The sequence below is a fragment of the Dermacentor andersoni genome, chromosome 11 (genome assembly GCF_023375885.2).
Source record: "Dermacentor andersoni chromosome 11, qqDerAnde1_hic_scaffold, whole genome shotgun sequence".
Lineage (NCBI taxonomy): Eukaryota > Metazoa > Arthropoda > Arachnida > Ixodida > Ixodidae > Dermacentor > Dermacentor andersoni.
The window spans coordinates 36,027,193-36,171,371 of record NC_092824.1 but is presented as its reverse complement, the minus strand read 5'-3'; the positions used below and the strand labels follow the sequence as shown (position 1 = coordinate 36,171,371).

At 47.2% G+C, this 144,179-nt stretch overlaps 2 protein-coding genes across 3 annotated transcripts in view; both read left to right on the top strand.

The window, feature by feature from the left end:
• Positions 1-66,395, top strand: part of LOC129381699 (solute carrier organic anion transporter family member 4A1-like) — a 74,974-nt gene extending 8,579 nt beyond the window's left edge. Inside the window, exons 2-11 of one of the 2 annotated variants that reach the window (XM_055064758.2) lie at positions 307-659; positions 5,915-6,111; positions 11,896-11,995; positions 16,748-17,022; positions 18,367-18,456; positions 36,591-36,783; positions 38,994-39,135; positions 63,267-63,451; positions 64,480-64,544; positions 65,945-66,262. In XM_055064758.2, the coding sequence (XP_054920733.1) occupies positions 307-659; positions 5,915-6,111; positions 11,896-11,995; positions 16,748-17,022; positions 18,367-18,456; positions 36,591-36,783; positions 38,994-39,135; positions 63,267-63,451; positions 64,480-64,544; positions 65,945-66,180 (1,836 nt within the window). In that variant the 3' untranslated portion in view covers positions 66,181-66,262. Of the gene's footprint in view, positions 1-306; positions 660-5,914; positions 6,112-11,895; positions 11,996-16,747; positions 17,023-18,366; positions 18,457-36,590; positions 36,784-38,993; positions 39,136-63,266; positions 63,452-64,479; positions 64,545-65,944 lie in introns of both variants that reach the window. The other variant, XM_055064759.1, reaches the window with a different exon arrangement.
• A 10,144-nt stretch (positions 66,396-76,539) lies between these two features.
• On the top strand, positions 76,540-143,598 carry LOC126518157 (solute carrier organic anion transporter family member 4A1-like). The gene is made up of 8 exons (XM_072285179.1): positions 76,540-76,714; positions 79,269-79,363; positions 103,500-103,852; positions 112,952-113,148; positions 119,235-119,334; positions 123,929-124,203; positions 126,005-126,094; positions 143,402-143,598. Exons 1-8 carry the CDS (start codon positions 76,540-76,542, stop codon positions 143,596-143,598), a joined length of 1,482 nt encoding a protein of 493 aa, XP_072141280.1.
• Positions 143,599-144,179: the final 581 nt, after the last annotated feature.

The window sequence follows — 144,179 nt, the reverse complement described above, 5'->3', positions numbered from 1 at the left end:
GTGACGTTGCGTCGCAGTCAATGGGAATTTAGGTGCCGTTTCGCTGCTACAGACGACAGCCGCCAGGTTTGTTGATCAATGGGCCACTTGATTGGTGCTTTCGCATACATAATGCAGTCGTACGTTTCGGAACACGCTGCATACTGCAGAAAAAATGCAGTCACTGTGGGTAAGCAGAGTTAGTTTTACCGGCAGCTTAAAGCAAGTGATATTTGCTGGACAGAACTGGGATAAACAAGTAGTTTGCTAAAACGTATACGCCTCAACAGGAGGAGATAATTACTGCCGGTACATTATACCGCGCAGGACGAGGACACCCGGTGTGGCTGGTTCAGCTTTTCCCCGTCGGTGGCGCAGCGGTTCGCCAGGTCCGAGTGGGTGCTGGCGTGCTTCTGCGCGGCCGGCTTCGTGCAGGGCATGGTGATCAGCGGCTTCGTCAACGTGTCGCTGCCCACGCTCGAGCGGCGCTTCCACCTGCGCAGCGTCGAGTCGGGCCTCATCGTGTCCATGTACAACGTGGGCTCGCTGCTCTTCATGGCGCCCGTCACGTTCTTCGGGAGCGAGAGGCACAAACCGCGCATCATGGCCGTGGGCGTCGCGATGATGGGCGTCGGCTCGTTCATCTACAGCTTGCCCCACTTCATCGCGCCGCAGTACAAGTACGATAGGTCGCCGTATAACCGCCTGTGCAAATGCCCCGGCTGTCATGCAGGAAGACTTAAAAAGAAAGAGACTGATCGTTTTACGCCTTTGAGTAAGAAAAAGTCTCTCTTGAGCGTCACGTGACAAATTCCAGTTGTAATATAGTGATAGCAATCTGGTCATGGAACTTCTGCGTAACGCTATGGGAAAGCTTCGTATAGCGTCCGCCGTCGACGTACTGCCGCGCTGGCGCAGGCAGAAGGTGAACTGCAGCAGACGCCGAACAGACGTCACAAGCGTTCTGTGCGTACGCTCGCTATTGCGCAATGGTCGACTGCCTGTGTCGGCGTGTAAATATTGTCGACACAGCGTGCAAATTGCCGCCCTGTTTCTACACAGTGGTCAGAAACTTAAAAGCGAACACTTTTGAAACGACTACAACGCTTTAATTCATTACAAGTTCAACTGCGTTCCCAACAGCGGCTTAACTTATAATTCAAATTGCGCACTAGGACTGCTCCATCGTTAGTATAACCGACTACAGAGGAAGTCACGTCGCACTTTTATGTAAATGCGCGTAAAGACAACCTGCGTTTCAAACTAACAATGCTAAACAACTGAATAACTAATTAAAGAAATTGGTAATAACTAAATTAATTACGAAATTACTAAAGTTATTGTTACTTATGACTAAACTAACACAAAATTATTACTGGATTATTACAAATTATAACTAGTATAATCAATAAAATAATTACCAACTAATTACTAAACTAACAAATCTAGCCACCTGACTAACCTAACAAACTGGTAATTACAGTAAATAAACTCAAGAATAAGTAACGTAACAAACTACAATAACAAAACCAACTCAACGAATAAACTAATTACAGAATAACTAATACACCAACTAAACTGACTAAGTAAATAAGTGAACTACATAAACTAATTAAATAACCAATCTAACAAAGTTAACCAACCGATTAACTAAGTTATCTGAAATAGCAAAATTATTCACTTATAACCGGCCTAACTGTAATAACCAAGCAAATATATTTAACTTACAAGCTAATCAACTAATAATTGACACAGTGAACTAGCTAACCAAGCATAACTGACTTATCCAACTAATTATAACAAGACAAAGTGCGAATAGAGAGAGCCGAGCGAAACAGCTTGTGCAAGGAAGGCTACTAGGGGGGAGGTGCCATGTATAATTTAAACACAAACGCATCGCACGTAAAGTTATTTTGTCAAAAGCGCCCCTTGCATTCTCACTCTACAAGTATTCCGAAATGAATGTGGGAGAGGCGCCTTTCCTCGTGAAAGATTTGCATGATCGCGCAGCCCGTCCAGATTGCTCACTGGATGGATGGATGGATGGATGGATGTTATGAGCGTCCCCTTTGGAACTGGGTGGTGGGTTGCGCCACCAAGCTGTTTCTATTATAATGCCTAATGTCCTACCTAGGTTAAACAATAAAAAAAGAAAAAAAAAACAATATGAACTGCTACACCCAAATTTTCTGATCCCCTAGTGCGAACTGTGCTTTTGTACGTCTGCGTCTTTTCCCTACTTTTCTTCCACCAATCGCCTCTTACTAATGCCTATTGCGGACATGTTTGCTTTGCCACTGCTCCCGCTGAACCCAAGAGCTTCAAGGAGGCCAGTGGTGCCTAAATCGACCGCTGGGTAGACGTCTTCACATTCTAATAAAACATGCTCCATAGTTTTCCTAGCTTTACCGCAGCAAGCACATGCTTCTTCTTCCTTCTTATATCTCGCTTTAAAGGTGCGTGCTCTAAGGCATCTCCATATCGCTTCGAAAAGTAATGAGCCTTCTACTTACGCCATCACCTTCTACTTACGCCATCACCTTCTACTAACGCCATCACCTTCTACTTACGCCAGCGCCTCTGGTGCCACCTTTTGTCCCTACATAAAATTCTCGGGGAAGTTTCATGAACAGAAGTGGTAGTTTTACCCCTAGACGAGACTCTGAAAATGAAAGCAAGATTTAGCGTTGCGCTGAAGGCGTCTCAGAACGTCGATGTGATGGCGAATGCTGCAAGCGGCGTCGTGGACGTCGCACCTCGGTGGCGCACGAAATGAGACCTCCCCATCCCTCCCCCCAAACGAGTAAAAACCATTGTTGTTTGTCAGTGCCCATAGAACGGATTAGATAAACTCGGCTGGACGTTTACGGTTCGTTTCGCTCAGAGTGGTCTATGCGCCACATTACAGTATGGAAAATCTGCCGTGCGGAGGCCCGGAAGGTGGAGGAAGGTTCGTGAAAGGGTTCAGTTGGGTAGGTGCAACACCCTCTAGAGAACTTAAGGCCTTCGGGCTGTACCCTCTCCGCTTGAGCTACGTCACGCAAAAGAGGCCTACATAGAAGTTCCGTGCAGCGTGCTACGAAGCTACGTGAGTTGAAAATGAGACGCGGAAGACCGAGTGGGCGACGACGGCGATAACAATTGGATTAATTCCGGGAACCCTGCCGCTCCTTGGATAGCTGCGGGCTTTGAAAAGTCCTGGCATGCTGCTACATGCTTCCGAGTGCACTTTCTTTCTGGACGTGAACCGTGCATGCAGTCTCTGCGCTTATGCTGCGATTGTGGTTGTGTCTCTGGCAAGCGTTCATTGCTGCGGAATCTGGATTACGTTCATGCCAGGATATGCCTAATAAGTGCTGCGTGCCCAATTGCTGGAGAAATTACAAATCGGGGCCGAAAAATTATGCGTTCATGTTTCCGCAAGATCAATGACAATATTGGGTGCCAGTGCTAAGGCAAAGAAGAGAAAAGCTGGAATTATGCGGATTAAGGCAGCTGTTTCTTTGTATATAGTTGCACAAATGTTTTGTATCTCCATTGCTGAACTCATTTGAGGTGTTGTAAGTACATGGACTGCGGCACTGTATAAAATAACGCCTCGAAAGCCAAATTATTCGTTTAGGGCCTAATCTAGACTGGAATAAATACATGTGTCCCGAATGTGAAGAAGGGCACACCAGTGAAGTTGTTAAGGGATATGTGTTATGCCGCAGTGCTAACATTTTGTTGAAGAACTTCTATGGTTGCATGAACGGCAAAGTCTTTGACGCCGACGATAAATCAATGCAAAGAAGTCACTCTGAAGAAGAGGGCAGCACTGTGACTTTTCAATATACGCCATGCTCCCTGCCATCATTTACCAGAAGTTCGTTCTCAATCCTAAGGTTGAACCAGCTTATTTTTTATGGACGGGCGTTTTAGTAATGCAGCGCGTAAATAGTTTTGCATCAATAAAATAATATTGAAACACCTTCGATTCTCTGCGGGCCATCTGCTCAACTATGCCTAAAGGGAAACAATAACTGCGCTCGGGTTAACGTTGCCCATAAGGGCGCGATCCATTCATTCAACCCGTATCCCGGAGCGCGCCGCCGGCCTCTTCTCCGTGACGTCATTCGCCGATAGACGTCACGTCGTCAGGCCTTCTCTTGTTGCTAGGTGACGATATTTCCCTTTCTCAGCTGTGTGCGCTGTGCGATGTGCGCTGTGCTGGGCATCACGCTCACGCCAGGGCGGCGTCTCCACAATTGCTACCGCAACAAAAATACACAGGAAAATACCACGGGTAGTAGACGCTGAGCATCTGGTAGGGAGGCGGCAGTTTCAGGCAGCCGAGCGCGCCGAGGGCATTGTGGAGAGTAGAACGGGTGGTGGAGTGCGTTCACGCCGACGACGTCATTAAGGGCTATCGCAAACAAAACAGAGCCTTGGAAGGTATGTCAACCGTGGGGAACCGATGTCCCAAAAGGCAACGCGAAAAAAAAAAAAGGCCCAGGAGGAGAGAAGGGGTGTTGTAATGGAGGTTGGCTTGCCAAGGCTATCTGCCTGCTCTCTCCCAGTATTTTACTTACTTCACGTTTTATTCGAAAACGAAGTGCATGTAGTTCTAAGCCTGTTGAGAAACCGCTAATAATTTTTGGTTCCTAACACACACGTTGCTAATTAAAAGTATTTAGCTTGCTTTTAATTGCCCTAATTGTCGAGACGTCAACTAGCGAGTTGTACAGAATCGTAACACACGGGAAAATGAGACGTTCAAAGCAAGGTACACATCGTGTGTTGATTTTTTCCGCCGAAGGGAATAAGCCCCCGCGAAATATTAAATGTACCATGCGACTATCTACCAGCGTGCACCGGATAGCGGCATCATCAGTCTCACCGGATAGGCCAACTATTATTACCATAACTTTCGCTGCTTTTATTTTCTTCAAAAATTCCTTTATCCTCGAGCAATATATTTTTCTAGGAGAAACTTTACGGCGTTTCTTAATGTAATGGTACAGCGAAACTGTTAAGAGCTACTTTCCCCCACACTATTACACTCTAAAAACAGTTGCACTCTTTGGGGTGTTTATTTGCCACACAACGATAAGCGTCATCTGTCTTGCCCGCGTGTCCGTTGTTTATCGCGGCGAGCCCGGTAATACCAAGTCACGAACGGCATGCGTGTTATCAGCATGACAGAGCATTCTCGACAGGAAAGTAGCGAGCGCAGCGCTTTCACGAAAAGGAAATGCGGGCAAGACAGATGACGATTATAGTTGTGTGGCAAATATACATCCCAAAGGGTGTAAACTCAGAGTGTAGACAAATGTGCCCTGTATCTGCCATTTGAACGTCGCCATTGGAAATGACAAATAAAACTTCACCGTACTAGAAGTTCCAGCTAGAGTGATGTTGTGAACAGATAGTAGGAAGAATCCAGAAGGAATAGTTATTGTTACTTATTTGGGAAGTAACTAGCCTATGTAATGCGGTCTTCTTCAAAGGGTTGGGTACCAGTGACCGCACAATTTTATCTTTAGCGGGTTACCCAGATGAACTCCTTTTGTTCTCTCAAACTAGCCCGGATAACGGCGCTGGTTTTTGGCTCAAGGTCACTTAAATGTCGCCGGCAACGGGAGCTAAAAGCATTTCATGCTTGGAATGGTGCTAGGCAGGCCATGTAGTGCCTGGGGCGGATAAGCGAGGGTCTATTGGAGTTAGAGAATGGATGTCAGGAGAAAAGAAGCGCAGTCGACGACAGCAGAGAATTGTTTGGATGAAATTAGAAAATTTGCGAGCAGGATATGGAGTCGGCTGACGCAAGAGCGAGGTAGTTGGGGGATCTCTGGGAGAGGCCTCCGTACCGCAGCAGACATGAATAGGCTGATGATGGATTTGCCAAAAAGAGGACCTGCGATTCAGATGTTCTTCGTTTGTCGTGGGACCCCAGGTTCAGCCACTCGCTGAAGGACCTGTGCCCGTTCGTGAGCGGACCAACGTCCCCCCCAGGCAGCGGGCTCCGAAGCTACCGTTTCATCTTCATGCTCGCCAACTTGGTGCATGGGTGTTCCACGGTACCTTTCTACACGTTGTCAGTGGCCTACATGGACGACAACCTCACGCCCCAGAAGTCCAGCTGGTATATCGGTACGGCCGCATGAGCTGGGGTATTCGACTGCTGTTGAAGCTCATGAATGCAATCAATCAATCAATCAATCAATCAATCAATCAATCAATCAATCAATCAATCAATCAATCAATCAATCAATCAATCAATCAATCAATCAATCAATCAATCAATCAATCAATCAATCAATCTTCAACCACTGTTGGAGTCCATGCAATCAATCAATGAAATTGGTATTGTGCTTTAAGAATATGAAATTTTTTCATACATATAGGCAGACAAGGGTCCCATATTCAGCGTCTGTACCAGTACCCTCGATGAAAGTTAAATGAAATAAGAAGCAACGATATAGCGAAGAAGGCGAAGTTTCAGAAACTCTAACAATAGTCACACGGATAACACATCAGTACAATAAGAGATGAAATTGTCGGAAGCACAGTATACTACTACGATAAAAAGCGGTGGCATTGAGATATGAATTTACTAAGCAGTCTTTAGATAGATCTTGAAACGCAACAAAAGTACCCGCGTTACCCCACCCAATCCATACCCAACCTGCAAAAACATTTTAGAGCGATATTCATGCAAAATAAATAAAATCACCTATTATGCAAAATAAATAAGAAATAAACAACAATTTGGGGATATTCAACTCTCAGTGCCTGTACAACCTGCTTATTCATTTTCTTGCCGCGCGCATGCTTTTCAAGCATGTTTCTTCCTTATCATGCAACTGAGTATGCTTGGCAGCATGTTCGGACGTGACCGGGCACGTTGCGAACAGATAGAGGATCTGGGTCCTCCAAGTTTGCTGCGTTACATACACGTGCTGCTGCGAAGGTCAGGTCCATGGAGGAAGAAAAAGTATAGGAGGGAGCATTACGCCACCCATTCAGTCTTGGCAAGCGAATGCTCCGTGAAGCCACAGTGGTGGTCCAACACGTGACTTCTTGCGTCGAGATCGCGGAGCGAGAATCGGTATCTGCTGAGACGTTTGGTTCCCAGTAGCTATGCCAGCAGTTTCTATTCGGTGCGCGCTTGGTCAGCGGCCCTGCCATGGCTGTGCCTGCAGAGCGGAAACACTAAAATCAACCACGCACTTCGACGTGCGATCACGTGTTGGGCCGAAGGCAGGGGCGTAGCCAGGGGGGGGGGGGCTTATGGGGCTTCAGCCCCCCCCCGAAATTTTTTCGTGCTGTCCATTCACCGCCGACCAAAGCAAGCCCCGGCGCCGTAAATCATTCTGGATTTTGTCTAGAGCGTCCTTTTCACGCTCAAAAAGCCATTTCACCGCGAAAATTGCCAACTCGGGCTGGATTTCGCGGCAACGCCCATGCACCAGGAGTCACATAACGCTAGCAGCCCCATCCGAGCACAAAATTTCAAGGACCTTTTGATGGCGAACGGGCTGGCGCGGCATCTCGCGGAGGCCGCGGAATCTACACTCTATCATGGAATCGACGGAGCGCGTGGATGTTAATTCCGAAACTTTATGGGTATAAAGTTCTCATAAACTTTTGATGTGAAAGGTGCATTGATATTTCAAAACATGTGCTTTAGATTTTCAATTGCGGAACTTTGTAAGTTTAATGTTCCCATAAATATTTGGCGCCAAAGGTGCATTAACTTTTCCAAAGTAACACATCGGGCCATACAACGAGACAAGCCAAATCAACACACTATCCGACAAGTTGTACAAAGCCCGCAGCGAGGCCCGATGGGACGAAGCGTTGTGGTGATTCATTCCTGCCGTCATGTCACATAAAAAAATATCAACATATTTTTCACCTGCGCCAAAGCATCCAGTGAAGACACTAAAGCCAGCTAAGTTAACTACGTTCTTATTTATTTTTTCTACTTTGACTTTTAATCGCGAGGACACATTGATCCCCTTCAATTTTTTTGTTCTCGCTCCCCTGCCCGCGGGCTGCGAGAGCCAGCCAGAGCGCATGCGTTTTTCTCGTGTTGCCCCGACCACCGCGCGGCGCACCTCGGTGCACACTCGGTTTTCTCTGGCCGAGTGCATTTTCGTCTGGCAGTTTTAGACGCTTTCTGGCTAGCAGACGAGAAAAAGAAGCAATGGTCGCTCGCCGCCATCACTGTGGGGACGATGGATTGCACCGCGTTCGCTGGAGCGCAACCTCTCCAGAATGTCTTGCCTCGCCGGTGTAGGATACCGAGCAGTATGCGCATGGTTCTTGGTGGACCAAGCGTCTCGTGTTTTCTTCGATATTCCTTTAATAGCCACATTAGTTGCCCAAAGTAGGCATTCGATTGTGACCAACATACTTTCCTTCGCGTTTTTTTTTCATTATGGTGCCCCGCCCCAGAAAAGGAAAAAAAAAAATAACGTTGAGGCGCAGCGAATTGTCGCGTGGTGAAAGTTCTATCTTGGTACTTATTTTGCGGAAAGTAATGGGCCATGGCACGCTTCAGCTGCGGATACTCTTAATATATTATTGCAATAGCAATTATATGGAGACTCTAGGCGCATTCCTGCCGTCGCCGTCACCCTCATGTTCCGCATAAATTCTAAGGGCGATAACATCGTGACCGTGCACCGCATGCTGTATGTGCGAGTGAAAGCATGTGTGGGGTGAGGGGGAATGGGTGAGCCGACGATGGTGGCTCAGTCTTGCGTGCGCAAGGGAGAAAAGTGAGGAGCAAGTGCGCCGCCTTCGGTCGCGCACAATACATGGGGGGAGTGGATGGAATGGGGACGGGATCTAGGATTCCGTGAATCTGTGATTGCGTGACGTGTTTATTTGCCTTGTTTGACCCATTATATAGCGTGACTCTTTCTTGGATACGTAGATTTATTGGAGACTTATACGTATGTTTTGTGTACACGTGCAGTGAACTATGTTTCCAGTGGCACTTTTTTGCCCGTTATCAAGCTGTGTCTTCGCATTTGTATATTCCATTGTATCTTCGCATTTCTAATGTACGAGGGCAATCAAATGAAAGTGAGCTTACCCACCCCGCGCAATTATGGTTCTGTTCATTATCTGCAAGGCCTGCGCGTAGCACACAGGCATCTGTGATTTACAAAAGTGACACGCAGGTTTGAGGATAAATGTTCTTTAACGCTCTCATACACTGGGATGAACATGGTTGCATGACGTAATGGACGCTCCAGAAGTGGAGCAGCGTAGTGCCGTGAGGTTTTTGACAGCTGAAGGTGTTTCCCAAAAAGAAATTAAGTCACCGTATGGCTGCCGTGTACGTCGAACATTGCATTTCATTGGCCACTGTGAAGCGTTAGAACAAACGGTTCAAAGAAGGACGTGAAAGTTGCAAAGACGATCACAGACCGGGCCAAAGCCATCGTGCAACCACACCTAACAAAATTGCAAAGGTTGATGAGCTGATGACACAAGAACGGAGGATAAGCATCGATGAACTGCCAGAGCGTGTGAACATCGCTCACGGTTCGGTTCACCGTCACCGTTCACGCCGTAATTCATGAACGTTTCGGCTATCGGCTCTTGTATGCGCAATGGATGCCCAAGATTTTGGACCACCGCCAGAATACTGAGATGTTCGGCGCTGGCTTCACTCATCTGATCCGGTATGACAATAAGGGTGACGATTTCTTGTCTGCAATCGTGATCGGAGACGAACCATCATGCCACTACTACGAGCCTGAATCACGACTGCAAATCTTATAATGGAAACATTTGAATTCACCACCCCAAAAGAAAGCAAAAGCCGTCATTTCCGCCGGACAGGTATTGTTGACTTTTATTTTTCGATTGTCAGGGGCCATTACTGTTAGAATTTGCTAAATCTTGAGAGACTATCAATTGTTTCCCATATTGCTGAACGCCGGATCGGCTGCGTGTCGCAATCAAGAACAAACTACGTGGAAAATTGACGAATGGGGTCATCTTGTTCCACGACAATGCCCGTCCCCACGTCGCTGATGTGGTCAATACAAAACTGGCAAAGTTCTAGCGGGAAAGATGCAACATCCGCCATAGAGCTCAGACCTGTCGCCTTGCGACTTCCACATTTTGGGGCATCCGAAAAAACAGCTCAAGGGAACCAGATTTGTCTCGGACGATGGCGTGAAAGTCAATAGCAGACGTTTTGAAGCAACAACCCGAGGAGCTTTATAAGACGGGAATTACGCGACTCGTTAGTCAATGGGACAAATGTCTAAATGCTCATGGAGGCTACTTTTACCCCGTTCGTCATATATTCCCATTGGCTCACTTTCATTTGACTCGCCCTCGTATATTCTGCAGAATTCCTGCTTTTTATACGTGCTCTCTGCTGCGACTATAATTTCGGTGCAATTACTCACGATACACGACCGGTGACAGCTGCTCCTGCGTAATACATTGGAACAAATGACAGCGTCATTGAGATTTTTCACTGGCCGTTGCATATGTACAAGAATGTAAACAAGGATCTTGAATGACAAAGTTTCATTAACATATTTGTCCTCAACTTGTTCATTTCATGGTCTTTACATTTTTCATATCAGCGGCATGGAATGCTTTGGTGGTTTCGAACTGATGTAGTTCTAAAGTTCGTGTGATATTTTCTTTACTTATTAAATAGACGAAAAACATGGAAGCATTGACACCAGTTATGTTGGGCACAATTTTTGGCACATACGAGTATAATATTTTATGAAAAGAATACATATTTTACTTGTATTGACAGTGCGTAGCGTTCAAGAATTCGTTTGCAGCAACTTTGGCAATGATAATGCAGTTATTATTCATGTATTTGATCCATAGGCGAATTGTTTAAGAGGAAGCTTTAGCTCGGGCCGAACTCCGACGTGGCCTATTCAGATACACGTAAAACGTAGAAACGCTTTTCTGAGATAACTCCTGAATCGCTTTTAATGAAATTTGTCGCATTTCAGAGAGTAAGTTAAATTCTAGTGCCTGTTGGAAGCGGAATTTTGATTTAGGGCCTGAACATTGTTTAAAATATTTTGAAAAATTCGAAACTTCGAAAGAAATAGAAACACGAAGTTTACAAAGTAATAGCTCTGCATCAAGAACAGATATCCCGCTTCTGTAAACAGCATCCATTGCACCATTCAAAGCGGACAAATTCGATATGTCTATTTGTATCTTACGTGAATTGGTTATGTTATGTACAAGGGTTCTGCAAAAGCCGTATTTCCATAAAACTTCATTTTTTTAGACTCATGTGTAACATATCAACTTTGTCCGCTGTAGATGTTCTGTTATGTGCAAATCACAGAATTGATATCAATTTTCATTGCTGATATACAGAGTTGTAAACTGCATTGTTTCGTTTCCTGAAAATTTTCGATTTTGCCACTTTCCAATAAAATATTGACTACCTAAATCGAAAATTCGAAACAAACAGTCACTAGAATTTATGTTTTTCTTTTAAATGCAACAAACCTCATCAAATTTGGTGCAGTGGTTGCCGAGAAAAACCAATTCTCCTTCTACATGTATTTAGATAAGAGCATCCGACCTAATGTTTCCTCTTAGGAGGAGGCCGAGCTGCAACGTTAGCCCCCCCCGAACGAAATTTCTGGCTGCGCCACTGGCCGAAGGGGTTGGCTACAATCCCGTTGTGGTACGCTCCCTCCTGTCCTTTTTCTTTCTCCATGGCCAGGTCTCTAGGAGGGGACTCAGCACTGTCTCACAGCTTTATTTTACCCAATGTACACCGAACTCATCGTATGAAAGTTTGTCATGCAAGGATTAGGGTGCGAAGAATTTTTATATGTATCCAACATGCTTTAGAACAAGAATCAGTCTTAAGATATTTTTACTGCAGTGATTTGACTGGGCCACTCGCAGGCATCTACTACACCGCAGCCATCATGGGGCCAGGTGTCGGCTTCATCCTGGGTGGCATATTTCTCGGCATCTATACTGACGTCAGCGTAGACCCGTCGAGGTGAATCTCGCAGCACGAATATACTAATGCTGAATGCCACTTGTAGATAGAGGTACATCGAAGACACTCTTTGCTTTTGGGAGTGAAGGAGATGTACTCTGCTCAGCGATTGACACGCGAATATCGGGGTGCAGGGTTTTCGCGAAACTTAGCGAAAAGCAAAGGACGCGATACATGTGGGACCAACTTTGACGCGTCTGTGACGTATCAGAATTTGTGGCGCATCTTTTGGGCCCTTTGCTACTCACTAGGTTGCGCAAAAAAAGAACGCTAAGCACCTCGAAGTTCGCGTTTCAAGCGGTGGCGGAGAGACTCTCACGTTTCCTCAGATAAATAGGTGCAGCGAAGCACATCGTTGCGATGCTCTTATGTAACTGAAATTGCATTGACACCATAATATGACATCTAGAGTCTAGTCACTTATTAAAAATACCCACCGTCAAGTGTTCAGCACCTATGCATTACGCAGGGAATGTGACGCGCACAGAAAGAAATATGACTTTTTACAGTCGCGCACAGTGTCTTAATGCTTGCAGTGCTATAGACAAAGGCCTACGCACATCACTCGTGCAGTAGCGCGTCTAATTACCTCACTGCACGTGCGGGAGCTTGCATGATTCTCCAATTTTCTCTCTGATTTTCGGCAGTGTTACGTGTTGTTGTTCTGGGCGCACTGCGCATGGACACCTAGAATCTGTCTCGGTGTTACCGCGAGACAGTAAAGCAGCAGCAAATATTTGGGGACGGAAGATGCGGAAATTTCCGTTTTCATCAAAGAAGCGGGCAAGCCTGGAACTGTTGATTTGGCACGTGCCTCAATGTGGAATTTTTTGGTTCACCAACTATGCCATATATTACAGGTTATTTGTTGTCATTGCAGTAACATAGAAAAGTCACAAACTTCGGCGTTTTTCTTTTTGGCAATTACAGTAACGGTATAAAGGATGCTTCCTGCTTGTTGAAAGCCCCTTTTCACACTCGTTAGCTAAACAGTGTTAGTAACTTTCTTTCTTTAGAGATCAGTAGGCCTTTGTAGAAAAGAAAGAAATAATTCCCATTCGTCTGTCTTCCACTTTATCCGACTCTGTGGTGCCTTCAAGAGCTTGTCTTATTCAATATGTGCTTTCTTGTGCGAAGTAATTTCTTCGTAAAAGTCTTTGAGGGTTCTATTTTTATTAGAATACCTGTAAATTCTGACGTGCAGATGGTTAAATCAATGTTTAGCCAATTCAATATTTTTTGAAGTATTGCTAAACTTGCTCAAAGTTGGAGGCCATAGAAAGATGTGATTCAGAGAATGAATGGAGTGATGGTTCTTGCCTAAGTTAACACATAGTTTCTCTAAACTTCACTCAGACACGTTGTCAGTGAAGTCCTGTATGGAGTAGTTCGCGTATTCCTTCATTGGAGCGCCAACTACTTTCTTTTTATGAAGCATGAGATCATTGAGGATGTGTTTTTGAATTGCTGCAAGAGAATGTTGTTTTGACATGTACTCCGGGGAAAAGCTAATACAGAATTGCCACTGACTGATCGCGCGCACTATATTGAGGTTTATCTTGACCTATAGATACATGATATAATCATTCGTCGAAGAGCGATGACATCAAGCAGGCCGCCGTGCTTAGAGGTCCAGATAAGACTGGTGGCATTAAGGAATTGCGATTCGTGTGCACAGTCTTTCGGCGAGCATATTGCGTAGAACAAGCACAAATTGCGCGAAATGTTATGCGCGAAAAGCTGTGAGGACGATATTCTGAGAACTAATTAATCAATTGACCGCCATGATATTTCTTTCCAAACTGCTGTCAGCCGATAGCTGCACAACCCAACTTAAGAACTTATTTGGAATGCTGTATTGATATAACGTTTGTAAGTGGCTTCTAACGATACACAGGAAGAAAAAAAAGAAAAATGGCTGCATGCAGTGGTGCAGCGCTTAGAACAACTGACTCACCAACAATTCGTTATGGGTTTGGATCTCGTCGGGAATGATTTAATTTTACGAAAAACGAAGGTCTTGAGTCTTATTTTCGATGACAAACCTATCAGCACGATCTTCCCTGAATGATCTGGATCAATGCCTCCTTTACTAGATTCCTGCCGCGTTGTCCGGTAATCTCGGTTCCGGGCCCTCTCCCTTTTCTCTCCTCCGCGAAAAGGCAACGAGCGCCTCTCATGGCGAACGCCTGCAACTTAGATCACGTGCTGCGGAGTCTGAGATTACTATGACATCTGTTACCGTCTCGGCGGCCCACGATAACGCTCGCTGACACGGATGCATTCAGCCGCCGCTGCCACATCCGCCGGAAGTTGAAAAGGCAACGCGCGCCGGCTCACGGAATTTATGCTGAACTAAGGTGACCGCCGCTACAATGGGAAGGCGAGCAACGCAGCGGGCATCTACTAAAGGAGGCATTGTCTGGATAATGACTACTGGCATCAAAAAAAAGCGCCGCTATGTGCTTGCCCACTCGTAGTCATGTTAGGAGCACAAAATTTTCGATTTCTCTGAGGCTCCGCAACTCAAACACGAGGATATATGTAACCGGAAATCTTTTGAAAAAAAAAAACTATGTATTTATTTTTTACGAAACAACCCTATCACCCCGAAGGTACTCTCCATTACACGTAATACAGTTGTCCATTCTGCGATTGCATTCTTCGAAACATTTTCCAATCTCATCTGTTTTTATGGCCTAATAGCTCCTCTCTCGTTTTTTCCCCTCAGCTCTTCTACGTCGTGAAATCAGTCTTTTCATGTTATTCTTCATCCGAGGAGGAAAATAAAATGTCCCACGGAGCGAGCTAAGCTGAGTAAGCAACGCGGGCACCTGACCTCCCTCCGTGCAACTTTTTTGCTTCCTTGGATGGACAATGGCATGAAGGGTCTGATTTCACGACGTAGAAGAGGCGAGGGAAAAAAAAACGGGAGAGGAGCTATTAGGCCATAAAAACAGGCGAGTTTGGAAAATGTTTCGAAGAATGGAATCGCAGAATGGACAAATGTATTATGTTTAATGTAGAGTACCGCCGGGGTGACAGGGTTGTTTCGTAAAAAAATAAATACATCCATAGCTCTTTCCAAAGATGTCGGGTTACTTCTGGGTACCCCACCGTATGCTGCGACTTAACACTGCAGAACTTTTTGTTTTTCAGCAGTTAGTGTAACTGAAAACGAAAGAACACGCCCGCCATTTACGCTTGAACAGGCGCTGAGAAATTCTTGGCTTCAGAGCCTGTTTCGGCTACAAAATACTAAGTCTGTGTTTTGCCCAAATAACTAATAGATTTAGGCGTGCGGAAGTACGTAAAATGTTTGCTATTGAGAGAAAACGTTTCTTCCCGTTTAGCACAGAAGTTTGAACTTTGATTTCGATAATACTGCAATGTAATGAAGGGATACGGAACTATTAGGTCTCTGTTATGGTATCGCCTATTGTGTTTTGAGTTCCTAGGACTGCTATCTTCGTTTTGCTATTCTTCCTCGCGTATTTATACCTCTCTTATCGAGTTTTTTTTCTGTTCAACAACAACAACAACAACAACAACAACAAACAAACAAAAATCGTGTTCCCTTCGCATATATATGAAAGGTTGTGCTGAGTGTAGGTCTGTTAAACATGTCACACACTAAACGTTCCATGCATGCCTCATAATACGCATAGATGTGATCCTGCTTGCCACGTAACATTGAGGCGCCTACTTTGTCGACGTCCACTTCACTGGCTTTACACCGAAGCAAAGTTCATGCTTGATGAGTATACCTCGCAACGACTTCTAGAGCAGACGATGATCCACACGAAGGAAGAAGGAGACCCAAAAACGATTACCAGTCGCCTAACCAGGGATGTCTTAGTAGGGACGTTCACATAAATGTGACAAGTGCCACATGGCGTCGCATATCTAGCGCATCGCATCCGTGTAAACAGCGGTAATGTGCTAGGAAGGTGCATGAGAGTATTGCTACAGGAGAAAAAATTATGGGGTTTTACGTGCCAAAACCACTTTCTGATTATGAGGCACGCCGTAGTGGAGGACTCCGGAAATTTTGACCACCAGGGGTTCTTTAACGTGCACCTAAATCTAAGTACACGGGTGTTTTCGCATTTCGCCCCCATCGAAACGCGGCCGCCGTGGCCGGGATTCGATCCCGCGACCTCGTGCTCAGCAGCCTAACACCATAGCCACTGAGCAACCACGGCGGGTGCTACAGGAGAGGCTACAGTTCGAGACGGAGTGAGTCGTCTTGTCGATTGCATGTAAACCCTCGCATATCGCATTGAGGCAGTGAGGGAAAGTGAGACGGGCTGCCGCCATGCACTCGCCTTCATTGACCGGCGCAACGCAAATCCCGGGAGACGGGTCCGGGCTTATTTTGGACGAAGAGAAATGCACCCCATTGAAACGATGTCGCACAACGTTGCCGTGATTCGCTAAGAAATGCTATACGCTATCGTCGCAATAATATAAACGGTGCTAGCGTCTAGCCTCAGACATTCCTGGGTACAGGCGTGTCGGAACACAGTGAAAAACAGTGGTAGTCTGTGAAGGTGTTCGGCTCATCGTTGTGTGGGGAGTAGGATCACATGTCTGGGTAACACGTTGACCAGCCCTTGTTCTCGATAAACCTGAGACTTCGACACTGCTTCTGTGGCTCCCGGCCGAGGTATGCCCCGTTCTACCGCCGTAGACCAATTTTGTCAACGCCACATTTTGAAATAGCCAGATGCGCTGTTGTGGTTTGTGCAGCATCGGCATGTCGCCGTCCAGCAACGTGTGGGTTGGCGCCTGGTGGATCGGCTTCGTGATTACCGGCTTTTCGGCGCTGCTCATCAGCTTGCCTACGTTTGGCTTTCCAAAGAGACTTCCGGACGCCGTGAACACCCACGAGGCACACGAGGTGGACTTCCGCGCGCTGAAGGGCGACACTTTGCAGGTGCGCCTCGCCGACATGCCCAGAGCCGTGTTCTACCTGCTGCAAAACTACACGTTCCTGTTCATCAGCCTGGCCGCCACCGTCGAGAGTGAGTCGAGTTCGAGAAGCCGCTGGCTACATAGGCCGCCAGCCCAAGCCGGTTTTCGCTCATAACTGATCAATATTTTCGCAAGCTGCGTAATCACGCTCCATCACGCGCCCTCACACTTGACGGCACTCACTCGCGTTCACAGTCCCTGCCATTCACACTCACCGGCAGCCAGTCACCCTCATACTTGCGTTCAGTTGCCTGCACTTACTCACATACGTAATTACGTCCACCATCACTAATTTACAGTCACTCATGCCCATGCTATCGCCCACGCAACGTGATTGTCACCGAATTTCGTTCTTAGTGACATTATTCGGCCCTCACTCCTGTTAATTCTGACTTCCACTCAGAGCCTTCCTCACTCACTCACACTATATCACTCGTAAGTGTCCACTAGTGCACTCTAATGTATCCACTCAGTGCAGTTGTGAGTGAGTATGTCGACCTTTGCTTAGTCGAGGCTCTTCGAGTAAAAGCCAGCCGACGTGGTGGCCCATCGGTTTTCGGTGCTCTGCTGGCCGAGCACGACATAGCGGGTTGTCTTCCCGCCCGTGACCACTGCATTCTAATGGAAGGAAACCAGCGGCACTTTCGTGTACTGCCCTTTCTGGGCACGCTGAACAGTCTCGTGTGGTCGAGGTTTAGTTCTCGAACCTCTCTCAATCCCCCCTCCCCCCCCCCCCCCCCCCCGCCCACTCCACGTTTCGGTGCATCATACAGCGCGTGAGTTGCGTTGGCAGTCTAAAATAAGGGCTTACGTCGGGAGTTGCCATCTAACTACATCGGAAGGAGAAATTGCTTTGCTCGGGATTCATTACAATTAACTTTATTAGGTTTGTTGCAATTACAAGCAAAACCTAGTGTCTACCGTTTATTAGGGAGCCGGTTGCTTACTTGCGCTGTAAATAAAAAAAAAGAAATAATGTATGCATGTCACGCAAGCTGCAAACTTAACGTCTGCTTCAGATACCCGAACAAATGTAGTTTAGAATACTGGAATGTCGGTTTTTGGCGGAAAGCATATACAGTAACTTTGTGCTAAAAGGCACAGCGTACGAGAACCATGCGAAACTAACTAAACTCGGGTTCTCTTGGTGGCTTTGTCTAGTGATTTACTTGGTTTGCTTGATATATACCGGAGAGCCCTATTAAGCGACGAATACAGCCGACAGTGTGCTAGTATTGTCACGTAGTATATCAGTGACGCTTTAAAGAAAATATACATGAAGGACAGAGTCAGTGTTATTTTGCAAGCAACAAGGACACATTTTTAATTTTATTTGTGTTGCTGTCCTTCACGTGTCATCAAAATCTACAAGGAGTCGCCCATTTTTCCTGCAGTGATGATTGGCTCTGGCTACTTGAACTTCGTCACCAAACTGTTCGAAAGCCAGTTCGGAATGACTTCGTCCGGAGCAGCACTCCTGCTTGGTGAGAGCAATCAGTAGTTTCTCTCTGAAATTACGAGCAACATGACTTCATGTAACCTATACGAACACTAAAGGCGGCCCAAGGCAGTGTTGCTAAAGGAGGCTTACGTTTCGGCTTCCACACAGAAGCCTTATTCACTCCCGTGACTTGCATAAAAGAGGCTTCCGTCCAGAAGCCGAAACGTCAATCTCCTAACGAATTTTCAGTTTATAACGCAATTTATTTCTCGCCCAGCCAAGATGTTCTCCAAATCGTTATTTAAGTAGCTCGAATTGGCCGGTCGATTACGGCATTGTAACGGCGGCCATTGAAATACGGCAAGAGGGAGCCATTTTCGGAGTTTTTTTGGAAAAGGGAGGAGCACTGGGACGTGTACACACTGTAGCGTAACTCGCAGACTACAGCCTTAAAAGTGCTAAGGCAAAACCTGAGGCAGCGAACAATATCAGTAAGACAGCAGCGTGATAGGAACTAATAGAGCGTGTCCACGACGAACTTCATTTCGCCACCCCTTCTGCAAACGATGCCTGTTTGTAGTTCTTAGCGGAAGAAAGAGCATGTATGCTTCGAAGAACGTAGCTTTCTTTTCATGTTTCATTCCTTTCCTCCGACTTTTCCCGTTTTCTTATCGTGAAAAACCGGCTGAGGCCTTGGAATGAATGAGCAGGGAGATAATGGAGACTATGGGATAGAAGCTGTGGTAAGGGAAGGCATGCCACCAGAAAAAAAAAGAACAATCAAGCGTACAATGCAATTTGCCTCGTCATTCTGCCCAAGGCTGCCTTGAATTGAAATACAACAGAAAAGCGGCGCCAGAGTTTAATCGCCCACGCTCTATGAATTCAATGAGTTCGATTAATTCGTATGATATACATTGACTGTAAACACGGTAGCTTTGTTTTACTGGTGCCAAAATTAGAGGAGAGGGATCAGCGTAAAAGCTATGAAAATATCTTCTCTAAAATGCATGTTACTACTTTTTTTTTTAATCTATTAGCGATGGATGGATGGATGGATGGATGGATGGATGGATGGATGGATGGATGGATGGATGGATGGATGGATGGATGGATGGATGGATGGATGGATGGATGGATGGATGGATGGATGGATGGATGGATGGATGGATGGATGGATGGATGGATGGATGGATGGATGGATGGATGGATGGATGGATGGATGGATGGATGGATGGATGGATGGATGGATGGATGGATGGATGGATGGATGGATGGATGGATGGATGGATGGATGGATGGATGGATGGATGGATGGATGGATGGATGGATGGATGGATGGATGGATGGATGGATGGATGGATGGATGGATGGATGGATGGATGGATGGATGGATGGATGGATGGATGGATGGATGGATGGATGGATGGATGGATGGATGGATGGATGGATGGATGGATGGATGGATGGATGGATGGATGGATGGATGGATGGATGGATGGATGGATGGATGGATGGATGGATGGATGGATGGATGGATGGATGGATGGATGGATGGATGGATGGATGGATGGATGGATGGATGGATGGATGGATGGATGGATGGATGGATGGATGGATGGATGGATGGATGGATGGATGGATGGATGGATGGATGGATGGATGGATGGATGGATGGATGGATGGATGGATGGATGGATGGATGGATGGATGGATGGATGGATGGATGGATGGATGGATGGATGGATGGATGGATGGATGGATGGATGGATGGATGGATGGATGGATGGATGGATGGATGGATGGATGGATGGATGGATGGATGGATGGATGGATGGATGGATGGATGGATGGATGGATGGATGGATGGATGGATGGATGGATGGATGGATGGATGGATGGATGGATGGATGGATGGATGGATGGATGGATGGATGGATGGATGGATGGATGGATGGATGGATGGATGGATGGATGGATGGATGGATGGATGGATGGATGGATGGATGGATGGATGGATGGATGGATGGATGGATGGATGGATGGATGGATGGATGGATGGATGGATGGATGGATGGATGGATGGATGGATGGATGGATGGATGGATGGATGGATGGATGGATGGATGGATGGATGGATGGATGGATGGATGGATGGATGGATGGATGGATGGATGGATGGATGGATGGATGGATGGATGGATGGATGGATGGATGGATGGATGGATGGATGGATGGATGGATGGATGGATGGATGGATGGATGGATGGATGGATGGATGGATGGATGGATGGATGGATGGATGGATGGATGGATGGATGGATGGATGGATGGATGGATGGATGGATGGATGGATGGATGGATGGATGGATGGATGGATGGATGGATGGATGGATGGATGGATGGATGGATGGATGGATGGATGGATGGATGGATGGATGGATGGATGGATGGATGGATGGATGGATGGATGGATGGATGGATGGATGGATGGATGGATGGATGGATGGATGGATGGATGGATGGATGGATGGATGGATGGATGGATGGATGGATGGATGGATGGATGGATGGATGGATGGATGGATGGATGGATGGATGGATGGATGGATGGATGGATGGATGGATGGATGGATGGATGGATGGATGGATGGATGGATGGATGGATGGATGGATGGATGGATGGATGGATGGATGGATGGATGGATGGATGGATGGATGGATGGATGGATGGATGGATGGATGGATGGATGGATGGATGGATGGATGGATGGATGGATGGATGGATGGATGGATGGATGGATGGATGGATGGATGGATGGATGGATGGATGGATGGATGGATGGATGGATGGATGGATGGATGGATGGATGGATGGATGGATGGATGGATGGATGGATGGATGGATGGATGGATGGATGGATGGATGGATGGATGGATGGATGGATGGATGGATGGATGGATGGATGGATGGATGGATGGATGGATGGATGGATGGATGGATGGATGGATGGATGGATGGATGGATGGATGGATGGATGGATGGATGGATGGATGGATGGATGGATGGATGGATGGATGGATGGATGGATGGATGGATGGATGGATGGATGGATGGATGGATGGATGGATGGATGGATGGATGGATGGATGGATGGATGGATGGATGGATGGATGGATGGATGGATGGATGGATGGATGGATGGATGGATGGATGGATGGATGGATGGATGGATGGATGGATGGATGGATGGATGGATGGATGGATGGATGGATGGATGGATGGATGGATGGATGGATGGATGGATGGATGGATGGATGGATGGATGGATGGATGGATGGATGGATGGATGGATGGATGGATATGAGCGTCCCCTTTAGAATTGGGCGGTGGGTTGCGCCACCAAGCTCTTACTATTATACTGCCTAATGTCCTACCCAGGTTAAACAAGAAAAAAAGCACTATGAACTCCCACAACAAAATTTTCTGATCCCCTATTGCGAACTTTGCTTTTGTACGTCTCCGTTTTATGTCGTTTCCCTACTTTTCTTCTACCAATCCTCCAATCGCCTCTTACTAATGCCTATTGCGGACATGTTTACTTTTCCACTGCTCTCGCTGAATCCAAGGGCTTCAAGGAGGCCAATGGTGCCTAAATCGACCGCTGGGAAGGCGTCTTCACATTCTAATAAAACATGCTCCATAGTTTCTCTAGCTTTACCGCAGCAAGCACATGATTCTTCTTCCTACTTACATGTCGCTGTATAGGTGCGTGTTCTAAGGCATACCGATCTCGCTTCGAAAAGTAATGAGCTTTCCTTTGAGTTGTCATAAATTGTTTCTTTCCTGATTTCGTTTTTTTCCTCTTAAGTAGTTACTCGTGGCAGATTTCTTTTCCATTGCCGGCACCCATGAGATTATTTCAGCCTCTCTGACTCTTCGCTTGACGTTCTTTGTTTCTGTGTGGCACGCCCTACAGGCCGCATACTTCCTGGTAAGCTTCCTAGTTCTTTTCTTTCACTGTGAAACAATGTTTTTCCTGTACAGATACCTCAACACTCTCCCAGCCCATTAACTTTCTTCCATATTCCTCAGTCGTTCCCTCATACTCAATTTTACTGCAAGCTTCCCTCACTTCAAAACTAGTCCCACCCATATCACCCTGCACAGCTTCATTTGTAGTCTTTCCGTGAGCGCCCAATGCGAGGCGTCCCACTGACCTTTGGTTCCCATCGAGTCCTGATTGTAACCCTGATTTAAAGCAAACAACAGCATTTCCAAAAGTAAATCCTGGAACCATTGCACCTTTCCACATACCTCGGAGCACCTCGTACCTTTTGCATCCCCATAGCGCTCTTTGCTTCATTGTGGAGGCGTTTCTCTTCCCCTTCACTGTTTTTTTTTTTTTTTTGTGTGTTTCCATATATCTAATGCCTTCGTTTAACCAAATACCAAGGTATTTATATTCTGTTACCCGAGGTATTTCCTGGCCCTGCATGCCACTCTCTGTTCACTGTTTTCATTGAATACCATAACACCTGATTTTCTAACACTGAATTTCAAACATAAATTGTTGCCTTCCTGTCCACAGATATTAGCCAGACGTTCGATATCACTGCTTGTTTGCTAGCAACACAGTGTCGTCCGCATAAGATAAACCTGGAAGCTGCTGCTCTACTACTGTACCCACCTGTTTGTATGAGAGATTAAACCCGATATTACTTCCTTCTAGCAGCATCTCCATCCTCACCATGTACATCATAAACAGCAGTGGGGATAAGGGCACCCCTGCCTCAGTCAATTGTTGATATCAACCTTTTCCTCGGTCCTCCCTTCCCATTCAACGGAAGCGGCATTTTCTAGGTAAATCTCTCTCAAAAGCTGTAGGCAATCGTCACCTAAGCCTTCCCCTTCCAGAATATGCCACAAAATGTTGCGGTCTACGTTGTCATAGGCTCCCGTAATGTCTAAAAACGTCACATATAACAGTCTGCTTTCTACTTTTGATATTTTAGTACACTGAGTGTGAACAAATAAGTTCCCATTTAAACGCCTACCTATTGTGAAGCCAATCTGAAGTGCTCCCAGAATGCCATTATTCTCTGCCCGTGCTTGCAGCTTTAATTTGATTGACTGCATTGCTAGCCTGTATATGACCGATGTAATGGTCAACGGTCTATACGAGTGAATTCATTTCTCCCCCTTATCTTTGTAAATTAACTTCATTCTGTTTTGTCGCCCACTGTCTGGCGACTCCAACTAAATGCTCGACCACTAGCGGCCGCACCGATAACAGCTCATCCAGGTTGAAGCTTGAAGCAAAAGAGGGCCTCTTACGATGGAATACGCTGAAAAGAAAATGTGGATGTCGAAAGATTTGTTGCGTGCCATTGTGCGTGTCATCGCGGTGGAATGACAGCAATGTGTGATTTCATATTTTCGTTAAAGAAGCAGACGACGCGCATCGGAGTGCGACTTGGATAAGAAACTTCGCCTTGAGAAAAGGTGGCGACTGCTGGTGGTACACCGGTTTGCTCGAAACACTTCACTCGGGTTTTCTTTTTTCCCGGGAAGCAGAACATTGATTTCAATATCTTGTTGGCGTTTCAAATCACTGAACGTGCTTTGTTTAGGCAGGAACTTTGATAAGTTATAGTGATGCACTTTAATTTTTAAGATTCATTTGGTTTTCTTCGTTTCTAACTATCGGCCCTAGAATCTGTGTTACTAGTGCTCTAAAACGCAGGATTATTCTGGCTAACGTACTTTTCTCTGCAGACACGGTAGCAGGAATCATAACTGCCTCGGGACGTCTGAAGTTGATCGTGGCAAATGTTATGCCACGAGGCGGCATATCGTTTTCATAGCGTGCTTTAGTTTAGCCATGCAAGCGGAAGATACTGTGTTTTCATTCAGGTAGTGGAGTTGTCAGTTGATTTGCGCGCAAGATTTTTAGAAGCGAGAGCAAACAGCGCTCATTCCAGTTTCGGAGTGGTATACTTGTGAACAGCGCCGATAGTGTGTTTCCCGACGCCGTGCACACAGATAAATTCAATTACAACTGATTCGATTCGTTTCCAAGTCGTGCACTTACAGCAATAGAAGTGACTTTGCCCAGAAGAAAACCTTCGGTAAATTTTGAAAACCTCTCAGAAGAAACTCAACTTGGTCCGATTGGCTGTTATTCACTTCCCGCGTTTCACTTGGTTTTTGAGAAATTCAACGGGCAGCGAGTGCCTGCCGTGTTCGCAAGCCCGAACTCTGTACCTGGAACGATTGAGGTCAGAGCGCTGTATTCACACGGAAAAGACGACAGGTCGTGCGCTAACTACCAACTTATTTTATTTCCGAAGAGCATGGTACTGTAGCGACAAGACGAGTAGAAATCGAAGCACGCGCAAACTAACATTTACCAGATATGCACTTTCATCTCTGCTCAGAGTAATCGACGGGGCGCTGACGCAGTTAGCACCTTGTACTGAGTACCACTCGCACTGCCCACTTTGAGCACTAACAACTAAGCATCAGTCAACGGACGCAGGCGACCTTATTGCACGTATCAGCAAACTATAGAAAGAAAGCCACGGCCCCCGACTCCCAAATGGAACTCTCTTCTTTGTTTTTATCCCCAGACACAAAGACCAGGTATAACGTTACAGTTTTTCTTTCGTGCTGTTGAAATACACATTGGCATCGAAATTCAGGAGCTATATGTGCCACGGTGCCGCTATAGACTTAAGTATTTGAGTATCTAATGCCAGCGCTACACAAGACGAGAAAACCACTTCAAAAACGAAAAGGTTATCAGAAATACAATTACTATAAGAAATGCCGCGTATTAAAAGAAAATACTTGTAACAACAACAAACAAGACACACGCCATGACTTTATAAGTTTCATAACTTGATTTAGGGAAAACAGGGGGAAGGTGGTTTGATGGAAATTCAAGAGGATGAGCAAAACGGGAAGAAGTTGAAAGCGTGAGCCAACGTTTCGACAAGGGGACTTGAAACACCTTGAAGAAGGCAAGTCCACTTGTCGAAACGATGACCGCTGCTTTCACCTTGTTCTCGTTATGCTCATCGTAACTTGATTTAGTCATTCATGGCCTTCAAGAATAGTATACGCTTGCGTATGGGAAACGAAAACTATGTATAAACTCTGAAAGCAGAAGCACGGGTGTGGAACCATAAAGAAACGTCTTTTTTTTTTTGTCTCACAGAAACTTACGAGGCGTGCTAGCACGCATGCATATTTTTTTTTTTGCGTCGAAAGAATAACAGCGCTGGCAGATAGACGCGGGCAACACAATATTCCTCTTGTCTCTGTGTGCCAGTGCTGTAGTGATTCCTATGCATGTTTACAAACATTACGAACACACAGCTGTTCTAATGTACCGCTCCCAGTCTGACCCCTTGCCTTCTAAAGAATACTGTCTTGCTTAGCAGCGCCTGACAACTACATATTTCACAATGGTCTGGCAAATCGCCGTCACACTTATTATACACGGCCAGGTTGTGCTTTTCTAGAACGCTTATTAAAACAACGTCCACTTTATTCAGTGTATTCCCGGCCCCAGCTCAAAGCAAACATTAATGAAGTTTTACTTCCCTTTGCTGAGCGAAAATTCGTCCTGGATGGATGTCGAACCCAAGACCAACGCCTTTGCTTCAAGTGTTCGTGTGCTTTCAGCAGTCGATTATTTCACCCTCACTCTGAAACTTCCTAGACTCTCAGTTAACTCAGATCTTAGAGCGACGGCTCCGGAAAGGCTTTTGTTCCGGAGTCCAACCACGGACAAGGGCAAATTTTTCTGCAACTTCAAAGCTTTCGTTCTGAGAAATATGTATGGTTTTTCTTAGTAGCTTCGCTCTACCCTCATGTATACGATATTTTTTTCATTCACAAAGTTTCGTCCCATGACATCGAGGCCTCGCATTGCACTGTGAGCCCTCGTATCCGGGTGCACTGAGGCCTTGAGGCAGCATCTGTGGGTTTATTAACCAGTTGCCTTCACCCAAAAAGAACACATGCACGTGACACCTACAACAAAAATGGATGTTCCACAGCCGCCGTCGAGGTCGTGAGGTGTGGCGCTGACTAACAATCGCAGGTTTAGTTCTAGTAGACAAACGTGAATACACGAAAAAGTGGAGGGTAAAACGGCGTCGCGGTAGTTCACTTGGTTGGAGCATCGCACGCGTAATGCGAAGACGTGGGTTCGTGGCCCACCTGCCGCCACTTGTTTTTTCATCCACTTTCATTTCCACTAATTTGTAATTTTTTACTTCAAATAATAAGTACTGCAGTGAAGAGGAATGCCGGGCGATACAGCCACATCGCCAGTCGCCCGGGAGGCGCGAGGTCGAGATTGCCGGTACTGCTCTTATTGTGACGCTGCCAACGCTGCCTGCTGCTCGCTTGTCCTGTACTTTGTTCGCATTAGGTTTTGGTAGAGTTATGCGGTTTTTTCCACCCTGCAATTACGCAATTGAACTCTGCCGTCCGTCATGCCTGACGACGCCAGCCAGTCATCCCCACAAGTTTCACCCGCCATCTTATGTGTCGTTGCCCAGCGTCAGCGGGATCTTGACATCTTCAGCGGCACCAATTAGAAACTCGTTGAAAGTTGGCTGGCACTGTGTGAAAGAGCGAGCACCACCAACCGATGGGACGATCCCCAAATGCTCAACAACCCGATCTTCCATTTATTGGGCGTCGCCCAGCTGTTGCTTAAAAACTACGACGCCGATCTCCGCACGTGGTCTACCAGCATCGCGGAAGTTTTCCGCCGCCCTGACGTGCGCAAGCTTCGCATTCAACAACGCCTACTAAGCTGATCCCAGCAAATTGCCGAAATGTTCGCCAGCTATATGGATGACATCGTCGACTTCTGCCGGTGTGTCAACGCGACAAAGGCGGAGGCGTTCAAGGTACGTCACATCATGAAAAGCTTTTCTGACGATACCTTTCATATGTTGTCAAAAAGGCCCTGGTACTGTTTCTGAGGTCACTGAGCTTTGCCAGAGTTTCGACGACCTCTGCAGACAGCGTCATCTCAAGCGGCGCCCACCTGTGTCCGACGACACCCGCGAGAGCAAGGTCACCCCTCCTGACATTGACTCCTTGATTTGCTATCTAAAGAAGTTCGTCCGTTCTGAGGTCGCTCGTCAGTTTTTGCTGCTGTCCTCTGCCGCGCAACCAGCTTCGCATTTGACTGCCAACCTTCGCCAAATCATACATCAGCAAGTTTGCACAGCTCTGCCTTCTGTCCGCGAGACTCCATCAGTGCCGCCTCCCGTTGCCTATACCGAGGTGAATGAACCTCTCAGCTATGCCGAAGCTATCGCATTGCCACCACCTCAGCCACGTGCACCATTTACATCAGCCGTGCCACTCACTCCGTTTCCCCAACGTACCCACAGATCAGTGGCGTACTCCTTACAACGAGCCAGTACGTTTTGCGTGTTACCATATTGCATGATTCTGCCGCCGCAGCGCGACATCCTAGCGCCGTAGCTTCGACTACGATCCATATGTTTCACTGTACCCGTTGTCCTCGGCATCTCGGAATCCCGGCCAGGGATCTTGATACTCGGACCACCGCCCTCTTGCTGATCGCCGTTCGCCATCGCCTCAACGCCGCTCGCTTTCACCCTTGCATCGCCGTCCTTCTACGCCGGAAAGGGAAAACTAATCGCCGCAATTCCTTAGGCAGGAACTGCGTCACCCACGAAAAGTCCAAGGATCCTCCCTTCTTCGACTAATGTGATTGATGTGTATGTGGACGGTGTCGCTGCACTCACCCTCATCGGCACTGGCACCGCAGTTTCAGTTCTTAGTGTCAAACTTTGCCGTTTGCTCAGAAAGGCTACGACGCCAGTGTCAGACGTGTCACTTCGTAATGCACAGCAATGTTAAGGCGTGCAGACACGGACACAAGAGTGTCCGTGTCTGCACGCTTTAGCTCTTGTTTGCATTATGAATCCTTACCAACTAGCTAAGCTTTTTGTCGTTCTAAGTGTCACTTCGTACTGCCAGCACAGACCGCATCCCGCCGGCGGCTGCATGCACTGCTCGCATTGTGATCAAAGGCCTCCTCTACATCGTCGAATTTTTAGCGCTAAGCTCTTAATGTCTTGATCTTATTTTTGGCTGGGATTTTCCGCTAATAAGGCTGTCATCGACTGTTCTCGTGCTGAAGTGTAATTTCAAAAGCTTTGAGACGTCCCGTTTCTTGACGCCTCGGGAAGCTAAAGTATTTGTTGCAGAAGACGTTGCAATTTCACCGCACTCCTCTGCCAATTTACCGTGGTGTCATGCAACATTGTTGCTTATACAAATGCAATTTTCACGCCATCTGCCATTTTCGTTCATCGCAAATGCTCCCCGCTGCCTTTTGCTCTTTGAGACGTCTGTGACTGCTGTAAGACTGTCAGAAGTCTGTCAACAGAATGCTCGTACCCAACAAATTGTCATGTCCCCTGACTTTGCTGAGTGGGGAATGCGTTGGCCACCTTCAGTATGTCGCTGCCGTCATTGAGATGCCAAATGGTTCCATCACCACTGAAGAGGCCACCGGAGTGACCTGGAAGCCCGCGCAACAGCCGACTTCGAACGATGTTCTAAATAGCTCCATCGCCAACCCATTGACTGTTTCCCAATGCGCCCAGTACAATGCCCGTTGTTCTTCTCACTGCCGGCCTGTTTCCCTGGACCGCTTGACATCAATTTGTTACCGCATCGACACGGGTGCCAATGGACCACTGCGACAAAGACCATACCGTGTGTCCGAGACAAAGCGCGGTGTTATCGATGACGAATAAGCCGATATTCTTAAGCGCGGCGTCATCCAGCTTTCGAATAGCCCTTGCTCAGCCCCAGTTCTTGTTAAGAAGTCTGATGGATCTTACCGTCGACTTAACAAAATCGCTCGCAAAGATGTTTACAATTTGCCGGAGAATTGGCGATGCCTTTGACTGCCTTTAAGGCGCAGAGTTGTTCTAGTCTATCGACTTACGAAGCGACTATTGACAAGTCACCATGGCGTCAAGTTTCACACCTTAAATGACCTTTGTCATGCCAGGTGTCCTTAATGGATTTCGCGTCATGCCCTTCGGGCTTTGCAGCTCCCCCGCGACTTTGGAGTGTCTGATGTACAAGCTTTTGCGTGGTCTCAAGTGGGAAACGTGCCTGTGCTACTTCGATTATGCGGTTACTTTTCCACTCGAGATTTTCATACATCACTGTAGGCTAAAAGTGTTGCAGTGCCTAACTGATGCCAGCCTTCAGCGCAACCTGAAGAAATGCCGATTTGGCACCAGTCAGCTCACCATCCTTGGCCATGCGCTATGTAAAAACGGTATTCTTGCCGACGCCGCCAAGTCTTTTGCAGTTGCTAATATTCCCAAACCTTCCTCCGTAAAAGAACTTCGCAACTTCCTCTGTTCTTACTTTCGTCGCTGCATTCAGAACTTTGCTTCCATCAACGGTCTCTTGAATTAGCTTCCACGGAGCGCCTTGAACAATTACGCCTGGTCGTCCGCCAGTGACAATGCCTTCCAAGAGTGGTGTCATCTACTAACCTCGCCGCCGATACTGCGTCACAGTTCCCACCGAAGTACACACCGACACCAGCGGTGTTAGACTCGGCGTTGTGCTTGCGCAGTGCAAGTCTGGCTTCGACGAGAACGCCATTGCATACGTAAGCCGCACCCTCACCAAAACAGAGATGAATTATTTCGTTAGGGCAAAGGAATGTTTGGCCATCATCTGGGCACTTGGTAAATTTATATCTGAGCTCTATGACCGTAACTTCGGCGTAATTACACACGACCATGCGCTTTGCTGGCAGTCCATGTTGAAGTACCACTTAGGCCGATCAGCACGCTGGGCTTTGCAGTTGCAACGTTTCGACACGCGCGTTGACCACAGGTCTCGCCGCCACCACACCAATGTCGACACGCTGTGACGTTCGCTTGTGACAACTGAAGGGGCTACCTGCCTGTCTGCCGCTCACGAAGTACTTTCATTCCCAGCAGGCGGCGACATGACTTTGGAGCAACGCAAGGATTCCTGAATAAGCCCTCTTCTTCGCTTACTTGCAATCTAATCGACTCTTATTCCACCTTACCGAGCTTTTCGCCGTCAAGCTTCTCGCTTCGAGATGGGGGATGACATTCTCTATCGCTGGAGCTATCTGTTTGATGGCCGCAAGTGGCTGCTGGTCATACACCGACATCTTCGTGGTGAAATATGTTCTGCCTATCACGCTGACCCACAGACTGCGCATGCGTGTGTCTTGAAAACGTACGCCCAACTTCGCTCCAGGTTTTACTCGCATGGCACGCTCACCATCGTATACAAATACATTCGAACGTACCCTCAGTGCCAACGCCGCATGGTTCCTGTTCAGCATGTCTATTGTCCACTCCAGCCAATTCCGTGCCCTGCCAGGCCCTTCGATCGCACAGGCATTAATCTGTACGGACCACTTCCGAACACGGCTTCCGGAAACCGCTGCAGAGTCGTTGCCATCGAAAGTCTGACACGATACGCAGAAACAGCCGCTCAGCCTGCTGTCACAACCCGTAATATGGCATCCTTCCTTCTGCGAAACTTCATTCTCCGTCACGGCGCACCTCGCGAACTTTTGAGCGATAGAGGGCGTGTTCCTCTCCGAAGTCGTAAACGTGCTCCTTGCTGAATGTCACATCGTTCATCGCACCACCAGCGCCTACCATCCTCAATATTATGGTTTCACGGTAAGATTGAACCAGACTTTTGGCGACAGGTTCCTCAAGTACATCGTCTCTGATCACATTGATTGACACATTATTTTGGTGGTCATGATGTACGCCTGCAACGCTATGGCACAGGCGACCACAGGTTTCCCCATACTTTTTCTTGTATGGCCTCGAACCTTCGACCACACACGACACCATTATTCCGCACCGACGCGACTCGTCTGAATGCCGACCCATCTCGAGCTTCCCGCCACGCCGAGGAATGCCGTCAGTTCGCCCGCCCGCTCCGCCACAACCGTTGATCATTGGCTCAAAAAATTTCGACGTGATCATGACCACACGCCTTGTCACTTTCTTCCAGACTCCCTTGTATGGCTTTGGGTTCGAGCTGTCCCTGCTGGCCTCTCCTTCAAGCTTGTCCCTAGATATCAAGGTCCCTACCGTGTCCGAGCGCAGACATCGCCTGTGAACTATATCGTCGAGCCTGTCCCGCCATCTGCGGGCCAACGCTGTCATGGTCGCGAAACCGTCCACGTACAGGGCCTTAAGCCGTATCACGACCCACTCATAATATGTTAACCATGAGTTCCTAGGATGGTTCCTTTTCCGATTGGGGGAGGGGTGATTGTAGTGAAGAAGGATGCCCGGCGCTGCCGCCTCACCGCCAGTCGTCGTAGTCGCGAGCTTGAGGTCGCCCGGGGCTACTTCGGTTTATATGCTACCAACGCTGCTTGCCGCTCTCTTGTCCTGTCCTTTGTCAGGATTAGAGTACACGTAATTTCCCCTATGCTGTCCTTGATGTCTGTTTGTTGGCTTCTTATGATATGAATAACAAAAATCGGGCCCTCAGTTTCCTTTCTTCTCGTTCAATACATAGCGAGGCGTTGAATCCGGAGGCATTCTTGCCTTCAGATAGCATGTAATTATTAACCAGTTGCCTTCATCCAAAAAGATCACGTACACGTGACGCCTACGACAAAATACCATGCTTCACATCCGCCGTCAAGGCCGTGAGGTGTGGCGCTGGCTAACACTCCCAGGTTTATTTTTAGTAGATACACATAAATACCTTAGAAAGTGGATGGGAAAGTGGCGCCGCGGTAGCTCAACTGGTAAGTGCATCGTACACGCACTGTGAAGACGTGGGTTTGTGCCTCATGTACGGTCAGTTGTTTTTTCATTCACTTTCAATTCCAATAATTTATCCTCAGCATCATTATTAGCCTGGTTACGCCCACTGCAGGACAAAGGCCTCTCCCATACTTCTCCAACTACCCCAGTCATGTACTAATCATAGCCATGTCTTCCCTGCAAACTTCTTAATTTCATCCGCCCACCTCACCTTCTGCCGCCCCCTGATACGCTTCCCGTGCCTTGGAATCCAGTCCATAACCCTTAATGACCGTCGGTTACCTTCCCTCCTCATTACATGTCCTGCCCATGCCCATTTCTTTTTCTTGATTTCAACTAAGATGTCATTAACTCGAGTTTGTTCCCTCACCCAATCTGCTCTTTTCTTACCTGTTAACGTTACACCTATCATTCTTCTTTCCATAGCTCGTTGCGTCGTCCTCAACTTAAGTAGAACCCTTTTCGTAAGCCTCCAGGATTCTGCCCCGTACGTCAGTACTGGTAAGACACAGCTGTTATACACTTTTCTCTTGAGGGATAATGGCAACCTGCTGTTCATGATCTGATAATACCTGCCGAACGCACCCCAGCCCATTCTTATTCTTCTGAATATTTCAGTCTCATGATCCGGATCCGCGGTCACTACCTGCCCTATGTAGATGTATTCCCTTACCACTTCCAGTGCCTCGCTACCTATCGTAAGCTGCTGTTCTGTTCCGAGGCTGTTAAACATTACTTTAGTTTTCTGCAGAATAATTTTTAGACCCACTATTCTGCTTTACCTCTCCAAGTCAGTGAGCATGCATTGCATTTGGTCCCCTGAGTTACTAAGCAAGGCAATATCATCAGCGAATCGCAACTTTCTGAGGTATTCTCCATCAACTTTTATCCCCAATTCTTCCCAATCCAGGTCTCTGAATACCTCCTGTAAACACGCTGTGAATAGCATTGGAGAGATCGTATCTCCCTGCCTGACGCTCTCTTTATTGGGATTTTGTTGCTTTCTTTTTGGAGGACTACGGTGGCTGTGGAGCCGTTATAGATATCTTTCAGTATTTTAACATACGGCTCGTCTACACCCTGATTCCGTTGTGCCTCCATGACTTCCGAGATTTCGACTGAATCAAACCCTTTCCCGTAATCAATGAAAGCTATATATAAGGGTTGGTTGTATTCCGCACATTTCTCAATCACCTGATTGATAGTGTGAATATGGTCTATTGTTTCGTAGCCTTTACGGAATCCTACCAGGTCCTTTGGTTGACAGAAGTCAAATGTGTTCCTGATTCTATTTGCTATTACCTTAGTAAATACTTTGTAGGCAACGGACGGTAAGCTGATCGGTCTATAATTTTTCAAGTCTTTGGCGTCCCCTTTCTTATGGATTAGGATTAAGTTAGCGTTCTTCCAAGATTCCGGTACGTTCGAGGTCATGAGGCATTGTGTATATAGGGCGGCCAATCTTTCTAGGACAGTGTTCCCACAATCCTTCAACAAATCTGCTGTTACCTCATCCTCCCCAGCTGCCTTCCCCCTTTGCATAGCTCCCAAGACGTTCTTTACCTCTTCCGGTGTTACTAGTGGGATTTCAAGTTCCTCTAGCCTATTCTTTCTCACCTTATCGTCGTGGGTGTTACTGGTACTGTATAAATCTCTATAAAACTCTTCAGCCACTTGAACTATCTCATCCATATTAGTAACGATATTGCCGGCTTTGTCTCTTAATGCATACATATGATTCGTGCCAATTCCTAGTTTCTTCACTGCTTTTAGGCTTCCTCCGTTCCTGAGAGCATGTTCAATTCTATCCATATTATACTTCCTTATGTCAGCTGTCTTACGCTTATTGATTAACTAATTCAAAAGTTCTGCCAGTTCTATTTTAGCTGTAGGGTTAGAGGCTTTCATACATTGGCGTTTCTTGATCAGATATTTCGCCTCCCGTGATAGCTTACTTGTATCCTGTCTAACGGAGTTACCACTGACTTCTATTGCACAGTCCTTAATGATGCCCAAAAGGTTGTCGTCCATTGCTTCAGCACTAAGGTCGTCTTCCTGAGTTAAAGCCAAATACCTGTTCTGTAGCTTGATACGGAATTCATCTATTCTCTCTCTTACTGCTAACTCATTGATCGGCTTCCTATGTACCAGTTTCTTCCGTTCCCTCCTCAAGCCTAGGCTAATTCGGTATCTTACCATCCTATGGTCACTGCAGCGTACCTTGCCGAGCACGTCCACATCTTGTATGATGCCAGGGTTAGCGCAGAGTATGAAGTCTATTTCATTTCTAGTTTCGCCATTCGGGCTCCTTCACGTCCACTTTCGGCTATCCCGCTTGCGGAAGAAGGTATTCATTATCCGCATATTATTCTGTTTTGCAAAGTCTACGAATAACTCTCCCCATTTATTCCTAGTGCCTATGCCATATTCCCCCACTGCCTTGTCTCCAGCCTGCTTCTTGCCTACCTTGGCATTGAATTCGCCCATCAGTATAGTGTATTTTGTTTTGACTTTACCCATCGCCGATTCTAGGTCTTCAGAGAAGCTTTCGACCTCCTTGTCATCATGACTAGATGTAGGGGCGTAGACCTGTACGAACTTCAATTTGTACCTCTTATTAAGTTTGACGGCAAGACCTGCCACCATCTCGTTAATGCTAGAGAATTCCTGTATGTTACCAGCTATATTCTGATTAATCAGGAATCCGACTCCTAGTTCTCGTCTCTCAGCTAAGCCCGGTAGCACAGGACGTACCCCCTTTTTAGCATTGTTTATGCTTCTTTTGTCCTCCTAACTTCACTCAGCCCTATTATATGCCATTTACTGCCCTCTAATTTCTCCAATAGCACTGCTAGACTCGCATCACTACATAACGTTCTAGCGTTAAACGTTGTCAGGTTCAGATTCCAATGGCGGCCTGTCCGGATCCAGAGAATCTTAGCACCCTCTGCTGCGTCACAGGTCTGACCGCCGCCGTGGTCAGTTGCTTCGCAGCTGCTGGGGACTGCGGGCCGGTGTTTGATTGTATTCATATGGGAGGTAGTGGCCAAGTACTGCACCATGGTGGCCAATCGTGCTGTGGTGAGGGAGTGCGTTACTGGTTCTGGTAACCGTGATCAGGCCGCACTCCAGGCCTGTTTATGCAATTTTATCAACACGCGGATCCTTTTTCTTTTTTTATGCGGTGGAAAATTGCGCGGCACCGGGATTCAACCCACGGTCCTCTTGCACGCGAGGCGGATGTTCTACCTTGATTGATTGATTCTTTATTGGTTTATCACATATACATGTGGTGGGAGGCGAAGGGAAAAGCCATTAAAGGATTGCTTGAGGGAGTGCTTCGCCCCCATACTGGCAGAGACAACAGCAGAGGCACACACGTTTTGTTCACATGGTCGTACACATTTACAAAACCATCATATTAAGCACAGCATTGTCATAAACTTTAACAAAACCATAACATTAAACACATTAGTTACTGTCCTACGTAGGGCATCATGCGTTAACATACTTAACTTCACCTCAGCATCGACGCCACACCTCTAAGCCACACCTACGCCAGCACCTCTACACCCTCTTAATTAATAATAAATAATTAATAATTTATACCTTAATTCAATCAGAAGTACAAGTAATTTCCCCTATGATTTTCTTATAGTCTTGGTTTGCTGGCTTCTTCTGATAAAGGCGAAAACATGTGGCAGTAAGGACCACGAAGATGGTCCTCAACTCTTGAACAGCTACAAATTCCCATTTCAGAATTTCGATGAACCAACATATTAATGCAAAGCACTGGCCACACGCAGAAAGATGTCTTACACATACTACTACGAGACTTGTTCTTTGCCTTAAGGTAGACAGGGATAGGCGAGAATGATACAAGATTGGGAACGTCTTGAAAGGACAAGCTTACTGCATAGCAAGGCTTTTGATATTTTGGAATTGTACCCGCATTGATGATGCCATTATGGAATGCCGCTATTGCTTCGAGCTGGCAAACAATCTTTTCGCTCGACGGCTGAACGCCGCTATTACGTGTGTGTACAAGAACCGAACCGCCTGTCCCCTTTTTCCGCCTTCGGCAGAACTGGTACGTACTCTATACAGCAGTTCTAGCATCATGAAGTCGAAGCAGTGGCTTCGGCTGTTCTTTCCAGTGCCGACAAATGTTTCGCACAGCTTCAGTTTTCTTCGCTTGCATCATATAAGTGCTACATATGTTATCTAAGTTGGTATCTAAATTTAGGGGTGGGAAAAACGATGAATGCAGTTGACAGGGGCGCTGCACGCCGTTTGCAGGCATGATCGGTATTCCGAGCGCTAGCCTGGGCTGCTTCATGGGCGGCTACGTGGTTTCCAAGCTGAACCTGAGCTGCTCCAACATCATACGCATGTGCGTACTCATCTCGGTGATGAACTGGTTCGTATTCTACGCGCTGCTCATCGCCTGCCCGAACCAGCGCTTCGAGGGCATCGACATTGAGAAGAAGATGTGAGTGCTGCGGGTCCCTCTGCGAGCGCAGCTTGCGTCAGGGCCACTAATACTCGCGCACGTCTTTCCTGCGGCTACGAAGGGAAACTTACGGGAGGAGAAGCACACGCACGACAGCGCTCCTGAAAATAGTCGCGAGGTTTCAGTCTACGTATTCAGTCTAGGATCGCCAATATCGTACGCGTTTGTCTGAAGCAGCATTGGGACGGCATTTTCAACTCCTTATTGCTCACGTGAATTGAACCTCATGGGCCTGCAAATCAAAGAAAAATACTGACAAGCCATGAACTGGCGTTAATAATTTAATAATAAAAAAAGATTTTCTACGAACCGGGGACCGAATTCACAAGGCTTTTTAGTTCGTAAGTGCTATTATTGATTGGCTGGCCGTTTTTTTCTAATAATATGCCCAGCATCAGGATTGGCGGAAATTTTCTCTCATGAACAGTTCTATCAGGGGACATTTCTTTGGGAATACGGGCCCAGTTCCCGTTTGGCTACCCAGGATGTGTATGTTTCGTGATCTCAGGGAAGAGGACATCGCGACGTTCAGGCACACCCTTCGGCTCACTTGGTCGTCTGATGTTGTGCTAAATTGTTCCGCGCAAGAAGTGCAGCATATGTCAGTATTTCTTTCTACTTGCTGAGGAACAGTGAACACTACTAACCTCACTGCATGATTGCGAAAAGTTTTTGCTTTGACAGACGCCAACACAGAAGGTACACATGGAACGCTTTGTGTGTCGGTGTTGTGTGTTGTGTTGTGTTGTGTGTCGCGACTCTGAATGCACCAATTTCATATGTTAAAAAATGCAAAACACCACTGATCGCTAAACTTAAATTTTCTGCTTTGCACTGCCACGTTTCGGAAAATGTGGTACCATCAAGAGGAGCAAGCTACGCTGAATCAGTATAGATCCGAGTGACGGCAACACTAAACTGCTTAATACTGCCGGACTAGTCGGCGCAGTGACACGTGCGTGGAAGTCCCGCCTCCGTCCCTGTACTTTCCCCTTCATTGCGCATATTTCCCTAGGAAAATTACTAGAGGGAACTATGGCGCTAGTGTCTACGGAAGCTACAAGCTTGGCCGTTCAGCGAGCATGGGAAGGATGGTCACAGTATACGTATTTCCCTAAACTTCCTGCTTCTGGCTTCAAACTTCTTTGTGGCTTTGCAAATTGATTGAGTATAGACCACCTTGCCATTTTGCTTGCAGGCACATTTGAAATATTCGTTTTTTTCTTCTCCACAGAAATAGAGCTGGCAAGAAAGGCATGACGAGCCACAGTAGTGAGACAAAGCAGGCGCCCGCAGATTTTCAGCAGCCTTCATGTGCTGCTAATTACAAATATCCCAGTTTTGGGACTATAAGTCGCACCTCTGCCTAACTCGATCACACCCCTTACTTATCGCGATTTGAGAAAAAAAAAAAAAAACGTGGTGTGTAATGCGTAAGTCGCACCGTAGTATAAGACGCACTTAGATCACCTTGGTTGGCATGATACAACGCACGCTTTACTTACCCATTTCAAAGCATTCAATTTCCGTCAACAAACATTTTTACCAGCCAATAATTTTAGCAGAAAGGAGTAACATTACATTTAGGTGCAGAAAATCAACATTTCTTGCACTTCAATTGTAGCCATCGCAGACCTCATCCTCCGACGCAGTCAAACCAGTCAGCTGTTAGGGCCGGGAGTTTGGTTGGGCCATCGTCGTCGGCTTCTGAGTAACTTTTAGGGGATGTTGTAGGAACGTAGCATTTGAATATGTAGAAAGGTCTTGTGCGAGCTGCCTTCAAAACACGTATTACTTTTTTGCATAGCAGGCTGACAGTGCACGGGATCCACATTTCCTTGGAGCCGTAGGGTCACTGCTGCTAAGGCGCATGCGAAACTGCCGGTAGCACAGTTCCCAACAAAAATTGCTCGGTAAAACACGAGGAAGGTTAGGTTAGACAAATCCATGTAAGTTCACCACATCTGTGGCAGCCGAACGCTTGCGCTGCGAGAGTTGCGTCTAGTAATTTTTTGCAGTAGGCTTCGTGCTCTATACATAGCCTTCAAGACAGGCGGGGGGGGGGGGGGGGAGTGGTGTCACCGCGCGTCGCCTGATCTCTGAGGCCATGGTCTATAGAGAGCATCGCGCGAGCGTGCGCCCGTCACTCTGTCGCCTCCTCCTCCTCCTCTTCCTCATCCTCGCCGCAGGGTACTCACGCCCAAGTGCAGCAGCGACTGCATGTGTCCGCTTAGCTTCAATCCCATCTGCGGTCGGGACCACAAGATGTACACGTCACCGTGCCTGGCCGGCTGCCGCAACGAGACCCAGGACGTCAAGGCCTCGACCACGGTCAGTGGCTCGGTCGCACGAGTGCGCGCTGTCGGAGAGCTTTCGCCGAACCGTGTTTGGGAACATTGCGCACCGCGGTTTTCGTAACACCGAAGTAGAGGACGGAGCGTAGTTTCGCACAAATGTTGCTAGGAGGAAAAATGGCGCCAGTGCTCTAGGGGAGCGTTAAGTACGGCGTGTCGGCCAGAGTACAGAGTGGGAATTGCACCTCTATTACCTTTCTCTCTGTGCACCAGGTTGTCCTGAAAAAGCGCAGATAGTGAAAACTACTGTTATCCCTAAATTGTAAGAAGAAACGAGCGAAAGTCTTGAACAGATAGTCAGCACAGATATCATACAAGATATCCTAGAGCTGGACCCAGCTACCGTAGAACGCATACACCGGTTAGGCAGACCGCAAGCGAAAAAGACTAGGCCGGTAATTTTTAAACTTCTAAATTCCCGCGACCAATCGGCGATATTGAAAAAAAGGTTTTAGACTTAAAGACTCAAAACTCGCCATTGGGGAAGATTTTTCTCCTAAAGTTGGGGACATTAGAAAGAAACTGTGGAACAATGCCAAAGAAAATCGCGAATAACACGACAAAGTCTCCCTCGCCTTTGACAAACGGTACATTAACAGTCGCGCCTTTGTTTGGTACGAGGAAACCAATGACAAAGTACCCCTTAAAAAAACGAAGCGGAATAAAGAAAAATAAGCGGCCCACCAATGACGCGGGGAACAGCTCGATAAGAGAACTAACAATCGTAAATGTAATTGCAAGAAGCTTACTAAACAAAATATAATCTTTCGAAAACCTGTTAACTGATCGCGAACCTGATATAGTCGCCGTCACAGAAACGTGGCTTTCACAAGATATTTCCAGCCATGAAATCATTCCGCCGAGCTATTCAGTCATTTGCAAAGATCGGGGTTCCCGTGGCAGGGGCGTAGCTCTTGTGATAAAGAAAAACCTCACATTTGTTTAATGCCAGATGTGTCAGGTCAGTGCGTTTTGCAGACTTCTTCGTAACAATACTACTATTTGTGTGGGTTGCTTCTATAGAAGTCCCTCTTCTGGTGATGAGAACATTTCTGCCATTCATGAGTTTTTACACCGATATGCTAACAACTCTAGAATTACCTTTATGGGAGACTTTAACCTTCCGGACGTGGACTGGGTAACTACGCATCACACATCATCTTCTTCAGAAATTCTGGTTCACCTCATGTTATCATTTAAACCTCACCAGAGAGAGAAAAATAACGTTTATTTGCACCCGCAAAAAAGAGCGCCGAGGAGTCAAGAGTCTTTCTTTCTCTTTGGCTGGCTCCTCCCTTTTCAGCTGGCTGATGCTCCTTGGAGCTCAGCGGTGTCCAGGGCCATGCGGATGACTTCTCTGTGATCATCTTCATTCGAGCTGGTCATTAAAGTCTCCCAGGATTGTCTATCCCTATCTGGTTTATTGTATCTTGGACATGTCCATATTATGTGGATCATGTCCGCTTTTGCCCCGCAGTGTTTGCAATTCATGGTATCAATGCTATCGTGCCATCTCTTCAGGATGTAGGGGTTGCAGATCACCCCCGCTTGGAGTTGCCTCCATGTTATCTCTTCTTGTTTACTTAGTTTCTTATGCGCCGCTGGCAGTGTTTTCCTTCCCATTCTATAATAATCGAGAATTTCGCTGTAAGTGTTTATGCCTTCTTCTTTTAGTAGGGGCTCCCTGGCTGTAGAGGCTGCATTGGTGTACCGGTAAATAAGCTCTCGGGCCGATGCGTGCGCTTTCTCGTTGCCGGGCAAGCCTTCGTGGGCAGGAGTCCATATAAGGTTTACTGATTCTTCTGGAATTGGTCCTTTCTCCAATATGTTGAGCGCCTCTTTGGAGATTCTCCCTGCGGTATAATTCCTGATACCTGTTTTGGAATCTGACACTATGATTTTAACCCCTTTTTGAGTCAAATCTAGGGCTAGGGCCACCTCCTCTGCAACCTCCACTCTGTTTTGCGGGGTACTGCAGCTCTTTGAGTTCTCACCGTTAGCCTGGGTCGTCACTGAGACAAAACCTGGTCTGCTTTCATATTCTGCAGCATCCGTGTAGAACACCCCTTGCTTTTTATCTAGTGATTTTTGTAATGCTTTAACCCTGTCTTTCCTCCTGTCCTGGTGGTGACTAGGATGCATATTCTTCGGGAGTGGTGGTAAGCGTATCCTGTCTCTGATTTGCGACGGAATGGCTCCCGTGTTTCTTACTTTGTTGTTAGTTTTGTATCCTAGTTTCTCTTGAATTCTCAGACCACCTCTGCTTCTCATTAGTCTCTGTTGCTGGGAGACTAGTGTGGCTTCGATCAACTCTTCTAGGGTGTTTGAAATGCCCATGTTTAGTATCCTCTGCGTAGATGTGCATGGTGGCAGGTTTAGGGCTGTTTTAATTCCTTTCCTAATGAGGATTTCAATTTTGTTTTTCTCGGCCCTTGTTAGTTTAAGGTACGGTGTTGCGTATGTGATCTTGCTGATCGCGAAGGACTGTACTATCCTTAATAGGTTAGCCTCCCTCATGCCTACCTTCTTGTTGGCAAATCTTCTGAGGAGTTGACATGTTTGGCTTACGCTCATTTCAAGCTTTCTAATCGTATAGCACTTATAGTTCAAGCACTCGTATAGCTTTAACATTTGGAATCGCGTCTCCATTAACTGCGAGTTTTATCCCGTGGTTAGGGATTTGCTTTCGATTTTTCTGTGGACTGATGAAGGGAGCCTCCGACTTCGTAGCTGAACATTTAAGTCCGGCTTTTTCTAAGTGCTCTTCAATTATATTTATGGCATTTTGCAGCGTTTCTTCTATGTGGGCGTCACTGCCTCTATTTATCCATAGGGTGATGTCGTCCGCATAGATCGTATGTTCTAGACCCTGTAAGTCCTTAAGTTTGTGCGGGAGTCCCATCATTACTATGTTAAAGAGAGTGGGTGAGAGCACAGAGCCCTGCGGTGTCCCCTTATTGCTGAGTTCTATTCCTTTCTCTTCGTTACCCCCTAGACTAACCGTTACTGTTCTGTCAGTCAGAAAGTCCTTTTTATACTCGTAGGTACGCCTCCCCACGTTTAGGCTACTGAATTTTTCTTAGATTGCCTTGTGGTCTACGTTGTCAAATGCTTTGGCCACGTCTAAGCCAACGATGGCTTTCGTGTCCTTCGTTTGGTGGTCGATAATTTGCTCTTTAAGCTGTAGCATGACATCGCACGCAGATAGGTGTGCTCTGAAGCCTATCATTGTGTCAGGGTGCATGTCTTGGTCTTACAAGTATCTGCTGATTCTAGATTGTATCACGTGTTCCATTAGTTTCCCGACGCATGACGTGAGGGATATTGGTCTGAGGTTTTCGAGACTGAGCTTTTTTCCCGGTTTTGTAATTAGGACTAATTTACCCTCCTTCCATTCTTTGGGGATGTTACCCTTCTCCCAACACTCTTGCATAAAATTCATTAGGTTTACTATTGACTTGTCGTCTAGGTTCGTCAACATCCGATTGCTTATTCTGTCCGGTCCTGCAGCTGTTTTCGTTTTGAGTCGATTCAGCTCGGCCCTGACTTCTCCTACCGTTACGGGGCTGTCCAAGAGGGGGTTCTCTTCGCCTTTGTAGTCCGGTAGTGCTTGTTGCGGACCACATTTAAGATATCTATCCTTAACTTCAGCGAACGATTGTCTATTACTACCTTCGTATTTGTACACTAGTTTCTGCATGTTTCTATGCGTCTCTGATTTGCTGCTTTGGGGGTCTAGTAGGTGTTTCAACAGTTGCCATGTATTTGATTTACCAATTTTGTGATCCATCTGTTCGCATATGCTATTCCAATTTCGTTTCGTGAGTTCGAGTGCATATTGACACGCGTACTTATCTTTATCGGCCGACCACGTTTCGCCGCTTAACAACTGTAATCGCACAGCGAGGGACGCGCCTGCATGTATCCGACGCTTCTGGAAAGTTATCGATGCTTCTACCCGGCTGTCTGTTGTCGCCGAACCTTGTGTTATCTGATTTCATCGCGTGACTCGAATGTTGTAGAACTTTGTGGAAGGCATGCGGGTCCCAAAGATTAGTCTGGAACATTCGACGACCGTTGTATAAAAGCCGACGCGCTTGACCCGCTGATCAGATTTTTCGACGATCGCCGACTGTGTTCGCCGCTATCGTTGCGCTTTAAGTGTAGCTTGTTTTGTGGGCACAGGTTCGCCCAATAAAAGCCAGTTTTGTCTTTCACAGTACTGCTACTGTGTTCTTTAACGTCACTACTACGTGACAATATTCTTCAATCTCTCCGTTCAGGTGCACTAATGCCCTCCTAATGTTTCTATTGCTTCTATGCTCTTTAAATTTTTGCTCTAGCTGCCTTTTTTTCCTCCATAATCCCACCATTTTCCGGTGTACTACCTCTTGCGTTTCGTCTGCCTCCACCTTTTCCGTGGCCTCTTCAACCGCTTCCAAGAGGGCTTTGCTGCAGCTGCCTACATCCTTGAGCTCCTCTTTTTCGGCACATTTCTGCCTAAAGAGGTTCCAATTTACCGCTTCGATCTGCTTGGGTGTGGGAGTTGGTGTGCCGTGTTCTACCACCGTCTCTATTATTCTGTGGTCGCTCCCCAAGTCTTCTCCCATGTTACACCATCGTGCGGTTATGTGCCCCCCTATGAGAGTAAGGTTTGGTGTGGTGTCCCTGGAAACACTATTTCCTTTTCTCGTCGGAACTTGAGGATCTGATAGTAGAGTTAGTTCATGCTTGGAGATAGTATCCCATAATTCTCTGCCTTTCTGTTGCGAGGTTTTGTACCCCCAAGCCGTGTGTGGGGCGTTAAATTCTCCGACTATCGCTATGGGGCTGCTCCCTGCAATGCTTTGGGATCTTTCGATGAGCTGATCGAAGCCACAATTCTTTTTTTGCTTAGGAGAGCTGTATACGTTGAGAACGTATAGGCTCCTATCTTTTCTTTTCCTCGGTACTAGTTCAATTAGGACGTGATCAATCTTATTTGTGTCAGTCTCGTGCAGGGCTGCTGCTAAGTTTCTTTTAACTAAAATAGCTGTCTGCCGATTCTCTCTTTGTCCAGTGTAGGCTGTGTGGCCGGCCAATTTTGCATTTTTCCCACACTCTTGCAACGCAATGACATCTGGTTTATCGATATTAGTTAGGAATGTTCGTAGGACTGCTCTCTTTTTCAGGAAGCCCCTACAATTCCACTGCCAGATCGTGTTATTTTGCCAATGCATTTTGAATGGTAATTATTTGTGTTCTAAACCAATCGAATTCCGCTTTTAAAGCGAAGTCGCGTTTCTCAAATTCTGCTTTGAGGGCGATGTCGCGCTTTTCAAATACCGCTCGAGTTTGTTCCATGAATTGCATCATAGCTCCGTTCATCAGGGTAATATCCTGAGTAACTTTGTCCATGTCACTGTCTGAGTCTGTCTCTCCCGTTCTCTTCTTTTTGAGCGGGGGCCGATCTGTTTTAGGTTCTTTGTCCCCTACACTCTCTTCCTGTCTTGTACTGTTTCCACCCTTCTCTTTTTTCATCTCCTCGATTATCTTCAAAAATTCTTCTCTCTCCTTTTTCCTATCCTCAATCAGTGTTCTGATTTGCTCTTCCTGCCTCTTAATAAGCTCTTTTAGCTCCTGGTTTTCTCTATCCTTTTCTGAATCCTGGGAGACTGTCTGACCAGCCCACCTTGTTACTTGTTTCCTTCTGTTGTGTCTGCTGTTGCGGCGTCTGTAGCCTCGGGAAGGACTCCGAGCGGCTCCTGGTCCTGCTGCTCGATCTCTCGCTTGGCCTGCTTTTACTAAGTTCCTCTTGGTTCGTCTCCTCGGCCGCTTGTTTTTGCTCCCATTGTCTCTTCTTCACGATGTACGGGGTGCGAAATAAATTCCTGCACTTCTTATCCCCGGTGACGTGGTTTTTGCCGCAGAGTTGACACCGCGGCTCGCATTGATGTCCTTCTTGTGGTCTGGTTACCCCACAACCTCTACACCTCGGTTCGTCATTGTCACACACGTCTGATCTGTGTCCGAGTCCTCCACACTTGTAGCATACTTCGTACCTCTTCTTGTATAGGAAGCACCGTAGAATAGCGCCCATGAAGAAAAGCTTGCGTGGAACTTCCTCGTCGTCAAAAGTTAGGAGGAAACTTCTGGTTTTGCCCATTCTTCTTGCTTCTAGGATTGTCGGGTTGTCTTCATCCTCGTTTAGGTTGATTAGGACTTCTTTGTCGGAGTACATTTCCTCTATGCCGTGAATAACTCCACGCCCACAGCTTTCCGGTGCGTTCACGTACGTGACGACCCCGTAATCCTTGTCTCCGATTCTGATCTTATCTATCTTGCTTATTTTTTTTAGCATTCTCCATCGATAATGTGTGGTAGATAATCGTACCTTGTTTGGTGTTTATCACGAAGCGGTCTCCCTTGGCTTCTTGTAGGCTGACGCCCGCGCTTTATCGCACTGCTCTTCCGAGGCTTACTTCCGGTGCCTTCTGAAGCACCGAGAGGCCTTTTCGTAGTCGTAGAGTCACTTTCCAGCCCGTGGCCGGTAGTCTCGGTAGGTTCGATGCTACCGATAGCTCCGCTTCCTTCTTCCCTGCTCCCTTCTTGAGCGCGTCGCGCCGAGCGTCCGCCTAGCGTCCGAGCGTCGTCTCCGCGCCAGCTGGCACGGTCTTCTGCTTCCTTTTCGCCAAAACGGTTAACCATCCTTCGTTGTCGGGTCCCTTAGAATCCACCGTCACTTCCATGTCGCCGTTTCTCTGGGAGCCGCCGCTGGCTTGGGGCTGCCCGTCGACGCCGTCCACGGCTAGGGCCATGCCGAAGCCGAGGTGAGGCCTAGCGTGGCGTTGTGCACTGGTCACAGTTTTTTAGCCGTAAAATCACTAAAAAGCCACTCACAGGCACAAACAATTGTGTCCACAGGGTCCTTGTCACTTCTGAAAATCTATTTTAGCACTTTCGCAGATCATTTTGCCAGAAAAACCACCAGAATTCTTGGTTGTTCGCGGAGCCGGCGTAAACACGTCCTCACTCCTCGACGCTACCTGGCGTTCTCTCTAAACCTCACCAAATAATCCTGAAACCGACGCGTAAGCAAAGTTCAGCAAACAGTATCCTTGACCTTACACTAATCAGCGATCATTTTTCAGGGCACCAAGCACAGACAGAAATTATTGAAGGCATTTCAGATCACAACATCCCGCTATGCTTTTTGCCTCTGGACTGCTCAATAAGAACGCGTTGTAGTACATCTATAGTACCCAACTTCGAGAAGGCGGATGACGCCAGCATACTAACCCACCTTGCGCACGAATTTCAAGCATTTACTGAAATAACCTCCGACCCGTCAATCGATGTGAACACAGCCTGGCTTCATTTTAAGAATATGGTTTCCTACTGCGTAACTAACTATGTTCCGTTAAAAAACAAGCGACCACAAAGAACAAGCCCATGGATAACTTGGGAAGTCATCCACGCAAAGCGTCATGTAGAAAGGATACGTAGCTCTATTAAAAATCATGGATGATGCCCATCCAAAACTAATAAACTAGCATGCGCAGTAGCACATTTTCGACAGACAGCCAAAGAAGCCGAGGAACATTATTTTCATGTAACGCTGCCTAACTTTCTGACAAACAGACCTCAGTGATTCTGGAACCATTTTCACCCTACTAAAGACACGTTATCGGACTTGTCTCCTTAAAAAACTAACGATGCTAATGCTTACAATAGCTATTTTCACTCGAACTTCACAAACGATGACGGCAATCTTTCAGACTTGAGTAGCGGTTCAACATCGCGCATCGATCCTTTAATCATACCTGACGCGGGTATCCTTAACATGTTGCTCACCCTTGACCCTAAAAAATCATGCAGACCAGAGGACATTCCAAACCATTTTTAAAGAGATACGCAGGGTGGTGCAGCCGATACTTGGGCTTCATATTTCGAAAATCCCTATCACAATCACCTTACCCGACGAAGGGAAAAATGCGAAAATCATCCCAATACACAAAACAGGAGATACCTCATTGCCCTCTAATTATCGACCAATATCTCTCACTAGCACTGCTTGCAAGATGCTCGAGCATATCATCCTTAAACAGTTAACAAACGTTCTTGACACTCACAACTTTTTAACGCCACACCAGCACGGATTCCGCCATGGATTGTCAACCGTCACGCAGCTTACGGAAGTTGTGCATGACCTCGCATTTAACATCAACGATTGTAGCCAGACTGATATAATATTATTAGACCTTTAAAAAGCGTTTCATCGTGTATGCCACAGTAAATTATTAACCAAATTGTGAGGTTTTATTGGGAAGGGGGAAATTTTAGACTGGGGAGTAACAGATTTCTTAACAAACCGGACACAATTCGTACTATTTCAGCATGTGGAATCTGCGACAGCGCCGGTCACATCAGGCGTTCCCCAAGGATCCGTGTTGGTGCCACTGTTATTTTTAATTTTCATTAACGACATAACCAGAAGTATAGACTGTAATATCAAACTGTTTGCTGATGACTGCATCATCTAGGAAACAATTAACAGCTACGAAGATCGTCCTTCGCTTAGCAATTCACTAGACCAGCTAAATGAATGTAGCAAAAAATGGCAAATGACTATAAACGCAACTAAATCAGTTTGCATGACGGTAACAAAGGAAAAAAACACGATCTTACGACTTTCCGTACTTTATTAACGGCATAATGCTAACAAAAGTTCATCAGCATAAATATTTAGGCATCACTCTTACTTCTTACTGAAATGGGACGCGCACATTGCCAACGTGACCTCGAAGGCATTGCGCAATCTATTTTATCTCCGAACATGTCTCCCCCTCGCACCCACGTCGACTAAGCTTCTAGCGTATACTACTTTCGTTAGACCGGTTTTGGAGTACGCTAACACAGTTTGGTTTCCCCACTCAGTAACTAATATTACGAATCTGGAAAAAGTACAGCGAAAAGCGCTGCGGTTTATTTGCAAGTACAAGCGCACAGATTCACCCACTAACCTTACGGCTATATCGGGTTTAGCGACGCTATCATCAATAGCGAAGCAAGCACAGGTTAAATTTTTATTTAACTTGATTCACAACTATTATAAGATCAACCTAACAAAATACATGTTTTTCCCAGTCACGATCATCGAGACATAAACATGTACACGCTTTAACAGAATATTCATGCCTTAATGAAACATTCATGTACTCTTATTTCCCCCTCGTGATAAGGGAATGGAATCGCCTCGATCCTTCAGTAATTTCTGCAGACTCATTATCTCAGTTCACATCACGGTTAGAATGCATATTAAGCAATCAGTAACGCAGTCTTATTTACATATTATGCTTTGCAACTCTTGTAAGCTATGCTGATTATCGTGAAGGTGCTTACTGTTATTTTTGTTCTCGTTTTCTGTCATTTTCATGATGTATTCTCTATATTGCTGCGCATGTCTGCTAGATATGTGATATCTTACCTTGATTCTTACCTTGTTCCTTTGCATTCCTTGTTTGGCTTATTGACACGCACTTTGTACGTGGACGTTTATTACCATGTATTTCATTTTTGTATGTCCACCTGCTATGGTTCCTGATGGGACTGGCAGTATTGAAAATACATAAATAAATAAATTACCGGTGCTGCGGTTTTGTAATTTGTGTCTGCAAAGCATCTGTCCGAATGACGTGTTGTCCACGGGCTCTGGCTGGTTCTCAGGCTGCAACAAGGCACATTTTGCTGAGCGTCCGCTCTATTCGCAACTCCAGCAATTCATGCGACACCTAGCGGCAGTTGGGAGAAACGTCATACAGAGGTCCAGTCGCCGTGTGAGCCGTAGAGGCTGCTGTCGCGGACGGAAGAATGGAGCTGCTAGCAAAGAAAAAGCGAACGGCCAAGCAGTTCTGCTGTGTTCCTCGGTGCGTGTCAGCGAGATGGAAGGACAGCGATATTTCCGTTCACGCATTTCCCTCCGAGTCGAAAGGCTGAAGCCGTAGAACCAGGTGGATCGCTAGCTTCCGCATCGGCAAGGCTGTGACGCTGACAATGACTGTTTGCTCACGGCATTTTGCACGGGATAATTTCTTCTTACCAGGTGAGACACTATTGTGAACTTGTGAAATCGAACCTAATGCATGACCATTGTCCATGGCCATTATACATGTCGCTGTGTTACCTTATGCAAATACGTTCCACATTGCGAGCACTGGCGATTGGGCTATGCATTATTTGCTGCATATGTTAGCTGCAACGCGAAATTCGAGCACAGGTTCGAGACCTGTCACAGCGGTTTCTCCGAGGAACGTCTCCTCTGCACTCGTTAACCACATTGGCTGTAATTAGAGCTCATGTTCGACGCTTCACAGCGGTTTCTGCGAGGAATGTCACCTCTGCACTCGTTGGCTACACCCGGCCGTAACTCGGGAGGCTTTTGATGCTCAGCACGTCTCGCGCATCTTATACGGGCGTCGGAGATTCAAATGTTTACGAATGATGTACTAGCAAGTTCGGGAAGTGTTGAGTGTAAACGTGCCACGTATGTGGCATGTTAAAGCGGAATAAATATCATGCGTGGCGCGGATGAACTTGCAGCACAGGCGCACTGCACACGGGCACTTCCCGGCGCGACTGATTACGAATTTGCCACTTGCACTTGAGAATCTCCGACGCGCTCAAGAGTGCCCATATGGCACTGGTATTTCGCACCGACGGCGAGCCTATCACGTTCATTGCAGAAGTTTGCCACTTACGCGACAGCCACATGTAAATTTTACACGCGTTTGCTAGTTGCGAGGAAAATTTACGGCGTCCGCCGTCTACTGACGTGTCCCATATATATGATCAGTATTAGTACCTAAACTAGCTTTATCTGTATTATTATATCATCCCCAAGCCAGTGGCAAAACTACTCCAGTCATGTGGTGGTGTTTGCACCTGTGTACTTCGTGTTATGAGCAGATTTCGACTACATTTTGCAGATGCTACATTCGGTGTACAACGTTGCATAGCCTTGCACACTCTAACCGTGCTTCATTTCCTTGCAAATGCTTTTTTATAAATATTGTGGCCTTGTTTCTGAGGTAAAAAGAAAAATTCTGGGTGCAGCCCATATTGACGCACAATAAAACAAACAATTCATTTATTTTTTCAGATGTAGCATGTCAAAGACGGCGGCTGAAAAAAATGCAATACCAACTGAAAACCTGCCAAGGACGTCATGTTATGATGAGAACAAGGATGCTCATATGAAAGAGCTTTCACTGGCAAGACTTCGCTGACGTGCATATCGGTCAGCCAGAGTAAGTTAATTTGACTGCATGGTGCAGCACTTATATGCTTATGGTACATACACCATGGCTACAAGCATTCAATAAATGTCAACACCTTTTAATGCATTTCAGAATGAATCAAGCAAAGGTGTTGCCCCATGCACCTGTCGGCACGACCACCATGGTAAATTGGCTGCCTGCAACTTGTGCACACATTGCTTCACCACTAATTCCTTGGGATTAAACTCTGACATTGCAGGACGTTCTCCCATCCCCTGACAGCAACAGCATGGACCAAATAAGTGACAAAGGAAATATGGTAATTTGTTTTTGTATATGTATGTGTTGTGGTAGCTGTCTTTACTTAAACGGTGGCATGCTTTCTGGATTTACATCGTAAAAGCATTGTAGCACGTGGTGTGTGATGGGTGCACATTAACTGCAACTTGTGGACACATTGCTTAACCACTGGTTCCTTGGACTGAACTCTATCTGACATTGCAGGACGATTTCCCATCCCCTAACAGCATGGACCAAAGCCTTGCAAACACCATAAGTGACAAGGACATAGCAAATATGGCAATTTATTTGTTCTATATATTTGTGATGTGGTAGCTGTCTTTACCTAGCCGGCAGCATGTTTTCTGGGTTAACTTCGTGAAAGGATTGTGGTGTGTGATGGGTGCAAATTCACTGATGCAAAAACCCTGGCTTTCCTACTTCCAACATTGAATTTAACACATTGACGTGCATTATTGGAATGACAAAAAGGAAGCTGATCTCGCGTCAGATATGTCAGACATTATAACCCTTGCTTTTGTTTTGTGACAGGAATGTGCTTGCCAACCTGGCCCCCGGACATTCATGGCAGAGTACTCAAGAGAAGAAAAAGACGTGGCAAATTTCCTACTAGAAATGGCTTCAGGGACAAGGCTTACAGAAAGCAAGGCTGTCCAAGAGATATCGGGTACTTTTCCACAGAAGTTTGTGAACACGATAAATAGTAGCAACGTAAATACGTTCACAGGCTTGCCATCATTCGATGTGCCATGGCTGGCGACATTGCAAGTAGCCTGCATTGCATAGAGGCATTTGTGCATGTGTCCTTGGCTCCGTCAAAGCGTGGCGGCCTTGAGAGTAAGGGCATGCGGTCTTCTGTGTGGAAATCCAACATTTTTTATGCCACTCAGCCATTTCATACTTTTCAGACACGATCGTTGCCATGTGATCTACATGCTGCACTTGTTTGCATTGGCCAAACCTGCAGACTTCGACTTCAACACACTTTTTGTAAATTAGCAATGCACATTCTTTTGCAACTTGTATTCTTCATTTTAGTGCTAATTTACGCTACACATTCTGATGCAAGTTTTCATCTTATGGTATTCCGAGATATTTGCAGTTCACTTACAGTCTGTGCATAGAGTTGTGGTTATTCTTCAATGGCTGTTTGTTGTCCCTTGCCTTACTTGTATTCTTTCACAAAATAAACCACATGCACTCAATACTTTGTTCACTGTACTCAGTGTCAAGGTGTTTGCCTCATACGTTTTACTCCAGCCCATTTTTGTTGCACTTTTTAGCATATGAGGGTATATCTTGTCAAACAGAACATGAGAAGTATCAAGGAACAGCGTCAAACCTGCATACGATGAGTATTTAAAAAGGTTGGCCACCAGAGTTGAGTACCCTGAAAGAATGGTTTGATTCAAATGACCCCAGCTGGTATATGTACCATAATTTATGCTTCTTCCCAATTTGTTGAATACAGTGCGAATGGCTGTCCTGGGAAGCATAACTAAACCACCGGTAATACAAGATGGGGAGACACTTGTGCAGACTTAACATCAGTGAATGATAATTATTGACCTCCAAAGAGCATATAGAGCTGTCCTTACTATCAACATATCAATAAATGGAAAGTAAGTGACATAAATGTTTAACATGCACTTAAAGCACTTAACAAACACTTTAAGGGGCACTGAAAGACTTCCGACTGATCATAGTGACCTCACTACAAAAGGACATCGCCTGCTGCAAAAATTTTTCGTATCATTGAAGTGTAAGCGGAATTAGTAGTTATTGCACCGATGCATTGCTTTCTCCTTTCGTCTCAGCTAGTGTGCTGGAAGCTACACGGTGCATGGCAAGGGAGCAAGGTCCTGCTCAAGTTTCTTTTTTTTTTGACACATTGCTACTTGTGGTTCAGGCACGCGTGGCACTCTCTAAACGCGAGATGGACGCCTGGAGCTACATCACTTTGAGACCAATCAATACACATGGCTGTCTGATCGTCCTGCGAACAGGGCTTGTGGTGGTCGTGGTATCTATATTATGCAGCATGCCAGTTTCAGGGCCCCTTTGAGAAGGGCACAAACAAAGACAACAAAAGTTGGTTTCATGAGTTCTGCCTGAGTCGCCACTGATATTATGCAGTTGCTCGTGCACAACTTGTGAAACAATAACGTATAAGCCATAGGAAACGAACAGTTATGTTGGCAAAAAAAAGCAGGATATGTATTGTGATAGGTAATCTCAAGCGCCACAGCACAAGGTGAAGCTAAGTTTCAGTTTGGCACATAATAGCACATAATAGGATCTCTTCTGCTTACCCGTACAAAAATGACTGTTGATTAACCATTGATATATTATTGGGGAATTGTTGAAACAACGGACTTCAACAAATTTTCAAAAGCAATTAAGTTCGCTCAACAGTTGCACAACAATATTACCGTTGAGTGTTCTCAATAAACAATTTATTGGGTAATTTGTGTTGATTCTTGTAGTTGTTTTTTGTTGTGCAGCAGTTGAGTCCAGTATCAATAATTAGGACTCGCATATGAAGACATACCAAAAATTAAAATGCGAAGCGTTCCAACCTCATTGCTGTCACTTTGCGGCAGGTAGGTTATTCTTTCGCCTCGTTTCCATAAAAAGAAAATAATGTGTGACCGATGGGGTGGCATTGAACGTCGGCCGTCAAGCCCGGTGCTCTAACCATTAGGCCATGAACGCGCGCATGCTCCTCTCGTTCGAAAGCCAGTAAGTTCTGAAAGGCTTGGCGCGTGCGCAGCGTGCCACTTCCTCGTGCTGTCGCTAAAGCTGGCGCTTTCAAGCGCCTATCTCCGGGACTGCCCCACTTTTGTAGCCGTTTTCTCTCTGTAAAAACTGCAGCGTTAGACTAGTTTCATGACCGCCCAAGTTCATAACGATTTATTTCTTTGCCGGTGCAGAAACGCCATCGTCGTTTTAACATACACTAGATGACATAGCAATTGGTACGATCCAAAATGAGCACGTTTCAGGGAGCAGAAGAATGCGAAGTTCACTCGCAAACACGGCGACTACGCGCATGTGGAATTCCCCAAAAGTAGACACGGCGGCAGCGCGGCCGGCGATAAGACAGGCGCCGACACGCGACGACGCTACTACCTTCGAGCATCCGACGCGCTGTGGGAACCGTAGGATCCAAGCGGCGCACATGCTGCAAACATACTAGTGAGAGATCTTCGAATTTCCTGCGACGCACCCTCCGTCCGGAAAGTAAATATAGCTTTTTTTATCCAACGGCCGTGGTACTAGAGATCAAACAACGAACACGCTTTGAGATCGCAGCGCGCAGCCGCTATAACCATTGACTTCAAAGATCTTCTGATTCAGAAACAGCCGCAACAGTATCGCAGCTAATCGCTGTATCTGCGGCTGCTCCCAACTCTCGCCTTGCAAGAAGCATGCGATTTATTTGAACCTGGCCGAACTGTCGTCCGCAGGACAGGTCCCGTATGTTCGGTTAAATAGAAGAACACCAAAGGGAAATGAAAGAAATACAGGTAGCGGACTCTTATCATACCTTACTTGTCACCTCGTCATCTGCAAAGGTGCAATAAACTATTCTAGTAGCGTTACTTTTGTAAAGGTAATAAAATTAGTAATAATTTTTACTCCTAGGTGGCGCTACCAACGTCAAGGTAGCGTTCGAGTGTGTGTGTATGTGCGCGCGCGCGGTTGCAACCGTTGTAGCTTCGTTTGAGCACACTTTTTCAACAGTATACATCGTTACCGCTAGTTTCGTAGTCGCATTTCTTGGTCGTAGTATTTATTGTTTACGCTACAAATTAGGCGGTTCTTAAAAATTTATGAAGGTTAGTTGATGAAAAATTATTGCTAATTAATTAGCGGTTTTTAAGTGCCGTTATTTTGTGTTTGAAAGGTTTTTATAACTGACTACGATAGTGAAGCTGTGAACGGCTTTCGGACTCCGTTAGTTGGTTGCCGTTGCGTGGTGGTTCGCGCCTCGTGCTTTTTGATGAAAGTGGTTTTCTCTTTTCGGTCATCATGACGCACATTCTAGTGAAATGCTGTAACGAAGATAAGTGGGACGTTTATCCGTTGAAGTCGTTGGCTGACTCAGCTACTAGTCTTCGACTGATGTGCGAGCCTGGCTGTTTTGATGAGTTGCGCGGCAGAGGTCATGATGCCTGTTGGAGAGAAGGCACCCCGAAACAGTCGCAGCCGAACTTCTGCATATAGGTAAGTAATCTCGTTTTCTTGGGCACGTAGCCTTTTTTGTATTTTGACATTGACAAGCGTAAGATGTTAATCACACCGTTCACTTTCTTCAAGCAAACCGTATGCCCCGGAGCGAAAGCGCGCGATACGCATTTCGTAACTATGGCGGCCGCCGTGGCAATTTGGGGCTCGAGGTCGTGGATACGATCCCTGCGGCGGCCGCATGCCAAAGGAGCGGAATGCAGAAACGCTCGTGCATTGTGCATTGTATGCACGTAAAAATTTCCAGGAAGTCAAAATTAATACGAAGTCCCCAACTACAACCTACCTCATAATCAGATCGTTGGTTTCGCACGAAGGACATCATAATTATTTTTTTTTAATCCGTAGTGGCTCATTGTATACCATACGGTTAGTGTGATCACCTTTTGTGCCGTAGCGGTTAAGCGCGCCTCGATTTAGCTTGCGCCTAATGATGCGGCGCACCGCAAAATATATTTCGCCTCTTTGGGATTTGCGGAGAACGGCCAACCGATTAGTCACAGCTTCCGCGCGGTGACTGTACACAGATACACAGCGCAAATGAACAGAGGTGTGGTGACGACTTCGGCAAAGAACACAGCCGCCGACGGGGTCGCCCTATCGCCTATCACCGCCAAAACTACCGCAGTAACCATCTTTATCTAGCGCGGCGCGTTTCTGTTGAAGGCGCACTGTACAATTTCAATTGGCGGTGACCGAAACATGCCACCGCTCTCTGCTGCCTCTTTGAGCTGGGCCGATCCGAATGTGCGATGCTTGCAGAAGCGAAAGGAGCGCCACTAGGCGCGTTGTCGCCTCGAGCACCGTTTGCGCAGTGACGCGTCATGAAGCTAGCTCACTGCGCAGACGCTACCGCGCAAAACGCGCAAGGGCGTGTACGCGACGTTCTGCACACAAATCGCGTGGAATGATCGGAGACACGCCGGAGCGGCTAGCGTCAAAGAAACGGTGCATGTTCTCACTTGTACAGGCAAGCTCACCGCTCGCATCGCTCTCGGCGTATCTTTAGGTCATTCCTGCTGCTGGACTTCTACCCAAAGATTCGATATCTGCTTGGGATCGGCTATGCACCGTCGCGTGGTCTTCGGTTCTGTGAGGGAGCCGGGAATATTTCTCCCCGCTGTGAAACATCGCTGTGCGTGTCTTAGCTAACATTTACCGTAGCAACCTATTTCTTCCTTTTCTAGACAGCACTCGTAAAGAGTCGCAAATTTTTACTTGCCAGTATAGTGTGTACTTCTATTTTGTGCGTAGTTATGTGCAGTGTGTGGCAGATTCTGAATCCGCGCAATCTCATTTTCTGTCCGCATTCCCTTCTCGCAGGTTACGCATGCAGCAAATGCCCAGATGCTGAAGTGTTCTACGTCAAGAGCAGCTTGGCGTCATGCAGGAGACACCCGTTGATATGTGGCTGATTCACTAGCAAGCTCGCGTCTCTGTTGCCACTCTCCATCAAGTGGGATTTTTAACTATTTTTTCTGCTGCTCTGTGGTGTACTAGCTGCCGCGCATGGACGCTGTGAAGGCTTTCGATTTGCTCTGGCTTGTAGTAGTAAAGGATGGGCTACCTTTTGAGGGAAGGTATTTCCTTTTGCTTGCGGGAATGTTTACCAGCCTAACCAAGTGACACGTGCGTACTGGAAACAGCAGCGCGAAGAGAGGCGGACGACGAAATAGGTAGGAGCACACACGAGCGCAAGTTCAACTAAGTTTATTTTTGAAGACAGAGGTATTAAAGACGCTGGTCAACTTGACAAAGGTAAAGAGCCGTGCATGTGTGGCAGAAATAGCCACGAGCGACAAGAAAAAAATATGAAAAAGCCATGTCATGTAGAATAAACGTGCGTGCAAAACGAGAACTATCGGACAAATCTTTCGAAAAAGTGAAATATTTGTTCGATGAGTGATACTACCCAACGAGAAATACTCTTGAGAACTGCAAGTCTTTCCCACTAAGGGCAACAGATAACTTGCTTATGTATTTGTTTCGTTTGTGATCAATAAATATTGCTGCTGGAACTCCTCTGGTGTTGAGGTATAGAGCAGAAATAACGGTTGTTTCATTACAAAGACCAGAACACAAGAGGACTTATGGAAGAATTATTTATTGATCACGAAGAAAAATTCATAAGCAAGATTTCTGTGACTAAGTGGGAAAGAGTTGCATTATTTCCCGTTAATATCACTTACAGGACAAACCTTTCAGTTTTCATGTGTTTTTTGTTTGTTTTTGACGCATATGTTTGTTCTACCGGACATGTCTTTCGGTCCTTTTTTGTTGTGCCGGGCTGTTTCTGCTGCACATCCATGGCTTTTTCTTTGTGAAGTTGGCCAATTTGTTTAAAATCTTTGTCTTCACGAATAAACTTCTAGTTGAGTCAGCGTTCATGTGTGTTCCTACCTTAATTCATCCTTCTCGTTTCTGTTTGTGTGGTTGTCAAATATTAATGTACACCGAATTGGCGAAGTGTCCATACAATTTAAACATGAAATATTTGCGCTGTTTATTCCAGGAAGAACGCTATAGGGTCTTATCTTCTCTGTTTTTAACACTGATGTACATTTTTCTAGTTCAACTTCAAGGAGTCCCCTGAGGAAGCCAATAAGAGTGATGGTAACTTCACTTGTGTAAGATTTATGAATTTCATCCAGTCAAGGCATGACATGTCACATGCCTGTAGGTATGCAAGTATTCGTACTTTTTAAACATACTAAGTTCTAGTTTTCGGTTCTCATGACGCTGCTTTGTACTGTGCTGCATTCTCCAGGCGCAGGAACCTTCTTTTATGCCGTCAGTGCATGGGTTCTTTTTGTATATATTGGAGAAACAATTGTCTCTAGCTTAAATATGCATGTATATCACTTGTAATTTTTTTCAACACGGGTGCTGTATCTCCCTCCGTCTTTCTTATTGCTTTGTCCCAATTTTTATGCAACGTTTATGTATTTTATGCAATAAAATTCTGGTAGCATTTTAATAATATTTTACCTGCACAATTGAGGTCATTGGCTTTTCGTATACGCATTTATTCGCGTTTTTCACTGTCTCATCAATCTGGCTGTCCAGTCATTGAAACCTTTTCCCATCCTTTATGACTATTTCTGGGCTACTTGATACTGCAAGTGCAGGTGACCATCTATTTGGCTCTGGAATTGTGTTAGCCGTGTGTTACTACCAATTTTCTGTGCTAAATAATTATTTAAACCACTTAGTTGCTGGGTGTAGTGAAAAAAGCCCCAAAAAGTGCTCTAATTAGCTTTCTGCAAGTCCAGAAAAATTAACTGAAAATGAGCTCACTAAATTGAGGAAATACCACCAACAAACTCTTCTGTACCTCAATTTAACATATACAAATGGTGTACTGTTCTTGCAAACCTGGCTCGTCAGAAACATGATACAGGTGTTCACCATGCCCGACAACTTTCTAAATGATGTTTCATCAATTAATAGCTAAGTTGAGTGATGTTATTTTATAAAATAATTGGGCAACCTGAAAATATATACATCTCGAAGACAAAAAGCTCAGACAAGTCTACTTTGGTACTTCATTAAATTTTAGTCGCGATGAAAGACGTGTCTTAAAGCTTGTATATATTTACGTGAAGTCATTTGTTTCAAGTCTGTTATTTTGCCTTCTCACAGTCAGCCGTAACTTTTCCTGTGATGGGTTAGTGTGCCAAACATGTTAATATAACGTATTCAGATGTCTTGTGTGTATCCACACGCAAGCAGCTTCAAGTGTTCATGTGTTCAAAGTTGGTTGTTACAAGGGTATGCTTAAGCCCTGCCTTTTGAGTCGCTTTGCCTTCTAGTCATAAGCTTAAGTCGAAAGTAAAGACCACAATGATCGTTTTCATTTCATTCATATGTATAGGTTTTTTCAGATGTATTTACACTGGTAGAGTCTCCAGGTTCGATGTAGTGGTGCCTTATGTACTGTAATAATGTTTCACGTGCACGCATCTTTAGTGTAAATAAAGGTACTTCAAGTTGGACCAGTATCTGCTTTGATTTTGTTTGTGTTTGGGAAAGTTATGAGCAGGCACCAGGGCATGCAAGTGTGAACAGCAAAGAAATTTCAATATATGAATAAAAATCCACTAGCCCAACAAAACGTCAATCATATTTCAATGGCGACTTCTGAAATCTCAATGCCATCTCAACTGTGCCACAATGTGCTTTTCAATGCTGGGGCAATAACAACTCAACAACAGGTCAACAGAACTACCACAACGTTAGTGCAACGCAGAATCAATGGTAACTCAACAACCATTCAACAAAACGAACGCAACGGGCCGTCTAAGCACAATGGACTTTCAATGGTAACTTAACAATTATTCAACATTGAGGTACCCAATGGTGTTTCAATTAAATTTCAGTGGCCAATATTCAAGGCCACTCAACAGTTAGCCCAACAATTCTCCAACAAAATTTCCACAATTCCTTAATGAAAAACTCAACATTGACCAATAATAATTCAATGCCTTCTCAATAATTTTTTGTACGGGTACAACGGTGCACGCACAAGAACTTCATACAATCTTTGCAATATGAACAGCATTGAAACGCAATGTAGAGATGAAACATTAAAGGGACTGACAACTACACCAAATGTGCCAGGATAAGGGGCCAGGAGAAACAGCCGAGATGTGCTTGCACTTTTGCGACAATCCAGCAATGCACGAGCACTTAGCCTCCACGATCGATGGGTCCCGGAATGCGTCGGTGATTCTCACCACGATCTCGTGCAGGTCCGCTGTCACGCCGGAGGTTTGCACACACGCGCGACCACTTCTACTTCATCACTCACAGTACCACTGGTACCGACTAAAATGAGGTGCTCGGCGTCCACTACCCGTTCTCCCTCCACAAAATAGCGTGAATTAACATCGCACTGCAAGAAACTTAATATTTTCACCAAGGACAGCGTACGCGGGGACCTCCGTAAAGCCGCCATACTGCACAGTGTAGCCAGACCGGGCCAGGCTTCGCAGCGCCCCCTAATGTTGATTTGAGTTGCGAATAGGAACTCTGTACCATTAAAGGAAAATAATCTGGATCTGTATCGGCACACGGATTTGCGAAATTTCGCTTTGGCAAATGAGCGACTTCGTGACTTTTAAAACCAACCCTTTTGCAAACCCTGTCAGCCTTTTCTGACCATATTTAGGTGTTGCTGTCCTTCTGAATAATTCATACGCAGGATAGCACTATCATATTTGCTATACTACTAGATGTACTGCTTCATAGCCTTGGTTCTTATGAAATTACTCGGTGATAAAATAATACCTAAATATCATCATTGAAGCAAATATAGGTCATCAAGAGCATAATTCCTTTAATGAAGCAACCTTCTTTGTCGGCTTTCCCAGGGTTTAAGGTTTTCCGAATCCGCTTGGTCGGTATTTGTGTTTTACACTTGGTGGTCACGTAAAGTGCCGTTTACAGTTGCACTGTCTATCTGCAGAATCGTCCTGCCATGGTCGGCGCGCCGATCTTGGATACAGTGTCACAAGCAAAGGGGGTCAATGTCGGAAACAGAGCACATGCGGACTGTCTTTTTTTGGTAGTTTTCTTTTGAAGAGAACGCCCAAGTTGCACAAAAGGTGTCCTAATGTTAACAGCCTTAGGTACCTCCTATTCCCACGCTCTCGCAGTCGGTACTTGGCGGTTGCAATTTTACCGGCGTTACAAAGGCCGCGTGCTCATGCGCAACTGGTTGTGGGGCGTGTTCGTCGCCAGCAGTAAATACATCGTGTCAGTAAAAAAATAATTGGCAGTCTCGCCCGAAAGGCGAAGCATCGATTGCAATAGAAATTGAGTGGGTCACTGGAAGATGTGGGACTGGGAGGGCGCCGCTTTTCGAAGAAACAGCGACTTGGAGTACTTAAAGGAGCCCTGAACCGACTTGTATCAAAGGGGAATGCATTTGAAGCTAAAACAGGCTATTGCGGAAATACTTTGCCGCAAAAAAGTACTTCAATGCATTCAGCAGAAGCGAAGTTATTGGCAAATAATCGAACACACTCTTTGCTGTCCTGCCGCTCCTTCTTCTATGCCTTGCACTGCGAAGACTACGGCGTAGCGGTGCACGCCCACAGCGCCCCGCCTTCTAAATGTCACCGTGGCACGCAGTTCTAGTTTGCTTTTGGATGTTAACGTAGGCGCCACTCCTTCCCATTTTGGTGCCCACGACGCGCCTGATGTAAGCCAAACGTGGTTGCCCTCAGCGAGGCGCAATGCACTTAGCCGGCGTTGCCAGTGCACTCGTGGCGACACACAGCGGCGGCCGCGGTATCTACACTGCGTACATGCTGCGTGGAAGACCGCAGCTACGCAGCTACACGCAGTTGCAGTGCGTATGCGCAGCGTTTGCTTTTTGCGTGACAGGATTTGAGTGCGTGCTCGCGGTTATTTCCTACAGTCTGACTGTGCTACGTGGTGCGGACACCCGCTCTGGTCAGCTTAACTTAACTTAACCAGTTTAACTTAAATTAACCAGCTTAACCGACGGATAGTAGCCACATGCAAACTGCGCATTTACGAAGCGCCATGAATTAGTCTGCCAAGGCGTCTGGCCAGGCGCGGCCAGGAGTGAGCACGCGCAGCAAGCGCGCGTGTGGTCTAACCTTTAGTTCCGCGTGCTTCGAGGCCAGTTGAGTGTTCAAAACTAGCCGAAATTAGCGAGGCCCGCTACGACACCTTCAAGCAGGATGGCCAAAGTTTTGTATAACTACGCGGGCGGCCGCGACCGAGAGTACATGAGCAGGCTATAGTCGGCTTCATCTGGAAGCACGTAGCTATTATCGACATTCGAAAGGAAATTTTTGCTTACTTAATCCTGTTTATTGAACTTCGTAAATAAATATACACACTACGAGTAGCAAAAAGTGCGCTGATCCAGACAACATTATTGATTGGCGTTAGTTCTTGCCCAAAGCAACCGCGTATGGAATCCGCTTTATTACGAAATAAAGCGTCCAGAAGAGAATGAGAAGTAGGCTTCTGTTGAAAAGAGAGTGTTTGAGAGAAAGGATACTTCGCGCCCCGACTGCGAGCTTCACGCACCGCGTACTACAGCGAAACTTGGCTGAAATGTTCACAGCACCGTATGATACCTGTATCCGCAGACTACTGGGGGTTGGTTTATGACCGCTTAATATGTGTCACTTGGTCGGCGTTGATCTTCAATCAACCTCTGCCATGATAACTTGGGTAACTTGGTAAGTACCAGTAGGTGTGCACCGCTCTTCAGTGAACGTCTTCGATGCCAACTTGAGTAAATAAGTACGTGCAATTGGAATGAGCCGCTGTACAATCACAAAAAGGATCCCTTAAATTCATCCTACACTGAGCGGCATCGAACCCACGTCACAAGAGTTCCCCAAGGACAGCAACCCGGCGCATTATCGGGCTGCGCCACAAAGGAACCGGGTACGTGTCGTTTTCCAAAGAACGCCTTCCATGCCATCACCTTAGCGAGATGCTTCATGAATGCACTGGCTATGTGTACCTCTCCTATCAACTTCTGGTGACACATAGTGTGCAGAAAGCGAGGGAAGAATTGTTGGGAGCTGGGTTAATTGGACGCAAGGAATACACATTCTGACAGCTTCAGCACGGGAAGTCGACTGGCTTTATTCGAAGGTGAAAGCGGGTTTGCCGAATGACTGTGGTGGCGCCCCACTCGGGGAGGCGTCTCGATTCCAAGAAGGAGCAGGAGGCAGTGATCCCCACGGCGAGGCAAGGCGAGGTAAACTGGCTTTCCGCGGAGCCGTGACAACGCAGAGACGGCTGGTCGCTACACAATCATCCGCGCTCGCACGCGCAGGCGCACCGCGCTTATCGTCTCGGAGGCCTAACGCAGACTGCTCGGTAGTGTGACTACATGACGCAGCGTGTCGGGAAAGAAGCGCAAGAAAGGAGTTCGGTGGCCACATAACGCGTTTCTCAGCATTCGTGCGCACCGGCGCGCCGTGCATTTCGGAGGCCATGCGCAAGTTTCGCGGCGGCGGCGCTAGATGGCGCGAAGCGTTCTTAGGCGAGCGCAAAAGAGGAGTCCGGCTGCAGTACACGCCTCATACAGAAACCCGTTTTGCCACGTTGGTTGAATGCTACCGGATTACCATCGACAGTCGACGGGACATGGCTTCTGTCATAATTTATTTATTTCGCAATACCTCGAAAAGAAGTTATTGCGTGGAACTATAATGCGTCATACGTGTGAGTTAAATTCCTTTATTGCAGTGGCGGCACGTTGCCAACGCTATTATGCTAAGTCAAGCGTGACGCTCGCCTGCAGCTCTACACTGATTGCGACTGCATCGTACTAGAAGGCGACCACAACGACACCGAACACGTGGTGGAGGCCGAGCGGGTGCGCTGTACGCAGGAGTGCTCCGCCTACACCTTCTACATGGTGGCCACATTCATTTGCCTCTTCAGCACCTTCTACATCAGTGCGCCGGGCATCAGCGTCACCATCAGGTGGGCTTCCGTACAACCAATACTGTGAGACGGTGTTGCCGGTTGCTAGAATTGTGGAACACGTTTCCCGCGCGAATTTTAAATAGCGCGCCGTGCACTTTGTCTCGTGCAGGTACGAGGTGCTTTGCATGCTAGAAGACTGTGGGGTGCGCATGTGGTGCGCCTGCTCTAACGGTAAGACCAGAACGTGCTTAAATGACAGGTTAACGAGGCAACGCGCGCAAGGAGAGCCTACAGAGGAGCGACATCATCTATAGCTTATCAGTGTCGAAGGTACCATTATATAACTTCCTCATTTCAGAACACAGGTGTCCTACATCAGCGCGAGTGTAAAAGGCGTTCCCTATTTGAAGCATTTTGCATTGAGAACTTCGGGAACAAGGACACTTGAATTAGTTGGCTTGTGTTCATAATTTAAAAATGAAACAGCACTACATTTAACAGACGAGGCTAAAGAAAGGGCCGTTTTAGTGCTGTTTCGTAAAGTATCCATTTAGTGCAGTCGTCCCGGTCTCTTTCGCATTTTTGCCAAACTAGGGCACGACAGAGCTCCACGCCGGGCCATGTAGAGTTGACGGTCTTCCGCAGCTAGAAACATGGGAATTCTTTTGGTAATTACTTGCACGTTGTGCTTAGGCTTTAGTGCATAATAATTCTGCAGGCTTGAATAATATTGTTTGTTGTAAGGTCGTGTTTGGCCGGTATAATCGTAGTTGGCCATGGAGCAAAATCTGAAAGTAAACACCTAAGGCCACTGTCACTGTCGGCGACGTGTTGGTCAGCACAGTCCGTGAACAACCTGCTTGACGTGTTTACCGCTGAGGAAGGGTAAACCACTAGGTGCCACTAGGTTTTCATATGTGAAATAAACAAGTCATGCAATAACTACCAAGTACGCTAAGTCCACGTTTTTCTACAGTTCAAATAGCCTGTTTGACCTAACTAGACATTCGGCCACTTTGAATCGTCTTGAGGCGTGCAGCGCTGTTGTAAACTGTCTTTTTCTACACGCTAATCTTTATGTGCAGGTGCGTCATGCCAAAGCAGAAGTCGTTCGCCTTAGGTGTACAGTGGGCGTGCATACGTCTCCTAGGTAAGGCATTTTGTTGTCCTCCATTATACAGGGTACAAGCGGGCATCCTTGACGGCATTATTGTGGTGTGCTGGGCACCACTGTCCCCCTTTCTCCCCCCCTCCCACACATCCTGGATGACAAAAACTTATGAAAATCCAACGCACGTGTTGGTATCGAGGTAAAGCGAAGGTGAAGCGGCCACTTAAATGCTGTGAAAGCAAATACAGTCCGTACAAGTTTCTTTGTTGTGATTCTATGCAACTGATAATGTCACGCAATGTTTATGCACTATCGAGTTCACAAGCTATGCGGAAATGTAAACAGCTGTTTATGCAAATACGCAGTGCTAGACGCCGACGCAGCGAACCGTGTCGCGAGGGCGAAATGATGTTTGTTGCTTGTCGTATACGAAGAATGCCGAGGAGACACGTGAGGGTGCAGCGGCGATTATTCCAAAAACACACCTACCCTAGTCCGGTCGTCTTACACCACTGCTACCCAGGATTATACCCAACCGATGCGTGGAAAGCGTGCGGACAGAGAGCAACGCTGCAACACCTGTTCTGGTAATGTGCCGGCAACAACGGTACTGAAACCGCCGCCGTTCGCGACGCGTTCATAACCGCGGCCATTGCCAGCGTACGGGAAGCCTCTAGCTCGCTTCTTCCCGACGCCGTCCCAGCCGCGGGGGCCGCCGGGGGCCTTCTCCGTCGGCGTCGCCGTCGCTGGGAGGTGGCTCTCAAAAGTTCGTAGTTGGAAGACCAACTCTGGGCCGTCTGGCAATCCGTAGATGCCGGCCGAATCCAAGGACTTCGACCCGCCACCTGAGGCCACCACAACCTAATGCGAAATTTGAGCGCAGTTCCATACGTGCTTTCATTACGCGACACATTGGTTGGGGCCAACAATCCGTCTCGTGCGGCAGGTTGAAAACAGAGCGAAGTTCGGCGGAACTGCCTCACTACTCTGGTAATCGCGACAGGCAACGCGTGGATGACCCGTGTGAGCGATTCACAGCAGCAGCCACCCCGACAGACCTCCTCGACGACGCGCGCTGCTTTCTCCATCGTCGCCGTACCACGCTTTTCTTCTCACGCTTTCGCACATAGCCTCCTCCTCCGCTTTCTCCTCGCTGCACTCTCCTCTCCCGCTTTCCTCCTCGCGTCTTTCATCCCCCGCTGCGCTCCGCGTTCGTTGTTTCAACCTTCGCTGTGCTCGTTCGATTGCTTACGCCGATGCTGGCCGCAGGAACGGGCGACTAGGTGGTGCGCTTTAAAAAAAGTACGCTGCGAAAGGACAGGCCGACTTTACGTTCACTCGACTGAATGCTGCAATTTACGCTCGACTCGATCGATTGTCGTTCTTTACGTGTAACGGGAAACTGAACTAAAGGTTCGCCCTCCGCCCTAAAAACGCAGGCACCATTCCGGCTCCGCTCATCTTCGGCAAGGCAGTGGACATGGCCTGCGAGATCTGGTCGTCCGTGTTCGACGGCGACACGAGCGACTCCGGCCACTGCGCCATCTACAACAACGGGGCGTTGAGCCGCAACATGGCCGCCATGCTCCTGCTGCTCAAGACCATGTCGGTGGTGCTCTTCGCGTGCGCCAGCTTCACCTACCAGCCGACGACGACAACATCGTCTCCCACATAAAACTGCCCAAGCGCGCCATTCAGGCTGCTCACGTTTACTGCGCTCGTGTGACATCCTCTTGCTGGTAGTTAGTGGACGGGCCGGCCGCGTCGCCGGTGCCAGAACAAACGCGCCGGCGCATGTATGTGTAAGCACATCGCGAAATACTCGTAGGTACTAGCAATGTTCTTTTTCTAATTGATCCAAATTTAAAAAGCACGATATAAAGGAAAACTTTCTTTGCCTAGCCCCTGTTGATTGGGGGGGGGGAGATAAAGGAAATTCCTCGCCGTGTTGACAGGGCATTCTCGAGGCATCGTAATCAGCTTGTGTAGCTGTCCGTGTTGCCTTTACAGGTGTGCCGCTGACTGGCTTTCTTCCCTACGGCATTATGCGCAGTCAAACAAGACATTGTACCTGATATTGCTACTGGAAAAAAATACACGCGCATTGGGATAAAGGAAATTTTATTTATTTATGGATGCTGCAACTCCGACACTTAAAATTTACGCATGGTGGTTTCCACCAGAAATAGAAAACACAAGAACATGAAGAATGCAGGTTTAAGCATAGCGTCGGCTTAAAACAGTAAAATATATTAACTAATATTAATATATAAGTTACATATATATATATATAGTAAATATATATATTAGTAAGATAAATATAGAACATTGGTACACGAAACAACACGTGTTTTTATTTATAACGTAATGTAGTAAATATTTAGTAATTGGTCTGTTGAGCCATTCACAACTGTAAATTTGCACCGGCATGTGAAAAATGGTACTGATTGTGTGTTGTTGCCTGCGCCTTAATCAGATATATGAGATATCGAACTTATGCTGCTGTATTGATATTGTTTACTTATACCCTCCTCCCACTGTTGCTCGTATCAGCAGATTGAACTTAACCCTGGTCATTGCCTTCGTTCTGTAGCAACGCAAACTCCAGGTGACCTTATGTTCACTCTCGACGAATTAGGAGCGGGACAACTGTCCCTCGTGAATGAAATGAAAGCCATGCGAACCAAATTGTCCCTTAACGGCGCAGCATTCGAATATATAAAGAACCGGATTGCGAAAATTGGACAAGGCTGTTTTTCAGTCGCTGCAATAGGGCTAAAAGTGTATGACATTCAGAATCTATAGCTGAAGTAAACGCCGGCAATGTCGTCGAGCTTACGTCGAGAATGAACAGCTGTGAGGACAGGGCGCGTCGGTCGACCGTGGTGTTCTGTGGTCCAACAGGTTGCAACCGCTAAACACGGGTCCAGTCTGAGGCTCTTGGAGATCGAGGGTTACAAAATCAATCTTGATACTGTCGTTCGACCAGATGACATTGAACATGCTCGCCGAAGAGGAGTCTCTTAAAGGTAATGAAAACAAAAAAATCATAGTAAAATTTTCTGATTTAAACGCCAAAAAAAAAAAAATTGCGCGTTCTGTCAGGTTTATCTAAAATAAAAAAGCTCTGGTATTAGCATTCTACTCCCCGAATATTCACCAAACGCTCGTCTCGCCCGTTAACAACCTACGGTACTTAAAAATCTCAGTAGAAACCAATCAGATTTCACTCTGATATACAAATAGTCACGAGCTGCACTTGCATTTATGATCATTCTGCGCAAAAAGTTACTCCACAATCGCCATATCTATCTACTAATAGTAGAACAGTAACCTGTTCATGTCCGCTGCCTATTGTTTACACTGACAACAGAAGCGTGCTGCCTAAATGCGATTACAATGGAATCAGCACCTCTGATAGCAGCATTCGCATGCTAACGCAAACTTGATTAAACTCATCAACAGATAATTCGGAACTGCCTTCTCGACGTTTCATGTGACATTTCGTGACGTCCGTGTGGAAGGACGCGGCAGTGGTGTGTTAACAGCTACGAATCGCCATTTCTACTGTCACGCACTTGACATCTCTTCCCCGTCGGAAATTCTTTTTGTAATCACGAAAGGTGCCGATGAAGCTAATAATATAAGAGTATGCTATCGCTCTTCCGATGCTAATACCAGCCATATGTCACATTTTCGCGGAACTCTTTGTAAAATAACACTATCATACCCAAAGGCTCCTATCCTACAACTCGGCGGCTTAGATTTTCCTGGCTTAACATGGTCTAATCCTGCTAACACAATCACAAGATAACAACATCGCAAGTGAATTCAACACGTGCCTTATGTTCGAATTATCGCCACTCGTTATAACACCAGACGAAGCCTTCATTCCACGGGCGCTCTCGATCTGTTCGCCTCTTATGAAGATAACCTATCTGCCTCTTCCTTTCTTACTCAGACTAAGCGATCACGCTATAATACATGGTTCTTACCATTCAAGGTTTACGCATTCTAGGACAGTAAAAAAAAAAAAAAAAAGCACGTTTCACGAAAAGGAGACTATGCCGCATTTACCGAAGTATTATAAAAAAATTCGCTATCTCTTTTTCGATCAAATACCTAGGCGTTAAGTTCAGGACCGCTGATTGCTTTTTAAAGATAAAATACTGCAAGTCATAACAACGTATATTCATGTTATGACTGTGACGGAACATCTATCTTCGTCCAGGTTTAAAAGACGCTAAAACACTTCAACAACAGGAAGGAAGGCTCTTACAAATCCTTAGACAATCTAAGAGCTCGATTCTTTGGTAAAAGTAAGAACTCTCCGATGAAGCCTTCTAATCACTCACAAGACTAAACGTGCATTTTTGAGTATCACACTTCCAGCCAGACTACATAACAGGCCCCGCCAATTTCGTAAATTTCTTAAGCCGAAATCACAGACAAAATTAGTCTTTTGATGAAGATAATGCCCCTATTACTGACGAAGATGCCGCTTCAGAATTTTATGTTGCATATCGTTCCGTATACACAACGAAGCTTGACGATGACCTCCCATATTCCCCGAACTTCCGCTACACTTTAATTTCAAAAATTGAACCTAACGGTAGCATTAAATTAGTGATTCTCTTGAGCTGACATTTTCTGCTGGAATATGCGGAAGTGACGTCAAACTTTTTAGCAACGCAAAAGTGGTTACAAGTGTCATTTTCTCTGCCATATTTCAAGAGCTGTGGCTGTTTTCTGGAGTGGCGACACTGGATTGGAAATTAGGTAATATGAATTCGGTTCCCCAAACATATCCGTCTTTTTGCCTGAACTATACAGGTATTTCTCTCACCAGTGCTTGTTCTAAGCTGAGGAACCACATTACTATTATAGTGTTTCTCCAGCCGAACAATTTTTTCACATCTTCTCAGCATGTATTTTTTAAAATCGCTTTCTTGTTAAACACAACTTGACATTTTGATTAATGACATCAATTCCAATGTTGACCTCAACATATCTAATGATGCGTTACATTTAGATTTTGAAAAAGCCTTTGACAAACTCCCCCATAACAGGATACTAATAAAACTTTCGCGTTTAAATCTTGATCGCCTAGTTTCTAACTGGATATGTGAACGTTTAGCTATTCGACAGCAATTTGTGTTCGTGAATAACCACTGCTCTTCTAATTCTCATGTACATTCCGGTGTCCCACAAGGCACCGTCCTGGGCACCCTTCTGTTCTTAACATATATCTTTTAATCTATCTGAATATATCTTCTTAATATGCCTCCTAATATAACTTCCTAATATATCTTCTTAATATAACTTCCTCTGCTATTGTCTGGAGATGTGGAAGTAAATCCAGGCCCTTTTCACACTCGTACCCAAATAATCGGCGATGATTCGAGCACAGACACCTCGAGCGAGGAGAGTAACTTTGCCGCTAATGTCATATTAACACAATCGGAGCAAAACAAGGAAATACTTCGTACCTTGAAGGAATTGCAGGCACAGTCAGTCGCCCCTTCAGGAAATAACGAAGATATAAGGAAAGCCATGGTAGAACTACGGAGCGTACAGCAGAGTATTAATTCAGCCCTCGCCAATGTGAATTCCAGGCTTACGACAGTTCAACGCTCACTTGAAGCAATTGACTAAGTAAAGCAGGACCTCGAATGCTCTGCTGTGGATTTACGTAAACAAAATCAACTGCTGCAGGCACGAATTCATGAGTTAGAAGACCAGAGTCGTATAAATTATTTAGTTTTTCATGGTATCACCGATAAGAATGACCATGAAACATGAGAAGAAACGGAAAAAAAACTTCTATATGCCCCGTCAAAATACGTTGACCCCGAACTCTTGCCGAATGACATAGATAGGGCTCATCGATTAGGGCGGTATTCTGATTCCAGATACCGTCCGGTGATTGTGAAGTTCAACAACTTCAAAACCAGAGAAAAAATTCTGAAGTGTAAAAAAGGACATAAGAGAAGAAGACATTCAAGTGACAGAAGATTACTCGTTTGCCACACGCCAAGCTCGCAAAAAACTTATCGGCTTCGCCAAATCACTGCCCGGCTCCCCGTGTTTTAAGCTAAAATACAATAAGTTGGTCGTGAACGACAAATCCTACATGTATGACACTTTAAACGATAAAACACTTGAGATTACCGTAGAACGCACCAAGCCGGTAACCCAGCGCGTGCCTTCGTCTCTCCCCGCTGCATCGAGCTCTTGTAAATCTGCCAACGGTTACCGAGGGGCAGTGACCGTTTAAGCGCAGCTCAAACATCAGTTTTATTTACTAATATCCGAAGTGTCATCAAAAGACGTATTGAACTTTCCTCTGCCATGAGTGCGTGCTCCGCTGACATCGTCGTCCTAACAGAAACTTGGCTGCATGAGCACATACGTGATACTGAGATATTCGCTTCATCAAATCAGTTCCACTTCTATCGTTGTGACAGGAAAGATCGGCAAGGTGGTGGCGTACTAATAGCAGTCAGTAAAAAAAATAGAGTCATGTTCTCTTCACATAACGTCAAGCATCGAAATTATATGGGTATCCCTTCAGCTACGCTACCGCAGAATAATCCTAGGCGCATGCTAGCTACCGCCTAATGCCTCTCCTACATTTGTTGTAGAGCTTCATAATACCATTGATGTTATAGTAACGCGTTACACTTCGTCATCTATCTTTCTATTGGGTGATTTTGTCTTTCTGGGCATCGATTGGTTCTCGGTGCTACCATCCTCCTCTTTGGCGCTATGCAAAGAATTCACTAATTTATGCTCACTGTTCAATCTTACCGAAATTGTTACTCAGCCTACAAGAATTACTGAAGTTACAAGAAGTACATTAGACCTCGTACTAACAACATGCCCAGAACTGTGTTCAGAAATAACTTACATGTCCCAGTTAAGCGACCATTCCTTCCTAAATTTTTCTGTGAACATTCCCATAAAAGAATCTGCTAGTCACACTAAAATAATACGCATGTATCATCGCGCTGATTTCAACAAAGTTAATAATGAAGTAGGCTCTTTCCTGGCCACCTTTTTCGACGAATTCGACTCACGATCGGTGAACGCAAACTGGCTTATCACCTGCATGCGCCATGGTATACCGCGCATCTTAAGCGCTTGTCTAACCGTAAGAAACCCTTCTTCCGTTCAGCTAAAGAATCACGCACTGAACATCATTGGTCCCGTTATCGCTCTGCAGCTTACACTTACAATTCTGCGGTCATGAACACTAAAGCAAATTACCAGAATAGCACTCTACCTGGCATGTTGCTCAATAATGCGAGAAAATTTTGAAGCGTCATTAGCTCCTCCGAAACGTCTAGAATTATACTAACGGATTCAAGTGACGAACCTATATCTGATATTGCCTGTGGAAATGTACTGAATGGTGTTTTTTCGAGCTTTTTTTAAAGTGGTGAAACTACGGATTTCCCTCAACTGGCTCATAAGAACTTCCTCCCAATGTACCCTGTGGTCATCCATCCTGACGGTATAGCTAAAATAATTGATAATCTTAAGATATCTTCCCGTGCTGGTGGTGATTGCATTACTACCAAGTTCCTGAAAAGTACTAAAATGTGTTCATCGCTTGCCTTAACTAAAATAATTCAGCAATCATTGGAAAACGGTGAACTACCGGCCGATTGGAAGGTAGGTAAGGTGGTTCCTGTACATAAATGTGGTAATAAACACTCATCTTTTAACTACCGACCTATATCTATTACCAGCTTCCCATGCAAAATCTTAGAGCACATACTGTTTTCACATATTGCCACTTTCCTTGAGTCAAACTCGTTTTTTGATTCTTCTCAGCACGGTTTTAGGAAGGCCTATTCATGCGAAACACCAGCTACTCTTATTCATGCACAAACTTCACGCAATTTTAGACTGCCGCTTGATCGCCGACTGCATCTCTCCATTTCGCGAAGGCATTTGATAATGTTTCCCATCATGTTTTGTTATTAAAGCTGCGCATGGTAGGATTCAACACTAACCTTCTAAAATGGCCTGAAGTGTTCCTTAACCATCGTTAGCAATTTTTGCCGTCAACAATGTTAATTCCACCATTCACCCTGTTCTTTCCGGTGTGCCCCAAGACGATGTCTTTGGGCCCCTGCTTTTTCTAATATTTATCAACGACTTACCCAGTAACCTTTCTTCTTCTGTACATCTTTTTGCCGATGACTGCGTCCTTTTTCGGGAAATAGCAAATGATAGTGACAAGCACATGATTCAGTCTGACCTTAACGCTATCTCAACATGGTGCAAAACTTGGAATATGACTTTAAAGGCTCAAAAGTGCAAACTTATGTGCGTTTCTCGCTGTTAATAGTGAATTGCCAGTCTTAATGGTGTGTTACTTGATCCTGTTACAAGATATAAGTACCTCGGGATTCATATTACGTCTAACCTTAACTGGCATGCGCACATTGAGCACATCACTAACAAAGCAAATCGCATGCTCGGATATCTGAGACGTAACTTTCACGCAGCCCCAACTAGCATCAAACTTCTACTCTATACCACACTCGTACGTTCACAACTAGAATATGCTTCATCAATCTGGGACCCTGGTGTTAAGAGTTCGATCGACCTACTGGAGATGGTGCAACACAAATCAGCGCGGTTTATTCTCTCTGACTTTCGGCGTACATCAAGGGTAACCACTATGAAGACTACCCTGGGCCTAACTTCACTTGCATCACGACGCAAGATTGCACTCCTGTGCCTTTTTCATAAAATATTTCATCATGAGTGTATTTGCTACGAGTTACTTCTTGCCCCTTCATATATTTCACGCCGCACAGATAACTCACATAAGGTAGGCATTTCTACATGCAAAACTAAAACATTCTCGGATTCTTTTATTCCTCGCACTTCACATGACTGGAACCACCTTCCTTCCTCAATTGCCACAATTCCTGCTGTTACCGCTTCTATTGAATGATATATTGTGTTGATCACTTATTCTAACTTATCTATGTCTTGGTAATTTATTGTTCTCTGCTGTTGTTTGTATTTTCAGTGTTATTATGTATTACCCACTACCCTCTGTAATGCCTTGCCCCGAAGTTAAAATAAATAAATAAATAAATAAATAAATAAATAAATAAATAAATAAATAAATAAATAAATAAATGACTTCCGGCCAGCATTTTTTCCAATGAATTTATGTTTGCGGACGATTGTGTTATCTACCGGCCTCTTAATAGCACCTTTAACTTTATTGTGCTTGGATATATTAGAAGAATGGCGTAATACGTGGTTAATGCCTAAGAACGTTAACAAAACTTTCCTGATCTCTTTCCATCGACGTCAGCTCGACGATACTTCCAAATATATTATTAACGACACACTAATTTCTCCTGTTGAATATTTGTAATATTAGGCATCACCCTAATCCACCATCTTTCTGGGTCAAAACATATCAGAAAAATAGCTAACACGCCTAACTGCGTTTTGGCTAACTTTCTTCGCTCTTTGAAACTAGCTTCACCTCCTGTAACATTACTAGCTTACTTAAGTACTGCACAGCCTAAACTAGAATATGCATGCGAAGTTTGATGCTCCTCATTGATGCAACCTTTCTACTTGATTGTATTCAAAAACGTGCAGCCACATTTATTTAGAATGATTACTCGTACTACAACAGCGTGTCTTTCTTAAAACTTCGAGCTAATCTGCACGACATAGAACTAAGACTGCGACCTTCTATAAGAACGAGCTTGCCGTGTTGAGTGCATTGGATAATCTCACAGTTGCATGTAAAATTTCAGTTGACCCTGTCTGTGCTTGCATGTGCTTGAAATTTATTTCAAGGCTGTTGAAACGTGAAGCAATGTTATTAATCGCCGATTCAGTCGAATCAAGGCGCGTTTTGAATTCTACAAATTCAGAACGAATTTACGCTTGCCCCTGCAAATGGCTCTCGAACATCTCTAACATCAGGTCCAGGATTCTCTTCAACGTCCCCACAGAGCAACATTATACAAATAAAAAGACACTCGCATGCAATATTCAAACATGTGGTTTTTTTTTTTTTTTTTTGCCTTTCACAAGCAAGCGCAGTGAAAGGCCACAAAGTAAGCAGGTAGTGACGTTTTCAAAGTCTACGATGCGCTTGCTGAACCGCTGGCGTTATCTACAAATAGTATGCTGAACTCGAGGGTGTGCCTCCATTTCGCGGCTGGCATTGCGCTGCAACAAATAATGAAAAACAGGAAAGAACGCATGCTTGACAAACCTTGCCTGATTATAGGGAAAATTTCAGGTCCCGCTGGTTTTACACGTGAGTCTATGTATCCCTCCACCATAGATAGAATACGTCAACAAGAGGGGACACTCGGCTAAAACTGGCAACAGGATACACGTCACGCTTATTGTTCGCTTCGTCCGTTAGATGACGCGAGCATATGAAAACAAAAAGAATGTCAAATGAACCTGCTGACAATGTTTTATATATTCTTAATTCTCTCGCGCTAAAACTAAAATGTTCTGCGTATAAAAGAAGTTACACTTGGCCACCTACTTACCTTGCATTACCTAGCGACACGACAATACATGCCAGATGCACTAGATGGACGCTTCATCGGCCAGACACGCCACCGAAGCGAGTGAGGCCAGCTACACGTATGAGCGCTCTCGCCTGCATGGCGACCTGTCTGTATTCTTCTAATGTAGCCTGGTTTCTTGGGTTTCCGGCGTATTCCGCGTTCCTTCTACACGTGGTACCCCTGCGCCACTGGACTAGGACAAGGTGAGAAATTTTGTTTGAAAGTCGTGTGCGCTGCATTTCGAGCACTTTAGACGTATACGGCACGATACAGTTAGCGAAAAACTGCTCGGCCGTTATGGCCAATTAATTTGTCGTGTAGGGAATCTTTCTGGGACATGTTTGTGGCGCTTTCTTTGACCCCACACATTACCTTAACTAATTTCTTTACTTTTTGAGGTATAGTTAGGAGCACGGTGGCCGCATCCGGCATTTTGACGCAGCTAGCGAAAAGCAGCTCGGCTGTGGTGTGGTGACGGCAGTTAGTTTCACGTGTACTGGGACAAGTTTACTGGGACAAGTTTGGGACGATTTCTATGCCCCCCCTAACCCCCAACAACATATACCTGCTTTCTGTGCTGACACTTGTCGAAAACGCTGCGAGCGATTGCCAAGAGTGATAACACGGACGGCCATTGGTTGCGCCGGCAGAACGCGCAAGAGATAACGCCGACGAGCGTAAAAACGGGAACTTAATTTGTAACTCCAAAATTGCGTCTTCTGAAAGACGGAAAACAGTCTTTTTATCCACGCATTTGTCATGAGTGCGAGTAAAAAATTGTTTTATGTGCAAAAACCACTTTGTGATTATGAGGCACGCCATAGTAGAGGACTCCGGAAAATTGGACCACATAGGGTTCTTTAACGCACACCTAAATCTCAGTACAAGGGTGTTTTCGCATTTCGCCCCCATCGAAATGCGGCCGCTGTGGCCGGGATTCGATCCCGAGCTCTCATGTTCGGGATCGAATACCCGCCCTGGTACCCGCCCTGGTAAAAACCAGGGCTGGTAAAAATGCGAGTAGAAGGCACTATGCGAACCTCTGGCTGGGAGCCTTTGTTGTGGCCACCTCTGTATAAGTGGCCTACCGTCAAGTTGGTGGTAATAGGCATGCGAACATCTATTTGGATGTGCGCGATTTCTCCTCGACGCCCTCCCCCTCACCGCAGCATATTCCTGTTCTCGCTGATTGTCAATCTCTTCACATCCTCTTAGTTGCCTTATACCGCACTGTACCGGTTGTATATGTGGTTTCGGTTCCGGTTCGGGGATCACCTGCCGCCAGAGGCACCAGTGTCGCTATGTGTATATATATGACTGTATGTGGCAACAAACCGGGGATTGTTTGGTTGCTAGCAGTTCGTGTACTTAGGCGGCATCCGCCGCTACAATATTGGCGACGAGGGTCGGACCATTTCGGGGGGCGTGACTTTCGCCGCTTGCTTTCCGGCGCCATGAGCGTTTCTGGACTCGCGCCGCCGCCCCCGTTCCTGCCTGTGCCTGGTCGACCTGCTGTTGCGTGGCAGCAATGGTTCCGCATCTTCGAGAACTACCTGCTTGCTTCGGGGGCCTCTGACTGCACGCCGGATCGTCGCAAAGCACTACTTCTTCACAGCCTCGGCGTAGAAGGTCAGCGCGTATTTTTATACATTACCACTTCCATCGTTGGACAACGTCAAGGTCGGTGAGCAAACTGCTACTGAGAAAGCGTCGGAAGATAGCAAGGGCACAGGCGACACAAGGCCTGAAGTATCGTCGTACGATATCGCAGTCGCCGCTCTGCACTCTCATTTTTCGGCAACAAGCAATGTTGTTGCCGAACGGCATCGTTTCAGTAGGCGAGTTCAGCAAGCTGGTGAATCAGTGAATGAGTACATCACTGCATTGCGGGAGCTTTCTGCTACATGCTCTTTTCCTGTCGAAGAAGATTCGCTGCGTGACCAGTTCGTTGCTGGTATTTCGTCTGGGAGCTTGCGCGAGCGTCTTCTGCTTGAAGGATCGTCTCTCTCGTTCGCTAGAGCACTACTACTGGCAAGGCAGTTTGAGCAGGCGTACAATGATCTGCAGGAATTTCCTTCTGTAGATGTTGGACGCATAAATACTCGTGGAAATGCGCCTACGCGTACATCAGAATCCGACGAGAGCTCGAAGCGGTCGCACAACCACCAGTCTCATTGTTACCGCTGCGGTTCATAGCAGCACAATGCAGCATCAGTTCGCTGTCCAGCCAAAAGCAAGCGTTGTCACCATTGCGGTGTCATGGGTCACTTCCGCTCTGTTTGCCAGAAACGAGGCTCCGCTGCGGTTCGTGAGGTAGACAGCCAAGACTCTCCGAGCGAGGAAGTTTTGAGCATTCTGGCTGTGACGACGGCCGCTCGCTCCGCTGTTCACGTCACAGTTTCGATTGGCCGTGCGGACATAACTTTCCTTGTAGATTCTGGGTGGTCAGTTTCCATTGTTGTACACGATCTTTTTAAGCAGTATTTGGAAGGCCAAGTACTTTTGGCCCCGACTGTTCGTTTACTGGACTATTCAAAACTGCCAATTCCGGTTCGTGGCTGTTTCTTCGCTGACGTTACGTACAAAGCTAGCACAACAAGCCTTCTTTTCTACGTCGTAGAACAAGGCACCTCACTCTTGGGTGTCGATGCCATCAAGGCCCTCGGTCTACAGATTGATGGGTCATCTCTGCAATGCCTTGAAAGGACGCTAACTTCTAATTCTCGAAGGGAACAGCGCCCTGACCCGACGAAAGCCGTGCAGGATATTAACCTCCCAAAGGAATTAGTTGGCGAGTTTGGATCTCTTTTCGATCCAGGCCTTGGCCTCGCGAAAGGTTTTGTGCATCACGTCAAAACGCGATCTACGGTGCAGCCAGTGCAATCCAAACCACCCTCGCTACGATCATTGGTCTCGGAAGAGCTCCATCGTTTGCAAAATCTGGACGTGATAGAGAGGGTGGAGGCATCTGAATGGGTGTCACCCATTGTGGTCGTTAAGAAGAAAGAGGGAGGTATTCGCCTCTGTGTAGACCTTCGACAAGCAAACAAAGCTGTCGTAATAGACAGCTTTCCCCTTCCTCATACAGAAGAGCTATTGCATAGTTTAGTGGGGGCTACAAATTTTTCTAAGCTAGACCTCGCATCAGCTTACCACCAGGTCATGCTTCACCCTGCGAGTCGCGATTTGACCGCATTTATAACTCACGAAGGCCTCTGTCGTTTTAAACGAGTGTGCTTCGGACTGGCTTCCACGCCTTCTGCATTTCAGAGTATGATGTCCAAAGTCCTGCAAGGATGTAAGGGCGTGCTCTTCTATATAGATGACATTATAGTCTTCGGGCGGGGCCGGCAGGAGCACATAGATAACCTTGCAGCAGTACTTCAACGCATTAAAGAGGCAGGACTCAAACTGAACAGCAAATGTATCTTCGATACGCAGGAACTTTCATTTTTGGGTCACAGGATCACAGCAAGTGGTATTGTTCCGCTGGAGGAAATGGTTGCTTCCATCAAGTTTACACCGGCACCCACCAATACAGCCAGCCTTCGATCGTTCCTGGGACTGGTCGAATACTACTCTAGGTTCGTTCCCAACTTTGCCGATATGGTTGAACCGATGCGCGTTCTGCTTCGAAAGGGGCAACCATTTGTTTGGTCTGGCGAGGTCGACTCCAGTTTTCGAAAGATCAAAGAGGCACTTGCGTCCAACATAGTTCTGCGGATGTTCGATGCATCTCTTCCAGTTGTTGTTTCCACTGACGTTTCAGACTGTGGGCTGGAGCGGTTCTCCAACAGGTGCAGGGAGAGAAACTACACACTGTCGCCTTTGCTCCTCGAGCGCTTTCATCTGCAGAGAGGAGATATTCAGTAGGAGAACGCGAAGCGCTTGCCTGTGTTTGGGCGTGCGAGAAGTGGCATGTTTACTTGTGGGGACGCCATTTCACGTTGCTTACTGACCATCAAGCCTTGGTCGCATTGCTGTCTACTCAAGGGCCAGGAAGGCGGATAGCACGGTGGGCGGAGCGCCTACTACAGTACAACTATACAGTAAAGTACCGGAAGGGTTCGCAAAATCGAGTAGCAGATGCGCTCTCTCGTCTCCCTGAGTCACCTCCTCAGAAAGAAGAGACTTTACTAGATGAAACTGTATAAGTTGCCCTTATATCTTCTTGCATTACCAGGGAAGAGTTTGAACAGGCCCAGTCGGAAGACAGCACACTGCAACGAACCAAGGCCTACATTGAATCGTCCTGGCCTGCGCAAAAATCTCTGCCGGGTGAGCTTCAACCTTTCCTCAAACTTCGCGATGAACTGTCAGTGGTGGACAATTTGATTTTGCGTGGCGAACGCCTTGTGGTTCCCGCATCACTTACAGCGCGGATAATTACCGCTGCTCACGAGGCTCACCCTGGAATTGTACGAACGAAAGCACGGCTGTGAGTGGTGGCCAGCCATGGACAGGCAAGTCGAGCTAGCTATTCAAACGTGTAGTATATGCCAGGCAGCGGACAAGAGCACGAAGGTTATGGCTGCACCATTGAACCCGGTCCCCTTACGAAAGGAACCGTGGCTAAAGCTTGGCATGGACATTGTTGGCCCATTTGAGAGAGCACCACACGATTGTCGATATGCGATCACGCTGGTCGACTACTTTTCTAAGTGGCCCAAAGTATACTTTTGCAACCAAGCCACAACACGCACAGTAACAGGCTTCTTGGTGTCAGTGTTCGCACGTGAAGGTTACCCAGAGGAAATTGTTTGCGATAACGGGCCACAGTTTGCATCTCGAGAGTTCTAAGCTTTTCTGCAGGATCGCGGCATCCGCTTGCGGCATTCGTCCGTATACTACCCGCAAGCAAACGGACAGGTAGAACGGTTCAACAGAGTTTTTAAAAGCTTTGTTCAAGTGGCTACACTCGAGCAGCGTCCCTTACGCCAAACGGTAACAGAATACTTGGGCATTTACCGTTGTACGCCGCATGCCACAACTGCAGTTGCTCCAGCACTTCTCCTGCATGGACGTCTGCCAAGGACTCGGCTCGATGTCGTTGGGTATCCGTCAGCAATATTTGCAACCGACCCTACTTCAGAGCTTCACCGCCTACGCGAGCGGGTGAAGCAAAAGCAGCAATCCAGTAAACTGTACAAGGACGCTCGCAGGGCCGCAAGGGAAACCAAAGTGAATGTTGGTGACCTTGTACGAGTACGCAGACAAACAACTGCTTTTAAAGGTGACCTGGCTTTTAGCCGCCCAAGAAAAGTGACAAGAAAGCAGGGGCAATCGTCTTTCCAACTTGATGATGGAAAAACGTGGAACGCTTCAAAGTTGCCAAGGATGCCACGAGCTTCTGCATCTATCTGTGGGTGGGGGGAAAGGAGTGATACAAATGACACCGCTAGGGAAAGCAGCTCACTGCCTACCTTGGGGAGACCCGTTTCAGAAGCGCCAACCGGAACTTCAGCTGTGGCTGCTGCGAAGCAGCCGCCTACGCCACCAGTGACCGGCTGTGAGCCGGAAGAGACTTCGCCTGCCGCCAGTGGTTTCTCAGAAGCATCGGGACCTCAGCGTAGGCTACAGCCATCAAGGAATAGACGACCTCCAGACCGCTATGGTCACTAAGTACAGAAAGACACGTTTTGCAGTGAACATGAACCTGTCACAATCTGCACGAGTGTTGAGTTTGCTGACGTTGGGAAATATGTTTTATATTTTTGTATTAAGTGCTTAAGACAAGCACATTGTTGTTACGGTAAATATAATTCTGTAAAAGAGCACTACGTACTACCATTACTAAATCACTAACCCATGTAGCTGTCTTTTTTTTATAAGAAAGGGAATATGTTGTATATGTGGTTTCGGTTCCGGTTTGGGGATCACCTGCCGCCAGAGGCACCAGTGTCGCTATGTGTATATATATGACTGTATGTGGCAATAAACCGGGGATTGTTTGGTTGCTAGCAGTTCGTGTACTTGGGCGGCATCCGCCGCTACAACAGTACCCACTTGACTTCACACTCTCTCGGACCAATGGTCTGCTGATGCATGGTTTGAATGGACGCAATGAAGCTGACACTTTAAAATCTGGGCCGGTAATGTGACAGCAACCTTACTGGTCTTCTACTGTTTACATATGATGGCTTCACGAGCGACATTGGTGACATTAGTGACAAACGGTGCCCTAAACATTTTAGTCGACCATTTTCGCATACCAAAGTAAGGCCCCGAATGTTTTCGAAACTCATGAAATCTCGAAGACGAAGGCGGACACTTTCCAGAAAAATTTCTTAGTGCACTTTTCTGCCTACCATTCCATGGTTTGGCCTTGGTCGGTCGACGGTTTGTCTGTCCGTCGGTCGGAAAGCTATTCCCCCCGAGACAAGCAGTTGTGATGCATCCTGCACAATATATACAGGAACCCCGTTTAGGAAGCTTGTATGACCTATATAAGAAGTGCCTTGCTAACTTCCCCCGTGTCATTCAGCGCTTTGAGACACTTGGCGCGCTAGTTGCGTCATGTGACCGCAGTTTACTTACAAAGATCAGATCGTGCGCTATTGTGGGTGTTAATGAATATAAAAGCTTTGCTACACAAAGGTCTCTAACGCCGCGTCGTCGTGTTTTCTAAGCAGTATATGTGGAGCTGCAATTATACATCCTCCGTGAGGCAGAACTGGCTTAGGTTGTGAGACTGTGTTTAGAGAAGTTTCTTTAGGAGTGCTCGGGACTGTTCGAGTGTTTATTTGTTTTCAGTGCAAACCAGTGTGATGTTTTTATTGCGAAGCGAAGCAATAATACTTTAGGTCGCACTTCAGCCCCGTTCCGTGGCGATGGTAGGCACCATTGACCTTTAGCGTGACCTCCCTGCGTGACGTCACACCACGTGACCTTGAGTGACGTCACACCAGCTGTGTAAAAACGGGGCCTCATCTCACGCCGTCGCGAGGCGAGGCGGTAGCTACCAACGGCGGCCTAACTCCCGCTCCTCTCACCAGGGGCGCTACGGTCGGTGTGACGTCACACCAGCTGTGTAAAAACGGGGCCCATCCTAAATTATGGTGTTTTACGTGCCAAAACCAATTTCTGATTATGAGGCACGCCGTAGTGGAGGACTCCGGAAATTTCGACCACCTGGGATTCTTTAACGTGCACCTAAATCTAAGTACACGGGTGTTTTCGCATTTCGGCCCCACCGAAATGCGGCCGCCGTAGCCGGGCTTCGATCCCGCGACCTCGTGCTCAGCAGCCCAACACCATAGCCACTGAGCAACCACGGCGGGTAACGGGGCCCATCTCACGCCGTCGCGAGGCGAGGCAGTAGCCACCAACGGCGGCCTAACTGCCGCTCCTCTCAGGCATTACTGAGTATATTTACTCAATTACTACCAGCTGATCCGAGAATAACACACTATTGCTTCGCAATCACCAGGCTTAACCAAGCTAAGCCAAGGCCGTTTTTTAATGCTTTGTTAAACTTCTTGCTCAGTCTACAACGGCTCCCAATACGATGTTTGCCTACAGACGCCAGCACTAGTCCTTCCCATGGCAGAGAGCGGTGTCACTATCTATTAACTCACCAGCACCGTGAGGCGCTCGCGATGCCAGCGATCTTACAACATTGCTCCTCGCTTAGCCGTTGTTTCGTGATGGTTCGGCGGTCGAGTAGCCAAGCAGCGTGGTAATGTTGCATTCCGAACTGCCACAACAAGAACACCCCGGACCTGCAGCCGCCTGTCAAGTTATACATTTTTCCTGGTAAATGGTATGGATGGGTGGTGGTGTAGGTGATGATGTTGAAGCAGGCGGGGTTAGCCTGGCATACATAGCCGGCAATTGGTCCGCCTGATCCTCCTTCGAGTTGAGATCAGGGGTGTGTCACCAGGTGTCGATGAGCCCCGTGTCTCGCAGGAAGGCTATCAGCAGTCGTTGCGCTCTCTTCCTGAATACCGCGGGCCCTCCGGGGCATAGCCAAACTGCGGGCATAGCCAAATGAAATATTCGATGTCGCCAATGTCACCACAGAAAACACAGAGTGGGGAAGCGCGAAGCCCAGTCTTGAATAACCAAGTTGCGGTGTACGCGGAGTCGGTCCTGATGCGGTATAAGAGCGTCGCTTGTTCGCGTGTAAATCCATGAGTCACACAGGATTCGTGTGGATTCTTGTGCATCTCTCTAAAGTGAAGGCGGATTGCGCCCTTAGGGTTTTGAAAAGCTTTTGGAGCTTTCACTTTTGGGACACATGTCAGCGCTAGGCGTGCAAGGGCGTCAGCTTCCTCGTTTCCATCAATTCCTACGTGTGATGGAATCCACTGAAACCTTATGTTAAATCCTTTGCTCGTTAGGTCGTCAATCAGTGCCAGAGACTGCCTTGTAAATTTCTCTAGAGGTAGGCCCCGATGTAATATCTGTAATGCTGACATGGAATCCGTCAGCACCACGACATCTCGTGCAGAAAAGGCCCGTAGTTTCCGCAAAGCCGCGGTGATTGCGGCGCTTTCTATTGTTGTAGAGGAAACTGCACGATCCAGTCGGCCAGACCATGACACATCAAGGGATGGTATGCAGAATGCCGCTGCACAGCTATCTGTTTGTGCGCACACCGAACCGTCTGTGTACACTTGTAGATGGCTTTGAAACACAGTGCTCAAGTGGTCCAGCACAATAAACTTTGCTTCGGCGGTTGAAATGGTGCGTTTCTTCGGTAGGTGGTATGCAAGCGAACACAAATGGCACTGGATAGCCGCTGTTGGCTGAATAGAGTATGTCAGAGTGCGAAACTTTCCCATTTTATTTAAAGGGACCCTGAACCACTCTTTATCGCAGGGGAGAAAGGCATTTGAAGTGAAAATAGGCCATTTCAGAATTGCTTTGCAGCGATAAGTACTTCAACTTCACAGCTTCACAGGATTCAGCGCAGAAATAGTTTGAGGAATAGAAGGACGTAGGAAAAATAGCTGAATTTTAGTGACGTTTCGGCCGGGGTCTGGCCTCAACGCCGGACCCCAGCCGAAACGTCACTAAAGTCCTCTTATTTTTCCAACGTGCGTGTATTCTTTAAACTAGATATGTGTATATACATAGATGCCCATTAATTAAAGAATCCGATATGGCGAAAACGAACTTGGACCCATCTAGTACATTCTCTCCCGTAGTTATGGAGCCGCTCTTGGATATTAAACCCCACGAATCAATAAATCACTCAGTTTAGATAATGTCGGATAAGGTTGGATTAGCTGAATGAGTCGGCAAGTGAAAATGTATGAGAGATTGCATATTTTGTAGGTTGACACTTACCAAGGCATGTATTTGATTACTACTATTATTAAATTTTTGGCGTTTTACGTGCCACGATCTGATCATGCAAAACGCTGTAGTGGTGAACTCCGGAATAATGTGGACCACCTGGGGTTCTTTAACGTGCACCTCAACCTAAGCACACGGGTGTTTTCGCATTTCGCCCCCATCGAAATGCAGCCGCCGGGGCCTGGATTTGATACCGCGACCTCGTGCCTAGCAACCCAACACCCTGGCCACTAAGCAACCAGGGCGTCTGCACGTATTTGAATATATTTGAAAATATTGTCACGTGGTGGCGACGTTGAAGAAACAGTAGCAGTACTGTGAAGGACAAAACTAACTTTTATTGGGCGAACCTGTGCCCACAAAAACAGGCTACACTTGTAGCACAGCGATAGCGGCGAACACGGTCGGCGATCGTCGAAAATCTGATCAGCGGGTCCAGCGCGTCGGCTTTTATACAGTAGTCATCGAATGTTCCAGACTAATCGTTGGGACCTGCGTGCCTTCCACAAAGTTCTACATCATTCGCGTCACGCGATGAAATCAGATAACACAAGGTTCGGCGACAATAGACAGCGGATAAAAGCATCGATAACTTTCCAGAAACTTCGGATACATGCAGGCGCGTCCCGCGCTGTGCGATAAGATTTGTTAGGCGGCGAAACGTGGTCGCCCGATAAATATAAGTACACGTGTCAATATTTGCAATTCAGTATTTTCTCCGTATTATGCTTCGAGCCAACTGGCTGATTGCAGTGATGTCGAAAGGAACGCATACTAGCACTGGAAGCTCGTCAAAGCCGGCGCCCCAAGAAAACCGCTCATCAGACCCTACCAGAATTGTCAGATTCTCTGGGCTCCCCAGTACCCCAACTTGTGCACGCATCACCACCCCTTGATAACCAAGATGGCTCCGCCTCAACATATATGCAGTAAGCGCGGGGGCTCCCCAGGCGAAACCACGGTGTGGCAGTGGAATTGCCGGGGCTACAAGAACAAGTATGGATCACTGATACAATACATCGCTACATCAACAAGACCACCTGAAATCATCGCACTGCAAGAAACGAACACACACGTCCGCCTACCCGGATACGTCACTTATGGCACCGATACAGGGAGCAGCCTTCACACCCTGGTCAGTAAAAAGCTAGTGGCCGTTCAACACGATCTCCAGCAATCCGAACCGCTTGCTATTCTGCTCGAAATTATCCCACAGGCAACAAAGAAAAAGGGTCGCATGTTTGTTCTAAACGTCTACAGTCGGCCGAAAAGCGCGCCATCGGTCCTCAAACTGGTTTTGGACCAAGCCACGCGCACAGCAGGCAACCATCCGCTTCTAATTGTGGGCGACTTTAATGCAGCCCACCCCCTCTGGGGTTATACGTACACCAACCTCAGGGGAAACGTGCTTCACAAAGTTATTGAGGACATGGATCTCACGCTCGTCAACGATCCAATGAATAGCACGAGGCTCGGCACAGGTGTTCAAAGAGACACGAACCCCGACTTAACCCTCACCAGAAGTGTTCCCCAAGCTTGCTGGACCAATCTGGAGGAGTACCTAGTCAGCGACCACGCGCTGCTAGCAACCACTCTCGATGGGCTCGAATACAAAGCCAGGATAGGCACGGCTCGCCTCACGGATTGGACCAAGCTGCGGGAGATAAGAGAAGAAAGAGCTGCGAACGAACAGAGCCAACAGCTTCAGTCAATTAAGGACTGGATCACTCAGCTTCACCAGGATGTGAAGGCGCACACCAAAATGCTTGAAACATCCACCACCACAACAAGCATCGACGCTCGCTTGCTGCACATGTGGGAAGCCCGGCGTAGCCTGCTGAAGCGTTGGAAAAGGCAAAGATTAAATCGCAAGCTCAAGAGGCGAATAGCACTACTCACACAAGAGGCTGTGGAATACGTTACCATGCTATGCCAAGAGAATTGGCTATACCTCTGCGACAGCTTGAGAGGAAGACTGAGTATTTCCAAGACGTGGAAGTTATTGAGGTATTTAATCAACCCGACCAGCAGCAAAACGGAATCCCCCCACAATATGGCCCGAGTAATTCACCAATTTCCTGGAAATGAGGCGGACCTCCTTTTGACTCTCAAATCCCAGTACTTCCCCACACAGACATCGGAGCCTCTGCCACCCTACACCGGCACCCCTAACGAGCTCCTAGATGAGGACATTCATCTACATGAGGTAACAGCGGCGATAATGGGCTTGAGACGCGCACAGCCCCGGGAATGGACCAAATTACCAATATGGCACTTGTAAATCTTGACAGCCCCTCGCTAGTAGAGCTTACCGCTCATCTTATCGAAGTATGGAGGAAAGAAAACCTTCCCGAGGACTGGAAAATAGCCGAGGTTCGTCTGATACCGAAGCCAGGCAAGCCACCAGCCATTGAGAACCTGCGACCGATCTCCCTCACTTCGTGTGTAGGAAAGCTCCTAGAGCACATCGTTCTCAACCGGCTACAACCATTCCTGGATGATTCGGGGAAACTTCCAACAACGATGATAGGATTCGTCCACACCTCTCAACTCAAGACATTCTACTGCAGCTGAAAGAGGAGGTGATTGTACCAGCGACACGCAACTCCCCCACGGCCATCCTCGCCTTAGATCTTAAAGGGGCGTTCGATAACGTCAAGCACACAGCAATCTTACAGAGGCTAAACGCGCTGGGCTGTGGGGCCAGGACGTACTCCTATATCAGATATTTCCTCTCAGATAGAAAAGCCATCCTAAAGGTCGGGGACAAAGCCACAAACCCCTTCCTACTGGGCGGGCGCGGCACACCACAGGGCGCAGTGTTATCCCTTCTCCTTTTCAATATCGCCCTAATAGGCCTACCACCGCTCCTCGATAACATCCCAGGGATCCAGCATGGCCTATATGCCGACGACATTACCATCTGGTCGTCCACAGTGTCCATCGGGGAAATGGAGAGCCGCTTGCAGGAGGCTGCAGACGTGGTGAGCGACTATGCTAAGTCATGCGGGCTCAGCTGCGCCCCCCAAAAGTCGGAGCTACTCCTGGTCTCACCGCGAAAGAAGCACACATCCGACTCGCCCACTATCAACATACAACTGGAGGGACACACCATCGTTCCGTCTCAGAGCGTAAAGATATTGGGAATGGTTTTCCAGTCGGATCGCACCAATACAATATTAATTCAAAAGCTTAAGAATACAACAGCCCAAGTTACGCACATGATCCGGCGAATAACAAGCAAGACAAGAGGCATGGGGGAGGCGGACACGCTTCGGCTTGTCCAAGCCTTCGTCGTGTCTCGAATGACTTACGCTATTCCATACGCACTACTCAACGAGACGGAACTGAAGAAAATCAACACGATGATCACAAAGGCATAAAAGCAGGCGATGGGCCTGGCAACCAGTACGTCCACAGAACGCCTACTATGACTAGGTGTGCACAATACGGCCGAGGAGCTGATCGAGGCACATTTATCCAGTCAGCGAGCAAGGCTGGCGGTTACGGAATCAAGGAGGTCCATTCTCTTACTCCTGGGGCTCTCTGCCCCTCTGAGCCATCCGCCGCCTCAGACTGTTAGCTTACCCCATGCCATCCGGAGAAACATCACCGTACGTCCTCTACCTCGCAATATGCACCCAGTGCGCCACGCAGAGCGAAGGGAGGCCCGCGGCCTGGCCATACACAAGCGATACGGGACTTTACCCTCTACAGCCTACATGGAAGCGCCTTCTTACTCCAGACGCGCAGCCACAACAGCCACCCTAGTCGTCAACACAGAACATCGGAGCAGCATTTCGCTCACATGAAACAATCCCCTTCAAGCCGAGGAAGCGGCCATAGCCCTCGCGCTCTCTCAAACAGAGGTTGAAGTCATAGTGACCGACTCCCAACAGACGTGCCGCAACTTTGCTAGCGGCAGAATTCATACCACTACGCTCCGGATTATCAATGAAAAGCCGCCAACGAGATCAGTCATGATCATCTGGGCGCCAGCTCATCAAGGCATTCCTGGCAACGAGGTCGCCAACCACGTGGCTCGAGATCTGACCCACCTAGCCGACGCCGAGGAATCTGAACCTGAGCGCATGCACCCTCTAGTCTCGTACCAAGACATCACACAACACTACAAGCTAACCCGCAGAACATATGCACCCCCACACAAGTCACTACCTAGAGAGCAGGAGCGATTCCTCCGAGCTCTACAGGTTAATACATTCCCCCACCCAACCAAAAATCACCTCATAGACCCTACACAATTCTCTCCGCAATGCCGCTTCTGCGGAGAGCCCGGGTCCCTCAGGCACATAGTAGGGGGTTGCAGAGCGGCACCCTTAAATCCTCCGATCCCTTACCCCACTAACGAGCTTTGGGAGAGAGCCTTGGCCAGCTCCGACCTCGAGGATCAGCAACGGCTAATTGCGAGGGCCCAGGACGCGGCCCGAGCTCAAGGCATTCTGGAATGAGGACGCCTCTCCAAATATGCATTCACCCAATAATAATGTTTATTCTGTCTCTCTGTGGGGATCCTCCGGTAAAAAAGGAGTACTGACATGAAAATTTCGCATCTCTCTTCTTTTGCTTTCTTAGGCAGCTGTCAACTCCATGCTCATTCTACAGAGCCGATTTTTTTCGATATAGCCAGAAATATTCGATTACAGCACCTTTAACACCGCGCGCTCGAAACCTTCACCAAACACAGAGCGGCTTCGAACATGGCAAAGGAGGCTCATCACGTGGCCAAAAACAGAGGTGGCGACCACGTGCTGTCAAAAACAACTTAATTAAGCGTCCGCCGATGAACACGCCATGGTAGTTGAAGGCCATGCAATGACCGCGTCACCTGAAGCTGCGAATTGGGCCCTTGTAATTGTTCGTTTCTCTTGTAAATGCCGTGAAACACACTCATCACTCTTGTCCCGTCGGTTCGCGAATGGGCTCGGCTTTTGCCGGCATCGCCACAGTGCGTGCGAGCGCGTCAGTGGTGTCTGATGCCTCAAGACGGCCACAAAAGGTTTCCATGACGTGATGAGTCTCCTCTTTCAAGACCGGAGCCTCGCTACACTTGGCAAGCGTTTTAAACGGTTGGCAATGAAACGTAACGTGTATAATTATTTGTAGCGCTATCGGAGAATGGAAGCTAAGTAGCGTAATTACAGGGTTGACGGCCATCCCATCAAGCAATAAGGACGATAAATGTTTTAATGTATATGCATCAAGTTGACAGAGTCATTTAGTGTTGCATAAATTTATTTTTCATTTCATTTATTTCATTTATTGATACTGTCCGCCCAACTTTGGGCTTTTACAGGAGTGGTAGGTGACAATACAAGCAGCAATATATTTACACGATAAAGAAAAAAGTAAAACTCATACTCAGTTCTAGACTCTAGAGAGGGAAGTTCAGCAAGTTCACATCACTGAGTAGGAGAGTGAGGACGATGATATTTGTTAAAAATAAATCGTGCAGCAAGCCGTGGAATTTTATCCAGCTTAGACTGATTAGATGAAGTGTATGGGTCCCACACAATTTTGGCGTACTCTATAACCGGTCGAATCAGGCATTTTACTTCAAGGGTAGCATTATGCACATTTCTTCTAAGCGACCACAAGGCTTTCTGGGCCTTCGCAGATACGTAATCAACGTGTTTATTCCAACGCAAATCCGAGGTAAACTTTAAACACAAGTATTTAAATGTTGATACTTTTTTTAACAAGACACCTTCAATGAAATAAGCGCAATCAATAATACAGTGAACTCTCACTTGAGTGAACTTCAAGGGACCGAAGGAAATAGTTCACTTGACTGAAAGTTCACTAAACTGAATATTCAGTAGACGAACCTAAGACGTGGCATACAGTCAAAAGTTTGAAGTGAAATTCATGGAGCAAAAGAAATGGCATCCATAGTGTTAGAAATGTGTGAAATGGAATTTGTACATATCAGCAAGTAAGAGGTTCATAACAGTTATAACGCTGCCTTTCTCACTCAGAAAAAAAATTTGTACTCGTCTTGTGCACTTGTACTTTTAAAGCAAATGAATTAACAAACTGTCCAAAGAGTCAATGTTCTTGTACACTTCTGGCGCATCCTGCTGTTGAGACACAAAGTATTTCAACTTTGCAATGTACCCTACAACCTCAGCTAGAGTTATAGGGCTTGAAACTGGCGATGATGATGATGATGATGGCCTCATGTTATGGCTCATACCCACGCTGGGGGATTGGCCAAGAATTGCGTGCTGAAACGTTCACCTAATCTTTTGAAGTGCTACTTATTCGATGAGAAAAAATATAACGAAAGAGAGATTAAAAAAAAAAAAAAAAAAAAACCTACAAGAACAACCAAAATACAAGACAAAAGTTAAAAAGTTATTCGTTTTGTTGACTGAATGTAACTGCAAACGGCATCAAATACGTCCCTGTGGCTGACCCCTATAACTGACGCACCGAAAGATAGTATGATTTCTGGTGATAATATTAACCCTAATTTTGCGAACGGAAGTTCTAGGTGTCTTTTTCTTAACAATTTGTATCGTCGACATACCAAAAAATAATGATCTAGTGATTCTGTTTCTTGGCAGTATGGGCACAGAGGAGATAGCGTCAGACCAGTCCTGTGTAAATATAGGTTTAATGGAGGGACACGGCAGCGTAATCTCGTGATCGCTACTTCTGATTGTCTTGATGGACACCACTGGATCTTCCACGGAAATCTGAGGTGCTGATATTCTGTCCATGTCGTTATTGATTCACTGACATCTCTATGAATAGAATATTTTCTATATCTGATTGCTGTTATGTGAGCCACCAAAGGAAGAACAGGCATTATAGGTCCACTCAGGGATGCTCGCGCTAATGCGTCTGCCATTTCATTTGAATGTAAGCCACAATGTCCAGGTACCCATAATAGTTTTAGAGAAGTCAACTGTGGAGGAACTAATGTTAGAAACGTCTTTATTGGTGGCGAATTGGAACTGGCTCAGCAGTTGCTTCTTCTTCGTCGCACTCTTCTTCTTCTTCAGGACGAACACTGGAAAATATCTCCAGATCCGTCTGTCCAGCACAGGTAATCAGTGCACTGTCCCACTGTGCATAGTCTTCAAACGAAGTATCTGATCGTAACTGCTAAGTTACGATCAGATAACTGAGTAAGTAACTGATCGTAAAATAAGCCTTGGTGCTCTGAACGAGTTCGTTAAACTGAAATATTGACTTCCGAAATTCGTTCAAGTGAAACAATTTTGCATAGTATATATAAGAAAACTGCCGGGAATATTCGATAAACCGAAGTTCGTACAACTGAGAGTTTACTGTACTTCGTTTTGTAGTGATAGACATGTAAACCGTTTTTTCAGAGTACAAAACCATTTTCCAGGTGTCACATCAATTTTTTACCTTTTGCAAATTTGAATTTAAATCGGTCTGATCGGCAGGTGATTCAATAGGGTTATACAGTACGCAATCACCTGCGAAGAGTCTGATGGGAACTGTAATGTTTTGCGGCATGTTATTGATAAATAATAAAAATAACAGGGGGCCCAATACACTTCCCTCCATGGAATCATGAACAAGTTACATCACATAAGGCTTGCTGACCGACTTTCGGCAAGTGGTTTAATATTCTTCAAACGTGGACTCGACGACCTTGGTACGTTCACTGTACGTCTTGCAGTGCGATCACGTGACGTCGCTGTCATTTGCGGTACGGGTACCTACGCAATCAGAGCGCTTTGTTTGTTGGCACGAGAGCGCTTGAATATGAAGTTAGACATGGTACGTAATATGTCCAGACTCACGAAAGAAAGCCCTTTTTGCAGGAGATTGTCCTGTGCGTTCACAAAATAACGTAGTAAGAGATGCCTACAAGGGAGCGAAATCACGCGGATTGTTGCTTCTTCAAAATGGCGTATCGCTGCCTCGAACACTCCACCGATTTTGTAGCGCGCGCAATCGACGATCGCTGATAACTCAGACGCAAGCCCACTACGATGAACCAGCCAATTGCTTAGTGAAAACTGTCGTATAGCTGGAGCAGTATTTACTTAAGTTATACAGAAAACTTCAAAGGGCCCCCTGTGTGTTTTTCAATATTTCTTTTCATATGACCTGGTTAATATATATATTAGGCGTACGTACAACACGCTAACTAATTCCACACTTTCAGTTACTACCGTGTAAGCGGGGGCTCGAAGCTTCTCAAGTGGATAGATCCGATTTCTTTCAGACCCTTCCCGCAATATTTGTGGATGGAATAAAATAGACTTGATTTGATCACTCTTGCAACAGTTTTGAAACCAGCAGCTCTTTTGTTTTGAGAGGTACAGGATGTGAATTATAACAAGATAACTTTGTCCAATTAATAACGTTGTGCAATTTATTGTGCGGCCAGTTACTTTCACCGTAAACTTCACTCTGAATGCGACTGAATAAACTTTTTTTCTTTATGCAGTCGTTTAGGTTTGAGAAGCAATCCTGGGCTGCTTCCTAATGAAACTATGGCCTGCGGACTAAGAAGAGGAAGACGAGGTGACTGACCTGCCCAGACGGACGGGGTGTCAACAAAAGCCGCGACAGGACGACCATGGAGGAGCAGAAGCAGTCCACGAGCACGCAGGTATGCACAAATTTAGTCTGTTCGTTCACTCCGGCTGTCCTCGCGCTAAAGCATTTTGGGTTTTTGATCCAGTGCCTGCTGTGTAGAGACTACCAACTGAAGCGCAGGGAAAATAATGGCTACGCGTTTCATTGAGACGTAAAAATAATAAGGAAAATGCAAATCAATGTGGACAGAAAGAGAACTCGTGACAGGTGAAAGCCTAGCTCACATATACAGAAATCCCCCGTGCAATGCTCTAAGCTACCGTGACGGCCGTCATACGAACAACTTTGTTGGGCAGTTTGTTGTGTATTGCCCGTGATTAGCTCTGCAAGTATTAGTGCCACTGCGGTTATATCTAAGAAAAAGTCGAATACCTCGGTTCTTTCTTTTCCTTCTTGTTCCTTTATGAGAGCTAAAAAAGTTAAGCCTGGCCACTTTTTACAGAAATACCGGGTTACGGTAAACGAGCACGGCAGATGATGATGATGATGATGATGATTACTCAGCGGCAATATTGTGTTTTTGTGCAATAATGGCGTTCTCGTCGAAGCAATTAAAAGCTAAAGGGACTGCATGTTATGGGTAGCAATGTTGCCGACGCTTTACACGAGCAGATGAGTAACGTATGGTCAGTTACTGTAATAATAACACTGTCTGCTTTCTATGGGAACTCTGAGCCACAAGATGGCGTCACAAGGTGACGCCACCAACCCGGCTGCTCACGTTAATGCCCCCGGTAACGCAGTATTCCATGTACCGTGATTACGTGGATGTAAAAGCTATTTTTTTTTTTAGTGTCACTGCACAAAACTGTTACTTGTCTTTTTTGCTTCCATATACAGTTACTTCATAGCTTGTACATTATTTCGGAGCTTGTTTTCAAGCAAAGTTGCAGGTTTTCACTAAAGAGCCATGTAAGCAGATAGATACAGTGATGGTTTCCGTTTAGGCGATAAATTATGACAATGAAGTGGTTCAATCGCCCAGAATCACTGGTTCACGCAATTTAAGATTCACTGAACAAACATCAGTCTCATGCCAGACGGATATCAATGCTGCGAGGTTTTCTTTTGGAAAAAGTCTTGCAGCGAACTGGACTGATTGAGGGCATCTCCTCTTTTATTTTTTATTTTTCACGCGTAAAGCCGGGTTAACTGTACAGGTGAAAAAACTCCAAGATGTTTTTGTAACAATGAAGTATCACAGTTCTCAAGAGGAAGCTTTAGCTTGGGAGCTCCTATATAAATGCACGGGAACGGAGAAATAATTTTTATCAGCAATTTTTCTTCACTGATTTTGACATGGTTTATTGCATTTTAAAAGAAGCTAAAATAAAGTAGCACTAGTGAGTACAGCGTCAATTTATGATATCAGTTTATAATTCTTAAAAACTGAGAAATAAAAATATGCAGATCCCACGCACTGTGGGAATCGATGTAAAAGAAGCCTTCTGTGCTGTTCGCGTTGATTGACAATAATTAGCGGTGATGTTTCTTCAACTTTCAACTTCAATTCTGCGATCTTCATCTGATAAAACAGAGAAACCTAGCTATAACCAAGTTCAAGGGCAAGGCACAGTTACTTCGTTGTATCGATCACTTCGTTAGATCTATTGGTGCACGTAATGCAGTATCAATCTCAATGGTTACTTCAAAGAGGATTTCACTCACTTTGTAATGTCCATTATTTCGGTATATGCACTTTCGTTATAACAAGGTTGGAAAAGGCTTAGGTTTACGAAATTGTTTTCTTTCGCAGCACTAATAAATACACGACTTGTTTGTGAGTGGGACTGTTCCAGATTCCTCGTAAATATTGTAACGGTTACACAGAAGCTGTAAAGTCACGGATCATATTTCTACGCTTGAGACGCTCACAAAGGTGCAGTTTCCAGAACTTCAATACCTGCTATTAGTGCGGAGTTGCAGATGTGTGAATTTCGGGCGTTTAGCTTTCTTAAAACTTACCAATTTTCGGCGAAATTTTTGAAAAACTTTAGGTTCTAAATCGTAATTCTGCTTCCTAGGATAGCTTAGTGTACGTCTGCTTCCTAGAGTTACTAGCATCAGACCACAGCGGTTGTCTGATACGAGCATTCATGCGTTTTAAATGCATTTGAATAGGGAAATAAACGCCGGTCCCGAGTTAAGCCTTCCCCTTAACAACTAAAGCCAGTACTGTGCGCGTTGTCCTAACGTTGAGGCAGCAGATGGACGCACGTCCACCGACTAGAAGACTGGCGCACACGCTCGAGGCCGAAATGTCGAGAAAGTTTGCCTGAGTAATATATTTCGATTTGGTTTTCTCCGTAAACAGGAGCCGCATAAGGCTTTGAGGAAGGAGGCAGCCGAGAGAGACGGTTAAGGCACACGTAGACTAAAGTGCGAAAAATGTACACACACAGGCCACACAAATGAAACGCCCAAGAATTGATGACGTATGGGAGCAAAATAGACCGACAGACGGACGGACAAGAAATAAACAGAACACTGTACAGATCCCACGCGCTGTGGAAATCGATGTTATGCGAACAATTGTGCAGGTAGCTGGATGGTTTCGCAACGCTTGGGTTTCAGCAAGTTAACCGGATAGACCAACGTGTTTGTGTAAGGCGATCAACTGTGGGCCTGACGCGAGCGTGGGTATGGCGGTAGCAGTGAGACAGCGATGACAGTAGTAATATGAGAGCAGTGGTGATGGGATATGAATCCTAAAGGGCATAACTTTCGATGGCTCATTCGCCCGTCATCGTGATCGTCGGCTAGACCTTCTGCGCAGATGCAAAGACACCGACGCAAAGGGCACGTGCCCTGGCGCGAGACACATACTTAAGGGGCCCGTTCTCCGCATAACGCAAACTATGCAACTGTTGAGACTGACGAGCCCTGTCGCGATAACTTTGGGGCGTCCCAAGGTTTCAATTGTGCAGTCTGTGATGACGGCTGAGTCACAAGTCGTTGCCGCCTGGGCAGGCGGTTGCGGAGAGCGTTCGTCGCCGAAGTCCGCTGTGTATCTCTTGTCGGGATGCACCGTTTCATCTTGCCAGCTCACCACAGCTTCACTTACGCAAACTCATAGAGTGAGCAAGATTTGCGTGATCCCAAAGGAAATAGTGTCGAGGAGTATATGGCCTCTGTGGACTAACCGAGCGGAGAAGGCAGGGGACTTACGCAGCCGCTGTGACGCCATTTTCGCAACGTTGTCGGGACTCCGTTGTTGTCGTGCCGCTACCCTCGTGCCGTTGTCGTCTCGCTGTCATGATTCCGGTGCGATTCCTTCTTGTCATACTGCGGTCATCGTCGCAGCATCATTCTTTTGATGCCGTTGCCGTCACGGTAACGTGCCATCTAACAATGCATGTCATTGATAATTTCTGCCACCATCATCAAATACCGCTGTCGCCATCAGCAGTATACCTCGGAATTTTTCTAGTGTGTGTGATTTCTACGGCCCGCTTCGTTTGAAAGCCACCTTAGGTGGTTTCTGCACAATTTTCTTCTTGTGAACTAAATGAACCATTGCTCTCAATTTATTTCTGGCAGAAAAGGCCTTGTCGTTCAACGTCATTGTGGGAAAATGCACGATGAATGAATGAGTTACATATGTAAGAAAATATGCTGAGGCAGTTGGCTTGCCACGGACATGTTACACAAGTATTTCGGTGACTTCTATCGCTGCAACCCACGGGAAGCGACGTATTAACATGAGGCCCAAGCGGGTTGGGGGGATACTACAATAGGGAACGTAAAACCAGCACTGCGCTTGAGTATTGCTCAAAAATAAGCAACAAGGGAGGGGAATTCTAGTAAGTTTAACTAGTGGCAGACGCTCGTGCAGCAAATAGTATGCGCGGTGGCCACTTAGCGTTGCTTCAGCCAGCGCCTATTGCGATGCTTTCATCAGTGCTGACTTAGCGCCGTAGCGAAAGGTTTGAAAAAAAGTTCATGAGCCATTCCACTCTGTGAAGGTGGACGACCAACGAAGACTGTCTAGCGCACGACACAGAGGTTATCCAGAATATTGAGCAAATGTGCGAATATATTTATTGTCATATTCTGTGGTTTCATAATATATGCTTTCAAAAGCGGTTTCTTATGTCAAGGCCAGTACATTGCTGCATGGGACACACATCTTTGCTTGGCACGTCTGGTGGCAGTTTGGCGCATATATTAACGGACGTCTCGGTTGGTTTCGGCGACGGATCCCCATCCGAAGTAAACAGCCGTTTCCTGACGTCCCCCAAGTTTACAACTGTGAGTTTGAGCATTTTTAGTTCACCACCGCACCACACGTGCAAATCCTACGCACCTTTCTTGTCTTGACAACGGGCATAACTAGTGAACTGGCCTACGGACCAGGGTCGAAAGGGGGAAGGAGGGGGACAATAATTGGCTACCAACTTTCCCTTCGGTTGGCCTCTTCTACTTGTCGTCGCGGACTGATCAGTGCTACCCGAAGCACTGACATTGAGCATTGGCGTATTGGGCGGCTCCGGTAGCTTTTGCCCGTCCAGGGTGACAGATCGAAGAGACCGAGTGCGGCGCCTTTCAGCGTCGAATACAATCCCTTCATTGTCCTCAGTGGTCAAATACTTTGTGGTTAGCGGCGTCTAGTTACTCTTCCCGTTAGCAGAGTCAGAAGAATCAGCGCCGCTCGTTTCTCGGGAAAGCTAGCGTTGGCAACTCTTGTACACTCGACTCTGCTTCGGGCTGACCGGCGGCTCGCGTCAGTGCTGTCGCGTCAGTGCTGTCGTTTCAGTGTTTTGTCTTCAAAAAATGGCAGGGCGCGCGTTTCTGGTGTTACAGCAGCGACATACTTCTCCAACGGCGTCTGCACGATGCAGGGCACGTCGCGGTCTTGCAGCCCAAACTGGCACCTCGCGCACGTCTAGTGGTTGAGCAATCCGCCCTAAAATGGCGTTCTGCACCACGCATGAAGCACGCTCTTTATTTCTTTGTATTCTAGCATTAGCCGAAAGCCAGACACCATGATGAAACAATGATCATGATAATGTTGCTTCACAAACTCGAGCTTCACAAGCCAGCGGCATTTACCAATCGGTGCAAGTAGACCAGCTTCAGAGAGTCAATGCTGGCAGAAGGTGCAAGGCAGTACTTCGTCAAGTAGACGAGAGTATAGCCGTGCGTTCCAGCGGTATATACTCTTCTTCAGTAGCAGAAGACAGACTTCTGTCGTAATCCTGGCGGCGCGGGGCGCAGTGCAGAGAGCTACCAATAACCTGTTGCCGCCCTGCTGCAGCAATCCTCTGCCACCTCAGTGATGGCGTCAACCGTCATGGAAATTGACACGTTGAAGAGAAAGCACTGTTCTTTCTTTGGGTCTCCACAACCGCTTCGTCTTAGCATCCATGCACGACGAAAAGCGTGATGCCTCAGCAGCTGAGGAGTAGGACGAAAGGGTTAACGCTCTCGAAACGCGCCAAAACGGCGAGCAACGAATAGTGTATTCGTACTAGGGTGATTTGGTAGTTTCACACGAAGGGCGAAACACTGAAAGATATAAGGTCTCGCGTTTTGCAGGAGCTCATTGGACGGTGCTCCAACCATACACCCGCCGTGGTGGTTTGGCGGCTATCGCGGTGAGCTTGTAAGCACGAGGTCGCACGTTTGATTTCCGACCCCGGCGGCCGCGTTGGATGGAGTGTGAAATGCAAAAATACACTCGTTTACCGTGCATTGGATGCATGTCAAAGAACCCCAGGTCGTGAAAATTAACCCGGAGTCCCCTACTACGGCGCCCCTCATAATCATATCCTGGTTTTGGCACGTAAAATCCCGGATTTTTTTTTTCTAATCATACACGTGGGGGCGACATGTCTCGGCGCAGCACGTGAGGCAGCTGCTGCTGCACAGCAAGAGCGGCGCCCCGGCAGCCACCAGGCGTGTCTCAATGCTGGCGCGACGACGAGTGCTGTGCTTCTGTGGTGCACGAGATGAGACGGAAGGAAAAAATTTGGAGGGCGCTTTAAAACCACTTAAACTTCGTAAAGTAGTGACACGCTTTGAAGAATGCCGCCTCCTCCTCGCGCGCTCTGGCCGAGGCCGACGCCGCGTCGCTATTGGCCTAATAGAATCACGTGGGCCCTCGCGCCGTGCGTCAGCGCCGTTTTTGCTCGAGAAGTGTCTACGGAGTGGCGAGGAGCGCATGCTGGCGCCGTTGCTACGCTCGAGCCGTGTAAGCGGCGCCACGGTCGATGAGGGAGCGTGAAAAAGAGGAGAAATGAGGAGGAGTGAAGGCGGAGGAGGATAGTGTCGCTAACTTACGAAGTTTAAGGGGCTTTAGGGCTCTTAAGCTTCGCCCTTAAAAGCGGAACGTGACAGCATTAAAAGATCCCTCACTGCTTCTGACGCTCCCCGATAACTGCAGCTTGTCTAACCGGTATGTTTTCCTGGAAGCGCTGACAGCGAACGCTTTGCACGAAGGCTAGCCTTCTGGTTCTTTTTTATTGTTTTTCCTCTACGGCGGGTGCCGCCGCTGCCGTGGATGGATGGATGGATGGATGTTATGAGCATCCCCTTTGGAACGGGGCGGTGAGTTGTGCCACCAAGATCTTGCGATTATACTGCCTAATGCTCTACCTAGGTTAAACAATGAACAAAGAAAAAAAACACTATGAACTACCACGCCCAAATTTTCTGATCCCCTATTGCGAACTGTGCTTTTGTACGTCTCCGTCTTTTGTCGTTTCCCTGCTTTTCTTCCACCAATCCTCCAATCGCCTCTCACTAATTCCACTGATCCCGCTGAACCCAAGGGCTTCAAGAAGGCCAGTGGTGCCTAAATCGACTGCTGGGTAGACGTCTTCGCATTCTAATAAAACATGCTACATAGTTTCCCTAGCTTTACCGCAGCAAGCACGTGCTTCTTCCTACTTATATGTCGCTTTATAGGTGCGTGTTCTAAGGCATCCCGATCTCGCTTCGAAAAGTAGTGAGCTTCCCTTTGAGTTATGATAAATGGTTTCTTTCCTAATTTGGTTTTTTCCTCTTAAGTAGTTACTCATGGCAGGTTTCTTTTCAATTGCCGGCACCCATGAGATTATTTCAGCCTCTCTGACTTTCCGCTTGACCTTCTTTGTTTCTGTGTTGCCCACCCTACAGGCCGCATACTTGCTGGTAAGCTTCCTAGTTCTTTTCCTCCACTGTGAATCAACGTTTTTCCTGTGCAGATACCTGAACACTCTCCCAGCCCATCTACTTTACGTGGATGCTTGGAGGCGAGCGCCATCTGGATGGCGTTGCAGGGAACCGAGCGGGGTGCGCCGTTCGTGCTAAAACAGACCTGAAACGGAAGCTGAAAAAGGGGTTTGTGTTTGTGTTTCCGCGTAACAGAATTATGTTTCTTCGCATATTGAAATTACAATTCGATGCCATCATGTCAGTAGGTTGCGTGCAAGTTGAACTTTACGAATTTTCTGAGGCACTTTGAGAAAGCCAATTATTTAGTACAGTAACGCCTCTGCGCCATGCGGAGGGCCTGCGTGTATTGGGAGGCGGGGTTCGGGATGATTTTTCTTGTACGGGCATCGCTGCCGGCACTGTGACCGACGCCGGATTTTCAGCGAAAAGGTGGACCGTTACACTATCGCATTAAAACCGTCGGCATTTGTAGTTTGACGTAGTGTCCGTTAAGTTCAGCGCAAACCACGGTATGCGCATTTTGCAGTGGCAGCTACTGCGTATTTCGCGATAGGGCGCAAGGGGAATGACGATCGCAGTTACATCTCGCGCGCGATAGATAGGAAAGCATGAAGTAATGATGGGAGGGAATGGTGGTGGGGGCGGCTTCGACTCCGCCAAGAAGTGCGTATCTCGCACGGCGGCGAGCGGCCGCGTGCACCGTATCTTTATAGGAATCTGCAGAGGCTCATACTTTTGTGCGCGCTCTATTCTAGTCGCTCTTGCGTTGAAGCGATAGACAGCACGAAGGTCACTTCGCTCGTTGCTGCGACCGCGCTTGCTCACACCAGTGTTTTGACAGGGAGTGCCTGTGCGGATAGAGTGTGATGTGTTCATGTTTGCTTCTACGCGCTTAAACCATGCTTGTTAATTCAGTAAGCGATTGTTTCAAAGGTCATAGGATCGACAAAAGTACTATCCGTACTTCGTATAGCTGTCTACTAATTGGCTATCGCAATCGATGCTTTGCCTTTCGGGCGAAACTGCGACCTTTTTTCATAGGTTCGCAGGCGGAAATACTTAAAATGCAGACTTAAATGTGTTTTTCTGAACTTTTTTTTTTTTGTCGTAGCGAGGTGGCGTCAGGTCGCAGAAGCGTCTTCCAGACGGCTCTAAATGCGTTCCATTACTTCGCATCGAAGCTGTTTCGGTTGTCTCCTTAGCTATCTACGCAGACTGTCTCCAATGCTGGGATTTCTCGACACGCACGGCGGCTGCACGGCTGCCATTATCCGCCATGTTGACTCTCTGATTGGCTGTCGAGAGGTCACGTGTTTTAAATTTGTGCCGAGAAACGGAAGTTTTGCAAAATGCAATTGTGCGTTTTCATCAAAATGACATGGCGTGACGTGATTGCAATATTATTCGAGTAATACTTTTTTTTGCACGTCCTTCGCAACTATATTGCACTTTAGCGATTTAATAAGGAAGTGGATGGTAGCGTTCGGGAGTCCGTGCAATGCACCTGCAGTTTCACGAATATAGGGTTGGCGGTTAAAGATAACCGCCATGTCAGCTTGCTGATTGGCTGAAGGAATATCCCGTGAAGAGTGTCAGAGGAGGGGCCCTTTCGTAAGCGTCAATTTGACGTTGCCTCACGTTGCGCTGGGGCACCATTGTGGAGATTTCCCGCCATGATTTTGGATTTCACGAGCCGCGCGAATTATGTTAATGAGCGGCAATATGCAATGGCGGACGAGAAGCGTCCGTATAACCGCATTTTCACCCGTCGTTCGGGGCCTTGAAAATATTTTTGTTCGTAACGCCCGGTCATAGTATTTGGGACGCTCTCTGATGGGGTTGGCATTTGTGCCCTGCAATTTCGCAGACGGCGAAGTACGGACCTCGCGTGTCGTCCGAAATTGAGCGGGACAGGCTAAAAGTTGGGTGGTAGACGACTGCGGAGGGCTTCCTTCCGGTGTTGCTTCGTGAACCGGGGGCACTAGCAGTTCGGTGGGCGTGTGCGAGCCCTCGCGGTCGCAAAGCTGGCGCGACGAGGAGCGCCGGAAGCGAAAAGCGCACACATGTATTCGAAAGCGAACGTTGCGTGCCGTCGCTTTAATTTCAGTTTCCCTCTGCCGCGTTCCGTAATTGAGCTGATTACGCGGTCTCCAACACTGGAGGCGGGGAGCGCGCATCAAGCAATGAGCCTTCTCACTGTTCGGTTGGTATGATGACGCTCTCGGCAGATCACGTGCTACTCGTCGCGCGGCTCTCGCGCGGCGTCATACGCATGACATGCCGGCGACGTAGCGAGCGAAGAGTGAAATATGATGTACTTTGATAAGTGTGTCAACCGCGTAGAATTTTTCTTTAACATAACGCAGACGGCAATGAATGACAGTCAAGGTGCCAGGAAGATCATTTGTACTCTTTCAGGTGAGTCCTCGTAATTCCGGAGTAATTGAACCTTGACTGTTTTGTGCAGCCACTCATGTCACGTCTTTTTTTTTGACATGAAGAACTGAATCTCCGGTTGAAAGTTCGTGCACAACTGCTGGCTGGAGGCGTCAGGGGAAAATAAATAATTATTCTTTCCCCCTAGGTGACGAAACGTTGCAGGTTCGACCCTTTAAAGATGGTTGTGCTTTCGAAAATCCGAGGACACCTAAGCACCTCTTATGAGTTATGAATGCGAATTGAATTGAATGCCACTGAATGGTTCTTCGAGTTTTGCGGTACGGGTAATGTACCATAGCGGTATGTGCTGCCCGAGGCAGCAAGCAGCAGCGAGCAGCCTGCGGTGCCAACGCCGCATGCCACCGATGTCCTGCGCGACGAGAGACCGAGGAAGCAGCAGCGGCCACCAAGGCCGGCAGGCGTGCGCAGCAGCTCAGTGGGAGGGAGAGAGGGGGAGATACGGACCGCGCGCGGCCTTCTGAGAGTGAGGGTGAAGTGGTATAGCGGCAATGTCCTCTCCCCTCACGCAACACCTGGCGCGCTCTTGCAGTTGACAGGTGTTCCCTTTCGCTAGCTCTGCTGCGTCGAGGCCCGCTCGTGACGTTGCGTTGCAGCCAATGGGAATTTAGGTGCCGTTTCGCTGCTACAGACGACAGCCGCCAGGTTTGTTGCTCAACGGGCCACTTGATTGGTGCTTTCGCATACATAATGTAGTCGTACGTTTGGGAACACGCTGCATACTGCAGAAAAAAAAAATGCAGTCACTGTGGGTAAGCAGAGTTAGTTTTACCGGCAGCTTAACGCAAGTGATATTTGCTGGAGTGAACTGGGATAAACAATTAGTCTGCAAAAACGTATACGCCTCAACAGGAGGAGATAATTACTGCCGGTACATTATACCGCGCAGGACGAGGACACCCGGTGTGGCTGGTTTGGCTTTTCGCCGTCGGTGGCGCAGCGGTTCGCCAGGTCCGAGTGGGTGCTGGCGTGCTTCTGCGCGGCCGGCTTCGTGCAGGGCATGGTGATCAGCGGCTTCGTCAACGTGTCGCTGCCCACGCTCGAGCGGCGCTTCCACCTGCGCAGCGTCGAGTCGGGCCTCATCGTGTCCATGTACAACGTGGGCTCGCTGCTCTTCATGGCGCCCGTCACGTTCTTCGGGAGCGAGAGGCACAAACCGCGCATCATGGCCGTGGGCGTTGCGATGATGGGCGTCGGCTCGTTCATCTTCAGCTTGCCCCACTTCATCGCGCCGCAGTACAAGTACGATAGGTCGCCGTATAACCGCCTGTGCAAATGTCCCGGCTGTCATGCAGGAAGACTTAAAAAGAAAGAGACTGATCGTTTTACGCCTTTGAGTAAGAAAAAGTCTCTCTTGAGCGTCACGTGACAAATTCTAGTTACAATATAGTGATAGCAATCTGGTCATGGAACTTCTGCGTAACGCTATGGGAAAGCTTAGTATAGCGTCCGCCGTCGACGTACTGCCGCGCTGGCGCAGGCAGAAGGTGAACTGCAGCAGACGCCGAACAGACGTCACAAGCGTTCTGTGCGTACGCTCGCTATTGCGCAATGGTCGACTGCCTGTGTCGGCGTGTAAATATTGTCGACACAGTGTGCGAATTGCCGCCCTGTTTCTATACAGTGGTCAGAAACTTAAAGGCGAACACTTTCGAAACGACTACAACGCTTTAGTTCATTCCAAGTTCAACTGCGTTCCCAACAGCGGCTTAACTTATAATTAAAATTGCGCACTTGGACTGCTCCATCGTTAGTATTAACGACTACAGAGGAAGTTCACGTCGCACTTTTATGTAAATGCGCGTAAAGACAACCTGCGTTTCAAACTAACAATGCTAAACAACTGAATAACTAATTAAAGAAATTGGTAATAACTAAATTAATTACGAAATTACTAAAGTTATTGTTACCTATGACTATATTAATAGAAAATTATTACTGGATTATTACAAATTATAACTAGTATGATCAATAAAATAGTTACCAACTCATTACTAAACTAACAAATCTAGCCACCTGACTAACCTCACAAACTGGTAATTACTATACTATTTATAAAACTAATAACTGACCTAACTTACTAAATAATCTAACCACTACAGTAAATAAACTCAAGAATAAGTAACGGAACAAACTACAATAACAAAACCAACTCTACGAATAAACTAATTACAGAATAACAAATACACCAACTAAACTGACTAGGTAAATAAGTGAACTATATAAACTAATTAAATAACCAATCTAACAATGTTAACCAACCGATTAACTAAGTTATCTGAAATAGCAAAATTATTCACTTATAACCGGCCTAACTATAATAACCAAGCAAATATATTTAACTTACAAGCTAATCAACTAATAATTGGCACAGTGAACTAGCTAACCAAGCATAACTGACATATCCAACTAATTAACAAGACGAAGTGCGAATAGAGACAGCCGAGCGAAACAGCTTGTGCAAGGAAGGCTACTAGAGGGGGAGGTGCCATGTATAATTTAAACACAAAGGCATCGCACGTTAAGTTAGTTTCCCAAAAGTTCCCCTTGCATTCTCACTCTACAAGTATTCCGAAATGAATGTGGGAGAGGCGCCTTTCCTCGTGAAAGATTTGCATGATCGCGCAGCCCGTCCAGATTGCTCACTGCATGGATGGATGGATGGATGTTATGAGCGTCCCCTTTGGAACGGGGTGGTGGGTTGCGCCACCAAGCTGTTTCTATTATAATGCCTAATGTCCTACCTAGGTTAAACAATAAAAAAAAAAAGAAAAAGAAAAACAATATGAACTACTACGCCCAAATTTTCTGATCCCCTAGTGGGAACTGTGCTTTTGTACGTCTCTGTCTTTTGTCGTTGCCCTACTTTTCTTCCACCAATCCTGCAATCCCCTCTTACTAATGCCTATTGCGGACATGTTTACCACTGCTCCCGCTGAACCCAAGAGCTTCAAAGAGGCCAGTGGTGCCTAAATCGACCGCTGGGTAGACGTCTTCACATTCTAATAAAACATGCTCCATAGTTTTCCTAGCTTTACCGCAGCAAGCACATGCTTCTTCTTCCTTCTTATATCTCGCTTTAAAGGTGCGTGTTCAAAGGCATCTCGATATCGCTTCGAAAAGTAATGAGCCTTCTACTTACGCCATCACCTTCTACTTACGCCAGCGCCTCTGGTGCCACCTTTTGTCCCTACACAAAATTCTCGGGGAAGTTTTATGAGCAGACGTGGTAGTTTTACCCCTAGACGAGACTCTGAAAATGAAAGCAAGATTTAGCGTTGCGCTGAAGGCGTCTCAGAACGTCGATGTGATGGCGAATGCTGCAAGCGGCGTCGTGGACGTCGCACCTCGGTGGCGCACGAAATGAGACCCCCCCTCCCCCCCAAACGAGTAAAAACCATTGTTGTTTGTCAGTGCCCATAGAACGGATTAGATAAACTCGGCTGGACATTTACGGTTCGTTTCGCTCAGAGTGGTCTATGCACCACATTACAGTATGGAAAATCTGTCGTGCGGAGGCCCGGAAGGTGCAGGAAGGATCGTGAAAGGGTTCAGTTGGGTAGGTGCAACACCCTCTAGAGAACGTAAGGCCTTCTGTCTGTACCCTCTCCGCTTGAGCTACGTCACGCAAAAGAGGCCCACGTAGAAGTTCCGTGCAGCGTGCTACGAAGATACGTACGGCGCACCTGTGTTGAAAATGAGACGCGGAAGACCGAGTGGGCGACGACGGCGATAACAATTGGATTAGTTCCGGGAACCCTGCCGCTCCTTGGATAGCTGCGGGCTTAGAAAAGTCCTGGCATGCTGCTACGTGCTTCCGAGTGCACTTTCTTTCAGGACGTGAACCGTGCATGCAGTCTCTGCGCTTATGCTGCGATTGTGGTTGTGTCTCCGGCAAGCGTACATTGGTGCGGAATCTGGATTACGTTCATGCCAGGATAAGCCTAATAAGTGCTGCGTGCCCACTTTCTGGAGAAATTACAAATCGGGGCCGCAAAATTATGCGTTCATGTTTCTGCAAGATCACTGGCAATATTGGGTGCCAGTGCTAAGGCAAAGAGGAAGAAAGCTGGAATTATGCGGATTAAGGCAGCTGTTTCTTTGTATATAGTTGCACGAATGTTTTGTATCTCCATTGCTGAACTCATTTGAGGTGTTGTAAGTACATGGACTGCGGCACTGTATAAGATAACGCCTCGAAAGCCAGATTATTCGTTTAGGGCCTAATCTAGACTGGAATAAATACATGTGTCCCGAATGTGAAGAAGGGCACACCAGTGAAGTTGTTAAAGGATATGTGTTATGGTGCAGTGCTAACATTTTGTTGAAGGACTTTCATGGTTGCATGAACGGCAAACTCTTTGACGCCGACGATAAATCAATGCAATGAAGTCACTCTGAAGAAGAGGGCAGCCCTGTGACTTTTCAATATACGCCATGCTCCCTGCCATTATTTACGAGAAGTTCATTCTCAATCCTAAGGTTGAACCAGCTTATTTTTTATGGACGGGCTTTTTATAATGCAGCGCGCAAATAGTTTTGCATAAATAAAATAATAGTGGAACTCCTTCGGTTCTCTGCGGGCCATCTCCTCAACTATGCCTAAAGGAAAACAATAACTGGGCTCTAGTTAACGTTGCCCATAAGGCCACGATCCATTCATTCAACCCGTATCCCGGAGCGCGCCGCCGGCCTCTTCTCCGTGACGTCACTCGCCGAGTGACGTCACGTCGTCAGGCCTTCTCTTGTTTCTGGGTGACGATATTTCCCTTTCTCAGCTGTGTGCGCTGTGCGATGGGCGCTGTGCTGGGCATCACGCTCACGCCAGGGCGGCGTCTCCACAATTGCTACCACAACAAAAATACACAGGAAAATACCACGGGTAATAGACGCTGAGCATGTGGTTGGGAGGCGGCTGTTTCAGGCAGCCGAGCGCGCCCAGGGCATTCTGGAGAGTAGAACGGGTGGTGGAGTGCGTTCACGCCGACGACGTGATTAAGGGCTATCGTAAACAAAACAGAGCCTTGGAAGGTATGTCAACCGTGGGGAACCGATGTCCCGAAAGGCATGTCCAGGAAAGGCTGCAGCGTATGTAAGTTGCACTCTTCATCAGACTCGCGTTGATCTTTCACGGTGGTGTACTCTATGGCAAGAAGTCGTGGCCGTATTGGTTCGTCTCCAACGCACGGACGTTATCATCGTTTCATACTATGCCCGCCCCTACAGCGGTCGTGCGGCTCGGTTGTGTCTCGGCTGGCTGGGACACCTACGACAGAAACATCCTGGTTGCCACATTATGGTCGCAGGAGATCCTAACGCGCCCCACACCACATGGGGATACGCTATTTCCAGTGCGCGTGGTACATGTGTGCTGGACACATTTATGGACGCCCAATTCACTCTGCTTAATAATGTGTCAGTGCCTACTCGTCGGCGAGACCACCCTCGCGCGCCGCCACACTCACCGGACTTATCTTGGTGGCCAGGAAGGACGACCGTCTCGTGGTCATGTGAACCCCACTGCTGGGGTAGCAACCATCATCCGATTCACCTTGGCTTATCTTCGGGAGGAACAGGCCGCCTCCGCCGACTATGTCGAGTGGTGGACTGGGATCGATACAGGGTAGTATCAGAAAGCAATGTATCCAACTTCATGGTGGACCCGTCCCATTGTCTTAAGGAGGCATTAGTTGAGGCGACACGTACGTCGTGGGTTGATGAATCGCGAATCGCTCCTGGTTTGCAGCTTCTGCGTCTCTGGGCGTCGCGCCGCCAAGCAGAACATGCATCAGAACGTGGCCCTGCATCAAGTACCCTTCGCTTAGAGGCCCAACGCCTTACTGCAGTAGCTCGGCGCCATGAACACCGCTTAGAACGTGGCCGCTGGATGGACTGGTGCTCTTCTCTCGGACCTTCGTCGTCCAATGCCTCCATTTGGCGCACCTTCCGGGTAATGGAACGTGGTCGGCGCCCTCCAGAGCCCGCAGCCTGCGCCCTGTTAGCATCGGGCCAGACACCAGCAGTATTCGCAGAAACTGTCACCCACACCTTTTTTCCGGCTTTGGACACAGCACCGCCTCCCTTTGTTGTTCAAAACTGCCTTCCCGCGGACGCAGGCACGCCGCCTACGCTCTCTGACATCGAGGGTATACAAGCTGCCTTCATTATGGCGGAACTGTTAGCGGCAGTCGACGTGTCGAAGCCATGCAAGGCACCAGGACCGGATGGCATACCGTATGAACTTTATAAAGATACGGAAGGCAAGGTTCTCGAAGTGCTGTTGGGGGCCATAAACGAAGCCTGGGCTACAGGGGTCATTCCCGATTCTTGGCGGCATGCAGAAATGGTCCCTATTCCCAAAACCGGAAAACCCCAAGATAATATCGCTCATATGCGCCCAATAGCACTAACCTCAAGGTTAGGCAAGCTGATGGAGCGTATGCTCGCGACACGTATTACATGGTGGCTCGAGCGGTACTCATGGTATCCTCCAGGCCAAATCGGGTTCCGTGCTCATCTAGGCGCAGATGATGGCCTTGCGTACCTATCTTCTATGATTCTCATCGGAGGCCGCTCCCGAAGAATTCGCACGGTTCTGGCAATGGATATTCATAAAGCATACGATAATGTGAGTCACGAAGCAATTGTCGGAATTCTCCACTGGCTTGAGTTCCCTAGCCGTGTCAGCACATTCGTTGAAGCCTTCCTGTGCGCTCGCACCTTCTCCATTCGCCTGGCTGGCCAAGCAGCAGGTCAGTTCGTCGCACATCGGGGTGTCCCACAAGGATCTGTGCTCGCACCAGTCCTTTTCAATATTGCTCTCCTTCCACTAGCCTGGAAGCTAGCCATGATACATAACGCACAGTACATATTGTACGCGGATGACATCACTGTCTGGTCAGTTGATCCTGAAATCTGCCACCAAGAACAAGCCCTCCAAGAGGCCCTAAACATGACGCACAACTGGTGTGCTCAGATAGGCCTTGACATTTCCAAGGACAAGACGACGTATATGTCAGTAGCGAACAAGTATGGGCGCCGTCTACTGGCACTCCGGCCTCATCAGTTAACTCTGGATCAGCAACCATTACACGAGGCTTCAACTCTCCGTGTACTCGGCCTTGAAATGGATTGCTCCGGACCTGCGGGACCATGGGTCAAGAATGCAAAGCAACAGGCTGCAGAAACGATACAGTTGATACGTCGGGTTGCGAAGAAACCTGGCGGAGCGAGCACCAACATGGCTCGCCTTCTTGTCCGTTCTGTATTGCAAACACGACTCGTCTACAGAGTCCAGTTTCATCATATCACGAAAGCACAATGGGCTCGCCTTGAGGCCATTAATAACGAAGCTATGCGGGCCATAACGGGACTACCACGTCTCACTCCGTTGCCAACCCTACAGGCTGAGTCCCAACTCAACACTATTGACCAACTCGTACACCAACGTCGATGCGCGCGCGCCCTAAAGCCATCATATTTCGGCTCGGCTGCTTCACTGGCCCGGTACATGGGACACGAAATAAACAAACCAGCATCTACGAGAGCCGATGTAGCTCCGTGGAAAAGGGTACAATTAAATGACAATAAGCCTCTTGGTCGTCTGTATAGTCCGGTTCCTCGTCAGACGAATGCCCATGTTTCCTGCCTTCACCGTGCCGATGACAATCAAGACGATGCGACTCTTGTAGCATACACTGATGCCAGTGTTAATGGCACCATAATTCACACAGCTCTCGTGTGTCCATTGATACCAGAGGCAGGCCAAACATGCTCGTATGTTGCCGATCCTGCCCCACCAGCCTACCTTGCCGAGCTTGCTGCCATACGAGACGGCTTGGCCGCGTTGCTACCTACTGTTCAAGATGATCGATACTCTCAACTCATCATTCACACAGACTCGACTCAAGCCATCCACGACATACGTAGGGTATCTCGGTCCACTATATTGTCAGATAGCATTCACCGTCTTGCTGCCACTACGAATATCCTCATACGCGTCCAGTGGGTGCCTCGAGCAGCCCTGCCGGGTCTCCTTGAAGCAGACATGGCAACCCACCCACAGATTACAACATACCCACTTCCACATTTCCCTGAAGACGCCTGTGGACGACTGATCCGAGAAAAGGAAAACCTCCGACGTACCACACGAGCTCTCATACCTCCGTGTGGGTCAGACCTCCCTGGTGGGTTAACCCGCCGAGAAGAGGTTACGTTAGGAGGCTACGTGTCGGGGTCGCGCTCACCCCGTCTGTGACCGCTCTCTGGCCACAACAATACCATGGTCCTTACGGCTCATCGTGCCCATTTTGCAACGCAGGAATCCAAAATGTGACAGTGACACACCTATTATGGACGTGCCCAGGGCTTCATCTAAGCCGTCTCCGCCATCTCCGGGCAACAGGCCTCCGGCCTGGCCGCCCACCCGACCTTGAACGTTGGATTCATGGACCCCATCATCGTTCACTCCTAGATTTTTTGCACGAGTCGAACCTATTCGTGTATTTATAGCATCTTTTGTATTATGCCTAAGGGCATGCTTTCGAATTTAAAAAAAATATATACATCCCAAAGTGTGTAAACTTAGCGTCTAGACAAATGTGCCCTATATCTGCCATTTGAACGTCGCCATTGGAAATGACAAATAAAACTTCACCGTACTAGAAGTTCCAGCTAGAGTGATGTTGTGAACAGACATTAGGAAGAACCCAGAAGCAATAGTATTTGTTACTTATTTGGGCAGTAACTAGCCTATGTAATGCGGTCCTCTTCAAAGGGTTGGGTACCAGTGACCGCATAATTTTATCTTTAGCGGGTTACCCAGATGATCTCGTTTTGTTCTCGCAAATCCAGCGGAGGATGGAACTTGCCGTGCATAGTTACATTCGGTAGGCTATTGTGCACTAAGAGTACATGCGATCTACTTGATGATGATGAGTACCCTGGTAGGCCTCTGCTCCTTTACTGGCTGAGCCATTACCGTCGAACGCTTATGCCGCAGAGTACAGGCAACTTGCTTCCGACGGCGGTAACGCCAGCACCGCAGTATGCGGCGGCTGCGCGCTTGCAAAGCCAGCTTGTACAACTAAGAATTACAAAGTGGCGTGCGACACCAGTTTCCAGGCTTTGTGAAATGTTGTGTGAGACAGCTGTACCTCCACGGACAGCTACTACACAGACATGGACAGCTGTGCTTTCACCTGATTTGCCCTCTCAAGTGAAGGATTTTCATTGGCAATATCAGTGGAGCATTCTACCTACAAGAGACAGGCTTGAACGCTGGCATATGGTAGCGAATGATAAATGCATATATTGCGCACAAACAGAGGCCAACGCGCATGTAGTAAAGGACTGCGTTGTAGCACGCACCTTCTGGAAGCTAGTTGCAAGAATGTTCGGAATATCCATCGTGCGGCCACCACAGCGCCGAGATAGGTTTGCGAGTCTCGTCTACTACAGCGCTAGCTACATTTTGTGGTGCTTCCGTAACATCGCAGAATGATCTCGGCAGTCAAATAGAGCAATGTACCCCAGAATGTGGAAACTACGGGTGATAATATGGGGTCATATTGAAGAACAGTTGTTCAAACTCGATGAAGCCGAGTTTCTTCGCCGCTGGTCTACGCGGTACTTAACCGTCTCCCGAGGCAAAGTCTTTCTATAGCCAGAATAATGCTCAATTCTGTTGCCTGAGTTCAGACTGTATCTGTATGTGCCCCGGGAACCTTTCATAAATTCGAGGCTGACAATAATGCTTTTGCGTGGATGCGGTAATGAGTTTTGTTGTTGTTGTTGTTGTGTGTGGCAAAGCCAGTGTCAAGTAGACACCATTTATTATTTCCTTTCTTAATCTGTTTTGTTTACATCAAGTATGATGTATTACATGTGATGTACTTTATATTGTACTTTTCGTTCATACCCCAGTTGTAAGCGTGCCTACGGGTCAATAAGTTTCCTTGTCAGCAAACTAGCCCGGATAACGGCGCTTGTTTTTGGCTCAAGGTCACTTAAATGTCGCCGGCAAGGGGAGCTAAAAGCATTTCATGCTTGACACGGTGCTAGGCAGGCCATGTAGTGCCTGGGGCGGATAAGCGAGAGTCTATTGGAGTTAGCGAATGGATGTCAGGAGAAAAGAAGTGCAGTCGACGGCAGCAGAGAATTGTTTGGATGAAATTAGAAAATTTGCAAGCAGGATATGGAGTCGGCTGACGCAAGAGCGAGGTAGTTGGGGGATCTCTGGGAGAGGCCTCCGTACCGCAGCAGACATAAATAGGCCGTTGATGGATTTGCCAAAAAGAGGGCCTGCGATTCAGATGTTCTTCGTTTGTCGTGGGACCCCAGGTTCAGCCACTCGCTGAAGGACCTGTGCCCGTTCGTCAGCGGACCAACGTTGCCCCCAGGCAGCGGGCTCCGAAGCTACCGTTTCATCTTCATGCTCGCCAACTTGGTGCATGGGTGTTCCACGGTACCTTTCTACACGTTGTCAGTGGCCTACATGGACGACAACCTCACGCCCCAGAAGTCCAGCTGGTATATCGGTACGGCCGCATGAGCTGGGGTATTTGACCGCTGTTGAAGCCCATGAATGCAGTCAGTCAGTCAGTCAGTCAGTCAGTCAGTCAGTCAGTCAGTCAGTCAGTCAGTCAGTCAGTCAGTCAGTCAGTCAGTCAGTCAGTCAGTCAGTCAGTCAGTCAGTCAGTCAGTCAGTCAGTCAGTCAGTCAGTCAGTCAGTCAGTCAGTCAGTCAGTCAGTCAGTCAGTCAGTCAGTCAGTCAGTCAGTCAGTCAGTCAGTCAGTCAGTCAGTCAGTCAGTCAGTCAGTCAGTCAGTCAGTCAGTCAGTCAGTCAGTCAGTCAGTCAGTCAGTCAGTCAGTCAGTCAGTCAGTCAGTCAGTCAGTCAGTCAGTCAGTCAGTCAGTCAGTCAGTCAGTCAGTCAGTCAGTCAGTCAGTCAGTCAGTCAGTCAGTCAGTCAGTCAGTCAGTCAGTCAGTCAGTCAGTCAGTCAGTCAGTCAGTCAGTCAGTCAGTCAGTCAGTCAGTCAGTCAGTCAGTCAGTCAGTCAGTCAGTCAGTCAGTCAGTCAGTCAGTCAGTCAGTCAGTCAGTCAGTCAGTCAGTCAGTCAGTCAGTCAGTCAGTCAGTCAGTCAGTCAGTCAGTCAGTCAGTCAGTCAGTCAGTCAGTCAGTCAGTCAGTCAGTCAGTCAGTCAGTCAGTCAGTCAGTCAGTCAGTCAGTCAGTCAGTCAGTCAGTCAGTCAGTCAGTCAGTCAGTCAGTCAGTCAGTCAGTCAGTCAGTCAGTCAGTCAGTCAGTCAGTCAGTCAGTCAGTCAGTCAGTCAGTCAGTCAGTCAGTCAGTCAGTCAGTCAGTCAGTCAGTCAGTCAGTCAGTCAGTCAGTCAGTCAGTCAGTCAGTCAGTCAGTCAGTCAGTCAGTCAGTCAGTCAGTCAGTCAGTCAGTCAGTCAGTCAGTCAGTCAGTCAGTCAGTCAGTCAGTCAGTCAGTCAGTCAGTCAGTCAGTCAGTCAGTCAGTCAGTCAGTCAGTCAGTCAGTCAGTCAGTCAGTCAGTCAGTCAGTCAGTCAGTCAGTCAGTCAGTCAGTCAGTCAGTCAGTCAGTCAGTCAGTCAGTCAGTCAGTCAGTCAGTCAGTCAGTCAGTCAGTCAGTCAGTCAGTCAGTCAGTCAGTCAGTCAGTCAGTCAGTCAGTCAGTCAGTCAGTCAGTCAGTCAGTCAGTCAGTCAGTCAGTCAGTCAGTCAGTCAGTCAGTCAGTCAGTCAGTCAGTCAGTCAGTCAGTCAGTCAGTCAGTCAGTCAGTCAGTCAGTCAGTCAGTCAGTCAGTCAGTCAGTCAGTCAGTCAGTCAGTCAGTCAGTCAGTCAGTCAGTCAGTCAGTCAGTCAGTCAGTCAGTCAGTCAGTCAGTCAGTCAGTCAGTCAGTCAGTCAGTCAGTCAGTCAGTCAGTCAGTCAGTCAGTCAGTCAGTCAGTCAGTCAGTCAGTCAGTCAGTCAGTCAGTCAGTCAGTCAGTCAGTCAGTCAGTCAGTCAGTCAGTCAGTCAGTCAGTCAGTCAGTCAGTCAGTCAGTCAGTCAGTCAGTCAGTCAGTCAGTCAGTCAGTCAGTCAGTCAGTCAGTCAGTCAGTCAGTCAGTCAGTCAGTCAGTCAGTCAGTCAGTCAGTCAGTCAGTCAGTCAGTCAGTCAGTCAGTCAGTCAGTCAGTCAGTCAGTCAGTCAGTCAGTCAGTCAGTCAGTCAGTCAGTCAGTCAGTCAGTCAGTCAGTCAGTCAGTCAGTCAGTCAGTCAGTCAGTCAGTCAGTCAGTCAGTCAGTCAGTCAGTCAGTCAGTCAGTCAGTCAGTCAGTCAGTCAGTCAGTCAGTCAGTCAGTCAGTCAGTCAGTCAGTCAGTCAGTCAGTCAGTCAGTCAGTCAGTCAGTCAGTCAGTCAGTCAGTCAGTCAGTCAGTCAGTCAGTCAGTCAGTCAGTCAGTCAGTCAGTCAGTCAGTCAGTCAGTCAGTCAGTCAGTCAGTCAGTCAGTCAGTCAGTCAGTCAGTCAGTCAGTCAGTCAGTCAGTCAGTCAGTCAGTCAGTCAGTCAGTCAGTCAGTCAGTCAGTCAGTCAGTCAGTCAGTCAGTCAGTCAGTCAGTCAGTCAGTCAGTCAGTCAGTCAGTCAGTCAGTCAGTCAGTCAGTCAGTCAGTCAGTCAGTCAGTCAGTCAGTCAGTCAGTCAGTCAGTCAGTCAGTCAGTCAGTCAGTCAGTCAGTCAGTCAGTCAGTCAGTCAGTCAGTCAGTCAGTCAGTCAGTCAGTCAGTCAGTCAGTCAGTCAGTCAGTCAGTCAGTCAGTCAGTCAGTCAGTCAGTCAGTCAGTCAGTCAGTCAGTCAGTCAGTCAGTCAGTCAGTCAGTCAGTCAGTCAGTCAGTCAGTCAGTCAGTCAGTCAGTCAGTCAGTCAGTCAGTCAGTCAGTCAGTCAGTCAGTCAGTCAGTCAGTCAGTCAGTCAGTCAGTCAGTCAGTCAGTCAGTCAGTCAGTCAGTCAGTCAGTCAGTCAGTCAGTCAGTCAGTCAGTCAGTCAGTCAGTCAGTCAGTCAGTCAGTCAGTCAGTCAGTCAGTCAGTCAGTCAGTCAGTCAGTCAGTCAGTCAGTCAGTCAGTCAGTCAGTCAGTCAGTCAGTCAGTCAGTCAGTCAGTCAGTCAGTCAGTCAGTCAGTCAGTCAGTCAGTCAGTCAGTCAGTCAGTCAGTCAGTCAGTCAGTCAGTCAGTCAGTCAGTCAGTCAGTCAGTCAGTCAGTCAGTCAGTCAGTCAGTCAGTCAGTCAGTCAGTCAGTCAGTCAGTCAGTCAGTCAGTCAGTCAGTCAGTCAGTCAGTCAGTCAGTCAGTCAGTCAGTCAGTCAGTCAGTCAGTCAGTCAGTCAGTCAGTCAGTCAGTCAGTCAGTCAGTCAGTCAGTCAGTCAGTCAGTCAGTCAGTCAGTCAGTCAGTCAGTCAGTCAGTCAGTCAGTCAGTCAGTCAGTCAGTCAGTCAGTCAGTCAGTCAGTCAGTCAGTCAGTCAGTCAGTCAGTCAGTCAGTCAGTCAGTCAGTCAGTCAGTCAGTCAGTCAGTCAGTCAGTCAGTCAGTCAGTCAGTCAGTCAGTCAGTCAGTCAGTCAGTCAGTCAGTCAGTCAGTCAGTCAGTCAGTCAGTCAGTCAGTCAGTCAGTCAGTCAGTCAGTCAGTCAGTCAGTCAGTCAGTCAGTCAGTCAGTCAGTCAGTCAGTCAGTCAGTCAGTCAGTCAGTCAGTCAGTCAGTCAGTCAGTCAGTCAGTCAGTCAGTCAGTCAGTCAGTCAGTCAGTCAGTCAGTCAGTCAGTCAGTCAGTCAGTCAGTCAGTCAGTCAGTCAGTCAGTCAGTCAGTCAGTCAGTCAGTCAGTCAGTCAGTCAGTCAGTCAGTCAGTCAGTCAGTCAGTCAGTCAGTCAGTCAGTCAGTCAGTCAGTCAGTCAGTCAGTCAGTCAGTCAGTCAGTCAGTCAGTCAGTCAGTCAGTCAGTCAGTCAGTCAGTCAGTCAGTCAGTCAGTCAGTCAGTCAGTCAGTCAGTCAGTCAGTCAGTCAGTCAGTCAGTCAGTCAGTCAGTCAGTCAGTCAGTCAGTCAGTCAGTCAGTCAGTCAGTCAGTCAGTCAGTCAGTCAGTCAGTCAGTCAGTCAGTCAGTCAGTCAGTCAGTCAGTCAGTCAGTCAGTCAGTCAGTCAGTCAGTCAGTCAGTCAGTCAGTCAGTCAGTCAGTCAGTCAGTCAGTCAGTCAGTCAGTCAGTCAGTCAGTCAGTCAGTCAGTCAGTCAGTCAGTCAGTCAGTCAGTCAGTCAGTCAGTCAGTCAGTCAGTCAGTCAGTCAGTCAGTCAGTCAGTCAGTCAGTCAGTCAGTCAGTCAGTCAGTCAGTCAGTCAGTCAGTCAGTCAGTCAGTCAGTCAGTCAGTCAGTCAGTCAGTCAGTCAGTCAGTCAGTCAGTCAGTCAGTCAGTCAGTCAGTCAGTCAGTCAGTCAGTCAGTCAGTCAGTCAGTCAGTCAGTCAGTCAGTCAGTCAGTCAGTCAGTCAGTCAGTCAGTCAGTCAGTCAGTCAGTCAGTCAGTCAGTCAGTCAGTCAGTCAGTCAGTCAGTCAGTCAGTCAGTCAGTCAGTCAGTCAGTCAGTCAGTCAGTCAGTCAGTCAGTCAGTCAGTCAGTCAGTCAGTCAGTCAGTCAGTCAGTCAGTCAGTCAGTCAGTCAGTCAGTCAGTCAGTCAGTCAGTCAGTCAGTCAGTCAGTCAGTCAGTCAGTCAGTCAGTCAGTCAGTCAGTCAGTCAGTCAGTCAGTCAGTCAGTCAGTCAGTCAGTCAGTCAGTCAGTCAGTCAGTCAGTCAGTCAGTCAGTCAGTCAGTCAGTCAGTCAGTCAGTCAGTCAGTCAGTCAGTCAGTCAGTCAGTCAGTCAGTCAGTCAGTCAGTCAGTCAGTCAGTCAGTCAGTCAGTCAGTCAGTCAGTCAGTCAGTCAGTCAGTCAGTCAGTCAGTCAGTCAGTCAGTCAGTCAGTCAGTCAGTCAGTCAGTCAGTCAGTCAGTCAGTCAGTCAGTCAGTCAGTCAGTCAGTCAGTCAGTCAGTCAGTCAGTCAGTCAGTCAGTCAGTCAGTCAGTCAGTCAGTCAGTCAGTCAGTCAGTCAGTCAGTCAGTCAGTCAGTCAGTCAGTCAGTCAGTCAGTCAGTCAGTCAGTCAGTCAGTCAGTCAGTCAGTCAGTCAGTCAGTCAGTCAGTCAGTCAGTCAGTCAGTCAGTCAGTCAGTCAGTCAGTCAGTCAGTCAGTCAGTCAGTCAGTCAGTCAGTCAGTCAGTCAGTCAGTCAGTCAGTCAGTCAGTCAGTCAGTCAGTCAGTCAGTCAGTCAGTCAGTCAGTCAGTCAGTCAGTCAGTCAGTCAGTCAGTCAGTCAGTCAGTCAGTCAGTCAGTCAGTCAGTCAGTCAGTCAGTCAGTCTTCAACCGCTGTTGGAGTCCATGCAATCAATCAATGGCATTGGTATTGTGCTTTAAGAATATGAAATTTTTTCATTTATATAGGCAGACAAGGGTCCCAAATTCAGCGTCTGTACCAGTGCCCTCGATGAAAGTTAAATGAAATAAGAAGCAACGATATAGCGAAGAAGGCAAAGTTTCAGAAACTCCGACAATAGTCACACGGACAATACATCAGTACAACAAGAGACGAAGTTGTACTGATACTACTACTATACTGTATACTGTGCTGTATACTACTACGATAAAAAGCGGTGGCATTGAGATATGAATTTACTAAGCAGTCTTTAGATAGAGCTTGAAACGCAACAAAAGTACCCACGTTACCCAACCCAATCCATACCCAACCCGCAAAAACATTTTAGAGCGATATTCATGCAAAAAAAATAAAAGCACCTAATATGCAAAATAAATAGAAAATAAACAAGAATTTGGGGATATCCAACTCTCAGTGCCTGTAGAACCTACGTATTGATTTTCTTGCCGTGCGCATGCTTTTGAAACGTGTTTCTTCCTTATCATGCAACTGAGCATGCTTGGCAGCATGTTCGGACGTGACGGGGAGCGTTGCAAACAGATAGAGGATCTGGGTCCTCCAAGCTTGCTGCGTTACATACACGTGCTGCTGCGAAGGTCAGGTCCATGGAGGAAGAAAAAGTATAGGAGGGAGCATTACGCCACCCATTCAGTCTTGGCAAGCGAATGCTCCGTGAAGCCACAGTGGTGGTCCAACACGTGACTTCTTGCGTCGAGATCGCGGAGCGAGAATCGGTATCTGCTGAGACGTTTGGTTCCCAGTAGCTATGCCAGCAGTTTCTATTCGGTGCGCGCTTGCTCAGCGGCCCTGCCATGGCTGTGCCTGCAGAGCGGAAACACTAAAATCAACCACGCACTTCGACGTGCGATCACGTGTTGGGCCGACGGTTTTGGCTTCAATCGCGTTGTGGTACGCTCCCTCCTGTCCTTTTTCTTTCTCCATGGCCACGTCTTTAGGAGGGGACTCAGCACTGTCTCACAGCTTTATTTTACCCAGTGTACACCGAACTCATCGTATAAAAGTTTGTCATGCAAGGATTAGGGTACGTAGAATTTTTATATGTGTCCAACATGCTTTAGAACAAGGATCAGTCTTAACATAATTTTACTGCAGTGATTTGACTGGGCCACTCGCAGGCATCTACTACACCGCAGCCATCATGGGGCCAGGTGTCGGCTTCATCCTGGCTAGCATATTTCTCGGCATCTATACTGACGTCAGCGTAGACCCGTCGAGGTGAATCTCGCAGCACGAATATACTAATGCTGATTGCCACTTGTAGATAGAGGTACATCGAAGACACTCTTTGCTTTTGGGAGTGAAGGAGATGTACTCTGCTCAGCGATTGATACGCGAATATCGGGGTGCAGGGTTTTCGCGAAACTTAGCGAAAAGCAAAGGACGCGATAGATGTGCGACCAACTTTGAAGTTTCTGTGACGTATCAGAATTTGTGGCGCATCTTTTGGGCCCTTTGCTACTCACTAGGTTGCACAAGAAAAGAACGCTAAGCACATCGACGTTCGCGTTTCAAGCGGTGGCGGAGAGACTCTCACGTTTCGTCAGATAAATGGGTTCAGCGAAGCACTTCACGGCGACGCTCATATGTGACTGAAATTGCATTGACACCGTAATATAACATCTAGAGTCTACTCACTTATCAAAATACCCACCGTCAAGTGTTCAACACCTATGCATTACGCAGGGAATGTGACGCGCACAGAAAGAAATCTGACTTTTTACAGTCGCGCACAGTGTCCCAATGCTTGCAGTGCTATAGACACAGGCCTACGCACATCACTCGTCAAGTAGCGCGTCTAATTACCTCACTGCACGTGCGCGAGCTTGCATGATCCTCCAATTTTCTCTCTGGTGTTCGGCAGTGTTACGTGTTGTTGTTCTGGGCGCACTGCGCATGGACACCTAGAATCTGTCTCGGTGTTACCACCAGACAGTAAAGCAGCAGCAAATATTTGGGGACGGAAGATGCGGAAATTTCCGTTTTCATCAAAGAAGCGGGCAAGCCTGGAACTGTTGATTTGGCACGTGCCTCAATGTGGAATTTTTTGGTTCACCAACTATGCCATATATTACAGGTTATTTGTTGTCATTGCAGTAACAAAGAAAAGTCACAAACTTCGGCCTTTTTCTTTTTGGCAACTACAGTAACGGTATAAAGGATGCTTCCTCCTTGTTGAAAGCCTCTTTTTACACTCGTTAGCTAAACAGTGTTAGTAGCTTTCTTTCTTTAGAGATCAGTAGGCCTTTGTAGAAGAGAAAAAAATAATTCCCATTTGTCTGTCTTCCACTTTATCCGACTCTGTGGTGCCTTCAAGAGCTTGTCTTATTCAATAAGTGCTTTTTTGTGCGAAGTAATTTCTTCGTAAAAGTTTTTGAGGGTTCTATTTTTATTAGAATACCTGTAAATTCTGACGTGCAAATGGTTAAATCAATGTTTAGCCAATTCAACATTTTTTTGAAGTATTGCTAAACTTGCTCAAAGTTGGAGGCCATAGAAAGATGTGATTCAGAGAATAAATGGAGTGATGGTTCTTGCCCATGTCAACACATAGTTTCTCTAAACTTCACTCAGACACATTGTCAATGAAGTCCTGTACGGAGTAGTTCGCGTATTCCTTCATTGGAGCGCCAACTACTTTCTTTTTATGAAGCATGAGATCATTGAGGATGTGTTTTTGAATTGCTGCAAGAGAATGTTGTTTTGACATGTACTCCGGGGAAAAGCTAATACAGAATTGCCACTGACTGATCGCGCGCACTATATTGAGGTTTATCCTGACCCATAGATACATGATATAATCATTCGTCGAAGAGTGATGACATCAAGCAGGCCGCCGTGCTTAGAGGTCCAGATAAGACTGGTGGCATTAAGGAATTGCGATTCGTGTGCACAGTCTTTCGGCGAGCATATTGCGTAGAACAAGTACAAATTGCGCGAAATCTTATGCGCGAAAAGCTGTGAGGACGATATTCTGAGAACTAATTAATCAATTGACCGCCATGATATTTCTTTCCAAATTGCTGTCAGCCGATAGCTGCACAACCCAACTTAAGAACTTATTTGCAATGCTGTATTGATATAAAGTTTGTACGTGGCTTCTAACGCTACACAGGAAAAAAAAGAAAAATGGCTGCATGCAGTGGTGTAGCGCTTAGAACAACTGACTCACCAACAATTCGTTATGGGTTTGGATCTCGTCGGGAATGACTTAATTTTACGAAAAACGAAGGTCTTGAGTCTAATTTTTGATGGCAAACCTATCAGCACGAGCTTCCCTGAATGATCTGGATCAATGCCTCCATTACTAGATGCCTGCCGCGTTGTCTGGTAATCTCGGTTCCTGGCCCTCTCCCTTTTCTCTCCTCCGCGAAAAGGCAACGAGCGCATCTCATGGCGAACGCCTGTAACTTAGATCACGTGCTGCGGAGTCTGAGATTACTATGGCATCTGTTACCGTCTCGGAGGCCTGCGATAACGCTCGCTAACAGACACCCGCGCATACAGCGCGCCGGCGGATGCATTCAGCCGCCGCTGCCACATCCGCCGGAAGTTGAAAAGGCAACGCGCGCCGCCTCACGGAACTTATGCTGAACTAAGGGGACCGTCGCTACAATGGGAAAGCGAGCAACGCGGCGGGCATCTAGTAAAGGAGGCATTGTCTGGATAATGACTACTGGCATCCAAAAAAAGCGCCGCTATGTGCTTGCCCACTCGGAGCCATGTTAGGAGCACAAAATTTTCGGTTTCTCTGAGGCTCCGCAACTCAAACGCGAGGATATATGTAACCGGAAATGTTTTGAAAAAGAAAACTATGTATTTATTTTTTACAAAACAACCCTATCACCCCGAAGGTACTCTCCATTACACGTAATACAGTTGTCCATTCTGCGATTCCATTCTTCGAAACATTTTGCAAACTCATCTGTTTTTATGGGCTAATAGCTCCTCTCTCGTTTTTTCCCCTCAGCTCTTCTACGTCGTGAAATCAGTCTTTTCATGTTGTTCTTCATCCGAGGAGGAAAACAATATGTCCCACGGAGCGAGGTAAGCTGAGTAAGCAGCGTGGGCACCTGACCTCCCTCCGTGCGACGTTTTTGTTTCCTTGGATGGAGAATGGCATGAAGGGTCTGATTTCACGACGTAGAAGAGGCGAGGGAAAAAAAACGGGAGAGGAGCTATTAGGCCATAAAAACAGGCGAGCTTGAAAAATGTTTCGAAGAATGGAATCGCAGAATGGACAAATGTATTATGTTTAATGGAGAGTACCGCTGGGGTGACAGGGTTGTTTCGTAAAAAAATACATAAATACATAGCTTTTTCCAAAGATTTCGGGTTACTTCTGGGTACCCCACCGTATAATGCGACTTAACACTGCAGAACTTTTTGTTTTTCAGCAGTTAGTGTAACTGAAAACGAAAGAACACGCCCGCCATTTACGCTAGAACAGGCGCTGAGAAATTCTTGGTTTCAGAGCCTGTTTCGGCTACAAAATACTAAGTCTGTGTTTTGCCCAAATAACTAATAGATTTAGGCGTGCGGAAGTACGTAAAGTGTTTGCTATTGAGAGAAAACGTTTCTGCCCGTTTAGCACAGAAGTTTGAACTTTGATTCCGATAATACTGCAATGTAATGAAGGGATACGGAACTATTAAGTCTCTGTTATGGTATCGCCAATTGTGTTCTGAGTTCCTAGGGCAGCTATCTTCGTTTTGCTAACAACAACAACAGTAATAACAATAACAACAATAATAACAAGAACTATAACAATAATAACAATAATTATAACAATAATAACAACAATAACAATAACAATAATAACAATAATAATAATAATATTAATAATAATAATAATAACAACACCAAAAAATGTTGTGTTCCCTTCGCATATATATGAAAGGTTGTGCTGAGTGTAGGTCTGTTAAACATGTCGCACACTAAACATTCCATGCATGCATCATAATACACATAGATGTGATCCTGCTTGCCACGTAACATTGAGGCGCCTACCTTGCCGACGTCCACTTCAGTGGCTTTACACCGAAGCAAAGTTCATGCTTGATGAGTATACCTCACAGCGACTTCTAGAGCAGACGATGATCCACACGAAGGAAGAAGGAGACCCAAAAACGATTACCAGTCGCCTAACCAGGGATGTCTTAGTAGGGACGTTCACATAAAGGTGACAAGTGCCACATGGCGTCGCATATCTAGCGCATCGCATCCGTGTAAACAGCGGTAATGTGCTAGGAAGGTGCATGAGAGTATTGCTACAGGAGAGGCTACAGTTCGAGACGGAGTAAGTCGTCTTGTCGATTGCATGTAAACCCTCGCATATCGCATTGAGGAAGTGAGGGAAAGTGAGACGGGCTGCCGCCATGCACTCGCCTTCACTGACCGGCGCAACGCAAATCCCGGGAGACGGGTCCGGGCTTATTTTGGACGAAGAGAAATGCGCCCCATTGAAACGATGTCGCACAACGTTGCCGTGATTCGCTAAGAAATGCCATACGCTATCGTCGCAATAATATAAACGGTGCTAGCGTCTAGCCTCAGACATTCCTGGGTACAGGCGTGTCGGAACTCAGCGAAAAACAGTGGTAGTCTGTGAAGGTGTTCGGCTCATCGTTGTGTGGGGAGTAGGATCACATGTCTGGGTAACACGTTGACCAGCCCTTGTTCTCGATAAACCTGAGACTACGACACCTCTTCTGTGGCTGCCGACCGAGGTATGCCCCGTTCTACCACCGTAGACCAATTTTGTCAACGCCACATTTTGAAATAGCCATATGCGCTGTTGTGGCTTGTGCAGCATCGGCATGTCGCCGTCCAGCAACGTGTGGGTTGGCGCTTGGTGGATCGGCTTCGTGATTACCGGCTTTTCGGCGCTGCTCATCAGCTTGCCTACGTTTGGCTTTCCAAAGAGACTTCCAGATGCCGTGAACACCCAAGAGGCACACGAGGTGGACTTCCGCGCGCTGAAGGGCGACACTTTGCAGGTGCGCCTCGCCGACATGCCCAGAGCCGTGTTCTACCTGCTGCAAAACTACACGTTCCTGTTCATCAGCCTGGCCGCCACCGTCGAGAGTGAGTCGAGTTCGAGAAGCCGCTGGCTACATAGGCCGCCAGCCCAAGCCGGTGTTCGCTCATAACTGATCAATATTTTCGCAAGCTGCGTAATCACGCTCCATCACGCGCGCTCACACTTGACGGCACTCACTCGCGTTCACAGTCCCTGCCATTCACACTCACCGGCAGCCAGTCACCCTCATACTTGCGTTCAGTTGCCTGCACTTACTCACATACGTAATTACGTCCACCATCACTAATTTACAGTCACTCACGCCCATGCTATCGCCCACGCAACGTGATTGTCACCGAATTTCGTTCTTAGTGACATTATTCGGCCCTCACCCCTGTTAATTCTGACTTCCACTCAGAGCCTTCCTCACTCACTCACAGTATATCACTCGTAAGTGTCCACTAGTGCACTCTAATGTATCCACTCAGTGCAGTTGTGAGTGAGTATGCCGACCTTTGCTTAGTCGAGGCTCTTCGAGTAAAATCCAGCCGACGTGGTGGCCCATCGGTTTTCGGTGCTCTGCTGGCCGAGCACGACATAGCGGCTTGTCTTCCCGCCCGGGACCACTGCATTCTAATGGAAGGAAACCAGCGACACTTTCGTGTACTGCCCTTTCTGGGCACGCTGAACAGTCTCGTGTGGTCGAGGTTTAGTTCTCGAACCTCTCTCAATCCCCCCCCCCCCCCCCCCCCCACCCGCTCACTCCACGTTTCGGTGCATCACACAGCCCGTGAGTTGCATTGGCAGTCTAAAAGAAGGGTTTACGTCGGGAGTTTCCATCTAACTACACAGGAAGGAGAAATTGCTTTGCTCGGGATTCATTACAATTAACTGTGTTAGGTTTTTTGCAATTACCAGCAAAACCTAGTATCTACCGTTTATTAGGGAGCCGGTTGCTCATTTGCGCTCCAATTTAAAAAAGAAAGAATAATGTAAGCATGTCACGCAAGCTGCAAACTTAACGTCTGCTTCAGATACTCGAAGAAATGTAGTTTAGAATACTGGAATGTCGGTTTTTGGCGGAAAGCATATACAGTAACTTTGTGCTAAAAGGCACAGCGTACGAGACCCATGCGAAACTGACTAAACTCGGTTTCTCTTGGCGGTTTTGTCTAGTGATTTACTTGGTTTGCTTGATATGTTCAAGTTGTACAGCAGAGCCCTATTAAGCGACGAATACAGCCGACAGTGTGCTAGTATTGTCACGCTGTAGGGACGGTCAAGAACGCAGCGGCAGAACTGAGAATCACGGAACTAACTTTCTATAGAGCGAACTTATGCCCCTAAAAGCAAATAACAGTAGTAGCATAACGGTGGCGGTGAACACAGTCGACGATCGTCGATAATCTGATCTCTGCGTCAAGCGCATCGGCTTTTATAGAAGAATCGTCGAACGTTCCAGCGTTATCGCTGGTGCCCACCCGTATTCCAGAAAGTACTACACAATTTGTGTCGCGCATACCATCACGTTACACTAGTCTCGGTGACGACAGACAACCGATAGAACCATCAATGACATTCGTCAAACTTCGGATTCATGTAGGCACGTCCTGCGCCGAGAGATAACATTTAACGCTTGTTAGCCGGTAAAATGCGGTCACCGGACACAGATAAAGACTATGCGTGCCAGTTTTAATAGAGCTATATGCCGGGAACTTAAGATCAGTGACACCTCAAAGAAAACATACATGAAGGACAGAGTCAGTGTTATTTTGGAAGCAACAAGGGCACATTTTTTATTTTATTTATGTTGCTGTCCTTCACGTGTCATCAAAATCTACAAGGAGTCGCCTATTTTTCCTGCAGTGATGATTGGCTCTGGCTACTTGAACTTCGTCACCAAACTGTTCGAAAGCCAGTTCGGAATGACCTCGTCCGGAGCAGCAGTCCTGCTTGGTGAGAGCAATCAGTAGTTTCTCTCTGAAATTACGAGCAACATGACTTCATATAACCTATACGAACACTAAATGCTGCCCAAGGCAGTGTTGCTAAAGGAGGCTTACGTTTCGGCTTCCACAGAGAAGCCTTATTCACTCCCGTGACTTGCGTAAAACAGGCTTCCGCCCAGAAGCCGAAACGTCAACGTTCTAACGCGATTTTCAGTTTATAACGCAATTCATTTCTCGCCCAGACAAGATCTTCTCCAAATCGTTATTTAAGTTGCTCGAATTGGCCGGTTGATTACGGCATTGTAACGGCGACCATTGAAATACGGCAAGAGGGAGCCATTTTCGGAGTTTTTTGGAAATGGGAGGAGCACTGGGACGTGTACACACTGTAGCCTAACTCGCAGACTACAGCCTTAAGAATGCTAAGGCGGAACCTGAGGCAGCGAACAATAAGACAGCAGCGTGATAGGAACTAATAGAGCGTGTCCACGACGAACTTCATTTCGCCACCCCTTCTGCAAACGATGCCTGTTAGTAGTTCTTAGCGGAAGAAAGAGCATGTATGCTTCGAAGAACGTAGCTTTCTTTTCATGTTTCATTCCTTTCCTCCGACTTTCCCCGTTTTCTTATCGTGAAAAACCGGCTGAGGCCTTGGAATGAATGAGCAGGGAGATAATCGAGACTATGGGATACAAGCTGTGGTAAGGGAAGGCATGCCACCAGAAAAAAAAAAAAACGAAAACAATCAAGCGTACAATGCACTTTGCCTCGTCATTCTGCCCAAGGCTGCCTTGAATTGAAATGCAACAGAAAAGCGGCGCCAGAGGTTAATCGCCTACGCTCTATGAAATCAGTGAGTTCGATTAATCCATATGATATACTTTGACTGTAAACATGGTAGCTTTGTTTTTCTGGTGCCAAAAGTAGAGGAGAGGGATCAGCGTAAAAACTATGAAAATATCTTCTCTAAAATGCATATTACCTCTTCTTTTTAAAAAAATCTATTGGCGATGGATTGATGGATGGATATTATGAGCGTCCCCTTTGGAATGGGGCGGTGGGTTGCGCCACCAAGCTCTTGCTATTATACCGCCTAATGTTCTACCCAGGTTAAACAAGAAAAAAAGCACTATGAACTCCCACAACAAAATTTTCTGATCCCCTATTGCGAACTTTGCTTTTGTACGTCTCCGTTTTTTGTCGTTTCCCTACTTTTCTTCCACCAATCCTCCAATCGCCTCTTACTAATGCCTATTGCGGACATGTTTACTTTTCCACTGCTCTCGCTGAACCCAAGGGCTTCAAGGAGGCCAGTGGTGCCTAAATCGACCGCTGGGAAGACGTCTTCACATTCTAATAAAACATGCTCCATAGTTTTCCTAGCTTTACCGCAGCAAGCACATGATTCTTCTTCCTACTTATATGTCGCTTTATAGGTGCGTGTTCTAAAGCATACCGATCTCGCTTCGAAAAGTAATGAGCTTTCCTTTGAGCTGTCATAAATTGTTTCTTTCCTGATTTCGTTTTTTCATCTTAAGTAGTTACTCGTGGCAGATTTCTTTTCCATTGCCGGCACCCATGAGATTATTCCAGCCTCTCTGACTCTCCGCTTGAGGTTCTTTGTTTCTGTGTTGCCCACCCTACAGGCCGCATACGTGCTGGTAAGCTTCCTAGTTCTTTTCCTTCACTGTGAAACAATGTTTTTCCTGTACAGATACCTCAACACTCTCCCAGCCCATTTACTTTCTTCCATATTCATCAGTCGTTCCTCATACTCAATTTTACTGCAAGCTTCCCTCACTTCAAAACTAGTCCAGCCCATATCACCCTGCACAACTTCATTTGTAGTATTCCCGTGAGCGCCCAATGCGAGGCGTCCCACTGACCTTTGGTTCCCATCGAGTCCTGATTGTAACTCTGATTTAAAGCAAACAACAACATTTCCAAAAGTAAATCCTGAAACCATTGCACCTTTCCACATACCTCGGAGCACCTCGTACCTATTGTATCCCCATAGCGCTCTGTGCTTCATTATGGCTGCGTTTCTCTTCCCCTTCACTGTTTTTGTTTTTTCCTGTGTTTCCATATATCTAATGCCTTCGTTTATCCATATACCAAGGTATTTATATTCTGTTACCCGAGGTATTTCCTGGCCCTGTATTGCCACTGTCTGTTCACTGTTTTCATTTAATACCATAACACCTGATTTTCTAACACTGAATTTCAAACATAAATTGTTGTTTACCTGTCCACAGATATTAGCCAGACGTTCGATATCACTGCTTGCTAGCTAGCAACACAGTGTCGTCCGCATAAGATAAACCTGGAAGCTGCTGCTCTACTACTGTACCCACCTGTTTGTATGAGAGATTAAACCCGATATTACTTCCTTCTAGCACCCTCTCCATCCTCACCATGTACTATCGGCCAAAAAAGTAAACGGACCACGGCTTAGGTGGCCGGAGCGGCTGCGGGGCCACACCGGGGCGCTGCTATCTCGCTCCGCGCGCTGACGGCGAGAGTGCCCCGAGTGACGCCATCTTCGCCCTCACCCTCACGCGGGGCCTCATCACGTTTGATAAATTTCTAGTGCGCCGTTCGGTTGTTCTGGTGCTGACGGTTGCGACGAAGGGGACTGTGCATTGCCGATAGTCTACAACGTGCGCGGTCGCACACTAACGGTCGGCAGCCGGACATCAAACCGCGACACTGAGAAGGAACGAAGACCCGTTCTGATTGTTGTTTTGCTTATATTCACCTTATCCTTCATATCAATGCATGTCGCCGGCGTTCACCGCTGCTTGATTTACGCAACAGAACGTAAGTAGCTACAATGGCGGCTACGGTGATGCGCGCTCTTTCACGCAGGCGTGATAAGTTACAGGCGCCAAGCTTTACTGAGGGCGCGGCTTTTCTGTCGAGATTACTTTTCCGGCATTGTCTCCAGCAGTGCGTTTAATATTTATATCAGCGACGCCCCTTAAAACTGCTTTAATTAGTTACTACAAGGCGTAGGCCGTTATGAAACTTTACAGAAGTACGGCCAGAAAGAGATAATTGGGACGACGAATCGAAATAACTAGTCAGTCGTGAAAGTTTATTCACGGAAGCATTCCCTGGCTTGAAGGGGTCCTCAGTGCGATGAAAAGTTGCCGCTGACCGCGATGACTTGGCTTACTCGCCTTGGCAAGGGAGCGCCGCCGCTATAGCTTCGGACGTCCGTGCAGCGCTTCCCACTCTCTATCGCGCCGACGTGAAAGAGAGCGCGTCACCGTATAGCCGCGGTTGCGGCTACTTGCGCGATGTTGTCTAAAATCTAGCAGTGGTGGACGCTGGCGACGTGCACTAACATGAAAGACAAGGTGAAAATAAGCAAAACAACAATGAGAACTGGCCATCGTTCCCTCTCAGGGCCATGACTTGATCCCCCGCGGCCGCCCGGTACTGCACGACAGCGCCATGTGCTGGACTACTGGCAATGCATCGCGACCGTCAGCACCAGAGCAACCGAACGGTGCACTAGAAATTTATCAAGCGTGACAAGGCCCCACGTGAGAGTGAGGGTGAAGTCTGGCGTCACTCGGGGCACTCTCGCCGTCAGCGCGCTGAGCGAGATAGCAGCGCCCCGGTGTGGCCCCGCAGCCGCTCCGGCCACCTAAGCCGTGGTTCGTTTACTTTTTTGGCCGATAGCACATCATAAACAGTAGTGGGGATAAGGGCAACCCTGCCTCAGTCAATTGTTGATATCAACTTTCTCCTCGGTCCTCCCTTCCCATTCAACGCAAGCGGTATTTTCTAGGTAAATCTCTTTCAAAAGCTGAAGGCAATCGTGACCTAAGCCATCCCCTTCCAGAATATGCCACAAAATGTTGCGGTCTACGTTGTCATAGGCTCCCGTAATGTCTAAAAACGTCACATATAACAGTCTGCTTTCTACTTTTGATATTTTAGTACACTGAGTGTGAACAAATAAGTTCCCATTTAAACGCCCACCTATTGTGAAGCCATTCTGAAGTGCTCCCAGAATGCCATTATTCTCTGCCCGTGCTTGCAGCTTTAATATGATTGACTGCATTGCTAGCCTGTATAGGACCGATGTAATGGTCAACGGTCTATACGAGTGAATTCATATTTCTCCCCCTTATCTTTGTAAATTAACTTCATTCTGTTTTGTCGCCCACTGTCTGGCGGCTCCAACTAAATGCTCGACCACTAGCGGCGGCACCGATAACAGCTCATCCAGGTTGAAGCTTGAAGCAAAAGAGGGCCTCCTACCATGGAATACGCTGAAATCCTTGTAGTTCTCAAATCACCGTGATGCCGCCGTGCGCGAGTCGAAAAATGAAAAAAAAAGAAAATGTGGATGTCGAAAGATTTGTTGCGTACCATTGTGCGTGTCATCGCGGTGGAATGACAGCAATGTGTGATTTCATATTTTCATTAAAGAAGCAGACGACGCACATCGGAGTGCGACTTGGATAAGAAACTTCGCCTTGAGAAAAGGTGGCGACTGCTGGCGGTACACCGCTTTGCTCGAAACTCTTCACTCGGGTCTTCTTTTTTCCCGAGAAGCAGAACATTGATTTCAATATCTTGCTGGCGTTTCAAATCACTGAACGTGCTTTGTTTAGGCAGGAACTTTGATAAGCTATAGTGATGTACTTTAATTTTTAAGATTCATTTGGTTTGCTTCGTTTCTAACTACCGGCCCTAGAATCTGTGTTACTAGTGCTCTAAAACGCAGGATTATTCTTGCTAAAGTACTTTTCTCTGCAGACACGGTAGCAGGAATGATAACTGCCTCGGGACGTCTGAAGTTGATCGTGGCAAAAGTTATGCCACGAGGCGGCATATCGTTTTCATAGCGTGCTTTAGTTTAGCCGTGCAAGCGGAAGATACTGTGTTTTCATTCAGGTAGTGGAGTTGTCAGTTGATTTGCGCGCAAGATTTTTAGAAGCGAGAGCAAACAGCGCTCGTTCCAGTTTCGGAGTGGTATACTTGTGAACAGCGCCGATAGTGTGTTTCCCGACGCCGTGCACACAGATAAATTCAATTACGACTGATTCGATTCGTTTCCAAGTCGTGCAATTACAGCAATAGAAGTGACTTTGCCCAAAAGAAAACCTTCGGTAAATTTTGAAAACCTCTCAGAAGAAACTCAACTTGGTCCGATTGGCTGTTATTCACTTCCCGCGTTTCACTTGGTTTTTGAGAAATTCAACGGGCAGCGAGTGCCTGCCGTGTTCGCAAGCCCGAACTCTGTACCTGGAACGATTGAGGTCACAGCGCTGGATTCACACGGAAAAGACGACAGGTCGTGCGCTAACTACCAACTTAATTTATTTCCGAAGAGCATGGTACTGTAGCGACAAGACGAGTAGAAATCGAAGCACGCGCAAACTAACATTTTCCAGATATGCACTTTCATCTCTGCTCAGAGTAATCCACGGCCCCCGACTACCAAATGGAACTCTCTTCTTTGTTTTTATCCCCAGACACAAAGACCAGGTATAACGTTACAGTTTGTCTCTCGTGCTTTTGAAATACACATTGGCATCAAAATGCAGGAGCTATATGTGCCACGGTGCCGCTATAGACTTAAGTATTTGAGTATCTAATGCCAGCGCTACACAAGACGAGAGAACCACTTCAAAAACGAAAAGGTTATCAGAAATACAATTACTATAAGGAATGCCGCATATTAAAAGAAAATACTTGTAACAACAACAAACAAGACACACGCCATGACTTTATAAGTTTCATAACTTGATTTAGGGAAAACAGGGGGAAGGTGGTTTGATGGAAATTCAAGAGAATGAGCAAAACGGGAACATGTTGAAAGCCGGAGCCAACGTTTCGACAAGGGTACTTGAAACACCTTGAAGAAGGCAAGTCCACTTGTCGAAACGATGGCTCCTGCTTTCACTTCGTTCTCGTTTTGCTCATCGTAACTTGATCTAGTCATTCATAACCTACAGGAATAATATACGCTTCCGTATGGAAAACCAAAACTATATATGAACTCTGAAAGCAGAAGCACGGATACCGAATCATAATGAAACGTTATTTTTCTTGTCACACAGAAACTTACGAGGCGTGCTAGCACGCATGCATATTTTTTTTTTTTTGCGTGGAAAGAATTACAGCCCTATTACACCATATTCCTCTTGTCTCTGTGTGCCAGTGCTGTAGTGATTTCTATGCATGTTTACAAACATTACGAACACACAGCTGTTCTAATGTACCCCTCCCAGTCTGACCCCTCTCCTTCTAAAGAATACTGTCTTGCTTAGCAGCGCCTGACAACTACATATTTCACAATGGTCTGGCAAATTGCCGTCACACTTATTATGCACGGCCAGGTTGTGCTTTTCTAGACTGCTTATTAAACAACGTCCACTTTATTCAGTGTATTCCCGGCCCCAGCTCAAAGCAAATATTAATGAAGTTTTACTTTCCTTTGCTGAGGGAAAATTCGTCCTGGATGGATGTCGAACCCAAGACCAACGCCTTTGTTTCAAGTGTTCGTGTGCTTTCAGCAGTCGATTATTTCACCCTCACTCTGAAACTTCCTAGACTCTCAGTTAACTCGGATCTTAGAGCGACGGCTCCGGAAAGGCGTTTGTTCCGGAGTCCAACCACGGACCAGGACAAATTTTTCTGCAACTTCAAAGCTTTCGTTCTGAGAAATATGTATGGTTTTTCTTAGTAGCTTCGCTCTACCCTCATGTATACGATATTTTTTTTCTTTCATAAAGTTTCGTCCCATGACATCGAGGCCTCGCATTGCATAGCGAGCCCTCGTATCCGGGTGCACTGATGCCTTCAGGCAGCATCTGTGGGTTTATTAACCAGTTGGCTTCACCCAAAAAGATCACATGCACGTGACACCTACAACAAAAATGGATGTTCCACAGCCGCCGTCGAGGTCGTGAGGTGTGGCGCTGACTAACAATCGCAGGTTTAGTTCTAGTAGATAAACGTGAATACCCCAAAAAGTGTAGGGTAAAACGACGCCGCGGTAGTTCACTTGGTAAGAGCATCGCACGCGTAATGCGAAGATCTGGGTTCGTGGCCCACCTGCCGCCATTTGTTTTTTCATCCACTTTCATTTCCACTAATTTGTAATTTCTTTACTTCAAATAATAAGTACTGCAGTGAAGAGGAATGCCGGGCGATACAGCCACATCGCCAGTCGCCCGGGAGGCGCGAGCTCGAGATTGCCGGGACTGCTCTTATTGTGACGCTGCCAACGCTGCCTGCTGCTCGCTTGTCCTGTACTTTGTTCGCATTGGGTTTTGGTAGAGTTATGCGGTTTTCCCCACCCTGCAATTACGCAATCGAACTCTGCCGTCCCTCGTGCCTGACGACGCCAGCCAGACACCCCCACCAGTTTCACCCGCCATCTTATGTGCCGTTGCCCAGCGTCAGCGGGATCTTGACATATCCAGCGGCACCAATTAGAAACTCGTTGAGGGTTGGCTGGCACTGTGTGAAACAGCGAGCACCACCAACCAATGGGACGATCCCCAAATGCTCAACAACGCGATCTTCCATTTATTGGGCGTCGCCCAGCTGTTGCTTAAAAACTACGACGCCGATCTCCGCACGTGGTCTACCAGCATCGCGGAAGTTTTCAGCCGCCCTGGCGTGCGCAAGCTTCGTATTCAACAACGCCTACTAAGCTGACCCCAGCAAACTGCCGAAATGTTCGCCAGCTATATGGAGGACATCGTCGATTTCTGCCGGTGTGTCAACGCGACAAAGGCGGAGGCATTCAAGGTACGTCACATCATGAAAAGCTTTTCTGACGATACCTTTCATATGCTGCTGTCAAAAAGACCCTGGCGCCGTTTCTGAGACCATTGAGCTTTGCCAGAGTTTCGACGAGCTCTGCAGACAGCATCTTCTCAAGCGTCACCCAGCTGTGTCCGATAACACCCTCTCGAGCGTGTAAATTTACTGCTTGCTTTGCCATCTAAAGACGTTCGTCCGTGCTGAGGTCGCTCGTCAGTTTTCGCTGCTGTCCCAAACCGTGAAACCATCCTCGCCTTTTCCTGCCAACCTTCGCCAAGTCATACAGCAGCAAGTTTGTGCAGCTCTGCCTTCTGTCCGCGAGACTCCATCAGTGCCGCCTCCCGTTGCCTATACCGAGGTGAATGAACCTCTCAGCTATGCCGAAGCTATCGCATTGCCACCACCTCAGCCACGTGCGCCATTTCCATCAGCCGTGCCACTCACTCCGTTTCCCCAACGTACCCACACATCAGTGGCGTACTCCTTACAACGAGCCACTACATTTTGCGTGTGACCATATTGCATGATTCTGCCGCCGTAGCGCGACATCCTAGCGCTGTAGCTTCGACTACGATCCATATGTTTCACTGTACCCGTTGTCCTCGGCATCTCGGTACCCCGGCCAGGGATCTTGATACGCGGACCACCGCCCTCTTGCTGATCGCCGTTCGCCATCGCCTCAACGCCGCTCGCTTTCACCCTTGCATCGCCGTCCTTCTATGCCGGAAAGGGAAAACTAATCGCCGCAATTCCTTAGGCAGGAACTGCGTCACCCACGAAAAGTCCAAGGATTCTCCCTTCTTCGACTAATGTGATTGATGTATATGTGGACGGTGTCGCTGCACTCACCCTCATCGGCACTGGCGCCGAGGTTTCAGGTCTTAGTGTCAAACTTTGCCCTTTGCTCAGAAAGGCTACGACGCCAGTGTCAGACGTGTCACTTCGTAATGCACAGAAATGTTAAGGCGTGCAGACACGGACACAAGAGTGTCTGTGTCTGCACGCTTTAGCTCTTCTTTGCATTATGAATCCTTACCAACTAGCTAAGCTTTTTGTCGTTCGAAGTGTCACTTCGTACTGCCAGCACAGACCGCATCACGCCGGCGGCTGCATGCACTGCTCGCATTGTGATCAAAGGCCTCCTCTACATCGTCGAATTTTTAGCGCTAAGCTCTGTTACGTTTCGCCTACGACGCGCGGTATAGCCGGCGCGGATGCAATGGACGCCGGGGCTTCGTTCAAAACGGCGGACATTTTGGCCCGTTCGGAGCTGCCGCAAAGCCTCCCCGCCAAGCGCGTCCAGGCGTGTTTCAGTGCCACGTGTCTTCGTGTGTGCGTGTGTGTGTGTGTGCCCACGCTTGTCAAAGCGCGGCAGCCGGCGAGAGGAGCTCCCCAAGTGTGAAGCGAGGAGGTCTGTCCGGCGCCGGGCCGGCGGATGCGTCACTACACTCGTCCCAACGTGTCTCTCAGCTTGTCCGTGCCGCGCGTCACGTGGGCCTCTATCAGGCGTTCCCTCTTGCCCTCGACTCCGAGACTATAAAAGCAGCTGCCCCCGGACGCCGGGACAGAGGCTCCGATTTCTTCCGTTGAGTTACGTGCTCTCCCGTCTCTCCACTTCGGTCGACCTGACCGCCCGCTCTTTTGCGATGTTAGAATAAACCAGTTGTTCTGTTACCAGTCGACTCATGCTTTGCCGGGACCTTCGGATGCTTCCAGTTGTGCCCCAGGCCGCCAGGCCAACGCTACCCTTGGGGCTTGCGACCCAGTTGCAACAACTCGTGCCAGCGGTCCGATTGCAACAACGGGCGTCAGCGCCGAGATCCTAACAGCTCTTAATGTCATGATGTTATTTTTGGCTGGGATTTTCCACTAATAAGGCCGTCATCGACTTTTCTCGTGCTGAAGTGTAATTTCAAACGCTTTGAGACGTCCCGTTTCTTGACGCCTCGGGAAGCTAAAGTATTTGTTGCAGAAGACGTTGTAATTGCACCGCATTCCTCTGCCAATTTACCGTGGTGTCATGCAACATTGTTGCTGATACAAATGCCATTTTCACGCCATCTGCCAGTTTCCTTCATCGCAAATGCTCCCCGCTGCCTTTGGCTCTTTGAGAAGTCTGTGACTGCTGTCAGACTGTCAGAAGTCTGTCAACAGACTGCTCGTACTCAACAAATTGTCATGTCCCCTGACTTTGCTTAGTGGGGAATGCGTTGGCCACCTTCAGTATGTCGCTGCCGTTATTGAGATGCCAAATGGTTCCATCACCACTCAAGAGTCCACCGGAGTGACCTGGAAGCCCGCGCAACAGCCGACTTCAAACGATGTTCTAAATAGCTCCATCGCCAACCCATTGACTGTTTCCCTATGCGCCCAGCTACAATGCCCGTTGTTCTTTTCACTGGCGGCCTGTTTCCCTGGGCCGCATGTCATCAATTTGTTACCGCATCGACACGGGTGCCAATGTACCACTGCGACAAAGACCATACCGTGTGTCCGCGACACAGCGCGGTGTTATCGATGACGAAGAAGCCGATATCCTTAAGCGCGGCGTCATCCAGCTTTCGAATAGCCCCTGCTCAGCCCCAGTTCTTGTTAAGAAGTCTGATGGATCTTAACGTCGACTTAACAAAATCGCTCGCAAAGATGTTTACAATTTGCCGGAGAATTGGCGATGCCTTTGACTGCCTTTAAGGCGCAGAGTTGTTCTAGTCTATCGACTTACGCAGCGACGATTGACAAGTCACCATGGCGCCAAGTTTCACATCTAAAACGACCTTTGTCATGCCAGGTGTCCTTTACGGATTTCGCGTCATGCCCTTCGGGCTTTGCAGCGCCCCCGCGACATTGGAGTGTCTGAGGTACAAGCTTTTCCGTGGTCTCAAGTGGGAATCGTGCCTGTGCTGCTTCGATGATGCGGTTACTCTTCCACTCGAGATTTTCATAGATCTCTGTTGGCTAAAAGTATTGCAGTGCCTAACTGATGCCAGCCTTCAGCGCAACCTGAAGTAATGCCGATTTGGCACCAGTCAGCTCACCATCCTTGGCCATGCGGTATGTGAAGATGGTATCCTTCCCGACGCCGCCAAGTCTCATGCAGTTGCTGATATTTCCAAACCTTTCTCCGTAAAAGAACTTCGCAGCTTCCTCTGTTCTTACTTTCGTCGCTGCATTCAGAACTTTGCTTCCATCAACGGTCTCTTGAATTAGCTTCCACGGAGCGTCTCGCACAATTACGCCTGGTCGTCCGCCAGTGACAATGCCTTCCAAGAGTGGCGTCATCCACTAACCTCGCCGCCGATACTGCGTCACAATTCCCATCGAAGTACAAACCGACACCAGCGGTGTTAGACTCGGCGTTGTGCTTGCGCAGTGCAAGCCTGGCTTCGACGAGTACGCCATTGCATACGCAAGCCCCACCCTCACCAAAACAGAGATTAATTCAACAGAGACTAATCGACTCTTATTCCATCTTACCGAGCTTTTCGCCGTCAAGCTTCTCGCTTCGAGATGGGGTATGACATTCTCTATCGCTGGAGCTATCTGTCTGATGGCCGCAAGTGGCTGCTGGTCATACACCGACATCTTCGTGGTGAAATATGTTCTGCCTATCACGCTGACCCACAGACTGCGCATGCGTGTGTCTTGAAAACGTACGCCCAACTTCGCTCCAGGTTTTACTCGCATGGCGCGCTCACCATCGTATACAAATACATTCGAACGTACCCTCAGTTCCAACGCCGCATGGTTCCTGTTCAGCATGTCTCTTGTCCACTCCAGCCAATTCCGTGCCCTGCCAGGCCCTTCGACCGCACAGGCATTAATGTGTACGGACCACTTCTGAACATGGCTTGCGGAAACCGCTGCACAGTCGTTGCCATCGATAATCTGACACGATACGCAGAAACAGCCGCTCAGCCTGCTGTCACAACCCGTAATATGGCATCCTTCCTTCTGCGAAACTTCATTCTCCGTCACGGCGCGCCTCGCGAACTTTTGAGCGATAGAGGGCGTCTTCCTCTCCGAAGTCGTAAACGCGCTCCTTGCTGAATGTCACATCGTTCATCGCACCACCAGCGCCTACCATCCTCAATATAATGGTTTCACGGTAAGATTTAACCAGACTTTTGGCGACAGGTTCCTCAAGTACATCGTCTCTGATCACATTGAATGACACATTATTTTGGTGGTCATGATGTACGCCTGCAACGCTATGGCACAGGCGACCACAGGTTTCCCCATACTTTTTCTTGTATGGCCTCGAACCTTCTACCACACAAGACACCATTATTCCGCACCGACGCGACTCATCTGAATGCCGACCCATCTCGAGCTTCCCGCCACGCCGAGGAATGCCGTCAGTTCGCCCGCCCGCTCCGCCACAACCGTTGATCATTGGCTCAAAAATTTTCGACGTGATCATGACCACACGCCTTGTCACTTTCTTCCAGACTCCCTTGTATGGCTTTGGGTTCGAGCTGTCCCTGCTGGCCTCTCCTTCAAGCTTGTCCCTAGATATCAAGGTCCCTACCGTGTCCGAGCGCAGACATCGCCTGTGAACTATATCGTCGAGCCTGTCCCGCCATCTGCGGGCCAACGCTGTCATGGTCGCGAAACCGTCCACGTACAGGGCCTTAAGCCGTATCACGACCCACTCATAATATGTTAACCATGAGTTCCAAGGATGGTTCCTTTTCCGATTGGGGGAGGGGTGATTGTAGTGAAGAAGAATGCCCGGCGCTGCCGCCTCACCGCCAGTCGTCGGAGGCGCGAGCTCGAGGTCGCCAGGGGCTACTCCGGCTTATATGCTACCAACGCTGCTTGCTGCTCTCTTGTCCTGTCCTTTGTCAGGATTAGAGTACACGTAATTTCCCCTATGCTGTCCTTAATGTCTGTTTGTTGGCTTCTTATGATATGACTAATAAAAATCGGGCCTTCAGTTTCCTTTCTTCTCGTTCAATACATAGCGAGGCATCGAATCCGGAGGCATTCTTGCCTTCAGATAGCATGTAATTATTAACCACTTGCCTTCATCCAAAAAGATCACGTACACGTGACGCCTACGACAAAATACCATGCTTCACATCCGCCTTCAAAGCCGTGAGGTGTGGCGCTGGCTAACACTCCCAGGTTTATTTTTAGTAGATACACATAAATACCTTAGAAAGTGGATGGGAAAGTTGCGCCGCGGTAGCTCAATTGGTAAGCGCATCGTACACGTACTGTGAAGACGTGGGTTTGCGCCCCATATAAAGTCAGTTGTTTTTTCATTCACTTTCAATTCCAATAATTTATCATCACCATCATTATCAGCCTGGTTACGCCCACTGCATGGCAAAAGCCTCTCCCATACTTCTCCAACTACCCTGGTCATGTACTAATCGTGGCCATGCCTTCCCTGCAAACTTCTTAATCTCATCCGCCCACCTCACCTTCTTCCGCCCCCTGATACGCTTCCCGTCCCTTGGAATCCAGTCCGTAACCCTTAATGACCATCGGTTATCTTCCCTCCTCATTACATGTCCTGCCCATGCCCATTTCTTTTTCTTGATTTCAACTAAGATGTCATTCACTCGAGTTTGTTCCCTCACCCAATGTGCTCTTTTCTTATCCCTTGACGTTACACCTATCATTCTTCTTTCCATAGCTCGTTGCGTCGTCCTCAACTTAAGTAGAACCCTTTTCGTAAGCCTCCAGGTTTCTGCCCCGTACGTCAGTGCTGGTAAGACACAGCTGTTATACACTTTTCTCTTGAGGGATAATGGCAACCTGCTGTTCATGATCTGAGAATACCTGCCAAACGCACCCCAGCCCATTCTTATTCTTCTGATTATTTCAGTCTCATGATCCGGATCCGCGGTCACTACCTGCCCTAAGTAGATGTATTGCCTTACCACTTCCAGTGCCTCGCTACCTATCGTAAACTGCTGTTCTGTTCCGAGGCTGTTAAACATTACTTTAATTTTCCGCAGATTAATTTTTAGACCCACTCTTCTGCTTTACCTCTCCAAGTCAGTGAGCATGCATTGCAATTGGTCCCCTGAGTTACTAAGCAAGGCAATATCATCAGCGAATCGCAAGTTACTAAGGTATTCTCCATTAACTCTTATCCCCAATTCTCCCCAATCCAGGTCTCTGAATACCTCCTGTAAACACGCTGTGAATAACATTTGAGAGATCGTATCTCCCTGCCTGACGCCTTTCTTTATTGGGATTTTGTTCCTTTCTTTTTGGAGGACTATGGTGGCTGTGGAGCCGCTATAGATATCTTTCAGTATTTTTAAATACGGCTCGTCTACACCCTGATTCCGTAATGCCTCCATGACTGCTGAGATTTCGACTGAATCAAACAATTTCTCGTAATCATTGAAAGCTATATATAAGGGTTGGTTGTATTCCGCACATTTCTCTATCACCTGATTGATAGTGTGAATATGGTCTATTGTTGAGCTGCCTTTACGGAATCCTGCCTGGTCCTTTGGTTGACAGAAGTCAAAGGTGTTCCTGATTTTGTTTGCTATTACCTTAGTAAATACTTTGTAGGCAACGGACAATAAGCTGATCGGTCTATAATTTTTCAAGTCATTGGCGTCCCCTTTCTTATGGATTAGGATTATGTTAGCATTCTTCCAAGATTCCGGTACGGTCGAAGTCATCAGGCATTGCGTGGAAAGGGTGGTCAGTTTTTCTAGAACAATCTGCCCACCATCCTTCAACAAATCTGCTGTTACCTGATCGTCCCCAGCTGCCTTCCCTCTTTGCATTGCTCCCAAGGCTTTCTTTACTTCTTCCGGCGTTACTTGTGGGGTTTCAAATTCCTCTAGACTATTCTCTCTTCCATTATCGTCATGGGTGCCACTGGTACTGTATAAATCTCTGCCACTTGAGCTATCTCATCCATATTAGTAATGATGTTGCCGGCTTTGTCTCTTAGCGCATACATCTGATTCTTGCCAATTCCTAGTTTCTTTACTGCTTTTAGGCTTCCTCCGTTCCTCAGACTATGTTCAATTCTATCCATATTATACTTCCTTATGTCAGCTGTCTTACGCTTGTTGATTAACTTGGAAAGTTCTGCCAGTTCTATTCTTGCTGTAGGGTTAGAGGCTTTCATACATTGGCGTTTCTTGATCAGATCTTTCGTCTGCTGTGATAGCTTACTTGTATCCTGTCTAACGGAGTTACCACTGACTTCTATTGCACAGTCTTTAATGATGCCCATAAGGTTGTCGTTCATTGCTTCAGCACTAAGGTCGTCTTCCTGAGTTAAAGCCGAACACCTGTTCTGTAGCTTGATACGGAATTCCTATATTTTCCCTCTTACTGCTAACTCATTGATCGGCTTCCAATGTACCAGTTTCTTCCGTTCCCTCCTCAAGTCTAGGCTAATTCGGGTTCTTACCATCCTATTGTCACTGCAGCGTACCTCGGCGAGCTCGTGCACATCTTGTATGATGCCAAGGTTAGGGCAGAGGATGAAGTCTATTTCATTTCTAGTTTCGCCATTCGGGCTCCTACACGTCCACTTTCGGCTATCCCGCTTGCGGAAGTAGGTATTCATTATCCGCATATTATTCTGTTCTGCAAAGTCTACGAATAAGTCTCCCCTGTTATTCCTAGTGCCTATGCCATATTCCCCCACTGCCTTGTCTCCAGCCTGCGTCTTGCCTACCTTGGCATTGAATTCGCCCATCAGTATAGTGTATATTGTTTTGACTTTACCCATCGCCGATTCTAGGTCTTCATAGAAGCTTTCGACCTCCTGGTCATCATGACTAGATGTAGGGGCGTAGACCTGTACGAACTTCAATTTGTACCTCTTATTAAGTTTGACGACAAGACCTGCCACCATCTCGTTAATGCTATAGAATTCCTGTATGTCACCAGCTATATTCTAATTAATCAGGAAGCCGACTCCTAGTTCTCGTCTGTCAGCTAAGCCCGGTAGCACAGGACGTACCCCCTTTTTAGCATTGTATATGCTTCTTTTGTCCTCATAACTTCACTGAGCCCTATTATATCCCATTTACTGCCCTCTAATTCCTCCAATAGCACTGCTAGACTCGCATCACTACATAACGTTCTAGCGTTAAACGTTGTCAGGTTGAGATTCCAATGGCGGCCTGTCCGGATCCAGAGAAACTTAGCACCCTCTGCTGCGTCACAGGTCTGACCGCTGCCGTGGTCAGTTGCTTCGCAGCTGCTGGGGACTGCGGGCCGGTGTTTTATTGTATTCATATGGGAGGTTGTGGCCATGTACTGCACCAGGGTGGCCAATCGTGCTCTGGTGAGGGAGTGCGTTAGGGGTTCTGGTCACCGGGATCAGGGCGCACTCCAGGCCTGTTTATGCAATTTTCTCAACACGCGGATCTTTATTCTTTTTTTTATCCGGTGGAAAATTGCGCGGTGCCGGGATTCCAACCACGGTCCTCTTGCACGGGAGGCGGATGTTCTACTTTGATTTATTGATTCTTTATTGGTTTATCACATATGCATGTTATGGGAGGCGAAGGGAAAAGCCATTATAGGATGGCTCGAGGGAGTCCTTCCCCCCATACTGGCAGAGACAACAGCAGAGGCACACACGTTTTGTTCACATGGTCGTACACATTTACAAAACCATCATGCTCAGCACAACGTTGTCATAAACTTTAACAAAACCATAAAATTAAACACATTAGTTACTGTCCTACGTAGGGCATCATGCGTTAACATACTTAACTTCACCTCAGCATCGACGCCACACCTCTAAGCCACACCTACGCCAGCACCTCTACACCCTCTTAATTAATAATAATTAATTAATTATTTATACCTTAATTCAATCAGAAGTACAAGTAATTTCCCCTATGATTTTCTTATAGTCTTGGTTTGCTGGCTTCTTATGATAAAGGCGAAAACATATGGCAGTAAGGACCACGAAGATGGTCCTCAAGTCTTGAACAGCTACAAGTTCCCATTTCAGAATTTCGATGAACCAACATATTAATGCAAAGCACTGGCCACACGCAGAAAGATGTCTTACACATATTACTACGAGACTTGTTCTTTGCCTTAAGGTAGACAGGGTTGGCGAGAATGATACAAGATTGGGAACGTCTTGAAAGGACAAGCTTACTGCATAGCAAGGCTTTTGATATTTTGGAATTGTACCCGCATTGATGATGCCATTATGGAATGCCGCTATTGCTTCGAGCTGGCAAACAATAGCAGCATGAGACATCTTTTCGCTCGACGGCTGAACGCCGCTATTACGTGTGTGTACAAGAACCGAACCGCCTGTCCCCTTTTTCCGCCTTCAGCAGAACTGGTACGTACTGTACACAGCAGTTCTAGCGTCATGAAGTCGAAGCTGTGCCTTCGGCTGTTCTTTCCGCTGCCGACAAATGTTTCGCAGAGCTTCAGTTTTCTTTGCTTGCATCATCTAAGTTCTACAAATGTTATCGAAGTTGTTATCTAAATTTAGGGGTGGGAAAAACTATGAATGCAGTTGACAGGGGCGCTGGCACGGCGTTTGCAGGCATGATCGGTATTCCGAGCGCTAGCCTGGGCTGCTTCACGGGCGGCTACGTAGTTTCCAAGCTGAACCTGAGCTGCTCCAACATCATACGCATGTGCGTACTCATCTCGGTGATGAACTGGTTCGTATTCTACGCGCTGCTCATCGCCTGCCCCAACCAGCGCTTCGAGGGCATCGACATTGAGAAGAAGATGTGAGTGCTGCGGGTCCCTCTGCGAGCGCAGCTTGCGTGAGGGCCACTAATACTCGCGCACGTCTTTCCTGCGGCTACGAAGGGTAATTTACGGGAGGAGAAGCACACGCACGACAGCGCTCCTGAAAATAGTCTCGAGGTTTCGTTCTACGTCTTCAGTCTAGGATCGCCAATATCGTGCGCGTTTGTCTGAAGCAGCATTGGGACGGCATTTTCAACTCCTTGTTGCTCACGTGAATTGAACTTCATGGGCCTGCAAATCACTGAAAAATACTGGTAAGCCATGAACTGGCATTAATAATTTAATAATAAAAAAAGATTTTCTACGAACCGGGGGCCGAATTCACAAGGCTTTTAGTTTGAAAGTGCTATTATTGATTGGCTGGCCGTTTTTTTTTTCTAATAATATGCCCAGCATCAGGACTGGCGGAAATTTTCTCTTATGAACAGTTCTATCAGGGGCATTTTTTGGGGAATACGGGCTCTGTTCCCGTTTGGCTACCCAGGATGTGTATGCTTCGTGATCTCAGGGAAGAGGACATCGCGACGTTCATGCACACCCTTCGGCTCACTTGGTCGTCTGAT

What these genes read in the sequence shown, in the direction of transcription:
- LOC126518157 (XM_072285179.1), top strand. Translation starts at nt 76,540, where the DNA reads ATGAGCGTTTCTGGACTCGCGCCGCCGCCCCCGTTCCTGCCTGTGCCT. An exon ending in TCACAGCCTCGGCGTAGAAG is followed by an intron (nt 76,715 to 79,268) that starts GTCAGCGCGTAT and finishes TTGCATTACCAG; the next exon opens with GGAAGAGTTTGAACAGGCCC. An exon ending in TGCGCAAAAATCTCTGCCGG is followed by an intron (nt 79,364 to 103,499) that starts GTGAGCTTCAAC and finishes TATACCGCGCAG; the next exon opens with GACGAGGACACCCGGTGTGG.